At 39.1% G+C, this 135,160-nt stretch overlaps 5 protein-coding genes across 11 annotated transcripts; 2 read left to right on the top strand and 3 right to left on the bottom strand.

The window, feature by feature from the left end:
* Positions 1-26,548: 26,548 nt before the first annotated feature.
* On the bottom strand, positions 26,549-29,178 carry foxd1 (forkhead box D1). Its single transcript, XM_067574035.1, has one exon. The coding sequence runs from the start codon at positions 28,185-28,187 to the stop codon at positions 27,135-27,137; it is 1,053 nt and encodes a 350-aa protein (XP_067430136.1). The 5' UTR covers positions 28,188-29,178; the 3' UTR covers positions 26,549-27,134.
* A 5,701-nt stretch (positions 29,179-34,879) lies between these two features.
* On the top strand, positions 34,880-44,386 carry btf3 (basic transcription factor 3). 3 transcript variants are annotated; one of them, XM_067573587.1, is made up of 6 exons: positions 34,880-34,954; positions 40,814-40,882; positions 41,496-41,609; positions 41,702-41,903; positions 42,062-42,118; positions 43,860-44,386. In XM_067573587.1, the coding sequence occupies exons 1-6, from the start codon at positions 34,925-34,927 to the stop codon at positions 43,904-43,906; spliced, it is 519 nt and encodes a 172-aa protein (XP_067429688.1). In that variant the 5' UTR covers positions 34,880-34,924; the 3' UTR covers positions 43,907-44,386. The 3 variants fall into 3 exon arrangements, with proteins under 3 accessions (XP_067429688.1, XP_067429687.1, XP_067429690.1); XM_067573586.1 differs by lacking the exon at positions 34,880-34,954 and adding an exon at positions 37,183-37,295; XM_067573589.1 differs by lacking the exon at positions 34,880-34,954 and adding an exon at positions 37,229-37,359.
* A 915-nt stretch (positions 44,387-45,301) lies between these two features.
* Positions 45,302-49,563, bottom strand: ankra2 (ankyrin repeat, family A (RFXANK-like), 2). 2 transcript variants are annotated; one of them, XR_010924598.1, is made up of 10 exons: positions 49,454-49,563; positions 48,839-49,194; positions 48,514-48,672; positions 48,352-48,417; positions 47,933-48,030; positions 47,647-47,772; positions 47,445-47,511; positions 47,238-47,318; positions 46,051-46,409; positions 45,302-45,733 (listed from the first exon to the last, which is right to left on the bottom strand). XR_010924598.1 is itself a non-coding variant. In XM_067573585.1 (9 exons), exons 2-9 carry the CDS (start codon positions 49,137-49,139, stop codon positions 46,354-46,356), a joined length of 954 nt encoding a protein of 317 aa, XP_067429686.1. In that variant the 5' UTR covers positions 49,140-49,194; positions 49,454-49,563; the 3' UTR covers positions 45,302-46,353. The 2 variants fall into 2 exon arrangements, 1 of the variants encoding a protein (XP_067429686.1); XM_067573585.1 differs by having other exon boundaries at positions 45,302-46,409.
* Positions 49,564-54,323: 4,760 nt separating this feature from the next.
* Positions 54,324-85,720, bottom strand: LOC137170414 (NLR family CARD domain-containing protein 3-like). Its single transcript, XM_067573779.1, has 9 exons — positions 85,579-85,720; positions 68,838-71,553; positions 62,760-65,570; positions 60,374-60,668; positions 57,530-59,318; positions 57,258-57,431; positions 56,950-57,123; positions 56,816-56,862; positions 54,324-55,631 (listed from the first exon to the last, which is right to left on the bottom strand). Exons 4-9 carry the CDS (start codon positions 60,648-60,650, stop codon positions 55,051-55,053), a joined length of 3,042 nt encoding a protein of 1,013 aa, XP_067429880.1. The 5' UTR covers positions 60,651-60,668; positions 62,760-65,570; positions 68,838-71,553; positions 85,579-85,720; the 3' UTR covers positions 54,324-55,050.
* On the top strand, positions 74,345-121,643 carry arhgef28a (Rho guanine nucleotide exchange factor (GEF) 28a). Of its 4 annotated transcripts, XM_067573775.1 has the most exons (36): positions 74,345-75,311; positions 78,269-78,326; positions 85,451-85,598; positions 85,697-86,074; positions 89,096-89,285; positions 90,132-90,321; positions 90,746-90,815; positions 92,418-92,464; positions 92,655-92,727; positions 96,585-96,700; positions 96,823-97,094; positions 97,178-97,361; positions 97,480-97,591; positions 100,102-100,188; positions 101,738-101,780; positions 102,737-102,838; positions 103,574-103,697; positions 104,388-104,523; positions 104,610-104,665; positions 105,337-105,391; positions 105,552-105,687; positions 105,778-105,893; positions 106,675-106,815; positions 107,031-107,281; positions 107,376-107,501; positions 107,628-107,745; positions 107,898-108,152; positions 108,287-108,363; positions 108,549-108,727; positions 108,858-108,949; positions 109,053-109,238; positions 109,834-110,069; positions 110,851-110,898; positions 111,583-112,101; positions 114,677-114,962; positions 119,007-121,643. In XM_067573775.1, the coding sequence occupies exons 2-36, from the start codon at positions 78,279-78,281 to the stop codon at positions 119,180-119,182; spliced, it is 5,373 nt and encodes a 1,790-aa protein (XP_067429876.1). In that variant the 5' UTR covers positions 74,345-75,311; positions 78,269-78,278; the 3' UTR covers positions 119,183-121,643. The 4 variants fall into 4 exon arrangements, with proteins under 4 accessions (XP_067429876.1, XP_067429877.1, XP_067429878.1 ...); XM_067573776.1 differs by lacking the exon at positions 100,102-100,188; XM_067573777.1 differs by lacking the exon at positions 102,737-102,838 and having other exon boundaries at positions 74,346-75,311.
* Positions 121,644-135,160: the final 13,517 nt, after the last annotated feature.

Consider the following 135,160-nt stretch of genomic DNA (forward strand, 5'->3'; position numbering starts at 1 on the left):
TATGAGTCAAGCCCCCCCCTTCATGAGCGTCTTAACGTGGGTCGTTTTCAAGTATCGTCGTGGTATTTTAGCCGTGTCTTATCTTTATTTGATTGTTAAGAAGCTTTAAAGGTCCCAACTTTTCTCGGCAGGGAGCAGATATTTCTCAGCTTAGCCTCTCGGTCTCCTCCAGCCGCACACCCACCTCACCCCCCCCTCAAGGGAGTTGTGGCCCACATTCGCAGTTTCCCTGCGGACACTGAGCTATATGAACCTGACCAGTCAATTAGGAGGGAAAACAAAAACTAGCTGCAACCAAACACAACCATCGCGTGCAGTTCCATCTCTGAGCCAATAAACACACCCACGCACGCGTGACACAGTACAGCCTGCAGAGCAGATTACTTTTGTCATAATTTATTACTCCTTACGTTCTCACTTCATATGTAACCTCTATTTTTGCGGTGTCCATTTCAGACAATATGTCGCTATTTTTAAATATTTACTTTAATTACTACGGCTTATAATCCCTTCACGTGGCTGTACTCTTTTGTTACGCCCATGCACGTCATTATAATTATGATGAATTCATTAAAGGAAAAACGGCTTTATCAACCTAATAAAATAATATATAGGCTAACTTGTTTACTTCCCACCACATCTTTAAGACTCCCTCCAAACTCGTTTTAAGACCTATAACAATTTGTGTCTTTCTATACAAACAAAAAAAGAGACCAGAATCTGTCATAATATGGATATGGAAATATTTTTCGTTGCAAAAACTCATCTGCTAGAAACAAAACGTCTCTTGCTTCATTGAAAAGTCGATTCTCAGTGACTGTGCACTGATGGTTTCAAGTTTTCATGTGTGTGTAAATCACTACTAGTTTTCAAACTAGTTGTGATGTCACAAATCACGCTCATTTCCGTCTTAAACTCGCATCTAAACTTTCCTCCTTCGGGCAGCCTTCTAGTGTCAAACTTTGCGCTGTGAAGCTCAAACATCCAGGTAACAATAAGCAAAATGCATTGAACGTGATTTCTACGTTAACGCGTTGCAATGATTTCCTTAATTGTTTTTGTTTTACTTAATTAATCTACTTTTTACCTCCTCGTCACCTGATGCAGAAATATGACCATGCTTGGTCAAAACTCATTTTCCATTTGTCCTCTTTGCAGCGGTGATTAATTAGGCCTTTGTCCGTTTTTTTAAGGACTTTATCCATGTTTGAAGTATAATTATTGGCCCATACGTCATATTAATGAAGAAGAATGAGAAGACAGTGTAGACTGTATTACATGACCGACCCTGCCAAAATTTTTGAATTATTTCAGGCACACATGGGAGACCAACAGGATCTTATAGTCGTCCACGTTGAAACCTGTTTTTTTTCCTATAGTTTTTCGGTCAGTAGGTAATGTTGACCTCCTTGAAGTGCAGTTATTGTCTGAATTTCTGCCTGCAGGTCTAATGTATGCATGCATTTGAAGAGTAGCGCATATGTGACACATTATTTCCCTACAAACAAAACCAACACATTAACAATTAAATGAATATATAGACTAAAGGATCTATTAAGTTGCCTACAACTTCCACAAAACTTAATACTAAGGATGGGCTCTTTAAAAAAGAAACGCTATGATAATAATTTGAGCCTGTGTCAAAAATGAATCAATTTCATATCTGCTTCCTAAATCCTGCAGACCCTGTACGCATATCGGGTTTGTTTTCAATCCTTTTTGAGGCTTTGATCTGATGCAAAAATGTGTGTTTAGTGGTGAAGGGAAGGGGAACAGCTTCCTTAGCTTTGGGGCAAAACACACTCGTCTCTTTCATCAATTAGCCTACCTCCCACTACGACTCAGGCCCACATGAAGTTCCCCCGAAAACATATTTAGTTGAGTTGATGGGAAAACAAAACATTCATTTTTAAACAGATTTTTCATCAACTTGACTGTTCGGCATTAATATTTTACTCGTGTGATGGTAAAGCCAAGGAGCAGAGTTTAGACCAATGAGTCAGATGTGTTTGCCTCTGAGCATGTGAGCCTGAATGAAACAACTGAATAAATCTGTTCACTCACTCCAGGTGGCGAGTTTTGTCAATGTATTATATTGCAACCTTTTGCCAATCCCCTTGCACGGAAAGCATTGTTTCTCTTTTTTTTTCACGGGGCATTATGAATAATTAGAGGCCAAACACACAATCCTGCTTAAGGGACACCAGGAAAGACCCGCTCTGCGCCTAATGCCAAACCATAAACCATAAGCAGCTGTGAGCGATCAATAATTAATATATACCGGTCGCGCATGGGCGACGCTGACTCTGGAACTGGTGCTTCCCCGGAAAAGCCTGATGTGATAGGACCATAAAGTGTGCAGTGGTGGATTCTTTACTTAAGTAACTAACAGTAGTTATACTTTACTTTTTTAGCCTACTCTACAAGTAAAAATGTGGTATGCATTATCAGCGAAATGTACTAAAAGTATCAAACAGAAAAAAAAATCCCCTTGAGAGAGTTATACTTCAGTTTTATTAGATTGTTATTGGTGATGCGTTCACGTATAAGCAGTATTTTATTGTACTGTTTTAGTTCCTCGACTTGGAGCTATTTTATGCATCATATTCTTATCTGATGTTTTGTATAAAATCCTGGTGAAGCAGGCTAACTACAGATGTCTAATAAATGTAGTAAAAAGTACAATATTTCTCTCTAAGTGTTGTGGACGAATGAAGAAACGGAGATAGAATCTATATATTCGCACTTAGTACTTGAGTAAATGTGCTCAGTTACATCCAATTATAAGACTCTATTGTGTCTACATGCCCCATCTTATCACGACAGACAGGCTGCTGTAGTAACTCCTGGATTCATCCAAAAGAACAAATGTGCAGGTGGGATGAGCAACTTATTTTTGTGATAAAAATGTGATAAAAATGCAAATGAATGCAAAGAAAGTTACTGAAATGCGCTGATTTGCATGGAGAAAATATACACGTATTTTAAGAGGTTTTATTTAAAGGATATATCAATGAAAAAGGTCATTAGACGATTCGTCATGATGGGTATTATTATAATACAGGCGTATGGGACTTGAGGCCCATAAGAGTAAGAAAAAAAATAGATATTTTGCATGGACATATTTAAAAAAAGGCTACATCCTCAATTTAGGAGCAAGTCCAGGAAAAGGCATCACAACTTGCTTGGCTTCATCCACTAAAGAACTGCTAAACTCCTTCTAACAGGCCAGATTGCAGTTTGAACTGGAAAGCGTCCAGTCAGCAGGTTTTTACCTCAGTTGAACTAAAAGATCTTGTAAGTCCACTGCTGCTCTATCTCTGGAGACTGTTCAGTAAATAACTGTAGAAAAATAAAGTAATTAGACATCTTTTTTAAATATAAGTAATATGTGTGCAGAAAATGAATTAAATATTATATTAAAAAATAGGATTTTACATGAATATTTATGTGAAATCTTGCGTGAATTTTTTTTAAATCACTTTCATTTGTTGGGTTGCTGTTGAAAGTTAAATTTAGAACAAAGACTAAACATTTTCTTTAAAGAAAATCTGCTTTCATTTTGGAATAAAAGTCTTAAAAGTTTACTTTAATTGCATGGCGCTTAATTCGGAAATCACAGTGTACTGGTTTTTAAGAGTTTCCATCAAGTGTCACCAGGTGTTTCTGACAGAAGGCAGTGATGTGTCTGTTCAGCAGTGATTTGTCAGACACTGTTCCTAATTTCTGAAACACATAAAATTACATCAGCAACCATCACTTGATGGACTTTTTCCTTGTCTTAAAAATCAAAGTTTTTAGAGGTGGGTAAGAGGTTAAAATAACTTGTAAAGTGTAGTTTTTACTTTTACAGAAATTCAGTGGGGAGTTGTTGTGTTTTTTTTTACACGTGCATAGTGATGTTAGGTTGCAGGCTGTGACAAAGCATGGAGGAAATTCCATTTTCCCTGTGGGAGCCCACGGGTGCCCGCTCACAGAAGCGAGCTGCTGCAGTTTGCAAGAAGAAACGTTCCCAAGATTTTTATCGCTGAAATGATCCAGTCGATGCAGTCCTGGTTAACAGATGACTCCAGGCTATCTGATACGTCTCTGCAGCCAAACAGCATCGTTGCAGGCCACTCGGCTGAAAAGATAAGGTGCGTTTGGGAAATGTTTGTTTCTGTGTTTAGTCAGCTTTAATGACAACATAAACTTATCTTGAAAACCATAATGAATGGCCATTAGAACTACAAAGGTTTCCAAATGGTGCGCGTTCAAGGGAATATTTTAGTGTCATATCAAAATTACAACTCGAGTAAACCAATTTTCTCCACAGAGGAATAAACACAGACTCAAGTGAACCGCAAAGATCAAGCTCAGGGAATATCACAAAGTGTTTCCCAAACTGCAGCAGACTTCTTGAGCAATTAAGAGCGTTTGGCTTTGAATGGTAGAGGAAATAGCTTTCCTTGCTGTTAAATGTCACCAGAAACGCGCCTGGGGCATAAAGTGACCACTTTGTTTTTGTTTTGTGTGCTTTAATACCTCTCAGTTACAACGATTGTAATATCACAGGAGAGCACGGGCGAGCAGGTCAAACCAAAGTCTCCATGAGTCCAGAAAGCTCTCATTTTCACTTTTAATAGAAATAAAAATCATTGAGCAATATAGGTTGACCACTTTCTAAATTTAAAGAATTGTTTAATTATTATTGACTTCTGATATTGATTTTTTTTTGTAAATATTTAATGAGTTTATAACATGAAATTTAACTTGCATAATAAAACCACATTATTTGATCTTTGACCCAAAAGACAAAAAAAGTTCTATTTTCTTTTCTTCAAAGCCCCAAAATGTTTAGATTTCTCATGATTATAACAAACCAAGAATGTCTGAGAACCATAAGATTTGACCTTTGATGACTCTCATGCCAGAATAAAAATAATGCAACAAGTTAAGAGCTCAAATAGGCCCAGAGAGCACTCCGAACCTTCACTGGGAAGATTTAAATTATGGCAGCATAAGGAAAAGCTTCCTCATTTGCACATAAAAACAAAGAAAGACTTTAAAATGATCTCTCTTAGTGCATAAATATTATGATATCATATGAGTCCTGGATTAATTGAAAAGAACAAATCTGCAGTAGGATGAGCCTGTTTTGTGATAAAAGTGTCATAAAATGCAAATTAGGTGTAAAGAAAGTTACTGAAACGAGCTGATTTGCAATAAAAACATATAAGTATTTTCAGAGGTTTTGTTTAAAGGACATAACAGTGAAAAAAAAACTCATTGCATGATTTGTCAGTGTGGATAGTGCATGAATTTTTGCCAGTATTTTTAGATTTTGGTGTCTCAGAGTTGGAGGAAAGCTCATTTACCTTTTGTTTTTTCTTTTGCACCTCCATATTTTAAATGTGGATTTTTTTTTCACGCTTCAGTTGCAGGAGTACTTGTCTCCCAGAAAACAATCAGTTCAGCTGTGTTTGATCCACTCCTAACTGTGAACATGATTTATTTTTCACTCTGTTTTGGTATATTCTCACAGCTCCTTTACACCCGTTTAAGTCGCCACAAACTTGAGTCACGAGTGCAAAGAGCGGTGTCTGCAGGAATTCCCTCAGGTCAGAGAGAAAGCTGTGTTTTGAGGACCTTCTTAGCAGCCTTTGCCTCACTGGCCTTTGACCCCAGTCAGCCCTCTTTAGTGAAGGAGCATAATCCACCTAACATGGATTTAAACAAACAGTGTAATCCATAACACTCAGCCGTTGCACACCATCTCATTCAGGTTATGAGCCCTGCTGCTGTTATGACTGTGTTGCTTTGAGTGGGTGATTTGTCTCACGGACTTTATTGTCCTTTGGCAGCGGGAGCGAGGTTCTCACTGTAATTTCATGTGCAATTCCCTGTTTCAAATTGAAATGAGAGTGAGAGCTATCTGCATCTGTGAGGGCATCCTCTCGTGATTCCCGCACCTGCGTTGTAACTCCAAAATGTGAAAAAATGTGACTGTGAAACGTGGTCGTCCCTGTTTTCCCCAGCTCTGTGTGCTTCAGTACAGCTGTGTTTGTGGCCCTTGCACCTCTGCCCTCGCCTGCCTCCCCGCCGCTTCAAGCCTCACTGCTCCCCCCTCCTTCCTTAAAAAAGTTCATCAATATTTTGGTTGACCTTTGACTTGACCCGCACAATTAAACAATGGGATTTTGGGTACACTAAATGGCCTGGCTTTGCTACAGAGGGCAGACTAATGAGAGGATGTCGTCTTTAGTTTATAGTTCAGTCCAGAAAGCAGTGGAGCGGAAAAACAACCCGACGTTCCGTTAAGCTGCCTCACGCAAACTTTCAAAGCAGGGGCACTTGGAATCAGACTGGGCTTTCCAATGTCATTTACCTTCACTCACATAACCCCGCCCATCCACCTTCACCCCCCTCCTCCAAGTTTATCTGGCTCTGGTCTCCTATTTCTCCTTTTTTTTAAGTGTCTCTTAGTTGCATTTCATCATCCAATTCACCCCTTGTTATAACAAGAGAAACAAACATTTTTCAGGTTTACATGAACAAATTAGATCAGTGCTGTGACTGTATTGTACTGCATGTAGTCAGCCTGTGTTTGTGTGTGTGTGCGTGCGTGTGTGTGTAACAAAGGCTGTTTTTGTATGTTTAGCTGTGTTTTTCATGTACTTTTCCCTCGGTCTTGCCAGTGTTGCTTTTTCAGTCTCCCAGCTGGAGTAACAACTGACTGCTGAGCCACTTTTTCATTAAAAAGTCAGACTGTGGCTCTTCTTGAGCAGTGCTCACAAAGGTATGAAAAACACTAAAGCATTGATGGAATGTAACTAAGTACATTTACTGTACAAGTACTGTAATTACAATTGTAGGTGGTTTTACTTCCATTTTTGTCACTTTATACTTATAATCCACTACTTCAGAGTCAGATATTGTACTTTTTACCCCATTTATTTTATTGACAGCAATTGTTTCTTGTTAATTTTTAAGATTTTACATATAAAACCTGTCATAAAGGTGTAAAATATGATGCATTGTTATAGATTAAACCAGTGGTTCCAACCTTTTTGGCTTGTGGACCCTTAAAATGTCACCCTTCATGATAAGAATGTGAGCAGTTGAAAATGAAAAGGTTAACTATTTCATTTAAAGGATCTTTATAGCCACGAAGTATTTCACAAGAAAAAAGTAAAAAATTAGAGAAAAGTTGAAAAATAATTGGAATTTTGTATCCCTTTAATCATCTGGAGACCCCTCAAATTTTTCATGATGATTTTAGGGTTTAAGTACACCACTGAAGAATGTGAGGTTATGTAACTGGGTATTCTTTCTGTAAACAAAACTAACAAAAAGCTGATAGCAGTATTTTTAGAGTCATTTTGTTTTAAGACGGACAAAAATACTCTGCTTTGAATAATGAGTTTTCCATAATAAAGTTCAATTACTTAGTTAAAAATTCTTAAAATTACACCTACCTTTTCTCCTTAATTTAATCTGTGAATATGCAAATATGTTTTAATTCCAAAAGTTTAACTGGTGGACACAAGATGTCCCTACCACATCACACTTGTGTAAACTGTATACCAGACCGAGGTCGGCCTCAGAATTGGTTGTGATGTCACAAAATCATGCTTGTAGGAACACGCTTTAAACTCATTTAAGAAACTTTCCACTTTCAGCAGATGAATGTGAAAACAGTTTGACCACTGTCGAACTCTACACATACATCATTCTGCACAGTGATAAAAAGCAAAACACGTTTTTTTTAAAAAGACAGGGGGCTTTAAATTTGAATATTTTAACTGTAAATAAATATCACTTTACCAGAATTTTATTCCCGGGAGTGTCGAGAGGGCTTTGAAACACAATTTAGTCTTTTATATTACAATGAAATTGCCAGAAAATGTAACTGAATAGAATATAACCTTATAATTCCAAATACTTAAACCAAGTATTTTTATGTAATTTTGTCAGGGTGTGTTTGGGTGATTAAGACACATGACCTCAGCATTTATCCAAAACCTTTTTAAATATAGACCTCATGATAAAGACATGGATTACATTAGTTTAAAAAGCATTTCTAGTTTGTGTGTGCAGGCCTATATTAATTAATTTAATACAAATTAAGATTAAGACATATCATCCCTGAATTGAAGTTTTGAATGAGTGTAAAATTAAAGTTAAAAATCAAGCGATACAACAACAATTCTGCACTGTGCTGGTTTTAAAGAATGAAGCTGCTCTGCACTTAAATGATTTATTAGTGCATCAGCTGTATGTTTATGTAGTATAATGGCACTGAATCTATCACTGCCAGAGTATTGTCACAATGGAAACATGTGTGTCGTTACTGTTATATATCTGAATGCCAGTAATATTATTATTAGGTCCCCTCCCCCCTATATAAACACACACAGACACACACACACACACACACAGACAGACACGCACGCACACTTCAACCCTATGGTGCACATACACACATTGGCTCCATCTCCATCTATTGGTTCAATCTTTCGAGGAACCTCCTCCCAGAGCGACAGACTCGATATCTTTCGCTCTAATAATCTCTCACAAATGCTGCGTGTGGCTGTAGTGTCCCCGAGTGCTCTACGCACGAGATGGCTGCACAGGCGAGTCGTATAGGACTCACTGTAAGACCACGCAGACAAATAAACATACTGAATGCGCACGTAAACACCACTTAAGTCGTAATAGTCCTTCTCCACAGCATTCAGATACGTTCTTTACATCAGAATGGTGATATAAGTGAATCTGTCTTGGCATCTTAATATTACCTCTGCCATGTGTCTGTCATGATATCCAGTAAAACAGATACATTCGCTCATCTTGCTAATGTGCTGAAAGGGACTTTGCTTTATTCACATAATTACAAAAGCCCTGAAATATCACCCGACGTGTTAGATGAGGGGACGGACAGCATGAGAAATTGCGGTGACAAAGGATTGAGATGAATGGATTTGGGAGGGGAGGACCCACTGTCTCAGAAAGCATGAGGGAGGAGGGCTCTGTCACGAACATATTAGTATGTGTGAGATGGGAATAGACAAGGAGACACATTACAGGATTATGGATGTGATTTTGGGCTAAAAAGGAGAGGTTAAAAGACCTAGCTGTCCTGTCTTAGAGTGAGAGGAGAGGGGGAGCGTTGAGTCGTGAGCTCCCTTGCAGCGAGAGTCCTCAATCCAACCCTGGAAGAGGTTCACACCCAACAACGTTCAGAGGGGAGTAGTGGATGTCCAACGATATAGTGAACAGTTTCCTGGAGACATAAAATACTTGATAGAAAATATGCCTTAAAAATAAAGAATCGTGTCCTTTGTGGCCCTTTGTGACAACAGTTTTGGAGGTTCAGAGTAGATGATTTGCTGGTGGCTCTGTGCTCACTGGCACTTTGCCAAAATAGCGGGTTCATTACTACTGAATCAGTTACAGCAGACTGACACCCAGACTTCAACCCACACACCTCACAGCGCTGACGAGACCGCCCTTCGCTTCTGTGCCAAGATGGTTAGAGACCTCCTATTTGTGATGCAGGCGGCTGACAGTCCTTGCAACCCTAAAAGTGCTTTATCTTTCATTTTTACAGGTCAGTGTTACTGATCAGCTCATTTTGTTAAGGTCTATGTTATGTGGATGGACCCCCCCTCCCCCCAAAAAATGTGCAAAATTCACTTTTCAGCAGCTGAACTGCAGCAGAATCTACCTCAAAATAATCTCTCATAAATGAAAACATATGCAGCTGGCTCTTTAGAGGGGAAAAATGATTGAGAGCAGCAATTGAAAGAGGAAGTAAAGAAGGTCAAAAAGTGATCTTTATTTTCTTAAGAATCCCTACCTCTGCCATTAGCCAGTGGTAGTTTCTTAACCTTTTTGGTCTTGAATCAAGGACCTGCTCGGTTGAGTTTACCCCCCCCAAAAGAAATTAGACTAAAATTACAGCATGAGGTCATGGATCCCTGGCAATGAACTCAACAACTGAGAAAAAAGGGGTTAGCAAAAAAGATTTAAAACCTTTGAAGATCATGGCTTAGTATAGAAATAATCATGAAAAATAAAGTAAATTATATTTACTTAAGTGCACGTTAAAGCCAGAAACCTCAAAGTGGGAGGACTATAGCATGAGTTTTATGGAAGTGGCCAGTTTCGGCATTCTTGTGATATTTCCAAGGAACTAAAGATAGCAGGGCTGTAAAATACACATAAATGGTTGTGCGCAACAAATACACATATAGTTCCTTATAAGTTAAAGTTTGTTCAGATAGGCACCTAAAATATCAGATGTTACATTGCTTTTACAATCACTGCCGCTCGCCTTTTAATTATGTGATTTTGCAAAATGGTTGTGGTGTTGCATAAATTGTATATTGTGAGGACGGGAGCTAGTGGAAAACACCAAAGAGGAAGGCAAAAAATCATCTCTGTCCTCAAATTTGTGTAAGAAGTTACAGGAAAGACAACAAAATTTCCAAAGTTTACACATGGAAGTTGTGTTTTCTCATCGTGCTGCGACTGTTTTTTTAACATCCTTAAAGTACAGGTTCTTTTGCTTTGCTTGTGGTTCATCATAGTCCAACAATTCCACTCATGGGGCTTTTAAAACAAACCTAGTGGGGCATCATTCACCACAGCACCTTCAAACATGGAGCAGACTCTCTCTAGCTGTTTTCCTTCAGTGATTTTTAAGAGTAAAATGTGGATTTTACAGAAGGAGAAGTGCTGAATAATTTTCTTATTCGGTATCTTCTCAATGGTAGAAAAATACACGATGTTTTTCCTCAGCGGTGAAGACTAATTTCAGGTTTTATTAAAGTCAACTTAAAATGTCTAGCTTTTATTTTCAGACCATTTCTGAGCTTATAAATATGAGTTCACTGAGTTGAAGTCTTTTGACTGTTGAGAGTTCACTCAACTCGTTAAATTACGTTTTCTAAAGAAACGCGATCTTGATCAGACTTCCCAGCATGCATTGTGTTAGAGTTAAAACTCTCCAACAAAGACACTTCTTTATTGTCGTTTGAAGAAAATATACATGATGGAAGCTTGCTGTGTGTCTTTAATACATGTTAATGTAAGTCATGGTTGTTGAAAACAATGTAAACCATAATGGAGGTTTGAAATGAATTCAGTTAATTTACATTTTCACAACTCACTAGACTTTGAGTTGTGAACTTTGAACTAATCATTCAACTGTTTCTAAGTTGAGCCGGCTTAAAATGTATTACGGTATAGGTGGAAATAGGCAATAAAAACAGGTTAAGCAATTAAATGAGATTTAAATACATCAACAGAATTTCAACATGATAAATTTGAACCGTTTCAGAGTTTAGGAGACAGATGCAAAAAGCTGAGTCTCCTTTAAATTTCAGTTGAATTGGTGAGGTAATTAGGAGACCTTAGTCAGACGACCACAGACAACATAAAATGACGGTTACGTAGATAGTGTGGCTTTAATTCAGCGTACTGTACTCTGGGGCTTTGCTGAGTAATGGCAATTAAAACAGTTTAAAAATTGATTTTAAAGTGGAGCGGGAGCCTGTGTAATGAGGCTGAGTAATGTGAGCAGGCTGTTTTGGTGTTTGTTAGAAGTCCTCTGTTTATTAGGAACAGTGCTCTACAGTACACACAACCTCCAACAGAGAGGAACCCAACAAAGCAATTACAACATGTGTTTTTTAAACACAATAACACTCACACTGATTGTCTACAACCGATAGCTGACCTGAGTTTGACTGGAAATGGCAAACCAGGAACTGTTCAATTCAAACTATTTAGAGTTATTCCTACATCTGAAGTATGTTTTAATTAGTTTGTGTTACTGTGTGAGGGTGTGTGTGTGTGTGGTGAGATAATGGCATGAGTGGACAGTAACTGAAATAATCTTTTAAACATTTGCTTACATTTTAAAACTTGCTTTTCTATTCTATTATTATTTACAGTGATTAACTTACATTTGTCTGTTCCACTCTGCTGTAATTTGTGCTGTAACCAAAATGTCATCACAGATCTCAGCTTGAGCTCCACAGTGGCTACTATAACATCTGAGATATACAAAGGAGCACGATGACGCTGAATACAGCTGGACCAGCGCTGAGTAAACTCTCCTTATTCTTAAATGTCCAATGGAGTTGGAGTATCAAGAAACCATTAATTTGTTTTAGAGATGTGTTTAGGGATTCACTGTGTATTTTAACAATGTTTTGACTGCTAGTAATACACCAACTTCTTGAGCTTGTTGCTATTTCTTACCTTTGTTTATGACCGCGTGTGTTTGTTCCCATAGTTGTTCAAAAAATATTATTATTTTATTTTATTTACTCATTTATTTTTTCTTCTCCCATGATAGTGGGATGTAATGGCTCTGGTCAATCCATAGTCAGAGGTATGTAAATCCACATATTTGTCATCTACTGTTTTGAATTTGTAAAAGCGCATATATAGCCTATACACATATATGTCCATACTTGTATGTGTATGTTCATGTTTGTATATTATTATTATTATTGTTATTTTGTTCCATTTATGTATTTATTCTTCAAATCTTATTTAACCATGGGCAACATCCAATAAAAATTTAATCACAACATATATATATATATCTATATATATAATTGATACTTTATTAATACAGTATAGTTATGTACTTGACTATGATATATAAGAACTTTGTCGTTACCTGTTTGGGCATAAGCAGACATAAACAGTCCAGCTTTCATGAAACACTACCAACTAACTGGAATCAATAGAGAGAGACACAGTGGAGTATCTTTGGCATAACAGAATGACAAAACATTTTAAACTGACATCTGGAATTGCATTGTGGCTTTTTGACACACTTGAGGGTGGAAATTGATGAACAGGCAAAGAAGTTGAAAAAGAAATTGAGAAAATGAATGGTTTTTTATGGTAGTCTTTCAGCCAAGCTTTATCAAACACATGAGAGATGACCTCAGACGTTTCAAATAGTGGAAAACAAAAAAAAAGAGAAAATAAATGTGACAATATATGGAGTGTAACGGGAAATGCTGTACTCATCTTAAATCTTTTTGTGTTTGTTTCAGCAGCGTGTCTCCAACGATGTTTCAGCATGTGCAGAGTGTGTGTGTGTGTGTGGCAACAATGCAACAGTTGGTTTATATTCAATTTACTGCCTTCCTGCTATACATTAAGCTTATTACATGTTAATGCTATGACACGACTGTCATGTGTGTATTCTGTCTTTTATTATAGAAGCCAAATATATGTCACAGCATTGTGCATTTGTGCTGTATATGGACAGAAATCATTACAGTTGATTGTAATGCATTCTGATTTCACAGTGATGTCCCTCAAGTGTATATGAAAACAATCTGTAAGCATCCCAAAATGTTAAATGTACCCTACATTGTTGTTTCTAATTAAAGGATACGGATGGCAATTTTCTATATTTTTCTTATTGTCAACAAATGTGCAGAGCCAAACTGACAATGAATTGTTCCAGACCCTGATATATCATATTCCCGTGAGTTGTAGATCTCTGTTGTTGTCCAAAAACCATTAAAAACAAGTCAATGAGCCACAACGTTGCACTGAGTGAAATGTTCCTTCGCCCCGAAGATTACGGTCATGTTAGTTTATTTAGAAACGGCTCCAAAGACTATTAACAGCGATCATGTTTTCAGTCTCTGGAGAGCAGTTCTGTGTAAGGCAACAGCCTCTTGACGTTTCTTGAGAAATTTATAATGTGGTACAAAGTCAAGAGGTGACGATGTGTAGCACAACAAGCTAGTGAAGCTCTATAAATGGAACAGCGTTCCCGTGCATGAACAGTGGCATCTGCTTTACATGGAACTACTCTCTGGAGACTGAAAATATGATTGTTGTTATTAGTCTTTTACACTTTGCTGCTGGATTCACCAAAGAGAACATCTGGAGTGTGACACTTCTGAAATGCAACACAGATTTGCTTAATAGCAAATAAGTTCTGGTGAATTAATTGATCCTGTTGCTTTCTTAAATTAACCTTCAACCTTCAGCTCTTTTACTACAATATAGGACTTTAAAATGTCATACTAAATGTTTTGCAGTGTGCATTACAGTAATGCCTGCACTGGCACTATAACTCCCACAAAAAAGACCATACATTACAGGGGATATCTAATAAATATTTATATATTATATACTCTGAATATATCTCTCCTTTCCATCACAGTCTGATGGTGAGGTATCAGACACACATACAGGCTAAATAAGGAAGGTTGCGGAGAATATGCAGAACAGGTGAGGAAACAGAGTGGACACTGTGAGATTTACTTTCTCCTGAACTTTGACCCATCTTTGATAAACTGGAAAACATGTCAAGTGATGGCGCTGGTGGTTATTCCATTAGTATCAGACATTCATTCTGATAAAAGTGTTGGAAGTGTGGGTGGTCGATCTGTATGCCACACTTCAGTCAGACTCACATCCAGCACTCTTTCTGTGAAAAGAGATGGGACAAAGCAAGCTGCATGTATGCAAGCAATCACACACGCGCTGCGGATTACTCACAACATGATGCAGACTGATTGTTCACTTGTGGGACGTGTCATGAGTTTGCAAATTCTTCCCTCTGAATGTGAATCTGTCTCAAGACATCAGCGCTGCATTTTGCTCTTAGTCTAATCCTGCACGTACAACTTTAATGACCTCAGCTGTAAAAACAGAGAGGGTACGCATCTCCTCCTCCGCGCCCTGTCCTACGGCAGATCCCTGGAGGCGGGGGCGGGGAGGAGTTCGCAGGAGTCGGGTTTGGGGGGATCCAGATGCTTGGTTCCAAGGAAGCTAAATAACTTCAAGGTTCACTTGGTTAAGCGCTGTAAGACATACTTCAACACTTCCTTCACTCTCTCCCTTTCACTCTCTGTGGGTGCGCCTCCTCTGTATGTTTGTCTAAGGCAGTGTGAGAATGGAAAGTTTGTGTTATTCTTCAGTGCATATCAATCCTTCTACATTTATGCAGCCAAAAGATGTGTTGTTGAAAGAGAGGATATTGAGAATCAGGTGCATTTTAGAGCCAAGAGAGGAAAAACAAACAATACAAAGTAGTAAAGGGGTGAATAGAAATGTTATTGTGTGTGAGTGTGAGTAGAGTAGTTAAACGCTTCCATTGCTCTCTTTCTCTCTCCTTCTGCCCCTCAGGCTCCATAAAATGGCAGTGGATAGCAGGCCGTCCCTGCGGAGCATCACTAGGATAAACACACACTCATGAATGGCGTTCATTGAGCCTGGGCTAGAAGGGGATGCAGGGGAATACCAGGGGTCACCAGTGGACCCCTCCTGCTGGGGAGAGGTCACCACACTCACTGCCCTCATAGCAGCACCAAGCAGAAAGCCCAAGACAAGGAGGATAAATTCTCTGGTATACCCCTTCTCCACTCCTCCTCTGCTGCCATCAGCCCTGTTTCCCTCCATCCCTCCCATCTACATCCCTAAAGAGTGAAGTGATAGCCCCATAAATCCCCCTGCTCTGCTACTGAGAGACTGATTATTTGTTTAGACTGGGAAAGTCATTAAGTATTAACGAGAGAGTATCAATCTGTCAAGGGTGTACAACCGTCAGCTTGTGCTGCTCTGAACTGGAAATCAGGTAACAAGAGTGGAAAGTACTCTTATAGCTAAATAAATTGTACTGTAATAAACTGAGAACTTGCAAAACTTCTATTCTTATATTCGTCTGAACAGCAAGAAGCTGAAAAGAACTTGGTGTCACTCTAAAGGCCAGAATGAAAGAGAAAACTTCAATTTCTAGTGAATTTCCACCATTGCCAAAATGTTGCGGAATATAGATGTGTTGAACAACTTAAGTTTTGGGTTTATTTTTTCCATGTTACTGAAAACAATGCTTTCTTACTTCCAGTTAAGCTTTAGTGGAACCACAGGTCACCCTTATCTGGTTCTTGATGCCTTCAAAGGAGTAATACATTTTAAAGAAGCAGTTTGTCATTTTTTGTTAGATGAGAACATTGATACTACTCCCATGTACTATGTCTATTCAATTTCGTAAACAAACAAGATGTATTGTGTTGTAATGAGCTTTAGAGGAGCTGGTTGGTGTATTTGTTTTGAACCTTTGGCTGCAGCCAGGTCAGCTGTTTTCCCCTGTTTCCAAGCTTAATGCTAAGCTAAGCTAGCTAGCTGCGGTCTGTAGCTTCATATTTAGCGTACACATAATAGAGTAGTATCAATCATCTCACCCAACTCCAAAAAACAAGGCATATTTCCCAAATAAACTATAAGCAGATTTCAGTAGTTTGCCGCACCACAACTTTTCACCAGCACATGGGACCAATAGCAAACAGTGGTTGCATTTGCAAATGAAGTATAACGCACTACAAATCTATTCTTAATCTGTTTCAGAGAAATCTCCTTTTCCAGATAGACCCAATTTTCAGGGTCCTACTGTACATTTAATTAGACAAGCCATTACATTTTTGAGAGGTTTGACGGTGCATTTCCTTACTTTCAAGGGGAACTGCCTCTTGATTTTAAAGATATCTATAAACTAAGCTAATCTCAGTGTTAAAATGTTATGCAGTACTTTTAAACTACACGAAGAAACATAGATGTAGGTAGAGCATTGATGAATTTATCAGACTCTGGGTAATGAGAAAAATGGTAAAATTCCTCCTGAAATTGACCCATCCTATTTAACGGTTGCAAAAGTAAAGGGTTAAAGAGGTATGGGATCTTTGGGGGAGGAAAAGTTCCACAGCTAACAAATGACCAGCGTTCAGATGCACAGATTTATGTGTTTGCTCTGTGACATCCTAGCACCATCCAACCAGCGCTGCATTTCACCCCTCTTCCCTCATCGGCGCATGGTAACCCAATCCCCTCTGGTGACGGGCAGAGAAATGAAAACACGCTGATCTGTGTAGCATATGTGCTCGCACTGGACTGAGACCACGTCCTGGACCCCCTACTGCCTCGTTCCACCTGAGTGCAGAGTGACGGGAGAGGATGGAGAGATCAAGAAGAGGAGACCATTGCGGCCAGTGAATCAATTAAGCTACCGTAAAAACAGCGAGCTGCACAGGCAGGCGGAGAAGTCACAGCTGTCAGAGCTGCTGCTGCTGCTGCTGCTGGCTGCATCCTGTCTGCGCGCTGTTTCAGACAACTTCATCTAGGGTCTGTTGTTAGTGTAGGTTTGTTTTGAGTTTTTGCTGCTGAATGTCTCACTCTGGGCTTGTGGGTTTCATGAATTCAACCTACAGAAGATTCCCTTTAAATTATAGCAGAGCAACTTTCATTAATGGACACAATGTGGGTTCCTTCAAATGACTTACAGGAAATATTCCAGGATGTTTTATTCTTTTCAAAGCTATTTTCCTATAAGCTGTCTTACTTATTGTCAAAATGTTCAACCATGTTTATCTGGCAGCTAATATAGAGGAAATCTTTGCTTTTTTAACAAGAACTGTAATCCAGTTTTGTTGAAAGTTTCCAAATGTATTATTCTGTCATGTTTGAATTGGCTGCATGGGCTGCTGTAATGTACATGAATCAGTAAAGAATAAACACGCCACTGAAGACCATCCAGGACGTTGTTGAGTATGCCGACACTAACTTTCACGGCTAAAGAAACAAATACAGACTTTAAACAAATTTAGATATTGTTATCTTAGGCTTCACATGCAGTAGACCACAATTAGTGAAGCACTGCATATGTTCAGCATAACCCACCAAAATATTGTTAGAAGAAGTTGAGAACATGTCACAATATTGTAGATGCCATATATAGTTAGGGTTCAAGTCATTCATTTTTGTTTGGTGGTTTGTTAATTGAGAAGATACAGGCTAATACAGTAGAGAGCTGCGAGCCCAAGATCCTCTATGTGGAGCACCTGACCAAACACTGCACATAAAAGACTGGAACTGACCTCTGGACATATTCTCATTATCTTTCATTTAACTTATGTATACCAGGTGTCTATACTCTCTTGAAAAAAAAAGATATACCAGAAATAGACAGACCTATTTTGAGAGCCTGAATCAGGGCTGTAGTTAAGAAATACTGAGGTCACAAATACACATTTGGCAACAAAAGAGAATTTTTTTGTGTAGCAACCAAAATGTTTTATTCAATGTCTTTAAAATGTTGCTTTCATTTTATCAATTCATTTAATTTTTATCTCTGCACATTCCTCCTTCCCACTGCCAAATAATTCTGGGAGGATAAATATGAAAAAAGCATGTGACAAATCAGATATTTTGCATTTGATGAATTCCAATGTGAAATGCAAGACACCATGTGTCATATGTAATGAATTTACATAAAGCCACAGGCTTTTCACATGTGAAATATGTGAAATAGAATATTCCACATATGAAACAATTCAATATTTTTTTGGCAATCTGGCAACCTTAATTAGATGTTGTATATAGTATATATACTACAAAAAAACAGAGTATTTGAAATTAATTGTAGATTATAAACTCCTCTTCAAGTTGTTAAGACCTATAAATTCCCAGACACAATACTGAGAACACAACCTCAGTGTCCTCAATGCTCAGCACAGACCTGGACTAAATGTAGGCCATATGTTCATAATACTGATTATTGACCTGTAATGTCTACACTGTCAAAAGGAAACAAAATAAGACAATCGGTGGCCACCTGATCAGTATCACAGAGTCTGAGTAACAGCACTGTTTCCTGGTAAAACAGATATTTTGCTGTTTGGAAAAGTCTGCTTGCATAATGATCGCACTGAATTACCACTATTGGATGGTGGTAATTAGTCTTGGTGTTCACATTTAAGAGTGTGTGTGCACTGAGGGTATGTGGGTGTGTAAAAGCCACTTTTCCAGCTTTGCCGTGTACAAGAGGGCAAAATGGAAGCATAAGTGAGCCACTCCAAGCATTGGAGATAAAACATGTGAAAAAAAAAACCCCTAACCAGAGTGATCATAGATTCAACTGCGACTCGAGTTCAGAATTCAGTAAACACAAAAGATGGAGCTCTTTACTGCTCTGTGAGCTGTTGCAATTTGTGTGAATTGAGTAGGAGTGCAGCTTTTTGGCCCTGATCAGGTATATTTAGCTTATGTTAGCCTTACAATTGCATTAAAATTCGGCGGGTAAATTTAGCCTGTGATAATGCCAGAGCTGGGCTACATTTCAGCGGGTCTGCTGCACCCCTCTGTGTCCTGAATATGTATCCAGTTACCTGCCAGTGGAGCCACTTCACGTGTCCAACAGAGATCCTCTCAGAATCGGTGGGCTTGACCACCCTGAAGCACAGGGGCCGCTGGACACCCCCTACGGCGAAGTTATACTTTGATAGGGGCCCCTGAAAATGTTGTGACGGGGAACAGGAAGTGCCTACTGCCTCGGGAGGAAGTATCAAATAAAACAGCATCTTTTTTCAACTTTGGTGAGATCTTGCCAGTGAGATGTTCTCTATAGTGAGCTTTGACACTGTCAAATAGAAGACGGGACTTGGCACTCCAGACAAAAGGAGGCTTTCAGTGGAACTTCACCAGGATACACAGTGTTTTTGCAGTTTCTTTCTTCCCTTTGAGGGAGAGTCAACATTGTTGTTGCACACTACGCGTGTTTCTTTCATTATTTTATCAAACCTCTGGAGGAACAAGAAGGAAATGGAGAAGGGTTTGGCGAAAAGATGTTCTTAACTTCCGTCAGTCTCATAAAAATGGCTGAGCCATGCATGCAGACAGTAGATGTTGGGAAACGAACACTCAAACACTCATACTGTATTTCCTCTCGCTCTTCTCCTCACACACGCTCACTAATCTATTCTTTTTCCAGGCATTACCAAGTCATGACTCAGAGTGCAGTTGACAATTTAAGCACGTGTCTTTCTAAGGGATTTTCTTCACCTCGACAATGTCATACATAACCATGCAGTGTGTGATCAGGAAATCAAAGCTCACATCCTTAATACATTGCAGAGGGTCATGGTTTTGTCTTTTATGTGGCTCACATTTTGGCAAAGGGTATATCCAAGAGCTGGGGGCTTGTGTGTGTGTGTGTGTGTGTATATCCTACAATCTCTGGATCTAATTGTGGGTCGATCTGTGTCTGTGAGAAGAGCACGTCTGTCAAATTTTTATGCCTGCCTTCAGACAGATTTGGGCAAGCTTCCAAAAAGCTTAAGAAGACACAGCGTTACACAGAGGTGGGGTGACTCTATCCAACCACTTAAACGCTTAGCTTCAGCGTCTCACTGTTCCTTTTAGGGATCCAAGTCATCTGCCATAGACACTTTGTGGTCGAGTCAATGAGGCGGAGAGCTGGAGAAAGAGGAGGATGGAGGGAAAGAAATATACAAACAGAAGGGAATGTTCGGGGGAGGAGAGGGAAAGGATATTTAGGGAAGGAAAAGTGAGGAGTGAATGGGCCTACATGGGTGGCTTCCAGTGTTGATGTTTTTTTTTTCTCTCCTTTTGAGTGACAAGGCCATCGTCATTGAAAAATCAATGACATAACACAGAGGATGCAGACTGAAATTTCAAACTTGGGAGCTGTCTAAAGAAGCCAGAGTTTGAACAACCGCTCCCTCCCCCCCCCCTCTACCTCATCTACACACACAGAAAGACACATGTACATGCACAGGCAACAGCTTTTCTTCTATCTGGTTTACTGGTTTTGGATACGTCCTACTATATTTGACTGTGTGTAAAGCCCTGTGTTTGCTGGCAGTCTGTGTTTAGAAGCGGGTCCCGCTCAGAGGAAATGTTTGGGTTCTGCCTTGTGTCAGCTGCAGCCGTTGGTGTGTATTACCTGTGGGTGTCACGATGATGAACGGGCTGCTGGAGCTCGATGAAGTGTTTATGACCGAAAGGCGTTGTTGCATGTAACTAATCAGGCCTGAAGCTTCTATTCACGAGCAGTGCTTCTTTGGCAGGCTCCTTCTGAATGGTAATAAGATGCTGCTTAATGATGTGGAGGATGCAAACGGTCAGCGGATGTTGCAGTGACATCACACAGCTGCTGGAGTCAAAAGTCTTTGCAGTGACCAGGATTTGGGACTTTCCAAATGGCTTAGATGCTGTAGCTAGCTAGCTATGCACAGCCAATTTTTGTTCTATTTATTGTTGTAACCTAAGTAGGAGATGTCTAGGTAACCTCTGTACTTTGTTTCAAGTGGACAGAATAATAAATTCTGCTGTAACAAATGGTTTGTTTCAAACCGCCTGTTACTTTATCATCACATTCTGCACAAGCGTGATGGATAAGCTACGGGCCCCAGTTGTTTGTATGAGCGGATAGCATGCCAAAGCAAACACGTGCAGGGCTAAAAAAGTGAAAAATGCAGTGAGAGGCAGCAACATAATTCTGCAGCAGATCCGGGATCTGTGGGTTCACACTGAGGTGAGACAGGCAAGATGTAGAACAAATAAAAACACCCCTGAAAGTCTTCTGCTAAATAAATTATGTGCAAGGACGCGTAAGCTTACACTTCATGAAGTGGTGAAAGCCTAGTGTTTCTCCTTGGCCTGTCTGGAGTGAGGTGGCCTGGAGCCAGCGTCTTTAATTCCTCTGTCAAACAGCACTTCATGCATCTCTACAGATGTTACTGTAACTGTGAGGCTCATCATGTGTACTCATCACTGCTCTCTGAAGGAGACAACTGCCACACTATACGCTTAGATATTCAATACAAAAAAAAAAAAAAAAAAAGACAGGCACTTTCATCATCTCTCTGTGTCTGTAACACTGGATCAAAAAGTGCTAAAAAATGATGAAAGCTGGCTCTGCTTTTTGTTAGCAAGAAGAAAGAAAGAAAGAAAGAAAGAAAGAAAGAAAGAAAGAAAGAAAGAAAGAAAGAAAGAAAGATGTAATGGGTCAGAAAAAGAAAGAGCAAAACGATGGGATCACAAAAGGGAAAAAGCAGAGAATCTATCCCAAAGCCACTCTTGTGTAGCAGGTCCTTGCAATTCTGAGCAGCCTCTAATTAGGGTAGTATTCAGGGGTGGCATTAGTTCCCAAACTTTTTAATGGGGTGGAAAGCGGAGCTCCTTTTAGAGAGAGGGGATAAGTGTAGCGACTGTTCCATACACTGAATAGCAGATGGAGAGATTCTGCACCTCCCTGGGAGGTATTCACTCTTTTTTAGTCTTTTTTAAATTCCATTCCTTGTGCTCTCCCTGTTTTCCAATTGCTCTCTTTTTCTTAGTTTTCTCCTCCTCTACTGTCCTTTCCATATATTTTATATTTTAATGTTTATGTAGAGTATTTTTCCTTCTAATATAAATCAGCTGGTGCGAGGGACAACAGAAATTAAAGGTGTAGTGTCTCTGTGCTAAACAAATAAAATTAATGAATTAATAGATGCGTAAAATTCACTTGGAACTTTTTTTATCAGTTTTTTATTTTTAATGAGTTTCAAACATGAATGGATATCAGTACATTCCTGCCCAGTAGAGCTTTTATATTAAAAGTAATAAGTAACTTCAAAATAACTAAATATATTCTAAACGTGTCAAAACTTTTGCCAATAAAACATAAAGATACACAAAAACATAATTTCATATTTGCTCTTACCCATGGGATCCTTTAAGATATCTACCCTTAATTATTTATTTCTTGATGTTTTCATTGGTGTTTGAATTTAAAAAGTTTATGCCAAAATTTATAATTATTTATTTATCTTTTATGATGTAAAAAACGATGCATTAAATTAGTTTAATTTGTGCTATGAATAAATATCATCATGTTGATGATGGTGATTGCTGTTATTATTATCATGATTTTCGTATTATTAAAATTATTATATACACCATATAAATAGCTCGGTTCACCTTACCGAGGACTTCCTGTTACACTTCATGCAGTGCATCTGGGGCTATAAATAATTGAACAGTGTATAGAGACACTATGAGGCCAGAAACACAACATTTTTACTATCACACTATTTCTCAAACTGTTTCATTGAGACAAAATTTTAAAAAAAGCTTCAACAATACTACAGGTCGTCTGCATTTATTATATATTAGTGAGGATTTAAAAAGTGCTGTTGTTTATATTTTTTTGAAAAAGTGTTTTTTCATTTTATTACCTTATAAAATGTTTCTCATTGGAGAGGGGGGGGGGGGGGAATAGAGATCTTAAATTTGACAGCGTGGCCTCATAAATAAGTTGTGTGCTGATGCTGTAGCTCATCAAAACATTACACATTACATCAAATATTAATGTAACTTAATGCTATGTAAAGGTCACAAAATATGTTTTTCCCTTTTCAAAAACTCAACATATTTGAAGTCAGAAAATATTTATAAAACTTATTTTCCATACAAGTCTTTTTTATATTTTATTTTACTGTTTAAATACAAATCCAAACAATATAACTATCACATTTATTCCCAGGATTATTGGTAGCACTCTTCAAAACACTTTTGTGTTGCTAGCTGATGAGGTCAGTCTGTGACTTATTTATTCAGTGAGGCTATATCAAGAATAAGAGTGTATAAAGGTGGCTAAAATGTCCTGTTTAGATTGAACACCTCAAAGTATAGATCTTTCTAATATATATATATATATATATATATATATAGATTATTGTCACAGTCTTAAAAACTCTCACACATTTACCCAAAGCCCAGTGTCTTTTATGTGCTGAGTGTTGTGCTTTATCCCCTCTCCTCATGACCTGTGACCCAGCAGGATAAACTGCTAACTGAGCTTCAGTCATGCTCAAGGAGGCTGATGCCCACATGATCCGTGACATTTCATGAAAAGCTCCTTTTTGAAAAAAAAAAAAAAAAAAAAACTACAGGAGCACCTATATTCTACTGTTGTTAACACAGCCTATGACCAAACTATCAATGAACTAAAACCTGAGTTATTTGATCACTCCAGACATACCCTTAAAAACATTGCCTGTTCCACTTTAAATGACTTTTATGATTTTTTTTAGGTATTTTTGTATTTTGTTTGATCAGTCTGTTTAATTATTCATTATTTCTATATAATAATAATGTGAGTAGGTAGAGTCTTCGAGTGTTTCTGAAGGAAAATCTAAGAGAACCGTTTTGGTGAAAGATGGACGGCCGTCAGCAGGGAAGTTGAGCCACACAAGTAAAACAGATTTATGTTATTTGTTAGTCTGGTTATCACACGGGTCAAAGGCATCAACATCCTGAAACATACTGAATTTCTGACGGGCAACCGTGTAGATTTATTTATTTATTTAATATCCTACTATGTGCATCTTCCATCTATCAAACCAGTGCGAGAATAGATAGATAGATAGATAGATAGATAGATAGATAGATAGATAGATAGATAGATAGATAGATAGATAGATAGATAGATAGATGCGTATTTATTTAAGTATTGTCTTTAAAAAAAACTTTATTTAACCAGAAATTCCCTTGAAAATAAATTATATATTTTACAAGAGAGTCTTGGCCAAAATGACAGCGTTAGAGAGTCACGTGAAAAAATAAATAATAATAATTTAGCCTACAAAGCCTATCCTATATCCCACCATATAGGCCTGGCACAATTACACAGGACCTGAGAGGCATAAAGGAGATAAGTTGATTGTTAATCTTTTCAGTGTGTTTGAGTGTCTAACATGAACGCAGTGAAGATTATCTTGCAAATGATCTCAAGCTTACAGTGCGCAGTCTGGATACATGCGTAAGGCCTATCTAAGCAATAACAACCCCAAATGATTAGCTAGTTTCTTTTTTTTATTGATCAAATCGACTATTACCAGAGCAGTTACGCAGAGACAATAGTTAAAGACAGCTAATTGACTCTAAATGTCTCTATAGAGTTGGCCTACATCACAAGACCATAGACATTACAGACAGATAGGCCTGATGGAAATATTTCAGAGATACAGCAAGCCATAAAAAAAAACATAACGTACAGGCTATGAGAAGATTTGTATTCAATATTGAATATAAGACATCTCCTATTATACTCCCTATTGGTGTATTACATTGTGTAGCCTATTATAGATACCATAAAAATACTCTAAAATAAATATACAACTCCTATTAACCTTAAACACAATGTAAGTCCCTGTAGGATTGATATTGTAATAGTGCAGCATTATAAAAATCCCGCGAGACTAAACAAGGTGTCTCTCTCTCTTTATTTCCTCTTCTATTCTTGCCTTCTCCTCGTTTAGCCTCCCTCTCTGTTTGTCAACAAGTCCATACAGTACAACTGACCTCCTTCCCTGCTGCTGCTCTCCCTCTCAGTCATAGTGTGTGTGTGTGTGTGTGTGTGTGTGTGTGTGTGTGTATGTGTGTGTGTGTGCGTATGTGTGTGTGTGCCTGTCTCTCTCTCTCTTTCCCTCTCTCGTTGCGTGTTACATCATCACGCAATAGCTGTCCTTCCGTGGCCTAGTGAACTGACTCTAAGCGCTGCACCAATTTAGCCATCTACTACACGCGTTGCTTTGAATCAGGGGAGGCAGACACACGCAGTGGACGGGCGCACACATCCAGTCACGGAAGCAGCGTGACTGCACAGTATAGACTACTGCATACAGAGCTCATAAAAAATGAAAACCAAGTGGTCTCTCACATCATGCATCACGGTAACACACAGGTGCTGTTTGCAGCTTTTGAGCCTCAGGCTGAAATGTGTTTTTGTCAATAGCTTGAAAAATATTATTTACTAGAACTCCTCCTCAGTGTCTAATTATCTGCACATTTCTCAGTGCGTCTGCGTAAAAATAGAAACCTATTTGGCTTTTTGTGTCAGCAGCTACTTGCAATTTTTTTTTACAACAACATCCTCTTTTCTGTGTGGGGAGAATAAAGGCCAAAATAAAGGTGAGTAAACACTAAAAAAATGGTGAGTGGATTAAGATGGTTTTAACCTCCATTACGCATCCCAGTCTCATGAGCCCTGCTGGCCCCGTGGCACAGCACAGCCAGACTTCAGGAGCCACATTTCATTTTTTTTTCTTTTTTCTCGCAGGGAAAACTGAGCAGATAATGAAATATTGGACGAGGGGTGTTTTCTCGAGAGCTGGTCGGCTGTCGACATCAGCGCCGGTGTAATCACCGACCTGAAGCAGGCAAAATACAGCCCCTGTCTCACCCCGCCGACACCTTCCTGTCCGCTCACCGTAATTACGAGGATGAGTGTGAGAGAGGTCAGATGCACACGCAGACCTCTTGTGCGCATGTTCCAAAGCGTACCAGCACTGACATTAGAGCGTGCCACATCTGAACAAACAGCCTGATCGTCCTGTATAGACATTTGTAAACCAAATACTGTGCATAGATTTCATCTTTTATGCCCCATGACGCGCGCGCACACACACACACACGCTTTCTGAAATGGGTGACACACTTTTTTTTTTTATCCCCCCCCCCTCAAAGCCATACAGGTCCTCCCTCTATTTGGATTGTTGTTACTATATCAGCTGATTAATAACACAATAACAACCTAATAAAATCATAAACACTTCAACTTAAGGTTTTGGCAACATTATCCAGCCTAAGTTCAACTCTGGAGTAGCACTGAGCCCAGCAGGCTTAAGTTTTATTTATTAAATTTATTTCCAAGCAAACAAATTATATTTTTTTTTGCAAAACGAAATTTATTCTTGTTGAAAAACAAACTGTGTAAAAATATCACACTTCAATTACACAATACTTGCCAAAAAATGTACAATGTTTTATTACTGAAATAAACACACACTGCATATTATAAATGTTTGACTTTTCTCTCTGTGTTTTTTAATACAAAGTTCAAATCAAAACCTTTAAAAAAATGTTTTTGATTTGCCAAAACTAATAATAAAAAAAAAAAAACATGTGTTTGACACAAATACATTATTAGCCTATTTTAAACATGTGATCATTTTTATAACCTGTCCATAAGTTATCCTGAGACGCCCTAAACTGTGACTGAAACGAATCACTTCATGGGAAATACAAGGAAAGTTCGTGGTCAAAAGCCTGATTCACACCGAAAAAATGAACATAAATATATCTTTTTTTTAAACAGCATGAATATAGGCACAAATAGTGTTTGTTTTTTATGTCCATCATTCAGCTGCGTGCTATCAAATAAACATACAAAAATAATCCTACCTTCAAAGAGGGGCGTTATTTGTTTTTGTTGCTGTTTCTTTTTTTTTAGTTTCTTGGAAAGTTTGTAGATAAGACATTTAACAGCCACTAGTGCCGCTGACAACTCTGTTTGGAAAGTTTTCAACCGGGTGTAAAACTGCTCCGGGATGGACGGTCTGCGGCTGGCTGGCCGCCGGAGGCCCCAGAGAGGACGGTAAGATCGGGACAACGACCGGAGAAGTCCTGGAGGGGCTCAGCGACCCTCCGATGATACTCTCTATGGAGAAGGGAGACCGCTGCGCCGGAGAGCTGGACTTCTGCACCGGGACCGCAGCCTGCACGCTGGCTGAACCCAGACTGGAGCTGAGCTGGGGATAAAACCTACTCCTGGCTAAGTCCGTGGTGGTGGGCATCAAAGACGGTGCGGGGATAATGGTTCCCGTGTGTGAATGTGAATGCCTGGAGTGCTGCTGCTGCTGCTGCTGCTGCTGGAAAGCAAAAAGCGCAGAGTGTGTGTGGTAGGACTGGAGCTGGATGCCGTATCCTCCGCAGCCGTACGGTCCGTACCCGTACGCAGCAGCCGCGGGGATAAAAGTGTTGTGTTCCCGCAGCAAGTCCTGCGCCTGCTGCCGCTTGAAGCGTTTCCTCCGCCTCAGAAAGCTCCCGTTGTCAAACATATCAGCCGATTCCGGGTCCAAGGTCCAGTAGTTGCCCTTGCCGGGGTTCCCGGGCTCCCTCGGTATCTTGACGAAGCAGTCATTGAGGGATAAGTTGTGTCTGATGGAGTTCTGCCAGGCCGGGAACTTCTCCCTGTAGTACGGGAAGCGGTTGCTGATGAAGTCGCAGATCTCGCTGAGAGTGAGCCTCTTTTTGGGGCTCTGCAGGATGGCCATGGTGATTAAGGCGATGTAGGAATAAGGGGGCTTCACCAGGGTGTTCTTGCCCGCCGGCTTGTAGGTATCCCTTGTGGAGGTGGAGCTGTCCAGGCACGGAGGAGGAGAGCCGGCCAGGAGGATGCCGTCGTGCATCTGCGCCACCTCGTCCACGTAGGAGCGCGTCTGGTTGTCCCCATCCTCCCCCTCGCCGACCACGTCTATGTCGGTCTCTTCCGAAAGGATGGAGGCATCCGACATCTCTGAGCTCAGAGTCATGGCTCACACACGGCTGTGCCCTCCGACGCCAGATGAGGAAGACGATGAGACGCGCAAGCTGCCCTGCCCTCCCTCTTCAAAAACTCATATGAGGAGGGGGAGAGGAGAGGAGCACGTGTCGGCGCCGGTGAGAGATGTCCCCCTTTTTACTCGCTATTTCCATATGTTTTCAGGGTTTTTTTTTATATTGCCGACTAACGAACGGTCCAGTCGATGCCAGGCTGAGAAATGTGCCGGTAAACCTGCAAAAGGGCCAAATCTGAATCACAGAGGGGGCGGATCTTCGCTTGTTATTTATACCACCGCCCTGATCACATGGTGAGGAAACGTCACCGAGCAAATGAAAAGAGAGAGAAAAAAATAAATAACAAAAAGGTCTTTGAAAATTAACTGTGAGTGGTTTTTTAAAAAAAGTTTGGTGTGGCCAACATACTTCTTAGTGGTCATTCATGGTGGCCTATAGTCCCCATATGACTAATCTGAAGCTTTTATTCCGCCCCAGTATTTTGCGCAAAAATAGGTTTTTGGAAGTTAAAAAGGAGCTTTAAGAAAGTCTAATCACTGGTATGGTCAATCCTAACATCGAAGAAGATATTTTGATTTGTTTAGGCTTAGTTATTAGTTTTATATATTAAGGAAGCAAATACACATTTAGATTTTTAATTTGCAGAAACAATCCTTGTGATTTTTTTTAAAAAAAAGTTGTGGTATAAATTTACTAAAAAAGACAATATGAATACCTTATGAAGTGCGCACCATATTCAGGCAGCTCAGTTTGCGTGATCTGGTAGTTATCTAGATTATCCGCGAGCCATTTGTAATGGAAAAGAGTCAGCTGTTAACTCGAATCAGTCACGGGTCACGCAGAGCATGCAAGCCCCAGATATAAGGCCTCTGCCGCGCGTCTGGAGCACGGTGCTGTGTGTGTGGGGTGTGTGTGTGTATATATTTTTTAATATTATTTTATTTTATTAAGTCCGGATGACAGAATTATTACGTCTCTTTGTGTTTAATAAACCAAAAATTTTAAAATTAGAAATTTTTAAACAAATCACATAAAAGAAAAGTGTTAAGAAAGTGTTAATTTTCAGTTTGTGTCAGTGTGTTTGGGCCTGTTAAAAACTATGATAATATGTAATATATCTACTGCAGAACTGTCTGGATTGTGGATTAAAATGCACCCTAAATAAAACGTGAAGTTCGCACATAACATGTTATATTCGTGTGTTATTAGATTCGGATTAGATTTGCCTTCTAATGACTGTTTGTGAGATTCATCTGAAAATATTTCAGGATTTAACAGCAGACCTGCTCCTACATGTTTGCAAAGAACAATCAAAAAAGCAAGCAAGTTTACTAAATATATTGCAAATATATTACAAATATATAACATCTGCCGAGTTTAATCAAATTATTAAAAATAAACAAACTTATTGACATTTTACTTCTCACCTTTTCTGCCATAAAAATAGAAGTTATCAGTTAATTTTCATGAATGCAGTTGGGCTGAAAACATATTTAGAAATACAATAAAAATCTATATGACTTTATTTCACACTGATTCAGGTGCTCTGTGGCCCTTCAGTAACTTTTTTGGAGGTTCTCATCTGACGAGCGCCATCTAGCGGTGAACTTGTCTCACAATTAACAAAAAAACACTTTCTGGCCCATTAAAGATAAAAGCTGTTACAGCTGAAGGTGTCACAATACAACCGGGAATTAACAACTAAATTTCCTTAAAATAACCAACTTTTAGTATAAAGTTCAGTATCGAGTAGCTTTTATCTTGTATCTGACTTATTACCCTGGCACAAAGCTCCAAACTTTAGCCTGCTAGTTCACATAGAAAATAATCAATTTTTTATATATTATATTGTAAAAATAATAAGAAAGCTCTGAGTTAAAAATACAAACATTTTCTGTCATTTCTGTTTACACAGATTCTGTGATTATAATTAGATTTATCACTTCACTGTTTGAAATGGCAGACGAGTCTGCAGGATCATCACAATACACTTTATATTCATCATATTTCGCTTTTTAATTTGTGGGTAAAATATAGTCTGATAAAAAAACTTAATTTAGAGAGAAAAGTTAAATACACACACTCTTCACTCTCTCTTCACATGCATTAATTCCCTCGTTTTTGATCAGAATAAAGTTATCAGTGTAAACGTAGCCAAAGAGAAAACTTGTTGCAACAACTTAAACTGTTGTTGTTATTGTTTTTAAGCATTTGTCTTTAATTATTGTGTAATATATGTTTTATGTATTTTTATGTTTCGTGACGTTCAAGTCTACATCATGTTCTCTACCCTATTTTACCTGCATGGCTGCAAAGACAAATTTGACCTCGGGGACAATATATATATATAATATAATATAATATTATATTATATTAATAATCAATAACCAGATAAACAGCTCGAAGCATCGTTTGTATTTTGTATTTAATGGGGCATGATACTTCATGCATTTAGCTGTCAAAAACAATTTCAGTCTCAACTGAAAACCTCTTTTTAAAAAGCACGTGCTCCATGAAAGAGGTGTGTATTATATAATAACAGGCAAGTCTGACTGCCTGGACTGTCGATGTGGTGAATGCACAAACACCAAAAGATTTGTCAATTCAAATAGTCAGTTTTGTTTGTTATAAACTCTGTCGACACAGTAACCCCAAATGTTTATTTGTTGAATTGTTGTTAATTCATAGAATCTGCCCAAAAGTGTATTTCAGTCACAACTCTGGGAAGCCAAAAAAAAAAAAAGATATGAGATTAATGAAGTGTAATTGAAACTTGTATGAATGCATTATCCCTATCAGAAAAAAATATATATCTGCATTAAATGAACGAGGAGTGGTCTGGATGTGCACTTACAAGACCAGCTCTCGCTCGCATGTGTGGTAAACCACCTCTAAAGTGTTTCTAAATTCGCCCTCTGCGATCCGAGGGTGTTTCCGTGCCACGGGGTACCAAGAAAGCACTTAGCTGTTTAAACGCAATCCCTGCCTGTCTGCCTCCTTCCCTGACAAAACCCCCGAGTGTCACCAAATCGGGCCGTCTGAGAGGGGGGTCTGAGGGGCATGTGATTCATGTGTAGCCTATCACATGCACAAAAGGCGACACAAGGTGCCCACAGAGGTACTGTGCGTGCAGCGCACTAGAAGTTGGGAAGATCAAATTCAAACCGATATAAATGAGGAATAAACATATAAATAAACAAATAAACACAAGTTGAAATATTTTTCTACTGTAGTAGGTCTAAATCTCCGTGGGAAAATACAGTATAGCAACATATATAATACACTTTTGAAGGATATTAACGCCACACCGTTTGATTGCCTGTACTTCTTTTGATGGAATATCTCCAAAACTTGGGAAAACCATTACTGAATAGCTTTATTAAACTTACCAGTTAATGTAAATGTTTACTAAACCTAACTCTGATATCAGTGAATTGACAGGTGATTAATTGTCGAGTTGATGACTGTAGTTGTGACAGGAAAGGTAATAAAGTATAAAATAAAAATAATAAGCGGTAATTTGAGCAGATCAACGTGTGAGAGCTGTGAAAGCTGTTGGAAGTGTGCATTTCACTCCTCATTTTATCCACTCCGGTGGGATATTTAGGGAACAATCTCAGCGCGTTTTCTTGTTATTAAAGTTCTAATAAGCCATTGCCAATCCACGCAATCTCTCGCTCTACTTTCATAATATGTGGAGGAAATCTTCCCGCGCCAAAGTCCAACACATTTCTTAAAGAAAAAGTACCTAAAAGTTGCCAAAACTGCACCGAAGGGCCCTGAAACAGCCTCAGGTTTCTGATCAGTCCAGGGGAGAGAAGGCATGTGATTATCATGGGGGTGCATGACAGAGGGATTAACTAATACATGAAGCTGATAATTGCTGTCATCAATTATTATTTTACATGGTATTTATGATCAAATATTAGTGTTGTCCTGTCTTTATTAGTACATCCGTTTATTACAGTATAATTGTAAGCCTGCTCCTAAAGATTTATTATTGTCCACTTACACCCACAAGAAAGTGTTTATTTTCATGTTATGTTTATTTACTGATATATTCATAACTGATTTGTCATTTGGTTTCATTGTGTGTTCCTTAAGGAGGAGGGTTTCCTCAGGACATGTGTTACTCTGTCCAACACATTGAAACAAAAATATAACCTTGTTTCATGATAATTAAACTGTATTAAGTGCTCCAAATATTTCCCTCAAATAAAGAAAATATTTAAACTAAATACCAGACAAAAAAGGGGAAAACTGATCTCACCGTATTAGTTATAATTATAACTGATAGGGCTTGTAAAGGCATTATTATAGTAATCTATTCATTATTTATTTTGCAGCTTAATGGTTTTTACACAATATGTTCAGAATAGAATATAATCAAGATTGCATGTTCAAATAATTCTGCCCCTGCAGAATAATATACTGTATGTGTATCATTTTAAATCATTTAACAGCTGTATGTAAGATTTTACATTGCGTGATCCTGATGTTGTGACATCCTGTCAAAATATTTGTGGGAGACAAAGTTTCAGTCGTCAGCATCACTGGCAGGTTTCAGTAAAAGTCCATCAGAATCAAGTATTCTTCCTATACTGTTTATATTATAATGTTCATCATTATACAAAAGGAAATCCTCAGAGACACACCTCTTTCTCCATCAGTGGTGGCCTCAATAGACCAGAATGCAATGCAGTCACAAGACAGGTTGTGTTTTGAGTAAAGGGCAGAAGTCTTACCTTTTTCATCAAGTCCCCACCTGTTCGAGGTGAAAGTGGTTATTAGTCATTATCCAAAGGACAAACAGACAATCTGATGATGTAAAATACTAACACACACGCACGCGCGCGCACACACACACACACACACACACACACACACACACACACAACCACACACACACACACACACACACACACACACATACACACACACTGTGTTTTTGCACTTCACAATGAATCTGATCTAGAATAACAGGCATTGTGACAAATACTCCTGGTAAATTCAAAATTGAATAAAAAGTTTTGACCTACGAATGACCTCCTCTTTCTGCCATGACAAAATATTGTAAGTGGCTTAAACAAGGTCTACTCAGAGCAAAGTACAAGTCCTTTATAATTAAATTCATCCATCCAATTCAAACATGTTTTCTTTTAAAGGTGCTACAGTAAGAGGTAATCACATGAATGTAACTGTGCTCATCATGAAAACAATTGTTTCTAGTAATTTGGAAGTGCCATTATCACGCAAAAACACTGTACTGTACTATGTAGTGTAATGTGCGACATTTATCCTCATCAGGGTACTAGTCTATAATAAACTTCCCTGTGTTCTCGCCACATGTGCTTAACAGCTCAGAGTCTTGTGGCCACTCAACCTGCGTGTCTCTGTAACAAAGCTGAAGATCCATCTGAAGAACTATCAGCTGCAGTTGTCGGAGCCTCTCATACTTCCATCAGCGGTGAAGTCTGGCTTGTCTATTTTATTTCTTTTTACTAAACAACACAAACAAACAAGGTGATGGACAGAAATCTCAGGGTTTGATTTTGAATTGCGCTTCCCTTTGAGGCATGCCTATAGACTCGAGGAGAGTTAAACAAAATCTTGGCCCACTTAGGCATTTATCAAAGGGTGAAGTTTTTTCCACAGTCTATGAGGTTAAAGACGAAAGACCACATGTGAAAGTTTTTATGTCAACTTGTAACATCATCTTCAGAATAGAATAAAAAGACTGTTCATAAAACTTGGCGACACTCTTACAACCTATAACCCCGAGGTCCTCTGAATGGTCAGCCTTAATTCTATATCAACAGGTGAAGGTGTCAAACTGTTGCCTGCCTGGAGGTGTCCACCTATTAGCACTTTTTCTCCTTTAAGGACCCCTCCCATTTGGAAGTCTCATGGCTGCAAATAATCTAAGCTAACAGGTGACCTCGGTGGCCTGAGTTGAGCTTTTCAAGCAGCCATTCTCAAATAATAAATCCTTCCTCTTTCACAAGGATAGACTCGTAGGTTTGACCTGTGCTATGTTAATGTAGTATGAATTTCCATCATAAACACATCGCAAAAGGCTGTGATATCAAAAATGTTAGATTTATCATGCTAGTAGCTTCTTCTTCTGTTTTGCTATATGAATGGATTACCGAGTAGGCCCACCTGGCACATGACCAGGGGACCCCTTGGCCACATCTTCTGTGAAAAATTAAGGGCTGTAGTCTCTTGGTTGACTGGTTGATTAGTTGGTCGATATGCTCTCATCTGACCAAATTCTCATTGGTCGAATAATCTCCGTGTTACTTTCATAAGGAGAAACAGGATTAGTCCATTATTTCCTGTGTATTCAAAACACCCCCGTTGTTTTCACAACTTTGAACACGCCCAACCTAATGGAGACTGTTAGGTCTAACTGTATTTAACGTTCACTGATTATACTGAACATTTACTGAATCGGTGTTTCTCCCATACTTACAAAAATGAGAACTCCTGCTAGGCCTAAAAAATATTTTTTAAATGCCAAAAAAAACGCCAAATATTCAGTCACTCGGAAATCAATAGCGTTTGGGAGCCTCTGTGCCGATACGTGAGTCAACCTCTGTGTCGTTGCCAGGGAAACTGTTGGCAGCGTATCTCCGTTCAGGAATAGCGCAGTACGTAATATTTGTGCGTCGCGAGTGGGAAAGACCGATCGACAGAGAAGTGACGGTGAATGCTAGCGGAGCAGAGGAAAAGGAGAGCAGTAAGTTGTCAGTCTGATAGTAAATGTACAGTACAGGCTACAGTGTAACAGTAAATAAATGCTTCAGCTTTTCAAGACCAAGAAAAGTAACGTCTGTTGTTTCCCCAACTGCTGGAAGAGTGAAGGGGGTTAGCTCCAAAGTTAGCAACAATGGGTTAGCCTAACCGGAAGACGCTATACAGAGCAATGGAGAACGGGAAGATGAGTGGCTGCTGAGTTCATTCTGTCCCTAACATCCAGCAACTTTAAATCCCCAAACTCTCAGACATGGAGGTTGCTGCTTTTCCACAACATAAGAGAATTTGGACATGGTTTCCTAAAAAGTGACACAAAATGATTATTCAATTATCAAAGTAGTAGGCGATTAATCTTGTTCTGCCGATTGGCTAATCAATTAATTGACTAATCCTTGCAGCCCTACCAGGCTTGCTCGTTGCTTGGCAGTGGTGGAAGAAGTACTCAGATCCCTTACTGAAGTAAAACTAGCATTATCACAACGTAAACTTACTCAATTACAAGGTAAGTTCTTGCATTTAAGATCCTACTAAAGTAAAAGTAAAGAAGTATGAGCTGGACATAGGAAAGAAGAAAAACTGCTCTACCACACATATTTTGATTCTTTTTTCAGACTTTCAGATTTCACTTGTGAAATATTGGACAATTTTCCTCTTTGGGCCTCAAACAATTATTTATTTAGTGGAACTAATAACTCAAACATCTGTAACATGACAAGGAGCCAAAACTCCACACACAGATTACAGACAAAGACAAAAAGCTTGGGAACTACTAGTTTAATCTTTAACTTCAATGTTTTGTATTTTATAAGCTTGTCATATATTATTTATTTATATAAAAATAGTAGAATAAAAATAGACAATATTTCCCCCAGGACTATGGTAGAGTAGAAGTACAAAGTGGCATAAAATGGAAATACTCATGTAAAGTTCAAGTACCTCAAAATTCCACTATTGCTTGGTAAATCATGGCCTAATCACATTGTTCAGCATGTTTTGCCATCAAATCAGGATGCATATGGCTATAATATTCTTATTATTGCATTTATGATGTTAAATGAAGATAAAGACTTATTTTGATTTCATCATGAAACAGTTCATGTCAGGAGACAACAGAGCACCAAATCAAGTTGTGGCCTATAATAGGCTTTCTTACATTTTAGGAAGGTTAATAATATGCACACATATTCCAGACATTGTTTATTCTCTCAACATGAGGCAGCCCAAGACCCCAACTGTCCCAACCCAAATCTTAAAGCATAGGTTCACAATTCTTCAAGTCTGTCTTAAAACAGCAGTCAGGTGCCTAAATGAACACTGAAAGAGCTTTTCCTCACTGTAATCATTCCTCCTGTTCACACGGGCTGTTAAAAGATCTCCTTCAAATGCACTTTCAGTGTAAGTGATGGGGGCCAAAATCCACATTATGTCCACACAGTCATTTTGTGTACAGTTTAAAAGTTTATCTGAAGCTTTTATGAAGCTTCAGCAGTCTGAGTTAGTGATATCAAGTGGATATCTGCCACATTTAGTCATTTTAGCATCAGATTCCCTCTTTTCAGAATCACTTATGTGCATTACACTATTAATCTATTTACCACTTATGTGCAATATTGCACTTGTGCACCAATGTGCAGTATAATGTATATATTTTAATTCATCTAATCTTATCTTTCTCTTCTCTCGCTCCCCTTTTGTTTATCATTCTAAATATTTTATTATATACTCTGATTGGAACGTAAGCTTGAAAAAGACAAATTTCACTGCCTTCAATGTTACCACCCACTGTGTTGCTGTGCATGTGGCAATAAAAGCTCTTCTTCTTCTTCTTTGTGTTTCCTCATTTCCCTGTTGAGCTACGGTGGGAGAATAGTAACAAAAAGAGGGACTTTGGCACTAAAAAGACTGTAACGTTGAAAGATATCTACTTGATTTGACTACGGCTGAAGCTTCATATTAGCTTCAGATAAACTTTTAAATACATTTTTGAGCAAAAGGAAGCCTGTGGATTTTGGCCCCCATCACTGAAAGTGTATCATGAAGGGATCTTCTCATGGCCAACAAGAGGAATGGCAAGAAAAACCTTTTTCATTGTTAATTTTAGCACCTGACTTGTTTTAAGATAGACTTGAAAAATTGTGTACCTGTCCTTTAACCTTTACATTTGCTTGATTAAGATTGTTAAAAGTGGTCAAAGCGTTGCCTGCAAAGCTAAACTCGGGGCACTCATGCTCCACTTCAGATTTTTTTTTTCTGCCGTGCGTCACTTCCTCCCTCCTCTCTTGCTTCCATCTTGCTCCCCGCATGTGTCTGCCGTTAGTCTACAGGTCAGTGAGGAGCTTTAAATACATTCTTCCCTGCACTGTTTCCCCCCCGATCTGACGGCAAGAGGTAAAGGAAAGCCTTTTCTCACTAGATGGCTGAAATCTGCCGCGGTTTGAAGCTAACGTTGCTGACGGTCATGTGCGGCTGTGGGTGACAGGCCGGCCACTCCACTGTCTCCCAGTTAGCTCACAGGCTAGCTAAAGTTAGCCTGCAAGTTATTGCTCTAAAGCTAAACCACACCTTGTTTCGACTCAATGTTTGGCTGCATTAGTCAGCTAACGTTAGCTTAAACCGACCTGACGCTGCCTGCGGTGCTTTTGTGTTATTTTGCTTGGTCCAATTTACCACAGCCTTGTGTTAACTTACTTGTGTGTCTTCGCTTGTTGTGCTCAGTACAGACACCAGTTTAGGGAAACCATTGGGTTAGCTGTCGATGGCTAACGGAGCGCCTGTTACTGGTACTCTGACAGCTCCTTACTGGCTTTTTAATGTCTGCTTACCGCTATGATTACAGTCTTTAGCGCCGACCACCACGACTGCTGCCCCCTGCTTGCATATGTTGTTGAAGTAGGATGTTAGTTGTATATATTCTCATTTGTTTACACCTTTATCATTAGGATGCGTTGTTTCCATCTTCCCGGGTACACTTCAGAGATAAAAGCTAAATTGCAAACCAGTTGTGGAAAGTACTCTACTTAGGGCTGGGCAATATATCAATACTATATCAATATCGTGATAAGAGACAATATATCGTCTTAAGTTTTGGATATCATAATATTGTGATATTGTCTTTTCCTGGTTTTAAAGGCTGCATTAAAGTAAAGTGATGTAATTTTCTAGCTGTTCTGTCATTGGCCTTTTCCCAACTAGTCACTATATCTACATTACTGATGATTCTTTACCAAAAATCTCATTGTGTAAATATTTTGTGAAAGCACCAGTAGTCATCCCTACAATATTGTCATAATATCAATATCAAGATATTTGGTCAAAAATATGGTGATACTTGACTTTGTCCATATTGCTCAGCCCTAACTGTACTTAAGAATTTCTATTTGATTTTACTTTATACTTCCACTCCGTTACATTTGGAGGACTGGACTAAACTAGATAACTGTATATAAAGTAGTTCAAACTAGCTCCACCTCCAGCAGCTACAACAGTAACATGCTGCTTACACACTGATGCTTCAGTATTAATAATCTAATGATGTCATATATTATAATATATCAGTCAGAGAGACCAAACCACAACTTTTACTACAGTACTTTATTTACATTTTGCTGCTAATACCTATATACTTTTATTTAAGTAGGATTTTTCATGCAGGAATTTTAATGGTAATAGAGTACTTTTTCTTTGCTGCATTGGTACTTTTTTAAGTAAGAGGTACTCTGAAAATATAGTCTGTATGTAAGTGTTTGAGAATTGGCAGTATTATAGAACTGGTCAGGCGTGTGGTGATCCTCACACAATCAAAGGCTGATCATAATCGATCAAGCAATGTGTGCGGATAACTAAATAGAATTTTCTTCCATTTTCTACATTAATTTATTATCTAATACTAGACTGGTAAAAAGTGTGTTAAAAAGGTACAGATATATATATATATATATATATATATATATATCATAGTATTAACATGGCTCTTATAGTACTATGGTAATACAGTATGTGTAGCCTATATGCACTGTAGTAATATGATCATGCTCTATATGGCTGGATGTCTGCTAGTAAAACCAGAATACATGGTGTAAAACCTACTTAGATTTCTTAAAGGTAGAGTCAGTGATTCTAATCCAATACATATGTTTTTCAAATTCAGTGACTATGTCCTCACGGTTCTCTAGCTGTCTGCTCCGTGTGTATACGCTGGTTCTGTTAACACAGTGGCTCGGACCAAGCTCACCAGAGCAGCTGTCTGTGTGAGGACATGATAGTTTCCCGTCTCCAGCAAACGTTGAGTGGTGAGGAATGGCTGGTGAACTAGAGAGAGAGAGAGAGGCTGTGTCCAATTTACATAGAAAGTGTTTTCTCGCTATGATGAGCTTCCATTTTATCAATCCACACTGAATCCAAGACAGTCTCACAGAGACCCCCTGCGTTTTTTTTTATGCTCTGAGTCTATTTATGTCGCGTTTAGTGAAGCGTAATCTGAGCAGGCAGCTGTTAAAATCACGCAAATATCTTTGAGCGAACTTATTAACTGAATCAATAAATACAATAATCAATAAATTCTTCCCGTGGAGCTGACATGCAAACTATTGTGGTTCAGTAAATTTCCGCTGTCAGTCAGCCTGGTGAAGCTAGTTTGTCCGGCCGCTGTCCTCTCAGCTATACATGAGCTGCAGCTGACAGACGGCTGCTTCGGTTGACAGAAATGCTGAAGGCAGGTTGAGTGAGAAGTGGCGAGGCTGCAGAGAGGCGGAGAGTGTGGACGGACTGTTGTGCTCACATGAGACCAAATTCTTTTCTGTTCCTGATAAGGTGTGAGAGGAGCAGAAGTGACTCTACAGCTGACACATCACTCTGGATTCTGCCATATTTCTCTTTTGGTCGTTAACTTGGCATCACACGTCCATGAATTGGAGGGTCAGAGCTTTTAAAGGAACAGGAAGGGAGGGGTGTTTGGGTGTTGAGTTCAAATATTATCAATCTTTCTCCAGAATGACTGACTCTACCTTTAATTACAACACCAGAATGATTGCTAAGTTTGTGATTTTGCCAGCGGGGCAGCACAATGAAGAATAAAAACCACAGGATCTGTTGTATAGGACTCATCTTTCCTTGAAGTAGCACAATTGGCAGCATGTCACATTTCATCAACGCTAAATGTGTTTGTGTTCCCCTCATTCATGTTGTCTGAAGGCTGGGATCAGATACACAGCCATTTAATTATGATGTGTGCTTACTGTTTGTCTTCTGGCTTTGATTTCCCCAACAACGTAGATTGTGTTTGCTCAATCAGATCAGAGCATCCAATTGGCACGTGAACAAACCAAACCACATGTGTGTTATTCACTCAATGCAGTAGCCTCCAGTGAGGCAAGTGCTTGTAAGTTAGTTGGAAGTGGCTGTCCAGCCACCCAATATCATCAGAGTTTTATTACGTTAACTTATTTATCAAGTCAAATCAGCATGAAAGGACTCTGGAGGATTATGTCACTCACATAATACAACACTGATACATAATATACTGTAATAGTTTCTAATTTAATTTAACACTGTCAAGGATTCTGAGCTTCGAATTATTATCATCATTTTTTTGATGGTTTTGAAGATTTTCAGAAATCACAATTAATGCTGTTGATTTACCCCTAACATGTTGTGCTCTCTGTTGGTTTTAACCATTTCAATCCATATACATTGTCACGTACTGGTGGAATTAACATGTTGCAATATCACATAACTTAACAGCAAAATACCTGAAATTTTCATGTTAATCCCGGAGGCTGTCAGTGTAAACAACATCTGTGCTGGTGACACTAATGTTATGTAATGTCCTCTGTTTTTTTTTCAGATGAAAGAAGCAATTATGAATCAAGAAAAACTAGCTAAACTACAGGCACAAGTCCGCATCGGCGGAAAGGTAATGAACAAAATAAATCACTCAATTAAAAGCATCTTTTTTACTATTTCTTAATGCTGTAAGACATGATTAGAGTTCAGGACTTGGCTGTCAGACTGTCACACATGGGTACACATCAACCAGCCTGACAAAGGAAGTGAAAGTAGATACTACTTTGAAGAAAAGAAACTTAGAGAAAGATTGAAAAAAGAAATACTGTAAGAAATAATTGACGTTTGCTTGAGAATGTAGATGATGTGCAGAACTATTAGAAAATCTTTAGTAAAATTTTAAAAAATATTTAAAAACTGGTGATATAAGTAAGACATTGAGCTCAGGGGCAACATAGTTATGTACAGCTTAAGCTCTGAAGAAGTTTCTATGGCTAGTTTCTATGACAACCCGCAGTTTCATATTTTTGTAACACAACAGCAGTAATTTTAGACAGCAGTGTGCTGTAAGCCAGAGAACAAACTAAAATAAACAGATTATAAACAGTCATCAGTTTTTGGGCCAATTGTCTCATATCCAGCATACAAGTTATGTTGAATACACAACATAATGCATGAATAAATCAAGCTTCATTATGACTTGGAGGTTTACACAGAAACATATTTGTATGATTGTCCTGCAGGGTAGCGCTCGCAGAAAGAAGAAGGTTGTGCACAGAACAGCAACCGCAGATGACAAGAAGCTCCAGTTCTCCTTAAAGAAACTCGGTGTCAACAATATTTCCGGTATCGAGGAGGTAGGAATAAAACTTCTGTGATTCGAGGTGAATCTGTTTCGGTAACGAGTGTTGTTTTGTTGTTAACAGCATACAAATCCGGTCTGTTGCAGGTCAACATGTTTACAAATCAAGGAACAGTCATCCACTTCAACAACCCCAAAGTGCAGGCCTCCCTCGCCGCCAACACCTTCACCATCACCGGCCACGCCGAGACCAAGCAGCTGACCGAGATGCTGCCGGGCATCCTGAACCAGCTGGGAGCCGACAGCCTGACGAGCCTCAGGAGACTCGCCGAAGCTTTGCCCAAACAGGGTCAGTGCGCAGATACTGATACCTAAACTCATGTCTGCCGAGGCTATAATGTAGCACGTATCCCGCTATAGGCTCAGACTTTACCTCCAGCGTTTCCGGTAACTCGATCGTTTAAACGTGCTCTTCAAGCTTCTCACAGTTCTTTTCTGTTCTTACAGCTGTAGATGGAAAAGCACCGATTGCAACAGTAGAAGAAGAAGACGATGATGTTCCAGGTGAGTGCTCAGATGTCTTCATTTTGTATTATATACAACTAGAGCTGGCCAATTGACTGAAAAGTAACAGAAACCGACATTATGTCTCTCTAACCGACCTCATTTTAGTGATATCGATATGTTCGATGAAGTCATTCCTTCATGCAGAATGTCCTGCACCTGCAGTTCAAAGCGATGTAATTAACCTTACGTGTCAGGAAAGACAGCATGACTCAAGTGTGGGAGCAGTGCGGCGTGGGGGGCCGGGTGCAGATGGGAACATGCTGGTACGGCTTCGTTCAACACGATACAGGACAAAACGAAGCCAAACAGAAATAACTTTGGATAATAGCAGAGTTCAGTGCCGAGTGTGTGAGGCGAGTGTGCGGCAGACACGTGGTGAAGCTGAGCTCAAGACAGACAGACAGGCAGATATGCTGGACGTTAGCAGCATACTGTAACATAATGTTACAGCATAATGTGACAGAGAATGTTCAGCATAAGCAGTTTGTCAGAAAATAAATGTCTTTGCATTTGTCAAAATAATGTCTCTGTAAAAGATCTGACTAATAAGATGACATAAGTTATAAAATATAACTGATAATACTCAGTTTTGACAATCACAAGATCTGTTAAACAGTCATATTTTACTTTGAATTTAGTGTTTTAGCAAAAAAAATACAGAAAAGTGTTCCTAACTACTGGATATGGTAAATGAATATGACTAAGTCATTAGAACTTCAGTGTGAGGATGGAGAATAATAAGATATTATTTGATTTAATCATTACTGAGGTAAACGTAACAATCATGATATTGATTTCAGCTGATATCGCTGAGCCCTACACACAACTAACTGTCAGTGCGCAATAGTCTGTTCCACCATTCAAAATAAAATATCGCTTCACCATTTCTCATATATAAGCTGGTCTCATTTGGCCATCTCGCAGTCTTATTTGGAAATTCTCCTTCACACTTGTCCATTATCGGGGGAGTTTTTTTTTTTTTTTTTCTTTCTTTCTTTCTTTCTCTCAGTTGAATAACCATGGCAGGGTTGCTTTTCTTTTGGCTCGTGAAAGGGGGTCATACAAAGGGGATTCAGCAATGACTTTAGATGATGGTGCAATGCAGGGTTTTGTGTTTGAATCTCATGTTCATTGTTTATAAGATCTTGAGATTCAGTTTGCTTTTCTTTGTGAAGAAAATGGGCCAAACACATGAGGTTGCTATTACAATAAGCTCAGCTTTTCCCAGGACTTCTCTCCCCGTAGCCCGACTTCTCACTAATGTAACAAACGATTACACATGTATTCAGCAATAGGAGCAGTCGAAGCTTGATGGCACGGGGTTAACAGCCATTGCCATCGTGTTGTTATTGGAGTTAAGTTTCCTTTTTGTTCTCCCACTGAAGGAACATGTTTACTCAGACCTTTCCAATTGTTTCCATTTTAACCTTCGACCCAACTTGGAAAGGCAGATTTCTCACATTTCATGGAGTAATTGAAGGCAACTTTTTGATGCTCCACGCCATAATTTTTACAGCTGCTTTCAGTAGTTGCGAGGGCCTCATGTGTCAAGCACGTTGCAGCCTATATAGGAGCGGGAGAGATGAGCAAAGAATTGGGATTGCGTTACACCGAGTATCACGTTTCAGATAAACACACTTTTCCTGAATTGTGCTCTGGCACCTCTGTGAGTCATTTGTGCAGATGCCTTTCTCTTCAACTCAAGTCAATTCACCGCTGAATCCTTTTGTTGTTTCAGATCTGGTGGAGAATTTTGATGAAGCATCCAAGGATGAGGCTAACTAGAGGGGAAAGTGGACTCTCTGGAGTGACAAAACTTGACAGGACCATGTGGGGCACAAGATGTTTTTCTGTCTATTTCAAGAGGTGGGAAGTTAATTGTTAAAGTACCTGAGAACATGGAAAATCCGTCAACCTCTGGCTGTGAGCGTTCTGTAACATGTGCAACACCTAGACAAAATACTTGCATACTCTCAAGTGAATAATTTTGAGTATTTTTTTCTAGAATAGTACTCTGAAGTATTAAAAACTGGGGTAGCAGTATTTTTGTGTAAGGTATTTTAGTACTCATTCCACCTCTTCTTTGTCACCAGACTCTGTAAATGCTTGTTGTGCTCTGTGGTCTGTATGTCCAGTTACAGTGAGAGATTGTGTGTAAAATGTGGTGTTAAAGGCTCCCAATGTTTCCTCCACGTTACTGAACCTTAATTCTTTGTGGCCTCACTGAAACCATATCTGGAATAAACCTTTGCTACTGTCAATAAACAGGTAGAATTTCTGTTTTTTTTTTCTCCCCTCAAGGACAGTTTTTACTGTTAATGCTCTACTGTAGATTGATCAGCATGCTTAGGTGTGCAGGTTGATCTCTAGTCAGACTATTTACCTCATTACTTGACTTACTTAGTTAAAGGAGCACTCCACTGAAGACTGTAAGACTTCATTTAAGGAAGACGATAGCTCCTGTAAGTATTTGCAGGTACAGTATGATGGAGTAGAGACAGCGATCCACTTTAAATAAACAGACATGACATAATCATACGTACATACAAAATGATAATTATGAAATGTTATTTAATTCCTGCTTATTTTCATAATTGCGAGCCATTTTTATTCAATTCCAGCAGTATTCATTTCAAATATTCTTTTTCTCTGCTAAATGTTTCATTTCAAGATACTAATTTACATCACAAAGTCTTTGTCAATCAAGATTTGTTGTTGCTTTGGTTTGCGTAAGCAACTTAGGAAAAAGGTATATTTTGAAATAAAACTAGCTGGAATCGAACTAAAAATTTTCTGCTGTTTAAGGATGCAATCATTGAATTAAGGGTCTAACCCTATATTTTTACATCCAGTAATGAAGACTTCCCTCCTGCCTTACCATCTAGTATAATAGTTAAGGGCTGCAATTAACAATTATTTTCATTATCAATTAGTTTGACGATTATTTTCTCGTCTGTGAAATTTCAGAAAAATAGTGAAAAATGCCACGAAATGTTATAATTTCATGGTGGCGTCATCTTTAAATATGTTGTTTTGTCTGATTAACAAATTCCAGATGTTCAGTTTACCGTCACATCTGACAAAGAAAAGCAACTAGCAAATGTTTAATTTTCTGCTGATTGATTAATCGACTAATTGTCGCAGCTCTATAACAGTTAAATAGAATTTGATGCTGTTGAATGCAGTTTAAAAAGATTTACATTTTTTTATTAAATAACAAGCTTCATTTCAGTGACTATAAACAGTGGTTTGACCTTTTTTTGACTTGCAATCAAACATTTCTGTACAGTGTGATGATGACTCGTACTCAGGTCAATACAAGATATTGATACACCATTTATGACTGTAAGTTACTTAGAAACCACAATAACCTTGTGGAACATTTCAATGAGGTGCAAGTTCTTTTTAAAAATTCACAACACATCAGTGGACATTTAGCATCACAATCCAGAGAAACAAAACAGACACATTACAACACAATGTCTAAATTATTTAAATAAATAAACTCAGTACGACAAACAAACATCTTCAGGATCAACGCATCTTGGCAGCGTCATAAAGCGCACAGTCTGGTTCTGTAAGAAAGTATCTTCAATCCACCTGCTGTAATCTCTGAAATGTGTTTACAGTGAAAAGCAGACAGTTTACTTACATGAGGCAACTGATCTTATTACATTAAAAACCTGTTAACTCTTAGATTTTTTTATTATAGTTAATAAGTTAGTTAAAAATTGCCATGACAGGAAAAGGATGGAGCAGCTCCTGACAGCATGTGATGTAACTTATGACATTAAAAGGCTCAAAACAAAACTTCCATGTTTAATTAAATCAAAATCAAGCCTGAACTGCACATTTGGCAGCATACAGGTGGAGTGCAGTGCATGCTGGCTTGTAGTGAGGAACTGTGCTTTTTTTGTTTTTACACTCACCTTTACATTTTTGTTCTTTAAAATTCTGTCAGTGAATCCTGATCAAATCTGCTACTCCACATTCAATGAGGAAAAAGTGCTGAGTAAAACAGTTTGAAAGAGGGTTAAAATAAAATAAAAATAAAAATCACACAGCACTTATCTTCATATGCACCATGCCCACAAAATAATGTTGATGTGATGCTGTTGAAATATAACTTTTGTGGAACAAAACATTCCTGTAGGCTCATAGCCTGGGCATGCTACATGATTGTCCAGAGCGCAGCATTGTCCCTCCAGTATGTTTTCCTCAAGCTTAACAGTTCATTCTCTTATTCCCATCAGCAACTTCAGTAAATGTGCCTCCATCACCTGTTGAACTAAACAGAGAAACACACAGTACTTTACTGAACAGAGTTGCGGTCGTTTGTTTTCAGTATCGATTCATCTGCAGAATGTTTTCTCGATTGTTTTGTCTGTAAATTGTCTGAAAATAGCGAAAAATGTCCGTCACAATTTCCTAAAGCCCAAGATGATGTCTTCAAATTGCAGGTTTTTGTCTGACCAACAGTCCAAAATCCACAATTATTTCCGTATTCATATTACAATGATATGAAAACACAGAGAAACCACACAAAAAATCCCCACAATTGAGAAGCTGGAACATATAAATGTTTGGCATTTTGCTAGAAAAACACCTACACGTTTTTTAACCTCTAAACTGCAATAGCTGATTTTGTGGACAGGAGCAGCACCGTTTATGTTGATATGGCGAACTTAACACATCCAGCACACACGGAGAAACATTATCATTCATTTAGTCGTTTAGTCGTGAGTCGTATCTGTCCACCTGATGAATATAAGTCAAATATTCACTCTCTCTGCTCTCTATCAACTCCTGAGGGGAAAAATCTGGCAGTTAAGTTGTTAAATGTTCCACTAAGCTTGTCGCTAACTGTGTCTGTTTGCTGTTTGGTGCTGAGCAGGTAGCGTACAGCAGGTTTTTAGAGCTTGTTCTCTGTAAACAGCTGCCTGCTGCGGCTGAAAACAACACTACGAGAGTGGTGAGAGTGAACCAAACACTGAAGTTACACAACAAAACAGCTAAACTATGAGCAGAAACTCACTATGAGGCTCTGTTAAGCTGAGGGGAGCTGCAGTATAATAGCTTTAAATGTAGGTTTAGACTACGGGTTTGTTTTACATACCATTCCGATGACCCATAGCCACCGCCATGTCCATTGCATTGAATCCAGAATCTGACTCGATGGTAGGATCAGCACCGCTCTCTGGAAGACATACAAACAAATTTTAGTTATTATTATTCCTAAAGATATAAATCCATATATCCAAATGAAGTTTTTTAAAAAAAAATACAGCCAGGTGATACTTTTGAAAAAAAGATTAGTCCTCACCTAACAAGATTTCAACACAGCGTACATGGTTCCCATGGACAGCGTAGAGCAGAGGGGCTCCACCATTCTGAAACCCACAGAGGCAACATCACATGAGGTCACATTTCATACAGAGATGAATAAAAAACAAGTGAGTGAAACATCTCCCCTGCTGTCATATCGGTGTTTGCTGAATGAGCAAATAAAGGCTTAGTATTCTTACCCAGTCATATTCATTGACATCTACACCACAGTCGATGAGCATCTTCACAATATCGGTGTATCCCTTACTGCAGGCCAAGGACAACGCGCTTTCCCTTCCTTTGGCCAGGAGGTTGGGGTCAGCACCCTGAGGTGAGGAATGATGCCAGTAAATAACCAGTAAACCAGTAAATAAATAAAGGAGAGCACCGTCTTAAAATGTACAACACAGGTTATTCTGAATAGCATATGAAGCATGCACTATAAAGTATGCTATGAAATCTTTTTAACAGATGTTTTTTTCATACATTTTGAAGCAGAAACTCGACAACAGCAATTTGTCCATGTGCAGCTGCCCACATCAGAGGTGTAAATCCTTCCTCATCTTGTAGATTGATCACAGTCTCTGTTGATATGATACATAAAAAAAGATGCAAACAACATATTCATCAGGACAACAATTAAAACATTTTAAATACAAGGGAGATACTTTTCTTCAAGTTTATTTCACTATGTATGCAAAATATTTATGTTAGACAAAAAAAAAAACAGTCTGTATAACTACTATGTTATGTTATTCACATTAATAGATTCAACATTTCTTGTCTGTGCATGCAAGTTACATGATACAATAACACCAGTGGTTATAACTATTGACTGAGATCATTTCACCACTGCATAACTATGCAGAATTATATGTATTTGACAAGCTGGATGGGCTGTTTACCTTGTTCAATCCTGCTAGCCAGAAAAACCATTTCTCCTTGGGCTGCCAACTGATGAATGGACAAAGCTGAAAGGAAAAAAAAACGTGCACATGTTATTAATTAGCATCTCAATTCGCTGATTCATGATAAGACTTTTAGAAATTTAAGTTAAAACTACTTACAATGCACCAGAAGAGGTGTGGAAGAAACCTCGTTGCCCCGGTGTTTATTGGTGAGTGTGGTGGACTGCTTGATGGGAGAGAAATGTTTGGTGGTGGATGGTGTGTATACATGACGCACTTGTATGCCCGGAGAAGGTGAGGTCTGGATGTTGCACTCAGCTGAAAGAGAAGGAAAACATTTTGTGGCAAAAGCTGCAACGATAAGTCTATTGACAAATGAATCACTACATCTACTAAGCCCTACAAGTAGGCTTATATTAGTTACAGTCAGACATTAAAACAAGATAACCTGGGCACATTGAGTTATCTTGAAAGTTGGAGTTACCTTTGAATAAAACAGAAGCCACCTCCAGATCAGAGTTGACCTGGTCCTGGATGTTCTTGCTGTCCTCCTCGTTGAGGGACTTGACGAATCTTGAGCAAACATTCATATCAAAACGGTTTGGCAGGATGAACTTGATCCCCATGGCCACATTTTGGGTGCCTGGGTCATCTGGGCTCGCACCCACCGACTGCTCAGTCTTGATGGCACTTATATCTGGCATTACACAGATCCCCTCCATTTCCTCAGAGACCAGAGGACAGTCAGCTGTCCCATCTGAGGCCGACACGGTAACGCTGTCCATCTTTGGATCTCTCACTGAGCTGTCACACGGAGATTACACTGAAGCTACTGCACGCCTGAAATGCGGAAACACGTTATATTGAAATCACAAAACCATATCAAACAGCTCGCATTACAATTAGTGTGAACATACCGAACACTGGCTGTTGAATATCAAACAACGTCTGTTAGCAACTGTTAGCATGCGGGCTATTGTTATAGTAACCTTACACCCGTCAAACTAACAAGCTGATGCTACTACATTTGAACACGTAGAGACATTAAAGCGCAAATGTCAATAAAAAGCATTTTCCTACAAAAAAAGTCATTTCTTACTCGATAGGACATTGTTTTTCTTGGATATCCTCATGCGGTCATCCGTCTTTTTTCGGTGTTTTGATATATCTACACGCATGCGCAATTTGTCGCACAAACAACAGAGTGCATCTTCTTTTAACCTCCCCCATTTTTTATTTAGTTCCGGGGCCTCTAGAGCTGCTGATGCTGGACAGATAAATTAATTATTTTTGATGAAATAGCTCATACACCCATCTATATATTTGTGTAGTTAAAAAAACAGTACTTAACACACTAATTTAATACAACCAGTGTGGATCCTGGGTCAAAAACACACCTAATTCCAGTGGTGGAACAATTATTCAGATCAGTACAGCAATGTAAAAATACTCCATTACAAGTAAAACTCCTGCATGCATGAAAAATCACATTTAAATAAAGTACTAAGTGTCAGCAGCAAAATGTACTTAAAGTATTAAGGTAAAGGTAGTGGCTTGGTCCCTCTGACTGATATATTATTATATGACATCATTATATTATTAATACTGAAGCATCAGTGTGTAAGCAGCATGTTACTGTTGTAGCTGCTGGAGGTGGAGCTAGTTTCAACTACTTTATATACAGTTAGCTAATTTAGTCCAGTCGTTCCCAACCTAGGGGTTGGGCCCCTACAACAGGTCACAAGATAAATCTGAAGGGTCATGTGATGATTGATGGGAGAGGAAAGAAGAAGTTTGGATACAAAATTTGTTTTCAGTTTTTGCACTTTTTCTCTAATTTCTGATTTTTAATGAAATATTTGAACATTTATTGAAATGAAACCATGTGAGAAGTTTAAAAGGAAAAATCACTATTTGGTGGAGCTGTTAACAACTCATGGACATTTGAAATGTGACCCTGACTAAACACTGCTTTTTTTTTTTTGACATCAAAAGCCAAAAAGGTTGGAAAGGTTGTATTTTAAAAGCTTGTTATATTATCCATTGTGTCAAATCTTCATCTGAAAAGTAACTAAAGCTGTCAGATAAATGTAGTGAAGTAGAAAATACAATATTTCCCTCTGAAATGTAATGGAGTGGAAGTATAAAGTAGCATAAAATGGAAATAATAAAGTAGAGTACAAGTACCTCAAAATTGTACTTAAGTACAGAACTAAAGTAAATGTACTGACTTACAGTCCATGAAACATTCATACCATATGATAGCTGAAACACTTAATATCATGATATTGCCTTATCATTAATACAATGTGAAGGGTTTCTATTATCAAGAATCATCACTCTCCAGAACAGTTTGCCTTTTTAAAGGGCTACTCCACCAATTTAGTATTGCACTATCATAGGACTGAGGGACTCACATGAGACTGCTTTTTAAAATACCCTTAAATATTGCTGTGACAGAGGTGAAGATATCCTGACTTCCAGTCTCTTGTATGGGTAAAAAGCCCCAAACACTGGCTCCTACATTTCCCATAACGCAACTTGTTGTTAAGACAGATACTGGCTGGTAAATGCCCACATCTTTAAAGCTACACACCTCCAGTCTGTAAAGCAAGTTTTTTGGGTTCAGAAAGCTCCCTCAAGAACCACAAAAGACATTAAACAACTGTTTTCACAGGCTAGAGCTAACCCTCAGGAGTAACTCAACATTCATGTATAAAATTGTTGGAGGTTCCCGTTAAAGACATGTGTTATTGAAAACACATATTAAACTCACACGGAAATGTACATTTCTGTGATGCATCAGGAAAATGATAGAACTTCAAAATCAGTTCATTAAAGTGTTTCTCCAGGAAAATAAACAGTAACCTCTTTACAAAATGACAGACGGAACAAAGAGGAATATTAAATGCTTTAATTTACAGCGTTAACATTAAATCAAATATCAGCCTGAATCTTGAACTCTTGAACTGAAACTTGACTCGCAGCACCCTTAACTATTTTTCACAACTACATTTTTACACTGTGAGTAAATGGCTTGATAGAGGATGTCATTCGTCTTAGTGAGCATTTGCAGGAAAAAATTGGTTAAAATGGATTTTAGAATAACAACCTTAATGTGTTTTAGGAATAAAGCAGTCATTGTACACCATTGCACTTCCACTTTAAGTATACAACCCAGCTACTGAAGCCAGCAAATTGCTGCACCCATCATTATATTTCAATTTCAGCCCACGATTAGACTCAGTGTGCTTGAAGAGGCCTAATTTCTTGTTTTCAGACATCTTCGTGTTTTCTGCCTTTCTGTTTATGACACTTTAAGCTATTGGATTTATGTTTACACAGACATGTGGTTTATTTTCCACAAATAAATGATGAGGTTGCTTCTATCCTGACATATCAGGATAGGTTTTTTCAGCCTTAGATGTTGCTACACCCCTGGAGACCAGAAGAGTTCATACAGTAAATTCTGATATTAATGCACTCTAAAAGAAAGTGCAAATGCAATGAGAGGAAAAACAAGCTCAATGTGTAAATCTTTTATTATATTATGCATTACAACATGTTCTGGTATCAACCTTTGGTCAAGGATATGAGAACTGTATACTTACTAATTTAAGGGTACTATGTGAGGTTACTGTTAAGCTTCAACTTGCATCCTTACACTGTGCAATCCATCTACAATTTATATGCTTTTTGTCATTCTTTGTACATTTCTCGCAGCAGCTTTAAACATGCAATAATTCAGTTCCTCTTGCACAAACTTGGTCTACATTTCCCAACCACTAAAGAAAGAAAACTAAGTTCCAGGTTTTCTGGCCTCAATTGAAAAACCCTATGGGATGTGTGGATGTTTAATGTGAGCTGTGTGTCAAAATGGTGACAAAATCAAGTATGTAAATATAGTGTAGCTGTATATTTTAACATATATGCACACAGAAAAACAACATGAGAAGTGGAATTTGTTGTGTTCCATGGATGTTAGTCATCAGTATAAATAATAGATGATTAACCTCCCTGCACTGATCACCAGTGATATGCCACATAACTAATTAAGTGTACTATGCTGAGTGTATGTGTATTTTGAAAGACAAAATCAAAATTTAACGTCTGTCTGACATTGGAGCTTGATGTCAACCAAGCGTTGGGTTTTAACGGATATCCAATTTTGATTCTCAACCGAAATTCAACGTCTGTCATTGGAAGTTGATGTCAAGCCAATGTTAGGTTTTGACGTCAACCAAATTGTCATTTTCAACTAAAATTTAATGTCTGTCCAACATTAGAGGCCAACGTCTTTCTGACATCAAATCGATGTCAGGTGCCAGCTGGGTAGTAACATGATTTCAAGACATTTTACATGTGAAAACATGAATTTCACCTGTGATTTTTGGTAAAACTGTTGGTAAATGAATATGTGACCTGACATGTCTGTGATTACTGGATATCTGATATCAGGATTCTTATTATAAGTTAAATGATTGACTCACTTGAAAAACATGATGATTCCAGCCCTGCTGATTTCCTCTTGGATCACTCTCCAGCTCTATTTAATCACCCGCTGGCTCTCTGCGCTCAGACTCACCTGCATCACATCTTCTTCTTCTTCTTCTTCATCATTGTCATCCGGTGGCCCAGAGCCTCTGCCAAGAGAGAGCAGCTCATCATGGCCACAAACATACTGCAAAGACCACTGCAAAACCACCGAAAACACACCAAAATTACTCAAAATTACCGACATTACACCCAGCAAATGCCGCTGCAATGTCCACAGGTTCAGCGGATTCTGTCCGAATCAAACTTCATCTCCTACTCTCTGTTCAGAGCTCAGAGTCCCTTTAAACCAACCACACACGCACAGAGACACACACACGAACACACACACACATGTTTGTCTTTACGGCCTTGTGAGGACACTCATTGACATAATGCATTCTCTACCCCTTACCTTAACCTTAACAATTACAACTAAATGCCTAAACCAAACCCGTACCCTAAATTGAACCTAAACCCATTCCAACCTTAACCTTAAAACCAAGTCTTAATCCTCAAATTGCCATTTGAAGTCGTGAGAACTTGCCAAAATGTCCTCAAAACACAGAAATGTCCTCACAACGCTGGTTTTGAATAGGTTCATGCACACACACACACACTTATCTGATCAATAAATCTGTAACATGTCTTCATGTAGGGAAAGAACAAATAATAAAACAGAAAAATACATTATTATTTGTCTGAATGTTGACATTTATACATTTAAACACAGGGATACATATATCACTATTCTATTAATATACTAAAACTGTACTATTTTAACTACCTGTTCAGAGTGAATAGTAAAGAAAATGTGGAAAATACTACATTTTTGTAAATCATTTTTTATACATATTGTACCTACCTTTAGTTATTATAATTTGCATGATTTTAGTGACATATTTGAATATTTTAACTGTAAAATCTAAGATTCCTGTTATAATTCTATTGAAAATAAACAATATAATATTAATATTGATAAATTGGGTCCCCTTGGTAATAAAGGGGTAATAAAATAAAGCCACTTCTTATTTTTGTAAGTTATATTTTGCTCCCAAACACAGCTGTGCTTCATCAAATTACCACAAACTAACCAAGATACAGAAACTTGGGCCAGGTGTTTCAGTACAGGTATCTTGTTTCCAGAGAAAACATATTGGACAGATGCCTGACAGGCTCTTTTTATTTTCCCTTTTTTCATTTCTCTTAAGCGTTAATTAATGATCAACAACAACAGCGTCAAATAAAGGACTGTAAAACATGACAATGAGAAATCTATGTAAAGATCATGTTTGCAGAATTCATTCTGTCATTAATGTTCTAATTACAGAATTACACAAGTAGTGTAGCAGAAGTAGAAGTAGTATAACTTTACACATCGATTACAGGAAAGAGAAAAAACAATGACCATGTAAGAAACAAGTGATGTACTCAAATAGTGAATGAATATTTTTATTGATGATCTGATTAATGATTTAACACAAATTGAGCTGATGTCAAACAGACTGAGATGTCTGGCAGACATTTTCAGGAAAAACTTCACTTTAAGATCCTGATCAAATGGAATAGCTAACAGCCACTAACAGCTAATAGATGCTGCTCCAAGAAAACTTTATTGAAGTGAATATCAGAGTCAGTTTTTACATATTAATTCAGCCCAGAGGAGATCATTTCACTACTTCTAATAGAAACAACATTCAGACAGTAAAGTACCATCAGTGATCCAAAAGAAACCAGAGTGAAACCTTAACCACCATCAACATTTAAACACAGGAAGCTGCTGTCACTTCCAGTTTCTATTGTTCACTGGTTAACAGAGTGAACAGTGATTTCAGCAACTGTCTTCAATCAGCAGTGTGAGTGTTTGTCTATAATTTACAATTTGCAATTTACAATTTCATTTAGCAGACGCTTTTATCCAAAGCGACATACATCTGAGACTTATACAACACAAGCAGGGATCTGATAGGATGTAGATGTCAACAGGTGGTGCACCGAGGCAATGCATAGAGTGCATAGATTGCACTTTTTAATTTTTGTCCTTTTGTTTTTTCTCTACCTTCTAGCCATCAAGTACAGAGGTGTTCATGAAAGAGCTGGGTCTTTAGTCTTTTCTTACAGACTGCAGATTGAACAGAGTTTGGTAACTCGTTCCACCAACATCTACACAGGAGTAGACTCTCTCTCAGTAAGAGGACACAGAAAGACTGAAGAACCAGGACCTACTGCAAACCCAGGATACAGAGGTTGAGTGAATGTGGTGTTGAAGGTGTGGAGGTGAATAAGTGTATCAAAGGAGACTCTGTAGAAGGACAGAGTGCCAGCAGGACAGTCCACATACATTGCTACTCTGTTAGAGACAGAGGAGGAGGAGGAGGAGGAGGAGGAGGAGGAAGAGGGTATGGATGTTTCTATGTCATTGTGCCGGACAAAGTAACCATCACTATCAGAACACTTCAGACCCCAGGACCGATCATTAAATCCAAACCTGCAGTCTTTACTGTCTCCTTTCCTTGTGATTCCTCTGTAAGTCACTGATATATGAACCTCTCCTCTCCACTCGACCTCCCAGTAACAGCGACCAGTCAAACCATTTCTACACAGCAGCTGAGGATAGCTGTTAAATCTGTCTGGATGCTCTGGATATGGCTGATACTGTTTCACACGTGTCACCTTCCTGTTGTTGTCAGACAGTTTGAGTTGTTTGTGTACTGTGTTTGTGTCCAATGTGAGTTCACAGAAATCTGATGAAGAGAAGGAGAAACACATCAACAGTTTCAGTCATCTGACACACCTGATGGATTTATTCTCTAAGTTCTGATCTGTTGTTCATTTCTATTAAGTTCAATGATGAAACATTTTGTCAGTAATGTTGTACTGAATAAATACTACACAGACCAGCTTTGTATTTAAAATAAAAAAAATGACCACACAGACCAACAGATGCCATGCATGCATCGGCGCCTGTGTGTACCCACCAGAAACGCTATCAGAAATTGACTTTTTATCCCGTTTTTAGCCGTATTTTTACAATACACTCCTTAAACTCTGGTCGTTCTTAACTATATCTTTTAACTGGATAAAGGATTTTAGTCATTGGACATGGATTTTAAGTTATTTTAGGAACTGTTCTCAGTTGTGACAGTACAGTCATGACAATTTCACATTGACACACTTGTCAGTAAGCTGCAACAAAAAATTGGATATTTGTACAGAAACAGAGCTGATTTTCCTATACTCAGTGGGAAGGGGATAATTGAGACTATTTTCTTGTCTGTTTTGGATTATGGTGATGTTATCTATACACACCTCTGCCTCAACTCTAAACCCCTAGATTCAGTTTATCACTCCACCCTAAGATTCATTACTGGTGACAGTTATTCCACACATCATTGCCTCTTGTATGAAATGGTGGGATGGGCATCTCCAACAGTTAGATGTGAGAGGTATTGGTTATCTTATACTTATAAAGCCCTTAATGGCAACTTGCCATCATAGTCAATATTCAGCTTGTTCAAATGATTGGCTATTGCTTGAGGTCCTGTGTGCAAACACTAAATTTGGGAAAACTGCTTTTAGTTTTTGTGCTGCACACATCTGGAACATTTTACATACATTGAAACTTGACACAATTGTACCAATAAGTCAATTTAAAACCATGATTACAAACTACTCCCCTTTTGAATGTAACTGTTGTTAATCAGTGTTTGCTGTGTTCTGTTATTGGTTGTTTGTTTTCTTGTCGATTGTTTTATTTTGTTTGTAATTAATCTGTTCTGTTCTGTACATTCGACATCATTGTAAATGAGGACATGCCCTCAATGATCTTTGAATGGTAAATAATGAATGAATTAATCAATCAATCAATCAAAATGAAAATGACTATGTGCTGTTTAGTTGTCATGAATCAAATAAAATCCACACTTACACTTCTTCAGACCAGGTTTTAACCTGTGCTCTCCACCATGGTCCACCCTGGAGGAAGAAACACAGTCAGATCCAACATGTGTTCTAACTGCTGTTGACAACATGAAGCAGTGAACTCTTGTTGTCTGTCCATACCTGAGAGTGTCCAGTCTCCAGTGTGGATCCCTTAGTCCAGCAGACAACAGCTTCTCTCCTGAGTCTCCTGGATGATTGTAGCTGAGATCCAGAACTCTCAGATGGGAGGGATTGGAGCTCAGAGCTGAGGCCAGAGCAGCACAGCCGTCCTCTGTGATCAGACAGCCTGAGAGACTGGAATTCAGAAGATAATGTTGACTAAGTATTTTAGAAAATCCTGTTTGCAGGAAAATCCTACAGATTTTACCATCTTCACTAATATGAACCTAAAACAGGTTAAAATGTTTAACAAACGTCTGTATCCTTACTTGAGAGTTTCCAGTGTACAGCATGGACTCTTCAGTCCATCAGAGAGCAGCTTCACTCCTGAATCCTGCAGGTTGTTGTTACTCAGATCCAGCTCTCTCAGACTGGAGGACTGAGAGCTGAGAACTGAGGACAGAGCTGCACAGCTTCTCTCTGAGAGGTTACAGACACTCAGCCTGAAGAGGAATTAATGATGAACACAAAAGTTTTATTCATCATGTATAAAATTAAACATATTTGAAATTGTTAATTTATTCAGTGGTTATCCACCTACAGGGCCTTATTTGAAGCTTTGACCACTGGCAGCAGCCTCAGAAGAGCCTCCTCTGAAGTGGAGTATTTCTTCAGCTCAAACACGTCCAGATCTTTTTCTGATGACAGTAAGATGAAGACCAGAGCTGACCACTGAGCAGGAGTCAGTTTATCTGTGGAGAGACTTCCTGATTTCAGGTACCACTGAATCTCATTCACTAGAGAACGATCATTCAGTTCATTCAGACAGTGCAACAGATTGATGCTTCTCTCTGCAGACAGATTCTCACTGAGCCTCTTCTTGATGTGCTTGATTGTTTCCTGATTGGTCTGTGAGCTACTTCCTGTCTGTGTCAGCAGACCTCGTAGGAGAGTCTGATTGGTCTGCAGTGAAAGACCCAGGAGGAAGCGAAGGAACAAGTCCAAGTGTCCATTTGGACTCTTTAACGCCGCGTCCACAGCATTCTGGTAAAGATGTGTTGATTTACCTCCGAACACTTCAAACCACCAGGATGATTGTTCAGCCAGAAGATTGACTCCAGACTTGATGAACATCAGATGGACATGAAGAGCAGCCAGAAACTCCTGAACGCTCAGATGGACGAAGCAGAACATCTTGTCCTGGTACAGCCCTCTCTCCTCTTTAAAGATCTGTGTGAACACTCCTGAGTACACTGAGGCTGCTCTGATATCGATGCCACACTCTGTCAGGTCTGATTCATAGAAGATCAGGTTGCCTTTCTGCAGCTGCTCAAAAGCCAGTTTTCCCAGAGACTCAATCATCGTCATGCTCTCTGTGCTCCAGTGTGGATCTGTCTCAGCTCCTCCATCATACTTGACGTTCTTCGTCTTGGACTGAACCACCAGGAAATGGATGTACATCTCAGTTAGGGTCTTGGGCAGCTCTCCTTTCTCTTTGCTTTTCAATACATTCTCCAGAACTCTAGCAGTGATCCAGCAGAAGACTGGGATGTGGCACATGATGTGGAGGCTTCGTGATTTCTTGATGTGGGAGATGATTGTCCTGGCCTGCTCCTCATCTCTGAATCTCTTCCTGAAGTACTCTTCCCTCTGTGGGCCAGTGAACCCTCTGACCTCTGTCACCATGTCAACACACTCAGGAGGGATCTGACTGGCTGCTGCAGGTCGTGTGGTTATCCAGAGGCGAGCAGAGGGAAGTATTTTCCCCCTGATGAGGTTTGTCAGCAGCACATCCACTGAGGTGGACTCTGTAACATCAGTCAGGATCTCATTGTTGTGGAAGTCTAGAGGAAGTCGACACTCATCCAGACCGTCAAAGATGAACACAACCTGGAATTCTTCAAACCTGCAGATTCCTGCTTCTTTAGTTTCGGTAAAGAAGTGATGAACAAGTTCCACCAAGCTATACTTCTTACCTTTCAGCACATTCAGCTCTCTGAAAGTGAATGGAAATGTGAACTGTATGTCCTGGTTGGCTTTGCCTTCAGCCCAGTCCAGAGTGAACTTCTGTGTCAAGACTGTTTTCCCAATGCCAGCCACTCCCTTTGTCATCACTATTCTGATTTGTTCATCTCTTTCAGGTGAGGCTTTAAAGATGTCTTCCTGTCTGATTGTTGTTTCTGGTCTGTCTGATTTCATGGATGTTGTTTCAATCTGTCTGACCTCATGTTCATCATTGACCTCTGCAGTCCCTCCCTCTGTGATGTAGAGCTCTGTGTAGATCTGATTCAGAAGGTTTGAGTTTCCTGCTTTAGCAATCCCCTCAAACACACACTGGAACCTCTTCTTCAGGTTAGACTTGAGTTTGTTATGGCACTCAACAAGAATATCTGAATGAATAAACAACAATTGACACAAATGAGAAGATGTGATAGAAAATATGAATCATAAAAATATTTTCTTATAAGTGTGGGATCTATTCAGCTCATTGGAGTTTCATGTCTTCATTTAGGGTTTTATGGTATTATGGAAAGATCATCTAATAATATTCAACAAGCAGAGGGTCTGTTTAAGCGTCAGTATAGTTCATCAGAACTGCTTGTTGGATGGTTGAACAGCTTTGAAACTCCGTCGCCACACACCTTTCCAACATTGGAATTTTTGTTGGATTGTTCTGAACCTGACAATCCAACATTCACACCCACTTTACACAGTGATTGTTCATGTTTGTGAAGGTGAGAAACTTCTCTCTCAAGCTTTCTTTTTAAAATTTATTGCACAGCTACTCCTGTCACTTTTCATGTGAGCAACCGAGTGCAACACCATATATCCCCTCCAGGAGAGACTTTCTGAGAATGTGTGCCTTTATCCCCATATTTAAACAATTATCATGTCTCCCCCTCACTTTATGATGGCCTGCAAAACAAAGACTGGAAACAAGGGGAAACAGCTAGCCTGGTTGGTTTCCAAAGTTAACATATGCTGCTTCAATGACAGAAACTTAACATGTATCTATTGTTACTGGCTCTGCTTTTGTTTCCTCTGTTCTCCTCTCACTATGAGGATGAGTTCCTGAACCTAAATGATAATATGATAACTTAAATGATAATGATAAATGATAACTTAATCCAAGTTCATATACATGTCAATGTACAGTTGGTATTTTGGCTGTTAGGCCAAATAAACAAATTATCCAGTGGTAAAATTTGCGTGAGTAACGTGAGGCGAAAATTTGCTTAGTGTTCTGTCTGAACACAGCTTTGAGGTGTAAACTGCCCTGCAGAGGTTAAGCACCTGTGACTTCCCATGAGTCAGTTAGAACTAAAGAAGACTTTTGGATGAAAGGAGAAACATCTTGAAGAATATAAAGCAAGTCCACCAGCCTTTGACTGAGCACTTCTAAATATCTTTATAACATCACATTTTTAATCTCTCCATGACTTACCTGAAGGTTCTGAGATGGTTTGTGACAGACGTTCCACCAGATCATTCTTATTGATCTTCCCCAAAATCATTCTGGTCACTTTAATAGTGTTTGCACAGTAGCTGTTGAACATCTGATCCACTGTGTCCGTTCTCTCTGCATTCTCTAGTCGACTATTTGGGATTGCTTTGAAGCCTTCAAGGACCCCCCGCTGACACAGGTACCACTTGAATTTTTTAAAGTCCTCAGATTTCAAATCCTCCAAACACTCCAAGAGGACCTCTTTAGGTGTCGCCATCTTTTGTCCTGCTAAGATCTAAAAGGTATGACAAAATCTGTATTTGATAAACAATTACACAGTTCATTTTCTGGATTACCAACACTGAAATATTGAATGATATTAAAAATGAAACTGGAAAAGCAGGTTACCCAACTTATTTCCTGACAAAGCATAATACAACTATTAATGAAATGGATGAATTTAATTATGTTTTTTGTTAATATTGGACCTAATTTAGCTAAGGAGCTAATTAAACCTTGCAGTAAAGATGATGAGGTGGACGGTAAAACTATTAATGTAAATAAACAATCCATGTTAATAAAGGGAACAGATGAAAATTAAATCATTGACATTGTTCAAACATTTAAGTAAGTAAGAAGTCTACGGACTGGAATGGAATTGAGTGTGTAGTGAAACCACTGACTCATATTTGTAATCAGTCTCTACAAGCTGGTATATTTCCTAGCAAAATGAAAATAGCACCTATATATGGAGATAGACATATATTCTCTAATTACAGACCAATTTCTTTGCTCTCACAGTTCTTAAAAATACTGGAAATACTGGAAACACACACACACACACACACACACACACACACAAACACACACACACATATATACATACATACATACATACATACATACATATATACATACATATTATATACACACACACACACACACACACACACACACACACATACACACACACACACACACACACACACACACACACACACACACATACATACACACATACATATATATATATATATATATATATATATATATATATAAGAATAGATGACTTTAGCACAAAACATAATGTACTCTTTGAACAGCAATTTGCACTAACTCATTTGCACTAATGGAATTTGTGGAGGAAATAACAACTGCAATAAAAAATGAAGAATATACAGTATACACTATACAGTATTCCTGGATCTCATAAAAGCATTTGATACTTTTGACCATTATTTATTACTGAAGAAATTACAAAGTTATGGAATTAGAGGGCTAGCACACTTTTGGTTAAGTAGTTACTTAATTATGCTGGCAGCCACATATAAATTATATCAAAGCTAAAATGTCAAAGTCCATTGCAATACTGTATAAAGTTGAAGATCTTCTAAATCAAGTATTATTATACAGCTTATACTGTTTCCTTATAGTCCTGTATATAGTTTACTGTGTGGAAGGGTGGGGTATTAAAAAAACACTAATCTAATCTTCATACTTATGACTTTTTATTATCTGTTAAGCACTAAGCTAATCACTCCCTTACTAACTTAATGACACTGGTGATTAAAATGTGCACCAGCATCAAAGTGACTGAATGGGCTGACCCTTGATACTGCCACGAAACTTCTCTAACAATTAAATTAATGGAGTACACAACTCCTGGCTTCAAGAAAAGGTTTTACAAAAACAAAGTTAAAACTGTTTGAGTTAATTTCTGTCAGTACATTATCACATCACTTTGTACAGTACAGTCAGTGTTGTGTTGAAAGCTAATAATACTATTTTTCTTGATCAGATTGGTATATTGTCATAACATAGCTAGCTACCAATACTGTTGCTAATGTAATTACAGCAGATTTTAACTGTTTTATGATCAATAAATTAATTGACTGCAAAGCATTTATTTAAAGAACATAGTTTACTTTTAATGATCAACACTAAACAGAACTAACACATATTTTGTACCGTTTTATTTAGCTAATATGAAAATGACTGTAATGACCAAAAAGATGAGTCTGATCTATTGATACACATATTACATGTTCATATTCATGTAACTTTTCATTGAACTAGTAGTCTGATATTGAGTTGTAAAAGGATAATATTCATGTTGACGTATCATCTCAAGTGCTGTACTTCAATAAGGTTGGAAAGATAATTACAGATTTGAACTTCCTGGATCAATAACTCAAAAGCGAAACATTGTTAAAACACAAACGACACTCTTTCCTATTGTAGTAAGGTAGACAAAGGGCTACAACCTAATTTTCACAAAAACAAATAACATTGGTCTCTATGTACAGCCGGCTGTGAGATGAATGCGCAGGAACCGTCTAAAAAGTGTAACACAAAGAGATACTACAGAAATTGTTGGTTATGTTACCTTTACATGGTGAAGATAATCTGAATCAAGCTGATAAGTGAAGGTGAAATTAAACAGCAGCTTCAACCAGGAAACCAACTAGTAGAGGAACAAACATGTAACTCACAGCAGGAGGTTTTTAAAGGTCTGCTGATTCACAAACAGACTCTGTTCTTTTATATGATAATACAACAGGAGCTCTGAACTTTGGAACAAAAAAATGTCCAACAAACAACGAAACGAACAACCAAAGTCAAACATTAACAGACAGTATAAACCTTTATCAGTTGGATCATAAAGTATAAATGTAATGAAAAACTATATAATAGCTTTCATTTGCTACACTCAATGATGGAGGAACGCGAAGAACAGTCCTCTCTTTCCTAGATTTAATACCAAAGTCTGACTAAGGTGAAGTCAGTGCACTCAGCCAAAATTATGAACCAATATGTGATAGGCCATGCATGCACATGCATTAATAATTGCACACTGAAAGTGCCGCTATTTGCCCCCCCTTGAGTTTAATCAGGATTGTCTAAGACACCTATAGACTGTAGGAAATACTGGATGTAGCCACTGTGACGTCACCCATTGGTTTGTGGAATCCCATTTTGAAACCTCGAGTTTGCATTTTGACTGTCGCCATTTTGGATTTTTGAAGTCAGAAGTGACCATATTTGGACAACAAGGTAGAGCTGACCCTAATGCTAGCTGCTAGCTGTTAGCTGTTAGCTGCTAGCTTGGTTAGTGCGGTACATTTACAGTTTATGGTCAACTGTGATAATGCTAATGCTAATTTCACTAGCAAAAAACAGGCTTAAAACCATTAAAACAAAATGTACTTACTGGAAAAACTGACTCCTTATAGGGTCTTTTAGCACAACTAAATGCTGAACAAGACTTCTTTAGGCGACCAAAATGTTACAATTAACTCATGAACTGAAAATACATTGAAATCGTGATGCCTATACTTAATTAATGCATAATTTTAAGCCTTAATAACATTTAAACGGATGAGTTATACAAAAATCCAACCCCTGTGCAGGTGTCATAAATGGGGAAGTATGTTGCACAACATACTCCCCCTGACTGGGTGTGTCATGTAGATACTGCACAAATGTGCAATAGGTGAAATAGGTGTTCTTCAATAAAACATTATAATAATTACAGACACTTAAATGTAATATTGGTTTATGGTATTCATAAATCCAGCAATAAACACATATAACCATAAACATGGAAAATCAAAAATCAAACCAATAAACTAAACTCTAAACTCTATGTGAACATTGTGAATATATGTTTTGCATAGGGTAACATTTAACGTGCACACACACACATAACGTTACTGTTTAGAAAAGAAAACAGTTACTAATAGTCGTTTAAGCTCAACAGTGCAAGCTAACTCACATTGCCATGAGCTACAATTAGCAAAATAGCAGAACAAAACATAATTTGCTCTGCACTCCCATTTTCACAACAGAGAAAACAGCGTTAGCTCATACTGGGAAATGTGTCACACTGAGCTTGTGATGGAAAAACAAGTTGAAATCACCAACATATCGCTGGCGCCAACACATCAAGACAAACTGCTCAGTCAGCAGCAAACTAAACTTTATGTTAGCAACCATCAGCCCCAGACAGCTTAGGGCAGCTGTTAGCTTGAGTCAGCAACACAGCAAGAGCAGAAAAAAAGACCACCGGCAATTGTCCCGGTACTCCCAATGGCTAGTCTGGGCCCGCATGGTAGTAAGTTAAAAGTAGAGAAATAATGGTTAGTAAGACAAGTAGTGTTTTAGTTGTTGAATAAATGACATTATATGGATAGACAATTATAGTTTGTCCAAATTAAGTCAGTAACAGGTGGTAGAGGTGATTCAGGTGGTAGAGGTGATTCTCTGTTAAATACAGACTTGGTTTGCGTGCTCTGGTTTTTTCAAGAGGTTTGTCAGCCCTGTGGTGAGTTGCAGAGTTAATCTGTGTTGTTGTCATCAGACCACCTCAGCCTCTTTGCAGTAGCCTCCTTTGAGTCATTCTCCTCTCCGTTCCTTCTTGTGGAGGAGCTGAGTCCAGAGGTTGAGGGAAATACAGGGGCCTCATCCAGAGAGCTATCACAGCTACAAAAACTGAGTTTGTCAAAACAATTTTCTGCAGAGAGAGATCCGATATTCTCAACACAAACTTCAGGGACCTGAATCCCATCCTCATCATCCAAACCCACAACATCGATCTCAGGGTCCTCGTTTTCTTCATGCTCTTCCAGGTACAAGGCAATCGCCACCTCAAAAACATCATCTGGATCTTCTTGGTGAATAGGGGGAGAATCGATATGATGAAAAGCAGGAGGAAAAGCAGGAGCAGCATGAGGAAAAGCAGGATGAAAAGTGGGAGCATCATGAGGAAAAGCAGGAGCAGCATGAGGAAAAGCAGGATGAAAAGTGGGAGCATCATGAGGAAAAGCAGGAGCAGCATGAAGAAATTCGTAAGGATCGGGGAAAGGAAAAGCAAAAGGATAAGCATGAGGATGAGGATAAGCATAAAGAACAGGATAGGGACCAGGGAAATCAGGAACAGCAGGACCCCATTGTTGCCAGTTCATCCCAAAGTGCTGTGGTGGGAACTGCTGGTGTGGAGGAGAGGGAGGTCTGCTATTTTCATTAGCATTGTGGTTTGAGTCTTCCACTCTTGCTTCTCCAGAGATACTCCGATGACCATCATTCCTCTCATGGTCATCATGGGGGACTGGGAGATTGCGGATGATCCCGTCCTCTTCAGGAGGCCTTTCAGTATCAGGGCATTCAATACTGTGGTTAAAAGGCCAAAATGGGCCACCTGAAGGGAAAAATAGTATAAGAAAGTCACATTCTGCACTTCCATAAAACAGGCTTATAAAGGATGCTTAAAATCCTAATTAATATATTTTGTCATGTAAATTGCATGTATTTTCTCATATACCCACACTAACTTTGAATACTGCACTAGATGCATCACAAGCATCTTGTAGAAAAGGGACTACCACTACCACTACTACCACCTTTAATCTTGCGCAGTTCTGTTATTTTGAACATAATGGTAGGATGAGAATTATTTGATGCTTCATTCACGCTAGAATAAAAATTACACGATTTTGCTGCTTGTTACAACAACCTGTAACTGTTTAATGTGTGGACCTCGGTAGAATCTTTTTCATCAAGATGGCAACTGATCTTTTTGACCATATACATTACAGATATATTCACATACAAAAATTGAGATTAAAAATCATGTCCAATCATCATGAGTGAACTTATGTTTTACAGATGTGTTTACAAATATAACCAACACAATTTTTATTGCCCTGAGAATCACTTGTGTACAATAATTTGTAGGATGTGAGAAAATAAGCAGCTAGTTTGAAAACACAGTTTTGAATGATGATTAGCCTGACTGGTGTGACTAACATCAATGGAATTATCATAAATCCTCTGGATATGATTTTTTATGGATAGAAAAGTCACAGAAAGTTGGTGTACTGTTTTAAATATTTATAACCAACCCTTGCTCTTGATTTGACTAAAAGAGCTAATCAATATTGTTTTGTACTCTCAAGTAATCAACAGTAATCAACAGTAATCAACAGTTCAACAATCAACAATCAACATAGGATAGAAATGTTTGTTTTAGTCTGGGTCAAAGATTGTAACAATGGTTAGGTCTGAGTTGAAGTATAGCAGTACATTGTTTATTGCAACACTTAAAATAAGAATAAATGATGACAATGTTATCTTCATACTTGTTGGCGAGGAACGTGCAACCAGTTGCGTGCTTTTATGCACGGCTCTGTTCGCATTACTTTCAACCTTGATTCAGAGTCCAGAACCCAGGCCAATGTCTCAAAGCCATTTTAGAAAATGATAGGAAAATTGGACATCCACAATGCTGTGGGAGACTTTGAGAAATGGGATGGTTCTTGCGATGGAGATCAAAGCTTCCGGAAAAGGGAGCTTGATAAAACAAATATGATAAGTTTACGCTGTAGGTATTTATATGACTCTTGTGTATGTGCACTGGAAAAAATGCTTATTTTTACCACCAAAAATAGGACATTTAAAGGACTTAAATATTAATAACTTTATAGTCCCCTATAAGTCAAATGAGGTCAATTTTTCACATTCTGCTCCCTTGTTCACTCATGATTTGGTTAAAATAAAAACAGCAGGACATATTCTGGAACAACACTTCAGACACTCTGGGCTCCATAAACTGGCCTTCTGTGAACATCAAATGACTTACTCAAAGTCTCTTAAAGATGCTCAGTCACAGTTCTACTCCAACCTAATTAATAACAATCTTGGAAACCCAAATCATCTTTTTTCCACTATAAATCATCTCCTGAAGCCACAATCATCTTCCCCAATTGAGGCTACAGAAGAGAGATGTGACATTTTCATTGACTTTTTCAGAGCTAAGGTCAACAACATCCGCTCTTTGATGTCCAGCTCTTCCTCTCTGCCTCCTCCTGTCATCGACCCTTTGTCTGGGAGCTCACCGTCTCTTCTGCATTTTACTGGTGTCAGGCAGAGCCATATTGAGGAAATCCTCAGGAAGATGAAATCCTGTACTTGTTCCCTGGACCCCATTCCCACAGCTCTGCTCAAATCCTACATCCCCATTCTCAGCCTCTTGATCACCCAAACTGTCAACCTCTCCCTTCAAACTGGTAGTGTTCCATCTGCCCTCAAGGTTGCAGTCATCCACCCCCTCTTCAAGAAGCCCACCCTGGATCCAGAAGTTCTTGCCAGCTATACAGACCTATCTCCAACCTCCCTTTCCTTTTACAGTTTGTTGGAGAAGGTGGTTGCCTCTGAGCTTCAGGACCACCTTAAACACAACAACCTATTTCAAAAGAATCAGTCAGGTTTTCATTCAGCACACAGCACTGAAACAGCTCTGCTCAGGGTTGTGAATGACATGCTGATGGCAGCTTATGCAGGGTTCCCTTCTCTCCTGATTCTCCTTAACCTAAGCATGGCATTTGACACTGTGGATCATACTATCCTCTGAGAGCACTTCCACACCACAATTGGACTGTCAGATTCTGCACTTAAGTGGTCTCAGTCAATGACATTTCTAGGGGATGGCCATATAAGACATCTATGCAAAACCTCCCTCTACTATCTCAAAAACATCTCTTAACTCCGTCCCTCTCTAACCCTGTCCTGTCAGATGCACATAAACTTGTCCATGCCATTATCTCCTCAAGACTGGACTACTGCAATGCGTTCTTCACAGGGATCCCTGGCAGGAGCATCCAGAAGCTCCACTACATTCAGAACAGCACTGCCAGGATCCTGATGAGAGTGCAAAAACATGAACATATAATACCAATTCTGTTTTCATTGCACTGGCTCCTTGTGTCCCTCAGGATTGACTAAAGTCCTGCTACTCACATACAAATCCATCAATGGACATGGGCCTCCCTACCTACAGGAACTGATCATACCACAAACCTCCACCTGCACCCTCAGATCTGCCAGCAGCTTGCTCCTCCGGGCCCCCAGTACTAGGCTCTGCACCATGGGGGATCGAGCCTTCTGCTCAGCTACATCACGCTTGTGGAACAGCCTTCCTAACCATCTGAGGGCAGCACAGGCCTTAGTCTCTTTTAAAAAAGGCCTAAAAACCTTTCTATTCAGGAAGGCTTTTTCATCGTAACTTTTATTACTATTTTCTTTATGTTGTGTTATTATTATGATTATTATATTGGCCGGGTTAAAAGGATTCCTAAAATTTCCATCATCATGGTGCGCAAGAAAAACTTATTTCTTGCATTGTTCAAAAAATGGCCCAGTCGCCATCTTTTTTCCAAAACTTTCAATGACCATATTGGAAAATTTGAGGCCCTCAAATAATAAAAACAGTAATCATTTTACACAGAGAAAACGTTGTATATGTGGCTGTTTCCAACAAAACCTTGTTTTCCTAACTGGCCAGCTAAAATTCTATTACCTGTTTATCTTTATATTCAACAAATTTCATTGATTTTCTATAGAAAACCGCTTTTGAGAATTTCAGGAAGATGAATTAATAAATTAGGCATGATATTAAAAGATGTCTTACCTGCATAGTAATTGAACCACCGTCTGACTCTAGCCAGCAAGTGCTCCTCCACAGGGGGCCCATTAAAAGCCATTTTCCAGCAGGTCAGTTTTACAGGAGTTTTCCGTTATGGGCTTTCCATGGGTTCAGTTATCCAACAATTTGTTTTCCAGGCGATCAGTAATCCAAGAGTTCTTCTTTCCAGCAGACAGTTATAGCATAAGGTCAACTTGTGTCAAGTCCAAGTGCAAATGAAAAATTGAAGGGCAAGAAGCTCTAACATCACCTCGGTCAAATGTCACCATTCTGTTTCCATGACCTTTACTGACACATGTGTATGAGAGACAATTGATTTACAGTAAATGGTTGATATAAACTGTTGGACTTAGAGTGTAGTTGTTTGGATAAATTATTGATGTTTTTCATCTTCCAGTGCCTCTATAGACTGTCAGGAACACCTGCGGCATCTGATGTGTCCATGATGAACACATACAGTCAGACCACTGTAGTTCATCTTGACCCAGAGTTAAATCTGACAGTGAACCATGTTAACACAGTTTTACTACATCACGGTTTAGTCTATATGTGCAATACTTTTTGCATTTTTAAAATACAAAATAAAATGTACTATATGTCCTAATCTTTTGAACACCATTAATTAGACAGAATAATAATAATAATAATGATAACAGAAATAACTAAGTAGCCTTATAACTGTGAAATATTGATCCAACAGGAGTTTAACCTGGAATAATGACAAGAACAATTACCAAGTGATCAGATCCAATAGCCAGTTTGTATTGCAATTGCATTTTAATAGTCAGATATTTCATATTTGAATTAATAGTTATTTGCACTTGGTGTAGTTTTCCATAGCTCCATATATTCATATTTGGCCATTTAAATTCAAACACGCTATCAGGTTAAGCTTGTACATTTTTGCGCATTTACATCTTTATAAGGAAACATATATAAACAAATAAAAGTTCTTCAGAAATAATTAGGAATTTTTAACAACTGACTTCATTACAGGCCCTCATCCAACATTTTCAAGGCTTTAAAAAGCCAACTCTGTAATATTGCCCAGTGGTATTAATGTCTTTAATTCCAATTAATGGCTGCAGTGAAATTATGATTACTTATCTTGTGCCTGAGATCACTGACGGCCAAATGTTCCACATAATAATCAAATAGTCACCATATTTTTGACAAGAGGTTTATGTGAGGAAAAGTTCAACAAAGCAGAAAGATTTTGAGCTTGTTTAATATTCCTTCAGATCAGTTTACCATATTAATGACTGGTCAAAGTTACAACATATTAATCTGATTTAGAGACAGCAAATATTTCCGTGGAATATTTCAAATCCCTCAATTGAAAAGCGTAAACATGGCATTAGTCTTTCTTAATCGCTGTGGTAATCTAAATCCTTTTCTTTGTTTGTTTTGATGTAATGCATGAAAATCCAAAGAGGGTTCAATTGAGGGCAAGTGGACGTCTTAGTTGTAGATACTTGAGGACGTTTTGCCTCTTATCCAAGGTGCTTCTTCAGTTCAAACTGACTGGCATGGACTCCCAGGTATTTAACCTCTGTGGGGTCGGTATCAAGGTCACTGATACCGCTTGGATGCATGAAAAGCTTTAAAATAGTGATTTCCTAATGGTGTGATTAGGCTTTGCAGGATGAACAGTGCTCAAGCCCTTGGAGTATTTATCCCATTCATTAGTCATTACTGCAAAGCTCTAGTATTGGCACAAGTAAAATATTTCAGGGATTTTTTTTTCATGTATGCTCTCTGTATGCCTACATTAACATATTTACAATCTATACCATCTTTTCTGTTTGATGCTATATTTGAATATTGTTTACACTATGTTTATGCCAGTTTATTTTTATCTTTAACCTCTTTCCTCTGCGTTATTTTGATGCTATGCTGCAAATATGTTCAAGTCATCCTTCGAGGCTCTAACATGTCAACTATGTGAGGTCAAATAATTCATTTTCTTTGTGTTTTTGTTTTTTTTAAAAAACCCACTGGAATTGGTTGTTTTGTAAAGCAAAAACCTTCCTTCAATGAAGAACAAAGAAAGAACTTTAAACATTGCCTTGACTAGGGGTTGTATTGCAAAATTCAAATCCCTCAATCTAAATTTAAGGGCTGATTTTTTCATGATTAGTGTGTTTGAGAGGTCAAGCGCAGCTTTGGAGGCTCAGTTTGTTCAAGTATATAAATTACCACACAGCAATTCCTAAGCTGTTATTCTTGGATCGTGTAAGGAATGTCTTTTCAGAAAAAAGGACTAGAGCTAACAGAAATGAGCAGGAAAGGTGACTGTGTTAGGAAAGGGTCTCTTTCTGTTGTCAGTGCTTTATAAATCTTTTGTATCTTCTATATTAGAGGTTTTGTTTTTTGCACCAGGCACTGCAAAAAGAGACAAGGGTGATTGTCCAGAGGCCTCTTTGTTATTGCTGTTTAGTTGTTTGTTTTTTGAGTCTCTAATGAGGAGGTCAAGGGTTGTGGCACCGTCCATGCCGCTGTGATGATGCCAGGGGGTCTTCAGAATAAAAAGCTTCCAGGTCAGTTGCACTGAGGTAGTTGTGCTTGTTCTGTCGTGATCAAGATCACACGCTACTCTGGTCTTGGCCGCCTTGTTTTGACATGTGAGCCTCAGCTGATGGGTGATGAATTCCACCAGTGTACTGCTCTCGCCACCTACAGGGCACCTGGATCACTTGCACTGAAAAGATAATGACAAGAAAATAAACCACATTATATTTGCCTTATCCAGTGTGGGTTTTTTGCAATGTTGAAAAACAAATGGGAGATTAAAGATGATGCGTGTAGAATGTTATGTGGAAAACCTCCACAGGATGGCAGTGTTGTTTGTTCATTCACTTCCTATTTTCCTTTATGCTTTTGCCAACAGATGGCACCACAGTCTTATAGGTTCAATATTACAGTACTGTATGTATTGGGGGATTTGCCCCTCTCCCAAATGGCCTATAATCCTCTCATCTCTCCAATTAAGCAATACAACACTTTCCTGTGGACACAGTAAAATGAACTCAGATTGCTGACTGTGTTAAATATAAGACAGCATTGTTGTAGCATGTAAGCAGTGACCTCATTTCAGACATTTAATCTGTTGCTCACTATCAGTCAGTGGGATAAGTCTGGGAGCAGGAAGGGTGGGAAAGTCTTCCTCTCGTTTCCTGTTAATGTCGTACGTCTGTGTGAACGTCTGTGTGATTATGATTACAATCCAACTGAGACCTGAAAGATTTTTATCCAACAGAAGAGCATTAGGAAGTAAAGTATGCAAATTGGACTCTGGTATGAAACTGTGCTTGTACTAATGTCTTTTTTTCTCTTGATGCACAAGTCATTCTTCTTTATTTGAATTAAAAACTATGCAGTTCTGATTGAAAAATAAACTTTTCGTAATCCCGGTGTTACAGGTTACAAAAATCTCACGTTATCTGATGACTATGTGTAGGTTGCAGGAATGTTGTAGTGATATGAGTTATGAAAATACTTATAAATCACCTTAACATACGACTATAAGGTCACTATTGACTGTGCTGAATGTTACTGCTTAGTACCACAGTCACATTTTTTTATAGTGATAAAATCAGTAACAGTTGAATAGTTAAAGGATAAAGCTGGGGATTTTCTCATGGAAGTCTACAGCAAAGAGGAATACGATATATCAAGCTTTGGACACAAACACATTACTTGTAAATAGGATCAGTTCATTGTTCATTTGGCTCTGCACATGAGATTTGTTGACAGAACGAAACATATAGAAAAATGCAAGCCATATCCTTTAAAGTGAACCTTTAACCTTTGTTGAACAGCGGCCACTGTGGCCACAAGTGACAACTGCAGGATATTGGTAAATACTAAAACAGGTTAACAGTAGTTCTGTTAGAGAAGAATCATAGTCAGTGAACTGCCTCAGTAATGTCAATTATGCGCGATTATTAATTATTCCAATTTAATTTCCAACTTATCAATTTTTTCCCCTGGTCTGAGTGATCAGTTTTTGGTTAGATCAATATATTTTTGTCCATTTGGTATTGAGTCACTTAACACTGCAACTGACTGCTTGTCCGAGACCTTAAAGGACCACTCCACCAATTTTACACATTTATTTGTCACGGGGAGTATCAGTCAGCCAGTTGTTTAAAGCCTTCCTCCACGCAAAAATGTGTTTTGTTTATTGTTCCTTCGGTTGGATATTTGAGCTTCACTGAGTAGAATGACATACTTTCCAATTCACTTGAATGAGGAAGTGTGTCCAAACTTTTGGCTGACTGGTCCTGTATGTGCAGGGTTTGACACTTGAAAGCTGTTTTCACAGTCATCTGCTGAAAGTGCAAAATTCTCTATGTTTTTTGAGTTTAAGGGGTGTACAATTTACACAAGTGTGGCATCGAAACTAGAAGCCTCTAGTGCACATACACTGAGAATGGACTTTCAATGAAGTATAAGACATCTTGTGTCCAGCATTTAAACAAAAAATCCCCTAAAAATATAATACTAAAAATATTTTGATATTCATAAATTCTGGATTTTTCAATGATAGGAATTTATGTCATTTAAAAATCTTTAATAAGGTAATTAATCTTTTATATAGAAAACCCATATCAGACACAAATGATCAATTAGTGCAGTTCTTTTATAGGTCTTAAAATATGTCTGATGGGATCTTTAATGTTTTCTGTGGCTCTAGGGAGCTTTTGAAAATTAGACAAAATCACAAATTGGCCTCTGCTGCTTTGATTTTGACCGTAAAAAAAAAAAAAAACAACAAAAAAAAAACCTCTGTGAGTTGCCTAACTTTATGGAAGTGCAATATTGAATTGCTGGAGGAGTATTCCTTTAATAAACACAACACCTCTGACACTAATCTTGTTATCTCGTGGCCCAGTGAGATCTGTTCACTGTGACAAAAACTGAGACAGTATAAACATACAGGAGATAATAACAACACTCAACTATGACATAATAATACCTTATACATACCTCAGAATTGTATGACTATATCTGTTTCATACTATCATTATCTCTGAGTCAGACTTATTTCCTGGATCAGAAACACAAAAAAATGCATGTTGCTTCTTGTGGTGTATAATACGGAAGAAGAAGAACGGCCATGCTTGCAATTATATTTTTAATGCTGTTACCTCAAGATCACGAGTTCATTTCTCATGATAACTGGTTAATTTAGGTTATCTCATTATCTTGAGAAAACAAAAGGCCAGTTTCTTGAGATAACAACGTTTATTTTGTCGAGATCACGGGATAATTATGGAGAACTTGAAAATGATGTCTGGTTCATTTGATCACACCTGATTTTAGCCTTAAAGATCACTGTCATGATTCACCCCTAATTCACCAAAGAGTTTATAAAAGTAGATAGGGGTTACTATAAGCCTTATTAACAGATGATTAATTATCTCAGTTTTTGGTAAATAACTTTTATTGAATAAAATATGACGGAGAACATCAAACAGATGACAGTGGTGAGTTTACATATATTTTGCCTGTTTCATGATGTCTTACCCCAAATCCTTACATATAAAAGCGATGTCAAAGTTGCCCAGCAGATGTCGCCATTTTGGCTGTATCAAATCCTTCAACACCATTTTCAACACAATTGCTTCATAAGATTCACTGCTTCGGAAAGCTTAGTTTCTCCCATCACTAACGCTGGCACTACTGATCTCTGATGAACATTGTAAGTAATGAAAGACTACAACCTTTCTGTTTTCTCATGATAACACGTTGATTATCTTGTTATATTGAGATAACAAAGCTAATTTTCTCAAGATAACAAAATAATTAACTTGTGATCTTGAGATAACTGCATTAAAAAATAATTGCAAAAGCGGCAGTTCTCGGCTTCCGTAATTTAAGTAGCGCCAGCAGAGAGTGATATCACTCCAACTTGTCTCTGATTGGAGGAAATTGAAATTACAACTGGCCTGTGTTACAACTGAACCCGTTGCCCCATACAACACTGTAAATTGCAGCAATCAACATAAAAGGCTATGGACATATACCATATAAAGAGTTAAAGGGATTTTACTATAAACACTAGATGCACATGGGACATACTGCAGGTCCAAATAACTTTCACTCATATTTTAGGCATATGTTCCTCATCCTTCCTGCCTGCGGGGCTGCTCTGCAGGCAGCCCGGTGTGTGAGGGGGCTGGACCAGAGGAGCAGGCTGCAGAGAGGAGAAACAACTCTGGCGACACCTGCAAACAAACTCGCAACCGTCTCTCTCTAATTCCCGGTGCGGAGGGACGGATGAAGCGGCGAGACAGGCAGTAATACGGAATAAGGGCGTGAAAATGTGTTAGGCATTAAGCGGAAGGGCAACACATAAAGTTTCTCAAGATACAAAGTCGTGCGATATTTGAGTTCACGACAGATCGGAGCGAGAGCTGAGAGAAAGAGAGAGAGAGAGAGAGACGACAGCAGGTAATGGCAAGCTGATTCATTCCCAACAGGAAAACTTTTGCTTTAAATAACATTTAAACAAAGAAAACATTGTGCAATGAGATGCAGCAATGATTAGACTTTTGAGAATCTTTGGTTTTATTGATTAATTTAGGGATAATCAATGCTGGTGCGTTCACAGGTAAACAGTAAAAAGCGTGGCAGGAATTGTTGATTCAGTCTCTTTCTGTGCTCAGTTTTCAACAGTTGATGCATTCACTGACTGTATGCAGTAGTTTCACTTCCCGGTGAAAGCAATAGAGGTCATTTGTTCCTATTGGAAATGTTTGAATGCTGATAATGTATGTTCTACATTATCTAAAGCCTGTTTTCACCTCTGTTGAACACCTGTTCATTGTACAGTCGATTCAGTGGCTTGGCAGTTAGGCTATTTTCCTTTAAGTCTCATTAAAAGGTTATGAAAAAGGTGATGTAAGTTAGTATTTACCCTCTAAAATAGGAACAAAGTCTATTGTCAATGTAGCTTCATATATAACCACCCATCTTACTTTTACTGTATGATCATAAAATAGCCTTCATCATGAAGTGACAGTGACACTGTTGGCTAACTGTAGCATTTAGTTTCATCATTACATTGTGCATCTTCTCCTGAGAAATGATGATGTACACTAGTCTTATATTTGTAGCAAATTAACGCATAATTACCAGGAGCTGAGAGCAGAAAAATGCACCTTTTTCAGACACCCTAAAACTGATTGCAGCTTATCATGTGAGAGGAATTAGATTATTCAATCATGCATCACCTGAAAAAAAAAAAAAAAGAAATCGAAGGACAACAGGATCAACTTGCTCACGTCTGAAAATATTTGCATCACATGTGTAGGTGTCAAAATGAGTTTCCCAAACGCTTTTTGACAGCGTGCATTCTCTCGTTACGTGTAATCTCTTTTCTCACGCTCTGTTCTGGAGTGTGTGGCCACCAGCCAGGTCAGGTTTCTTATTCACATTGAACATGTCAGAGGCTAAAGTCATGCTGAGGACAATGACTGACACGGATTCAGTGCAAACTAAAAAAAAAAAAAGCTCTCAAATATTAAACATGGCCTACAAACTGTGGATGCTAGATTTAATCTTACAAGTTATTTTGCTTACGTGATTACATTATGGTTAATTTTTGCTTTTCATTGACAATTTGAAAGTTGTTTTTGAACTGGAGAAGCTCCAGTCTAGAAGGATCTTGATCCTTTCGATGTGTTGATTCAGATTATGTCTGTAAACCTTACATTAACATTAGCATGCCAGAATATTTGTTGACCTAATGGGGTGCCACCTGCAAACGTTGGACAATGTTTATTCTACAATGTGACATGTAAACCTTCTCTAGTTCCACATCACAATGGTTTTGCCCCATGGATTTGAAAAGGTTTAAAAACACAAATAGACGCCCAGGCCTGTGGCATTGCAGTCCTATTGATAAGACGTCCTTTGGACATAATATTACAGTACGCAAACATGATAGTGATATTATTGTTTGACAAACCCTAAGGACATCAGTCAGTGTATTATAGTATAATGTGATTGGACCTGCTTTTAAGACAGTGAATCTCATTTGACTTGTTGGTCTGCTATGTCACCTAACAGGTTTATTCTCATAAAATAATAATAATAAAGTCATCTCTGGTTTAACCCAGAGTATTTATATTTATATTTAGATGAGTGTCATCATTAGGGATGCAACTAATGATTATTTTCATTATCAATTAATCTTTTGTCTGTAAAATGTCAGTTATAGTTCCCCTCAGCCCCACAAAATAATGTTGTTGTTTTTTTGTCCAACTAACAATCCAAAACACAAAGAAATTCTGTTTATCATCATGTTCTTCAAAGAAAAGCATTAAATCATCACATTTCAGAGGCTGAAAATTTTTTGGCATTCGTGCTTAAAAAACAGCTACAAACAATTACTTTACCATCAAAATAGTTGCCAATTAATCTTCTGTGTATTGACTAATCTTTGCAGCTCTAGTTGTCATTAAAAATCACTGATATTTTATTGTTGTTTTATACGTGGATTAAGGGGTTGTATTTGCGATACTGAGGTTAGAGCCAAAGTGATGATGTTGATTGATCGATACTGTAAAACTTTTTTGTCAGTTGATTCATTTCAGTCATTTTTCAGACAGAAATACATACTCTGGTTCCAGCTTCTCCAATTTGAGGATTTTCCACTTTTGCCTCTCGTGTATAATTATAAACAAATATCTTTTGGGGTTTGGACTGTTGGTCGAACAAAACAAGACATTTAAAGATGTTACCTGATTGCGATGAGCATTTTTCACTTTTTATAGACCAAATAATTAATTGCTTAATGGAGAACATTAATCAACAATAAAAAGTAATTGTTGGTTGCAGCTCTAATTGGGATCTGAAAGTCAGAAGAAAAAAAAAAGAAATTCACAACAGAGAACTGGTTTGTAATGCAAGTATACAGTGTATATGCAAAAACAAACAAGTAATGTTGCGCTGACCCATAAAATCAATGAGTGTCTAGGCAAAGTGCAGCCTGCTGCCGCCACTGTACAGCTTTGAGGTCATGCACTATTCACAGCTGAGAGTGAAGTCACAGCGGATCAGGTGTTTGCAGATGATTCGGTTACTTTTTCCTCCCCTGCTGCATCCTGCCTGAAGAGTCGGACACTGTAACTACTGTAACTATTGTGGCATATATATGAGTGTATGAAGTGTTGTTGTATTCTCTGTTTTCAAATCATTATCAATGATCACTTGAGCATCCCAGTTTAGTGACTGTATGTTTTTCCATTGTTTCCTCTGGGAGACAGACCTAACTGTCCTGAACTCTATAAACAACACTTATTATTGCAATGAAATGAATGATTGCATGGTATAACAGTTTAGATTGTATCTTCTTTCTGTTGTATTCTCCTGACATTGTAGTGACATGACTCTATCCTCTCCAGGCATCTGCTCATGAATGGGGAGAAAATGGAGGTGAACAGAAGAGAGGTGCCTTTATATGTAAGTGCCCGCATGTTTTTGCTTCTCTCATGTGTTAGTGGTCTAGTACAGGGGGTCTGTTTGGGTATTTTTAGGGTGTGGTTGGATACGTACATGAAGTCTCTCGAGCAGTTTACCACATTTAGACCCACTTCAGTTATTTTCTCACCAGAATTAGAGCACTCTAGTTTTTCCCTCCTGCCATCCCTTTCCTCTCTTTTAGCCCTGAGTCTCCTCTCTGTGCAGCGGTTGACTGGCAAGCCTTGTGTCGCAAATGAAACCCAAGCCAGGAGGGTTTCAGTCCCTGGGGAAGCCAGGCCTTACACAGTCTGCTCACCAAATGACAAGGCTCTCTGAAAGCATGGCTTCCACAGAGAACATGGGAGCCAGAATAACAGAATATACCCATTATTTAGGCGTTTTATTGTAAGGAGTATACACACACCATTGTGTAAATTAAATAAATACACTCTTTTCTTTCTAACATGTTTGAGTGCAGAGTGTGCAGGTGTGTTTGAATTATTGTTTCAATTTTTTTTTGGCATAGTAGAACTCTCTGCTACATTCATTTCTTCCATGTGTCTTCCTTTTGCCCTTCAATCCTCCATATCTTCCATCTCTCTCTTTCTCTCTTTCTCTCTCTTTCTCTTGCCCCTATTCTCCCGTGTGTGTGGAAGCCTGGGTGGGCCAGTCACTGAAGCGTTGCCAGATTTCTGGTAAGCAGAGTGTCTGCTTGTTTTGCTGTGTCACCAGTTTCAGAGGGGGGAGGGGGGCTTGCGCAAAACCCTTTCCCTCCCTGCACTCATAGAGGCTGATTGAAGACCGGTCTGAAAACTAGGCATGTGAATCATTACGGGCTCTACCATGTACACATACACCTCTCCATTAAGAGGAAGTGGCGTCTCCACCCTCTAAGGTCACAGCTCAACAGGAGCAACTCTCACTGCTGAATGAGATCCAGATTTCAATGCCGGGCTTTGTGTGGGCAAGCCACAGCACACTGCTGTGATATAAAGGCTGTTATTGTAACACGCCTAGTAAAGTTTTATGGTGCACCTCCACACATACAACATAGTGTCAGGCCCATGGCAGTGACTGTTAGGCTAGATCAATGAATAAATAGCTGCATTAAAGTGCAGGCAGCAAACGTGGGAGTTCCTGTTTTTGAGGAGGTTTTATTGAGCTTGAGAGTCAAAGCAATCTGTGTGCAATTTGTTCATCCAGGTGTGTATGTGTGAGGAAAACTGAAAACAAGAAGAGTGAGTGCTCATGTTATGGGTAAGCTGAAATATGAGAGCTCCAAAGTTACTGCGAGAGAAAAATACACACACAAAAAAACATGCGTTGCTCAATTATAAGTGCCAGAGACAGCCATGTCGGTCTGTTTGTTGATCCACCACTTTGCTCCTGACTGACATACCTCAATAACTATTGGATGGGTTACCATGAAATGTTGCACAGGCATTCATGGTTGCCAGAGCATGAAGCCAGCGGATAAAAGTTTTCACTTATTCAATGAAATATTTCTACATCTACTCGATGGGACATTCATGGATGGACTGCCATGAACTTTGGTACAGACATTCATGTTCCCCAGAAGATGAATAGTAATATCTTTGGTGACCACCAAAGTGATCAAAATTTTAGTTTTGTCCAATTTGGTTTATGTCCAACAACGTCAAAACTAGACATTCCAATCAGTGTCAGCTTTGTACTAAGTAGTAAATATTAGCATGCTAACATGCTAAACAAAGATGGTGAACATGGTAAATCTTTCAAATGTTAGTGTTGTCATTGTGAGCATGTTAATGTGCTGGTGTTAGTATTTAGCCTTTAAAGGATATGTCTTGCAATTTTCTATATTTTTCTACATGTACTATGTTGTAAATTTCTCAAAGAAACTCAGTACAAAGTCAAGAGGTTGTGATATGTAGCACAACAAGCTAGCGAAGCTCTGTAAACAGAACCTCATTCTCGCACAGGCTCAGTGGTGTCTGCCTTGCATGGAACTACTCTCAAGAGACTGAAAATGTGTTCGCTGTTACTAGTCTTTGTAGTCATTTCTAAACAAATTACTGTGACCATAATCTTTGTGGTGAAAGAACATGTCGCCCAGTGCAACATTGTGGCTCATTGCTGTGTTATTAGTAGTTTTTGGACAACAGCGGAGGTCTATGGCGCAGAGGAATAAGATAGATCAGGCTTTGGATGCACACACATTGCTTGTAAGTAGGATAGTAGAAAATCACCAGCCATATCCCTTAAGCACTGTTGTCCCTATATACAGCCCCACAGAGCCGCTAGCATGACTATAGACGGTTTCTTTATAGTAGTCATTATCTCAACACATACTCATAAATGGAAATATGTAAGTATATCCTTGTTGCGGTGTGTTTGTTCATTTGCCAATACGGTTTGATAGTGTTATTTATTACAGTGCTCTTTGAGCCAGTGAGTTTATGTTTTTTTCCCTTGTAAGTGCTGTGGTGATTGTGTTCGCCTTGCTTTTCACATGTCAAATCAATAGAAAACCTCACCCTGCCAGTCGTTTAAGCCATTCAGTCATAAAAGAATTCAGTCGGTCAAAAAAAATCTCTCTTACTTGAACAAATAGAGACATATGCTCATATTACAAGGGCTTTCTCATATATTCAAGTGTACACTGTCAAGATGAGTCTTCATAATTATTGATTTCAGTAAACATTTACCAAAAAATCCAGTTACTTCTTGGTATTATTATGTAACAAGATATCTATACTTCTTTAAAATGAAATGTGTGTGGCACCATGCCAGTTTTAATGACAGCCTCTCTGACATGTAGACTATTAGTATCTCATTTGCACAGCAGATTAAATCAGAGGTATGTGTCTTAGCTGAGTATGAGAAAAGGCCTACAGTACTGTGTGAGCTGTCACATCCAAGACTCCTGTGAGAGTTTCTTTTAGCTTGGATGTGAGTAGCCAACATGTCACTGTGATATTGTGTAACTCAGAAATATTGAAAACATTGTTTGAGTTTGAAAAATTATTTGCATGATGTATTAGTTTGTGTGAATGTTTATGAAATGGACAAAGTGGGTCAAATAGTCCAAGCATGTGCTTTTTCTCAGCCCTCTGTTGGTTTTTGATCAAAGCCAAACCATTAAGTTATAATGATTTATTGTGACTGTAACATAAGCCTTTTCTTTTGTAATTTCATGTCAGGATCCATCCACTACAAAGTGTGGAAGAACCTTTATTAATGAGACTGTGTGTTAGCTGAAATACTATACTGCAATTCTACTAAAATATTGTTAATATTTTAAACAGAATATTGTGGTCCCGGCTGACGTCAGGCTGTCTTCTCACTACAGAGAAGTGACTGTTATTGGAGCTGTTTTTGTTGTTGTGGTGGCAGTGATCTTGCTCCCCTGACGTCATCTACGTGTTGCACTCAGGAGATCATGGCAAAGAGCTCTAGAGCTGATGACTGCCGGTTTCCTGGAGACAACGGGCAGTGGATCTGTTGTTATTGTTTTCCCCCACTGAACGGACAGCAACACATGGAGGTTATAAAATCATGTTTACTGACAGTGGATTAGGTGTTTTTAATGAGAACAAATATCCCCCCAGTTATTATGTCATATTTAAGTAGTCCTACACAGCACGGTTGCCTTTTAGATTTGTATCAAACAGCTATTGCATATGATAAACCTCTCTATGTTTATGTTCAATAATAAACACATTCTGCCTGACCTGAGAACTGCCCATATGCGAGGCATGAGGTAAAACCACAAGGTGTTGAATATTTCATTGTTACTGGATCAGGCTGGGTCATGATAAAGGGCTGGAGAAAAGGCCGTAGATCACATCAGCCTGACGTCTTATCACCACCCAAGCATCCTCCTTCCTGTTCCCTAAGGCACCAGAGATAGAGTTAGGATCAACCAAATTCTGTCTAATCAAATTGCGCCTGTGTAAAGCAATATTATCTGAGGCTGCTGCAGATTGTTGGGATGATTAAGTGGGAGCCACAGCTACCTTGGAGGAGTGAAAACCGAATCAAAAGATATTAAAAAATAAGTGTAATAATATGTTCCTGTGTCTTTCACAGACTTTTAAGATCTAATAGCTGGAGGACAAAAAAAATAAAACATCAAAGACAGGGAGTGGATAAAGATCCTTGAAAGTGACATGATATATCGGTAGATGACCCATCCAATGACGATAAATAGTAAGAATTCTTGTGACAGTTTACATGATCTGTGTCCAAATCTCTGCAAAAGACTAATAGAAATGTCATGGTTACTTTGAAAACATCAAGACGTTTGAAGACAATTGAATGAAATTCAGCATTTTTCAAAATGCCATAACCAGCCTTTTCAAAAAATCAGGAAGGCTGCATGAACCACAGGCCAACATCTTATCTTTTTGTTATGTGGAAAAACAATCAGCGATAACATTAACTGTGCTAAGTGTGCACTAAGTGGTAGTGCCGCGAACCACTTAGCGCGCACAACAAGCTGAGAAACTGCAGCTTGAGTCATTCTTATCAGTCCAAACCAATGGCCTGCTTACACAAGAGGTCAGTCACTTTACTACCTCTGAACCAGTGACTCTTGAAAGCTCCAAGAGTTTAGGGGCAAAGAGAATAAAAGGAAGATTGAGCCAAAATTGTAGATGTTACGCCAGCCCTATTATTGATTGATTAGTTATATTTCATATCTCTACAAGATGGATTGGCACAAATTTTGGTGAAACGTTCATGTTCCCTAGGGAAGGAAACCTCTGACTTTGATAATCTCTAGACTTTTACTCTAGCAGTACCAGCAGGTTGACATTCATGCTTCCTTGTGAAATGTCTTGACAACTGTTCGGTGGATTGCAGTGCAGTTTTTCGTAGACATTCATGGTCACTGATATTTGGAGATCCCCTGACCTTTTATCTAGCATCATCATCAGGTCAAAATTTCAATTTTTCCAATACTCTATATCCAACAGTTTGGTTTTCTTCACATTGATCATTGCAGCCTCACAGAGTCACTGGCATGGGTGACTCAGTGCTATTTAAAGACAATTACATAGATTTTTATTTAATCCATACACAATCTTATCTGTAATTTTTAATTGTGTATGCTTCAGTCTGTTGTATTTAGCTGCTATGCTGCTAAAATATTACAGATATTAAAACTAAGGATGACAGTAATGCAATAAAATGCCGTACCAGGTGGCTTTAGAGTAGCTGATGTAGGCACTAGAGGTAAGTTTTAACATGATGGATGCCTTTGCCTAAAGTATTAACAATAAGGATAGATAAAGGTAGAGTCAGTCATTCTGGAGAAAGATTGTTGACATTTGAACTGAACACCCACACAAATACACCCCTCCCTTCGTGCTTCTTCAGACACTCCATCCCCCAAATTCATGGACGCGCATTGCCAAGGAAGTGACCAAAAGAGAATTATGGCGGAATCCAGAGCGAATCGTCAGCTGTAGAGTCACGTCTGGGATTCTCACACATTATCACGAGTGGAAAAAAAACTTCATCTCATGTGAGCACAATAGTCTGTCCACCATCTCCACCTCTCTGCAGCCTCCCCACTTCTCACTCCCACGTTCAGCATCTTTGTCCACAAAAGCAGCCGTCTGTCGGCTACAGCTCCTGTGGAGCTGAGAGGACAGCGGCCGGCCAAACTGCCTTCACCAGGCTGACTGACAGAGGAAATTTACTGAACCAAAATAGTTCGCATGTCGGCTCCACGGGAAGAATTTGTATTTATTGATTCATTGATGTGGTTAATAACTTCAGAACACATATTCAGCAGGATATTTGTGTGATGGAAACAGCTGCCTACTCAGACTACGCTTCACTAAAAGCGACAGAAATAGACTTGGAGTGTAAAAAAACATGGAGTGTCTCCATGAGACTGTCTCAGAGTTAGTGTGGATTGATAAATTTAATAAAATGGAAGCGTATCTGTTCCACAAGAAAACACTTTCTATGTAAATTGGCCTCGGCCTCTTGGCCTCCAGTTCACCAGCCCTTCCCCATCATTCAACAGGTGCTGGAGATGAGAGACCATCATTTCCTCACACAGACAGCTTCTCTGATGACTGATGACTTCCCCCTGTCCTGTGCACGAGCACAAATGCCCCCTGCTGATTGGTTGGAATTGTGTTCTGTGGCTCGGTCCGAGCCACTTTGTTTGTTTCCCATTTACAGAGCTAGTGCTTTGTATGGACACAGGATTTTTTTTTTTTTTTCACAGAAAGTACAGCTAGTGGACCATGAACAGATATTTGCAGAATTTGACAAAACATGTATTGAACAATCTTTCTCCAGAATCACTGACTCTAACTTTAAGGATGGCCCCATAAATCACAAGATAAAACCCTAAGCTGAACACAAGAAAACAGAAGATAAGGATATTGCACAATCTTGGAACTCCAAGTATGCAATCCCTCTTGAACTTGAATGATACACTTTGAGCAGACCTCTTAGAAAGGTCACTCTCTGGAGGAAAATAATACTTTGTGGGCGAGCTAACAGCTTGGTGGTTTCCTATGTTGATAGTGACAACAAAAAAACATTCAATTCACAAATGAATTGATGTCCCTACGTCAATGGTTATATGTTGCAGAAGCATATCAGATGCACTGAATCATGTGAGTGAGGGAATATCTTGTTCTTTGTCCATGTTTAGATGAGAGTTGTTGGTTGTTGTTGTTGTTGGTCAGAGAGTTTAGATGAGGCCAATGATGTAACAGAAATAATGAATCTCATTATGAAGGTGGATCATGAAGTTGACGCTCAGTAGGGTGCAGTACACTCCCATTGTGAGAAAATAACTGGTGTCCTTCTTCCTTCCTCTTTTCCCAGCTGCCCCATTTTTTATTCCTCTATCTAGTACAACGAGTACAGTGAACTTTATGAGACTGACTGAAGCTAATCAGAACGTGTCAGCTGGGTGATAAGAAAAGACACACTTTCCTTCTGAAGAAAGCTGTGTAGTCAAGACCTCTTACTAATGTCCATCTTAAATTGGAGCTATTAGAATGTGATAGCTCAGTAATTACATTAGATAAGGAGCGATTAGAGATGCCTCTATTTTATTATTAACCATGTGCTGGTGATTAAATGGATGGATTTCCTTTTTCTCATCTCAGGGACAGGTGGAGGCCCACGTAATATTACAAGCCAGCCAAGCTCCAGAAGACGCAGAGTTTTATGTGGTTCTACAAGGTTCTAGACTTACACATGTAACTTCAGCAAAAAGAGGAGATGATGGACTCACCCTGTGCTTCACAGCTCCTGGTAGGTCCTTCCGTCAGTCTCTTAACAACACTCAGATTTCTCTCTTTGCTTGTCATCGTCTCACTTTTTCCTATCATGATTTTCTCCGTCTCCCATAGGCCATGACCTTGTGGAAGTTGTCTCTGTCATGCCCTACTTTTACGCAGAGGACCAGGTCAAGCCATGCAGTGGTGAAGCATCTCTTGAATATGTCAAGGATGTTGCCCAGGAAGCAGCAGAGTACCTGAGTGCAAACAGGGACCAGCTTGGCCCCCAGAGCTACCTAGAAGTCCTGAAGAGGTTTTCCACATGGGCGCAGGGAGCTGACGAGGTGCTCACTGCTGGACCATTAGATTGCAATGAGGAGGATGTGCGGCTCAGACAAAGTCCAGGCGATGAAGCTGATGTCAGGCAGCTGGATGAGAAAATCACACAGGCTATGGCTAACATGGATTACCCTCAGCAATGGAAAAACACTGACAAACAGCCCAGAGAAGGTAACGAAATAGGAGGTGGGACTGTAAGTCACAAGCTGCGGTCTTGTAGCTTTTTATTTGCCAGAGGTAATTTTGTAGCCACTCCAAGCTATCCATGATGCTTTCTGACACTAAAGTACGGATGAGTCTGCATATTGAGTTGTATGAGTCATTTAAACTTAAGAAACCAAACCACTCTAAACCAAACAAAGCACATTGAGGAGGTCTGTAGGTTTATTTCAGTTGCTCGGAGGAGTTCAGGATGTTTCCACAACTTTCAGTTTGCGCTCCACTACTTCCTGGATCATCCAGGTCAAAGGTCAGGGATTCCCCTCCGCTCAGCTGATTTGAGGAAACGTCTGGGATGAGTGGCAGAAAGTATGCAATTCTTTAACTCCCAAAGTATTTTTTCCCTCATTTATTGTTATCGCTGTTTTGTATCCAGAGACATTCCTAAAGAGCTGGTTCACGGAAAAAAGACAAAAAACAACCGTATTTTATAACTTAACTCGAAGTATCTTTTGGTTTTATTTGCCCAGGTTTTGACATATTCATCCTGTTTTTATAGAAACTATTTCTTAGAAAGCCAAGGGTATGTGACATATTCAGAGAAAAGGGACACTGTTTCTGGGAAGACATGTTGTTGTTGAATTTTTTTAACCCTTACGTGTAAAGGTCATTCGGACCTACACTCTTCCAAAAGTGAATCAAAAATAACCCATATTTGAATCAATGTTTTTGTTAATGATATTTAGTTATCTTCATAATCTTTGCTAACAGAAGAGGTAAAACTTATTATTTACCAGTGTTATTTGAAGGTTGTAATGTTTATTTGTACTTTTCATCATCAAATGACCAAACTTGCAAACATTAGAGTTATAAGTTATGCTATGTCTAGCTAAGCTACTGAGCTAGCTTGTTATGGCAACAGTACTTATAGTAGCCAATGTTAGCTAGCTATAACACAGTATAATTTGATTGTAAGCAAATATTTTTTTGCATCAAAGGGTGCATGTTTTGTAACAACTACCAATTTAGGAATATTTTTCTGTCTTGCTGTGCAAAACATTGATGCTAATGACTGCTAAGATGTTGTCCACATTTCTAGCATTATATATCCGATAAAAGGAAATGAAAAAAAGTAAATCTCCATAAGTAATACATAGGGGTTATGTGAGCACCATAAATTAAATTTCATTTGCTTGGGGTGTAGATAAATCTCATAACCTCTAAGACTGGACAAATTAAAACCAATACTATCCTCATAGCCTTATTTCACTAGAGGAACATTAGAAAGTATACTTTATTACAATTCAGATGAACAAACCCTTTACAGGTAATATTAATTCTATAGGTTAATATCATTGCTCTATCAACTATATCATTGTTCTGGTGTTCAGGAGATTAAAAACCCAACATGAGATCTGATTCTGTAGCACAGCTCCTCCATCACATGATGTGCAGGACCAGCCAACCAGCCGCGCAGAGGCTGGTGTGCACCAAAGACGGAGAGCAATTACTGCCATTATTCCTCTTCAGTCAGATTAGAGTTGTCTTGCAGACCTCTGTGTCTATTAAATCAACTCCCACAATCCTCCTCTGCACTGCACTCCCCCACCTTTACACCACAGCTGTGTCAGAGTTGTTTCTGGCGTCTGGCCTCAGATTTTTGTTATTTATGATGTTCCATTATTTCAAAGCAGTGAAGTCTCTCCTCATTATTAGGAAACAGTGGTGAAACACTAACAGTATGCTGCAAAAAGAACATTTGTGCATTTCCAGATTTAAAGTAAGAGATTGTCTGCCCTAGTGTGGAAAAGTTTGAGTTGATATAGTTGGAGCTCCACACTGTTTTGTATTCATCATTGTAAAAGAAAATGAGACCAGAGACAAACTAGAGCACGCAGCAAATGCACATGCCCTGTTCAGCCCTCTCATTAAACACCAGTATATTTATGTACATGGCTTGCTTAGAAAAAGCAAATGTCCATGCAAAACACGGGCGAGGTGCAAATGCAAATAGCTGTTGGCCCCTAGTCCTTCAGTGCACTGGTCAAATTTGACAATGACATACTTGTTTGTTGAACTTTGCATGAAGGGTATGTTCAGCATTCACTCTCCTCCGTCTGCTGAAACTGGGTCACAATTAACGGCGCCATTGTGGAGGTGACAGGGCGTTTCAGTTCATCTCGGGGCTCCAGCAACAAATTGGAGGGAAAAGAGAAAATAAGAGTTGAATTCTTCTGCACGTTGTTTCACCTTTTGAAAGACAGTACCATGGCAACTTTCAGCCAGTTACCCACACTTAGAGGATAGGCACAAAGATAAAGTACCTGTGGTCCTCTCTTAATAAGTCTTTTGTCCTGTGCTTACAAAACAACAAAGGTGTATTGTATATGCAGGATTTGTGACTGCTAAGCAATGATCAGTACTACTGTTGGTGCTGCTGCAACATATTAGCTTGTGAGTGCATGTTAAAGCATCATTCGGATTTACAAGCGGACTCGGCATTGTTTATATGCCCTTATACTTCCTTATCCTCTAGTGCACACGAGGCACGAGGCAGCAGCTGTTTTATAGCAGGTGTTAGCTCAGTGAAATATCCTGTTTTTCTAGGTAGTAATAGTATTGATATACTGCTGACCTTATGTAACCCAGAGCTCTTCATTCCTTCATCTGCATGGTATGCTACTGCAGTACATTCCATACATATGCAGCAGATGATCTGTACATCTGTGAAGAATGATGGAAAGGTTTACATAAGTAACCTCAAAGAAAAAGGATTTACCACATGGCGACATGTTGGCAAATTGTAAGATTATCTAGCAGTTATTCTTTCAACTCAAGTATGCTCGATTAAGACACTAAAATGCAGAATGTTCAATCACTTTAAACTGCCCTGCATAAAACTTTTCCCAAATGCTGAAAATAGTGTGTGATTAAGAATGATTCTTCCTCTGTTTTTAGGAAATACTGCATTTTACGTCAACAATGTGTCTGACTGTAAATCTTCTCTGTGTTTTCCTCTCTTTCTCTCTCTAGCTGCTGAACTTCAGCCCAAAGAAACCCTCCTTCACCTTGCGGTGCGTTTGGGTTTGGTCCATCTCTCCCGTTTCTTAATTCACCAGCCAAGAGGTCAAAGGGCATTGACTTTACCCAATCAGGAGGGAGACACACCCCTCCAGCTGGCACAGAAGGATGGAGAACATGCCATGTTCAGGGTGCTGGCAGCGTAAGGCTTTGATTTTTATCTGTTTTACTGTAATGCATAATGTGTTCTCTTTCACTTTTTCAGACAAACATCTTTAATTGCTTCCAGGAGCCATTTGAAAGGGAATTTCTTGCACTACTTAAGGAGTTTAAAGGTTTTCTGGAACCTTCTTACTTAATCGCAAGTAAAGTTCATGCTATTAGCTGTTTATTCTGTTAATAAGCTGCTAGAAACCACAAATCATCCAAACAGGATTTGTCATGGCTTCAGCATTGTTGTCAGCACAGGGAAACCCAACCTCAAATTGTCAACATCAAACACTTCTAAGCCATTTCTAAGTAAATATGCTTTTTTTCCCATACATAAAATACATAAAATAACACTCATGCTACAAAAAAATCCACTCAACCAGCAAAAGAAAACATTAGACTCACAGCTTGAACCATCTTTGTTTAATAGACAACTAAAGAAATCTACTCAAGCAGCAGACAGAGAGTTGCTATATGTCAAAGTAATACATGTAGCAACTATGGTTATATTTCAAAAAGTGGCAGCTGTTCAGAGGATTACAGTCGCTGCATGTAGTGAAAATGCACAATTGAACACCTAAAATGTATATAATAACTAGTAATAATTCAACATATCCTCCTACAGTGAAAAAGTTGTACAGATAACGCTTGAGAACCCGTCAGTGAATAGAAATGATATCAACGTTTGCGCACATGATGACTAATAAAGACTTCAGATAAGGCTGATTCATAAGGGAGGCTCCTTTCGGTCTGCAGTAAATTACTCAATGTTAACCTTACATCGAATAATCTTTATTTTAATTCCGTTCATTCGTGCTTCTTTCTTTCGCCTTATCAGACCTCCAGGTCCAGTAGTCGGCCCTGTTCCTGGTGTGTGGTGTGTGTGGTCGGACAGCTCCCGCATGATGAGGTTTTGTCCTGGGACAGACTCAATGACCCTGACTGTGCGGCAGGCTCCTGGCAGCTGCCCTCAGGAGGGCATCATGTTCCTCCGAAACAGACTGGGAGACCACAGTGTCCTCAAACTGGTGAGAGCAAACCATGAGGGAACACCTTTAATAAAAAATCTTTATTATCGTCACATCCACTGCTAAATATAGGAAAGAAAATGCTAATAAATATTCTCATGCATCTCCGCGTATGATGTCATGTGTCGTTGCTGTCGAGATAAGGCCTTTTGCATAGGTTTTGTTCGTGCTTGTGTAAACAGCAAGCCCTTGACTTTCACACCCTTTAACATGCAATCAGACACTGTGATAAGAGCTAGCAAGTTAACAGTAAATAAAACACTGCAGCTTTTTTAGCTGGTAAATCAGAGGGAATGAGTGGCTAACATGAAAGACACAGACAGGATATGAAATCGCGTGACATTTTTGAAATGTTTGATCACATTATTTAAACTACATAATTTACAGTGTGACTGTGTAAACGTAAGATATGCTTTTGTTCTAGATCACTGTGCTTAGAACCGACACTGAGGTAGAGAAGAAAGACAAAAATGAAGGCCTTCCTAGTGATGAAGGTAAGCTGGCGTTTTAAATTTCACTATGTGCTGTAATAAGAATTAAATCCTTGTATGAAGTAGCCATTTTTTACCTTCAGACCTACTTGCAGTAATCTGATAAAGAAGCTCGGTTACAAGTGAGTCACAGATGTATCACAAGATACTCTTTACGCAAGAGCTACCTGCATGAGAAAGTAGTTAGTGCAACAAGACTATCAAAAAAGCACCTGGAAAAAGTACTAATAATTGTTGGTAGGGACCTGTAATTACTTCCCTCTCTCGCTTGCTACAAGAGTCTGTTTACCCACAATACACCGTCATGAGAGAGGGATGAGCTCGAGACAAGCATGTGCATTAACTGTGTTCTCCTTTATGTGCCACATGTTAGCTGTCACATGGATGTTCCAGCTGTGTAACCCGACCTGGGAAAACAGAACATCACAGCACACAGAGCAATACGCGCAGGCACACACACACGTACACACACACACAGAGTGACCTAAGTGCACAAAGACTCATAGATGTAGTATTGTCTAGTGCTGAAATGATTAGTTGATTATATTTGACTAAAAATTCAATCGTTTTTGAAACAAAAATGCCAAAACTTTTCTGGTTGTCAACTTTTCAGATGCTTCCTTTCTCTGTTTTATGTCACTCTACATTTAATATCAGTGGAATTTAGACTATCGGCCAGACAAAACAACAATTTGAAGACTTGTGATGGAAGACTACATTATTATTAAAATAATCCAAAAATAATCATCAACATATTAAATAATAAAAAATAATCTTTAGCTGCAGCCCATCACGCTGGGCCTCTGCGTGCACAAACAGCTCACATTCGCTCTGTCTGTGTGTGGCGGTATGTGAGTGCAGATTTTACTGAGGAGCGGTGGAAAACGAACCGCCACAGATTCACTTGAGCAAACATTTGTACGGTCTGACATCCATCATATACAAACTAAAGAGACTAAGAAAACACTTCCAACAGACAGCATAAAAGGCGCACTCTCTTTTCCACGTGTGTTTGTTCTTCCTCAGAGTGTACAGGGAAAACTTTAGGGGGCAGATTGTGTATTTTTTTCCTGGGGTGACATGCTCAGGCTGGCATGCAGCCACACGCAGAGAAAGATCCATGCAGATCTTCAATAATACTGCCGCTACCTCTTTTATTTTTCTGTCTCTGGTTCATGCACATGCACACATACACACTTTTACACACACACACACACACACACACACATTTTGTATCTCTCAATTAACCTGTGGCCACTGTTTTTGGTAACCATAGAGATAGCAGATGGCACTATCGACTCATAAAGGGAAGCAGGAAGTGTACCGCAGTATTGACCTTAACCCTGTCCCGACTTCAGCAGCCATCCATTAATCCTCTCGAAATAACAACCTCACAGTAGGGAGTATGTGCTCTTCCTCTGGACCTGCTGCTTTGGACGAACACAACATCTCATTGGCCAGTTTTCCGTTCCTGGAGAGTAGAGTCATAACCAGAGGACCTGATGTCGTGCGGTCCACACGATTCTTCTTGACAGGAGGAGGAGGAGGGTGTTATTGGAGGGTGTCATGCATCAACTTCTGGCTAAATATTTTTATTTTGCACAGGCACTAGCAAGGAGCTCCGAGTGGAAGAGCATGCGCTTGTTGACAACGTGAGTATGCAGATGCATATATGAGTCTGTGGTAGGCAGTGTGTTGTGTGTGCTGTAAATGTTTATAGATTTCCCTCTTAAATTTGTTGCTGGTTGTTGTGCGTGTATTTGCATTGTTTTCAAGTAAACAATACTTGAATTTGCCTAAGAGCCATGCTTCCTTTGTGGGTTTTTTTGTTGTTATTTAAAGGTTTTTGAAGAACAGCTTGTTCTCTCTTTGGATGACGATGATGATGAAGAAGAGTACCCATCCTCATTATTTGGTAATTCTTCTCTTCTCTTCTCTTCTCTTCTCTTCTCTTCTCTTCTCTTCTCTTCTCTTCTCTCCTAGTCTCTTCCCTTCTCTTCCCTTCTCTTCTCTTCTCCTCTCTTCTCCTCTCTTCTCTCCTAGTCTCTTCTTTTCTCCTCTCTTCTCCTCTCTTCTCTTCTCTTCTCTTCTCTTCTCTTCTCTTCTCTTCTCTTCTCTTCTCTTCTCTTCTCTTCTCCTCTCTTCCCCTTTCTTCCCTTCTCCTCTCCTCTCTTCTCCTCTCCTCTCCTCTTCTCTTTATTTGCTCAACATTCTGGCTTGGTAAACACAACAGAGAGTTATCCAGACAAAAATACTGTTTCCATTTTAATATTGTGGCAATAATACTCTGACATTTTGGCTTAAATTATGAATGGGTAATCCATAAAAAACACAACAACATATCTGTGGCTGTACTGAACAGCAGGGTGTGGGAACAACGCATAATAAGCTGGTTGCGAGCGCTCTGACTGGAATCCTTTCTCCTGTGACGCTGGCACAATATGCAGAGCTCTGTTTTGAATCACATAATAGGAAATCAATACTCTTAATGCTTCACAGACACAGAGAGGGATGCACTTCTGTCTAAGGTTCAGGCAGTTTTCTTTGATTTAACAGTTGTATTATTAGAGTGTGTCTTCGGGCGGTGCAGGTTGGGGTTTTACCCACTTGGCCTTTGCAGTGACTCAGTATGAAAGTCCTGGAATCTGCCCTGTCACTGAGACAAAGACAGAAATGAGGTCAGACTTGTCCCACTCAAACTCTGTCTGAGCTGAGAGATGCCCCCCTCTGGCCTGTCGCCCTGCCACCCCCCTCCACCGACTCCCTTGGGTCAGACAGTGGAGCTCTGTATTTAAAGTGAGAGTTGGAATGTTAACAAGCTCGAATGCTGTAGGCTTACAAAAGGTGACATTTTAGGTGAGACACATGCATTAACCTTGGATTCTCTTCGAACGCACGTGTGCACATGCGATTGTGTAAGTCTAGCGAGCGCGACCGCTGGCCCACTTGTAAAACTTCAAGGAGGATGCTGAAATTTTTTAGGCGTTGGCACGGTTACTGTGAATGCTAATTTCCTGTGTGTTGTTGTTGGAAGAATGAAATGTGTTGTAAACTCTACAGAGACTAGACTCCCGAATTGCTGAATGGAGCCCATAAACTTTGTGACCATAAGCTGAAGTGTGTGTGCGTGAGTTTGTGTATGATAATGTGGCTTGATGAGTGACAATACAAGGGCATTGATCTTTGTGTTTTCAGCCTAGGGGGATTGCAGATTTCTTCATGTATTGCTAGTAATCAGACTCACTGACGAGCTGAATGCTTTTGTTGTGATGACAGTGCCTTGAGGCTTCTGTGGTACAAAGTTGTCATCCAGAGTTATTTTTTCCAGATCTGTCGAAATGATCATGAAGTTTTTCTCTGTATTCACTGACATAACTCAGCAGTGTCAGTTATTGTTGGAGCTAGCTTTCGTCAATTAGTCTACCAGTCAAGACTGGTCCTGCTTCAATCTCTCACCGTCCTTCTAAAATAAACTGAGTGGAGATTTTGTGCAAAGATGCATGCACATCTGAACAAATGCAAGGCATACAGAGAGATATAGAGAAGACAAGTGAAATACAATGATTGGATTTGAGAACTCCTACCCTTTATGTTTGAGTTCCATGCTAATGTCTTCACTGTGTGAGAGCGGCAGAGAGGAAATGCCTCTGTGGTGCCCAGGATTTCCCTTACATTAGTGCAGGCATGGCTGGTCCAGACATCAAAGCCTGGGTGGAAAGTGCACACAGTGCTATAAAAATGGCATCTCATCAAGAGGTAATTTTCCACATTGTTATAAGCCCCCCCCCCCCCCACCTGAATCTACTGTACAGTGGGTATGTACACTACTACAAATGTGTACATTTATTGCACACAAAAATTGCTTACTTGCACTAAAATTTTGAGGTATTTATACTTAATACTTCTACTTTATCACATTTCATACATTGCACTTTTTACTCCACTATATTAATTTGACAACTATAGTTACTAGTTGCTTTACAGACTTTACATACAAAAGATATGACAATCTTTATGATACATTGTTGTGGATTAAAAGAGTTTTACATTTTGGCAAATGGTGCAGTAAATATAAAGCTACAACCAGCAGCCAGTTAGCACTTCTTCTTTTTTCAGCTGTTCTAGTTAGCTTAGCTTAGCACAAAGATTGGAAATTGGGAAACAGCTTTCCTGGCTTTGTCCAAAGGTAACAAAGTTTGGTTCTACGAAGTCACTGCATGTAGCCAGGAAAAAGATTGGCACATAAACCAAAACTTTTAATTTTTATACTTTGGTTTCCGTACAGATTAAACAAACAAGATTTAAGGTGTTGGTTAGTGAGTTTTAGGGATTCTGGTAGCAGGTGGATTTTGCTACCTTGGATAGAGCCAGGAGGGAAAGACTAAATGCCCTTTTTGGGTATGCTTACCCAGTATGCCTTCCATGAAGACCTGCCCCTACTCTGCCTCTGATTGACTCTTTCCCTGATCTTTTTACCCTAACCATCTCACCCCCTGTGCCTAAACCTCACCAATCAGCCCTTGGGTGTCTTCGTCGGACTTCATGGAAGCATGCCTGTCAAGGGCATTTATTCTCTCCCAGAGCCAGGCTAGCTGTTTCCAGTGTTTATGCTAAGCTAAGCTAACTGACTGCTGGCTGAGGCTTCATATTTAGGGTACAGAGTGCTACAAAATGTTGAACTATTCCTTTAAAATACCCAACAGTTTATAAAGGAGTTAAAATTAGCTCCACTTCCAGGCGACCTTGTACTTTGGGGGTTAAGATGGCAGCCTTGAACCACAATGCCCCTGGTCTGAGTTGTTGCATATCTCCCTCTTTGGTGTCCTCTCTCTACTATCTATAAATGGCTTGAAATGCCTAAAAATAAATACTTCAGTTAATGTTAATGCTCTAATAAATATAATGAATTAATACTTCTTCCACCACTGCGCATCAATACATATTGTGTTAGTAAAAGCAGCTTTTTCATGTTATAAAGTAAAAATAGAAAGGAGTCTGGAAAGATGAGTCCCCAGGTATAAGAACTTAACCCAAAATGATCTTTATTTCTGAATATTAAAAAGAATGAGTGAATATAAACATCTTGAAGCAGATGTAGTACATGAAAGAGAGAATGACACCATGCAAGTCAATAATCTACTTTTTTCCAGAAAATAGACAGCCTGCTGGTAGGGATGATATGTGGAGGTTTCTATGAAAACAAACCTTTAAAGGTCAAACAGGGAGTAGGTATGCAGTGTCTCATCACATTTTCCTTTCCTCAGTCTAAGCCTTGACATTTAAGCAATGAAAGATCAGTGAATTATTGCAAAACGATCCCAAATAACGAGAATGAAGCAGAACAGAGGGCTTATCAGAACAGTCTGAACAGCCCAATACAATGGCATGTTTGGTAATCGTATATTTCTCCTTTTTGGCGTATTTACTGGAGGTTTGTTGATGTGTTTTTGGTTGTCTGGTTTCAGGCAGTGAAATTTATTGTCTGGTTAAGATATCTGTTTATCTCACGCTTCTCTGAGAGCTGCTCTTTGTATTCAACCAGACATATGTTAGGATAATCAAAAGTAGCTTCTCACTGTGTTCTGTGACAGTAAATCATTGAGCAGAACAAAAACTAATTCCTAGTGGATGTCTGCATCTTGTACAGTAAATTACTCTAAAGTAGTTGATTTTAACTGGGAAAAGGGAGGGGAGACAATGTGAAGTAGCCAGTTTGAATTATTATAAACTATGCTGAAGCTATTCTGAGATTGTGCTGTATGTTTATCACAGTAAATGGGCATCCCATGCAGTCCAATGGAGTTCAAAGCCAGTTCTCCCAGCCTGCTACAGGCCCTCTGCTCTCCATGATCAACAGCAGCGATCAGACCATCACACAGCCGACACAGGTTGTGTATCATCTCTCTCTTTAAACCCAGAAATGTCATCTAATCTTTTTTGTAATGCTATTATTTTATTTACTTGATCTTTCTGTTGCACCTTTCTGTTCTTTCTTGTGTTTATGCCTCAGGCCGATGATGTCGACACCAGGTGCAGAGTCAGTGGAGTGACGAGTGACAGCACAGGGACTGACAGCGGGTTATGGGACACAGTGGACTCAGAATATCTCCTGCTTGCCACCGACACACCACCACCCTATTCAGAAGACTTCTACCCTCCCTCTGAGTCCTGCTCTCCCCAGCTCTCGCCTGCTAACCAGGCCCTCGCCAGGCTGAACCGTCTCGCCTCCTCTGAGTCGACCAATCAGAGCGACAGTCCGCCCATGGATACCTGCGACCTCAGGTATTAAATATCATAGAAAATCAAGGCAAGTGTACTGGGTTCCAGTGTGTCTCTGTGTGTAACTGGTTATTTGTTACTCCCAGTCCCAGTCTAGTGGCTCTGGAAGTGGACAGTGAAGAGGACAGCATTGAGCCAAAGTCACCGCTTTCCCCGCTCTCGTCAGATGTTGAGAAAAATGAAGACAAAACTGAAACCATTGTTCCCTCCCCTGACCTTACTTGCACTCGAAGCCAGTCTGCCTCCTCAGCATGTGAACCCACCACAAAAGTAAAACACCATCTTTGTTGTTGACTTTCATCAAATATTTTCACTTTCAGTTTATGTCACAGAAAGTATTGTCTGAAGTCTTATCTATTTACTTCCAATTATATCTTCCCTCATCTAGGAATTGGGTGACGAGGGGATACGACTGCGCTCCTATTCTTACTCGTCCCCCAAAATCAATTTGCGGCCTGCTCGTTTTGCCCGGGACAACCACACTCCAGATACCAGCCCTGGTCAGTAACTCTGTTGGGACTTTTAAACCACCTCACATAGTTAGAAGCTTGGTGTAACGCATAACTAACAATGTCTCCATGAACTAACTTCACTTGTTTGGTGTGTCTCTAACAGGGCAGTCTCACAAGATTTGTTGGTGTGAGAGTGGATTGTTTTTATATCCAGTTAATCTTAAACTAGTTTTCAAATGTTGATAACCTTACTACTAATATTAAGTACAGTCAACTCCCAGTAAATGTATGGTTTGTAACAGATCGACATTTTGGTGAATATACGCTTTCTTGAGAGCTTTCCGAGACTTAGATGAGAAGATTGATGATATTATGATATTTCATAAGGCAGCTATTAAAGCTGACCTTATAAAACAAAACTGGAAGCCTGTTTAAAGGCAAAATGCTGACAAATGGTTTGATCAAGAAAGCAAGTCCATCAGAAAAGACCTAAGAAAAATAGGAAATGAAAACATCGCCAACCAAACAACCCAGCCTTACGCAGTAGGTACAATGAAATTTTAAGCAAATATAAACATACAATTAGGAACAAAAACAAAATTATACCCACATGGAACTTGAAGATATTGAGAACACCATTTATCAAAATCAATTCTGGGATATGTGGAACAATTTCAACACAAAGCAACCACAAGCACTGCCCATCCAAAGTGGTGACATCTGGAGAGCACATTTTGAAGATCTGTACAAAGAATAAATCTAATTAATTCAGATCAATTTATTATACAAGAAAAACTCTAAACATTAGAAGAAACAATTAAAGACAACCAAAACTCCTTGATTTCCCTTGGGAGGAATTCAATAAACAGACAAAATCTCTCTGGCCAAGGAAAGCTTGTGGTCCAGACAGCATTAAAAATGAAATGCTCAAATACAGCACCCCAGAGATGCAGTAGGATATTCACTTGTTTTATTGACTTCAAGAAAACTTGCAATTCTATTTGGCATGAAGGGCTCTATTACAGACTTCTACATTGTGTTATCGGGGGCAAAATGTATGATCTGGTTAAATCAATGTATTTGGAAAATAGGTGTGCTGTTTGGAGTCAAACAAGCTGAATTCTTCACCCAGAGAAGAGGTGTTTGTCAGCGTTGCAATTTAAGTCCGACTTTAATGTGTATATAAATGAACTTGCTGTTCAGTTGGATCAGTATGCTGCTCCTGGCCTCTCCCTCCTAGATAGAGAGGTGAAGTGTCTGTTTTATACTGATGACCTTGTTCTACTGTCTCCTACTGAATAAGGACTACAGCAACAGCTGGACATAGTAGAAAAGTACTGTCAGAACTGGGCCCTGGCAGTAAATATGAAGAAAACTAATGTCATGATATTTCAAAAACGTCCCAGATGTCATGAGAACAATACGAGTTTACCATAACTAATCATATCATTGAACATAGTATGAGTTATACCTACTTTGTCATGACCAGAACAGCATCAGGGAGTTTCAACATGGCAGTGAATGCACTAGAAGAAAAAGCTTGAAGATTTCTAAATTAAAATCTGGCATCAAATATTTGAAAATGTCATCCTGCCCTTTGCACTGTGTGTCACTCAGTCATCATAGCTATACCCGCTGGGACAAACATCCAACAGAATCTTTACATGCATACAATTCTGTAGATACATTTTACAAGAACACAGAAAAAACACCAACAAATGCATGTAAACCAGAATTACGCAGACACACACTGATAATTAACATTCAAAAGAGAGCAATCACATTTTTTAATCACCCTCCACCAGACATCCTCCATTCCAAAGCCCTCCAAACCCGAGAGCTGAGCCCAGAAAAGAGTTCCCTATGTCAGTTGGTGTTGAGACTAGCTGCCGCCTCTCAGACACACTCTGACAAGTCTCATATCAACACCGCTTCCCAAACACCAATCAAAGTGAACAAAATTGTAACACAATGTAAAGAAACCTATCTGGAAGAATGGAAAGAAGAAACTAAAAGCCAAAGTAAATGAGAATGTTATCTGGCCTTAAAAAGAGATGATGAACTGGCAGAATATCGCTCGACTGCCGGAGATAGAAAGCAGAGACAGATCCTAACAAAGTACAGGCTCAGTGACCACAAACTGGCAATCGAAGAAGGATGACACAAAAAAATCATGGCAACCGAAAGAAAACAAAATATGTGGTGACTGTTTGACAGGTGAGGCGAACAGATTGTTTCATTGACTCTTGATGCTTTGGCAATATTGCTATTGTCACATCTATGCCAATAAAGCAAATTTGAATATGAATTTGAAAATCTATCGTCACATCAATCTCTCGGCAAGAAAGCAAATATGCCCTGTATATTTCTCAAAATGTCAAACCTTTTCTTTAACAGTTTTCTTTGGATAGAGAAGGATTCTAATTTTGCTTTTTTTTGTTTTTTTTAATATTCACAATAACCCATGACATAGTGTTTTAAGAGCTCTCAGTCTGGAGTTGACTGTACATGGTGATAGTTGATGTTGTGAGCAGCCCTCTGTCCACTGTGCCCTGTAGATGCCGTGCTCCACAGCGTCAGCCACAGCAGAACTCTTCTTCAGGCCCTCTCTCTGTCTAAATCTCTGTCTCTGCTCCACCCTGGTAGTAAGTACTGGACACATGCAGCCGTCACACTGCGCTAAAGCCCAGCATAGCCGGCATGTCGCTGTCAGTGTCAGTGCTTATGCGTGCATGTGTGTCTAGTCAAGGTTATTACTGTAAACTACTTCAAAAAAAAATATTTTAAAGGGGCAATAATCAATATTTTTATTAACAAACCCACAGAAAATTATCAACAGACTCTACAGTTCCCCACAGCTCTGCTGAGCTTTGTGACTTCTTTCAGTTCATTGTTTTGATTTTACAGCCCGCAACTTTACTGATTTGGTTCAACGCTCTCATCAGTGTTGTTTTAAGCAGCAGCAGGCAACTGTTTCAGCAAAAAAGCTCTGATAAACCAACTGCTCAACACCGAATGGCACACATTGACACACAATTTAGCAACTAGTTGGTGAATGTAGTGGAGCATTTTGCAGTTTATAAGCCAGATATGTCCTTCAGGAATTGGTGGAGAGCTTAACAGAGCTCAAAGGAAGACAAGTATTGGACTTACGTTAACTTAAAAGGTGATAATATGTCACAGTTTTGTTGACAGCTTGTTTCTGAGGCCAAAAAGTCTGTTTTTGCAGCTTTAAAACCAGTACATGTGAAATTAAACTGTTTTGCCTGGTCCAGAATATAACTGCCATAACAGAAACATGATCCTAATGTTTAGTTTTGATCCTGTGTGTGGAGGGGGTAGTACTTTCTATTATGACTGCCACCTGTTCTCCAAATTTATGGGCATTTATCCAACAGGATTTAAAAACACAAATGATGTACCCTGCTAAACCTGAAATGAAACCAGCTGCCATTTTCCTTTAATTATCTTAAATGGAAATATATGAATGTGTTTGGTATAAATAGCTCATGAAACTGAACTAGAAGTCACAAAGTTTGCGAACTAAAAATAGTGAGTTGGAATTAGAAAGTGGGATTAAAACTATTATCAGGGCAAAAACTAAATTAGAACCATGAAACTGTAATAACCTTGGCGTGTCTTTGCATGTATGTCTTAGCAGATCTGTGTCTGTTTATCGTTTGCTTAATCACGACACAGCCCTACTGTAATCAGAATAGCAGTGGGAGAGCAAGAAGAAATCAAATTTTCAATGATAAAATGAAAACACTGATTGCTTTGCAGCCCGGCGAGAGATATGAGGAGTCTCTGAGGGGTCGGCACTTTGTGTCTGTCTGTGCTACAGCTTTCATATGTATCTTCCTGTCCTGGTGACGTACCTGAGGATCATCTCTGTCACTTAGCATTTCAATCGTTGTTGTGTTCAGATGCTTTCATATGAACCAGTTCAGACGGCAAACAGTTTCTCTGGCATGTAAATGAAACCTGTGGGGCTTTTCCATAAAATCATGTAACTCTGGAACAGTCTGAATTTAATAATGAAACATCCTAATTTGTTATGAATTCCTTTTGAATCATCCAGTCCACAGGGAATAATCTTCAGATTTGGTACATCGTGTGCTTTGCCTGTCAAATGTGATGTTATGTTCTTGATTTCACAGTTCAACAACTTCTCCCTACTCTTTATTACTACAGAACAAAGAGCCTCCAGTATATCAGATCAAGCACAGGAGAAAAGGTATTTATGCTTTACATATTATTTACCTTTTTATTTTTGGACTACATTGTATTTCTGAAGCTTTTCAGTGTTTCTCTGTGCAAATATCGAATGACTCAGCCTTTCATGTTGGCCTCACTCATTGGGGCTTTTGCTCTTAATTTAAATGACAGTATGTCTCATCAAATATGTAATCCTCAGCGCCAAGAGCAACATATGTCAGTAACCATGACTACCAGGTTGCTCGGTGACAGCGGGGCACTCTGTGAAGTTTGCTGCGGTCTCTTTTGTCCTTGTGTTGCAGAGCTGGTTTTATGTCCGTTACTGGTGGGGTTTTTTTTTCTAGTGACAACAGTAGTTAGTGACGTGTAGATATCTGCGTGACCCTGAGCTACTTTCAACCCTGTTTTTTTATTTTGTTAGGCACAATGCCTTTGCTCTATTTTCCATTTATGGCTTACAGTGTCATCTCACCCCAGTGCAGCTTATTTTCAGATATGACCAGCTGCATCCCAGATACATGTCACAACACATAATGATTGCACTGTATGTTGTAGTGCCCATGCAAATTATGCTTCATTATTTGAATAACTGCAGACTCTAATATAAAATAGTGTGTTGAAGCTTTATATGGCCACTGTCTTGCTCTAAGGGGAGTGGTACTGATTAAAAAAAGGACATCCTTTCCTCTTCCTGTTCCACTATTTTGACTGCCACTCCATTAGGAACAAGGGCAGCTTTTTTTTGTCTCTCTGCCTCTTGTCATTTATCTGCCACACTTCAGAAGCTCCCCCTGGTGGAAGATACCGCACAGACTCAGAGATAAAAAAGCCGGCAGAATTTATTTTTATACCCTGTTGACTGAACTGAGCGTTTTATGCTTGTTTTGTTGTGCGTGTCATGACCTTGACCTTTGTAGCGCCTCGTCAGCATTAAAATGTGAGTGTATACGTGTGTGTGTGTGGTGCTCTTCACAGGGAGACTAGGTTTCGTAAACGTGCCCAGTCTGCTGATGATGAGGGCAGCATGGAGCTGGCAGAGTCCCTCCAACATCTCACCCTGTCAGAGTTCCTCAAAGAGTATGTGGAGGTCGACCCCTGTTCGCCTGTCCGAGCTTGCCTGTTCAAGCCTCCCTAACCGTCCAATACAAACAAACTAACCCTAAAAACCCTACAACCTATGACACATTTTCCACCTAACGGCAACAAACCACAACTCTCCTCTCCTCTCCTCAGTGGAATAAAAAGAATGTTGTTATTGTCTTTTAACAATATGCACCAGAAGTCTTTCATTTTTGTTTTGCATGTCTGTCGCCTCTAACATTTCTACTAATTTTAATTTACTTTCACAGCATCAGGGTTGCAGATTATGAGTTCCAATTTTTTGCCACATTTTCAGTAACTAACAACAGATTTTCTGTGATCAGAATGCCATTTCAATAGCTTTGCTTCCATGTATTTTACTTGTAACTACACACTTGGAAAAATCATTTGAAATCATAATGCTGGATGAGCTGTATGTCCTATCTTGGCAGGCAGTTTGAGTTTGGACTAACTCCAAACCAGGTCACAAACCAGGTCACAAACCAGTTATTTGCTTGTGTACTATAAGCATATAAGAATATAAGCCTGCACCTACGTGAGCCTGTCTCACTTGCTTTTGATGTCTTGTAGACACAGCAAGAAGAAAATCAGGATGGCGTAACTTTAATGACTAACACATGAACCTACAATGGATGTTTTTTTGTGTTGTAGAACACAAATGCAAGGTAGGAAATTGCACTGATTTTTCTTTTTCTTTTTTATTTTTGGTAGAATTGAAGAGGAAGAGTTGGATAAGTACAACATCCCAACCAAGGTTGAGTCAGAGAAGTACAAAGTCATTCGTACCTTCAGTTTTCTCAAGAACAGGATGGCCAGTACGCGCAACAAGACCAAGGTAAACCCAAACCACAAATAGTCCTTGCCTCTGCTCCTTTTCACTACTTCAACAAATTAAAAACAAAACCTCAACTATAATATTAGGTAGAACTAATAAAAGCTAGAACTCCTCATTGCTCTTACTGTGCATGCAAGCCAACTTAACATGTATACTAGACTCTTAACCTAGTTTAATAGCTTAATTATGTGTTCTATATGGGGGATTAAACTTTAGTATTCATTCCTATAAATGGAATCTAATTCAGAGACATTAGTATGCTCTAGTATCCCAGGTATGTGACTCTGTCTTTCTGCTCTCTGGGAGACACAAGGAAATGTTTGTGGGAATAACTCAAGGTCAGAATGACAGACCAAACATGGTGTCCAGCCTCTTTCCTTTTAATGATTAATCCCCTGTTGTTGAGTCAGCACAGAGAGTGGAAGCCCTCCCCGACCTGCATCTGTTGTTTATGCTATGCTCCATTTCCTAGTCAGTGGACTGTCTTACGTTTGGAAAAAGGCGGGGATTCCTTTTCAGCTCATATATCTACTTAAATACGTTGGGAGTTTACCCTGCAAATAGAAACAAGACAAAGATCTAGAAATGTGAATTAAGGCCCACTTTGCTCAGAGCTCTTAGGTTTCACATTTTCTCTTCGTCTGTATGGCCTCTTTGTTTACACCTATGTCTCTGACATGGTTTTCCAAGGGGAAAGGGAAGGACAGGGAGGCCAAGGATAGACAGCTAAATGGACATCGATTTGCAACAGGCTCTTGTTTGGGCCCCACGGTGTGTGTGGTGTGTGACAAACCAGCATCTGGAAAAGACCTTCTTCATTGCCCCAGTAAGTAATAGCATAATTCCTTCTGTTTATATTTTCTGCAAAAAGTTCATGTACATAAACTTTTAAAATATGTCTTTCTCTCCCAGGTTGCACTGCCATAGTCCATAAGGGCTGTAAAGAATCTGTCCCCCCATGTTTGAAGGTGAGTATCGTCCTGGGCCTCATTTCCCAAAAGCATCTTAAGGCTAAGATGATCGTAAAATCCATCTTACAATCCTTCTTAAGTGTAAAAGGTGTTTCCCAAAAGCATTATAACTGAAGACGCGCCCAGAAACACTCGTAGGAACCTGAGAGCATCTTAAGAAGCTCCATAACTTGCACGAGGAACCAAAACTCAAATGTTTTATTTAAGTTTTCACTATTTTTGTACATTTTTATGTCTTTTTCATGAACACAGATGTTCTTTGTTGAGTTGCCTTTAATGTAAAATGAGTGATGTTGACATTTAAATTAGAAAATAAAACTAAACCAACATTCACAACTTAATTCAATAGTTTATTTGACAGTTTATGGTACATTTTCATGGTCTGTATACTCTCTTTTCTTTCTATTCATGGTGTGTATTTTTTTGCCCCACACTTGCATACTGCAAGTCTAATATAGAAATGATGATAGAATGATGTGCATTTTCACGTTGCATTCGTGTAAACGCTCTTAGGAAACACTCTTAACTCCTAAGATCGATCATTATCAGGAAATGAGGTCCTGACGTGTTGGAAGGAAAATTGTTTGAGCTACTAGTCTCTACTTGAGCCTGTCCTTGTGTCAACTGTTTATATGCTCTAACAAGCCTCTCTCATTTGGATTACTTAGAAACTACAGGATAAGTATAGCATGGTGAAGAACAGGACAGCATCCCTCCCACAGAGTGAGTTTACAACACGAGGGTCAACGGTCACTGAACATTTTTTCTGTTAAGCTCTCTTAACCATGTTGTGTATTCAATTTTCAGTCAGTTTTCATTTTATTGTGGTTGCACAGGGGACAATTATTGTCATTAAGGGTCATTTTCTTTCCTTTTCCTATAGATTTCACAGTGAGAGACAGCACTCCACAGTGTGCAATCCCCATCTCCAACTCTCTACCTGCCATGACCCCTAAAGAGAGGAAGGACACCGTACCTCTATCATCCCCACTCTCTGGAGGTTTCCCCAACAGTGACAGGTAATAAAACTCACAGACTTCATGGGCTATATATTATGCTATGGTGTTAAAAAGTTGGTATAAATTAAAACTCTCTACTCTGTGTTACAGTCGGCCTAGTGAGAGTTCAGAGACAGAGCTGGATACGTGGAAGGTGACCAGCCAATCAGACGACCTCCAACCAACTCCTGTGTCCTCCACCTCCACTGACTCATCCTTTGGAGAAGGTAGGAGATGAATAAGATTCATTGTTTTCAGTTTTCACAGATTTTTGAAAATTACCCAAAAAGAACCACATGGGTTATTACATGGATGTTATGTCCCCATGCACCAAAACTGTTTCCTGCTGCAAGAAGATGCCGACCTTGTATCCTATAAGGAGGGATGAAGCAATAAACTGAGACTGGTGAAAGTTAAGATCTGTGTCCACTTTCAGTAAATGCTTAAGTGGCTATAATCAGTATTTTCTATAATAACAATGGATGAATTTATCTTGTGGGATGTAAAAGGGAATTGCTTGTAGTGATGAACCAACAGAGAATACACTGACCCTGAGGTTCCCCTTGCCTTTACCAAGCTTTATAGCATCTTTCTGGCCCATTTCCGACCCACAACTTTGTTTCAGTTCACTGTAGTTTCCAGCCACAGGCAGTAAAAGCTGTTTAAGTGAAAAAGTTTTTAATATCCACTGTATGTAACTTCCACAGTACAAAACGGCAGACAAAGTTAGTGACTAGCTGGTGAACATAGCGGAACATTTAGTACCTAAAGAGCCAGATATTTCCCTCGAGTGTTAGCGGAGATTAAAAACAGAGCTACAAGGAGAGTGAATATTGGACTCAAACTCAACTCCAAATGAGTCTGCTAGAGGCTCTGTGTCTGCTGAACGTGTAAATAGACAACTGTTGATGTCAGTGTTGTGTTCATAGCTTGTTTCCGCTTCCCCAAAGTGGCCGTAAAATCAATTTTTGCAAGGTTTGAAATAATTTTGTTTTATTCTGTCTATAGACTGTGTGGATGGGTATATCCACAGTGACATCACAGCGGACGCTGTGGATTATGAGGCTGAGTCATGGAGTCTGACAGTGGAGCACAAGTTCTGCAAGAAGCAGGACAAACGAGCTGTCAAGAGGCAGGATGTTATTTATGGTAAGCAGATGTCAGAATTGAGACAGAAGACCACTGGAATGTGGCATTTTCTGCCAGTATCAGTATTTCATTTATGAAATTGCTGTAACCACATATAATTGTCTTAAAATTGCTAAAATTGCTATTATTGAGTAACAGACTAAGCTTTGGAGTGATTTAATGGATATTTTTGTGACACACACATTGAGCGTATGCGTGTTGGTCCCCTGATGCAGAGCTGATGCAGACTGAGGTTCACCACCTACAGACTCTACACATCATGGCAGAAGTTTTCCGGCGAGGTATGAAGGAGGAAGTGCAGCTAGACACAGAAGCGGTGGAGCGGGTCTTCCCCTGTCTGGACCAACTGCTCCTCTTCCACCACGCCTTCTTCACTGCCTTGAAGGAGCGACGACACAGCTCAGCCCAGCCCCAGGGACACAAGAACTACCTCATCCAACGAATAGGAGATGTCTTGCTTCAACAGGTGAGCAGGGACTTTTGGGACTACCTTCCTCTTAGGTGTAATAGATGGAAACCAGTGAGGGTGTGAATCACTAGATGTGTGTATTTTGTTGCAGTTTTCAGATGAGAATGGAGAAAAAATGAAGCAGGTGTATGGAGAATTTTGCAGTCGTCACAACGAAGCGGTCAGCTTTTTCAAAGACCTCCAACAGCATAACAAAAGATTTCAGAACTTCATTAAGGTACTTAACCTTCCCAGAGCATACATTTTAGAAATTTAGCTTGCTTTCAATCAATTCCAAAATAAAAGCACCATAACTATTCTGCTCAGGGAGATGTAGCATAACTCTTGGTTTTACTTTTTCAAGCAACAAGGTAATAATTCATTGGTGAAACGGAGGGAGATCCCAGAGTGCATCTTACTGGTAACCCAAAGGATTACAAAGTACCCAGTGCTGCTGGAGAGGATCCTACAATATACTCAAGGTCAGTCATCTACTGCCCTCTGCTGGATATATGCTCGTATGGTCACCAAAACCAATTGCTGGTCAATAACAGCGTACTATACCATGTTTCACTTGAAAACATACAAGTAAAACAATCTCAGTTTTCATTATTTCTCCTTCCTGATCCCTCAGAGGAAACAGAGGAGCATGCCCAACTTTCAAAAGCACTTGTTCAGATTCGAGAGGTGATCGCAGCTGTGGATTTGAGTGTCAACGAGTACGAGCAGCATCAGAGGTTACAGGGAGTGTGGAACCGCATGGAGAATCGTAGCATAGCTAAGCTAAAGAACGGCCATACTTTCCGCAAGCAGGACATGATGGGTCCGGGACAAACGCTCAAACACCAGGGCCTGCTCCTGTGGAAGACCGCCACCGGCCGACTTAAAGGTGAGACGGACATACACTCTGATGTTTGATGAATGTGTCAGTTTTGCATCCTCTTTACATACATTTCCATGATGTTAATAGACAATCATGCTTAGGACATGGTAATGTATTCCGGCTTGTCCTCCCTTCCACAGATGTCCTGGCAATCCTTCTCACAGACACACTCATCTTCCTACAAGAAAAAGACCAGAAGTATACATTTGCCACCGTGGTACGCAGCACTAATCATGTCGGTTTAATTTGAAGGAGACAAATGACCATCTGTAACAGTAATCAGCTGTGTCTCTGTTATAATGTTACACTCTATTACCTATTCTGATAGAATGACTTGTTTTGTGTTAGGCCATTACCACCTTATGTAAAATCATATTTTTCCCCACCTTTTATGTGCTTCAGGATCAGAAGCCTCCTGTCATTGCACTGCAGAAGTTAATAGTGCGAGAAGTAGCAAACGAAGAGAGAGGGATGTTTCTGATCAGCGCATCAGCCGCGGGGCCAGAAATGTATGAGGTCCACACATCATCCAAAGATGAACGAAATACCTGGATGAGGCTCATTAGAGAGGCTGTAGAGAGGTGCACATACATCTGTGTTTTATGTGTGTTTGTAAACTGAAGAAAACAAGGATATTTAGAACAAAATTTTAAGATTTTCCCGTTTATGAATAAATTTGTCCAACCTGTTTAATGATGTTTCTCTGCACAGCTGTCCAGAGGAAGAAGAAGAATACACAAGTGAATCTGAAGAGGAGAAGCGAGTTGCTGAAGCTCGTATTCAGAAGATCCATAAAATACAAGGTATTTGGGAATTCAAAGACTTATTTATTTTTTAAATATTTATTACCTATGAGTTAACATTTCACAATTCTTAATCCTTGAACCATATGAACTTGTGTATCAGAGAGTCTGATGAGCCAGGACCAGCAGATCTGCTCCAGCCTGGAGGAAAAGCTGCGGATCTTTGCAGAGCTCTCTGCTCTGAGTGGGAGGATGGATGCTTCTCTTGTTGAACCACGACTGCTCGTCCAGCTGCACTCAGAGGAGCCGCCCCAGGCTGCTGCTCTGCTGAATGCAGCGCTGCAAGAAGGTTAGACATTTTGCATATACTGTGGTATAACAAACACAGATATATAGTTTTATGTTTGCCTGCAACTAAGGATTATTTTCATTATTGATCAATCTGACCATTATTCTCAATATTAATTGTTTTGTCTATAAAACATTAGAAAACTGGAATGAGTTGGACTGGATTTAGGTCACCATAATTTAAGACATAACATAATTCTCACAATTTAGAAGCTGTCACCATCAAATGTTTAGTGTTTTTGCTTGAAAGATTACTTAATAAATGAATTAATTATTAAAATAGTTGCAAATTAATTTTCTCTTTTCTGACTAATTGTTTCAACTCTAGTTTTGTGTCTTTTTGCAACAGAATAGAAATATGTGGGGGGAAAAAACAGCTATTAAAGTGTTGGTTTGCTAAACTTGACTAAGATTTTGTGAGTAATTAGTTAGGAGATAATCTGAAACATCTTTAAATCCGATAAAGAAATGCAGTCTCATTTTTAATGGCACCCCAAATTCAAACCCAGCTTCATGCAAAACCTCAGAGTATAAGCACATGAACTAATGCTCAGATGCAAACTTAGTTTCACACTTGTGTTGTTTTTGTTTCCCAGCTGAGAACCTGAAAGCCACACTGTCATCGAAGGCCTGTTCCCCATCCAGCCACAGCATAGACTCTGACATAGACTCTGTGTTTCCTGTCAGCCCTGCTACACTTGAGGAACCCCCCTCAGACCCTGAGGCCTCACCTGGGGACCCTGAGGCCAATGAGGGGAGTTGGACTGAGACTATCGTACTTCAGTCCCCAACTCACTTGCAAAAAACCGACACAAATGACATTGACTTCAAGGTACAGCTCCTGGTACAGTATATAAAATGCATTTTATTTATAGAGAGTCTTGTTTGACCTCATGATACAAATTGAAATTGTAAATTAAATATGTCATTTTTGAGTTAAATAATAATACAGCAATATGATGTAATGTTTTTCCCATTACTGTAGTTGTGCTGGGGGTATTGTAGAGGTATTAGAGGTCATTATAGCCTCTTACAGCCTGCATCTGAACGTCACCTCTTTCCATTTCTTCACAAATGTGTGGCTCAAGATTGCCAACAGTTGTTTTAATAATTCAGCTCAGTCTATTAGAATTACATTTCAGTCGCAATGTGATGAATCATTGATAAGCTCGTAATAAAGGAAGAAGTCCATTTGGTTCCCAAAGGTATTGCATCATTAAAAATGGATATGGAGACTTATTCCAATTACCATGCCACATTTGTGCTACAGTTTGCAGCTTTTTGTGACCTGTGAGGTAAATGACTCCGAAAAGAGAGAATAATTTTCTTATCGACTGCTGTGTGATAATTTAAACCTGAACAGTGTGGTAGGACAGTGTGCAGCCTCAAGGGGGTGCAAATGTTTCATGAATGCGGCGCCCCATTTTTACTCTGACTTGCCTTGAGAGGAAAGTATTGAGGAACATTTCAGTTCCCAGTGAGTAAATTGTAAAGTGAAACTCATTATTTTGCAGGAAAATTGCGACAGTTACATGAAATCTACAAAGCTCAGACATGAAAAACACAGCAGGCTTTTTAATCTACATGTTATGTGTGATTTTGTCCATTAACAGGTTGCTCAAAGCGTCCAAAGCCTCACCCAGTTACTCTACAGTCTGCAGGTGAGTACATTATTCAATATTTCATTCACCTTTCATCCTGTTCATAGCCCTCATCTGTATTATCATCCAGTCAGCAAGTCAACAAACAAACCTCCTCTGTTCTCAGTATGAACAAATACATGCTATGTTAGTGTCATACTCAGTCAAGATAAAGGCTTATTATGTGTCTGCACACTCCTGCTTCAGTAAACAGAATCAACACTCTGCTCAGCTGTTTGAAGCCAATGGAAGGGAGAAAGGATCCTACTGATCTTTTTTCTGCTGGGAGGCATAAGATTGTCTTTTGTTTCACTATACTGTATACACACAGCTCTTTAGTATAAAATGTAAATTTATCTAGGGAGAACGTGTGTGTGTGTATTTGCATAAGTGCATGTGTGCGCACACTCTTGGCTATGTGTGTAGGTTTTGATCACAAAGCCATTTTCATATTCAAAGTTCTGTATCCCTTCTTGCATATGAACCTGAAAACCCCAGTTCTGCCAGCAGTTGTGGGATCAATGTGAATAGAGGCTGTTGCATTAACATATTAAAGTAAAGCCTGATTATAGTTTCCGTCAGGTTTTGCCATTCAAATCACCGTCTTTTACTGCCTGTTGTGAGGATACACATGCGGTCAAAGTGGTGGTTGAGGCTTTGCATTTTCATCAAACCTATCTCTCTGCCTTTCCGTTTGTGTGCTAGGCCGTTGTGACCATCCAGGACAGCTGCTATGAGGTCCAGAGGCTCCTCCTCCAAGAGAACGGGCGCCCATCCCCCCGCGCCCAGCGACCGCACCTTCCAAGCGTCCGGGGCAACACCCTACAAGAACAGGAGAAGCAGCGTAACCTGGAGAAGAGGAAGGAGGAGGTGGCAGCGGCTCAGCGTCTCCAGGACCGGCTGCGCCAAGACAAGGAGCGCTGGGAGAAGGAGTGCCAGGTCAGGGAGAGCCAGCAGGGGGAGCAGGAGAGCAGGCTGGAGGAGAGGGAGAAGCAGTGCCACCTGGAGGCGGAGAGGCTGAAGCGAGAGAGGGAAGAGCTTGATGAACAGCTGGAGGAGTACCAGCAGAGTCTGGAGCGGCTCAGGGAGGGCCAGAGGAGTGTGGAGAGGGAGCGCGAGCGGCTGGAGAACCAGCAACAGCTGCTCCAGAACTGGAGGCACAGCCGGCAAAGGAGTCTGCCCACTGTGATTCCTCACATGGTCATCCCTCTAGATGGGCAGCAGGTAGGGGTGGAGCACAACTGACAACTTTTTTCCTTTCTTTTGTTTATTGATTTTACAATAACTTCTGAGGTTTAAATTGAGAACTTAGTAATGCTCCTGACTTCTTGACCCTGACATGAGTGTGAGGTAGATATACAGTGTTTATGGAGCCCTTAGCTGCAGCTATTAACGAGAGGCTTTTCTCAGACAGCTATCAGCCTGAGTTACGTTGGCTCACTCATTTACACAAGCAGCTCAATCCCCTCTTGATATATGACCTGCGATAATGAGAGCTATTTCAGCATCATTTGTCTTAGTGCTCCAGCAGCTCCACTCACCAATAAACATCTTAATGATTGATGATAATTAAACCATTGCAAATAAAAGCCCCAGCAAAATAATTAAAACCAGAGGCACGCAGCCCAAGAAACCAATCAATTGTGTCCGAAAAGACTTAAATTATCGACACTTTGTTTGAAAAGCACTACAGTGAAATGTCCCCCGCTGCTGGAAGGCATTGAGGATAAAGGATACACTGTTCTCTGTGCCCTTTAAGTCTCAACGTACCTCACATGGAAAAGCAGTACTGGTGAGGCTAATACAGCACATATATCTATGTGAGACTTTGCGGGGTAAAGCTTTGTGCTGCTTAGTTCAGCAGGTGTGACTGTTCAAAAGACACGCAGAAAGCACTCGAATGGACAGACAAATGAGTAGACTCGTGTTACAATATTCCCTCTCTCCCTCATTGATTTACACACCACCTTGGGCTTTCACAGGCTAGATGTAATGAGGCTCTCTTGGCTTTTTGCAAGCTTATTTATTTCCATTCATTTATTTTAGTCACTGGGGAGGCTGCATTAACAGCAGTGGTCTGACAAAGGCGTGCAGAGGCAATGGAGGTCCTAATGTTCCCCTGCTAATGTTTTAGCCTGAAGCAGCAGTTCACAGGGTCAGGGACAGATCGAATGACGTACGCTCACACCTGCTCTGAGGTCCTTTCTAATTAGCTGCGGAGCTTCAACTCAGTGGAGGAAAGGCTGTGTTGATGTGAAGATAGGAGAGGCAAGAGGGGGCATTAGTAGAGGACAAGAGGAGGGACTGGAGAACTGACCAAGCCGCAGCAATGACACCTTTTATATACATTAAAGGGTCAGTCAACCCAAATGACAAATGACTTATCTCTTGTTGTGTCTAATCATGTAGTTTTGGCTTTTTGTCTCTACACCAATACAATGGAAGTTTGTGTGTGGTGGCCAAAGCCTTCAAAATTTGTACTCAGAAAGAGTGTCTTTACTGAAATCCTTTTTTTGGATAATCTAAAGATGTCACTATGAACAGTTTCTGTAGGGACTGCTTCTTTTGTAGAAAATAGTTCCCATTAAAAACTACATCTGAAGTAATAGAGGCACTAAGTATGTTTTCAATGCTTTCAGCATCACAAATTAAATTCCATTTAGTCACATTTGATTTGGTTACAAGCATAAATCTCAGAGACAGATCTCTTAAAATTTAGACAAATAAGACTCTGGTAACATGTTATTTTAATTTTATACTAATTTCCTGGGAATTTTTTGGGTAATTGCAGGTATTAAATGATTTGTTTTTTAGGACAGTTGACAGAGAGGGTGAGAAAGAAAAATAAAGAAGTGTTAAGTTGGTTTAGTTAGTAAGTGCTGATTCATTATATTTAGGTTTATACGTAGTTGTTAATTTGAAAAAACTCAATAAATTAGATTCTCAACAATTCTTTAACTAACAGGAAATACTTAGTTTTCAATGTGCAGTTTTGTTTGTCAAACTACATATTAACATATTTGGTTCTTTCTTAAAAACACTATAATCACATTTTCCATATGCTACCAAGTAACGTAAACCTTAGAATTAACAGCAGCTACTTTTAAGGAAAAAAAACTAATATGCTAATGTAACGTTTGATACTCAAAACTACACGCTGAAAACTACGTATTTTCTCTTAGTTAAAGAAATGTCAAGAGTCTAATTTATTAAGATTTTTTTGCAAATTCACAACTCTTCATGAACCCAGATATAATCAGTGCGTGCTTACCAACTAAACCAACTTAACACTTTTTTTTTGTTTTTTCTTACCACCCCAATGAACCGTTACATGCCTGCAAATTACTCAGAAAATATTTAGGAAATTAGTATAACATGAAAGGACCTGTAAAATAAAGCGCTACCAAAACTCTGTATTCGCATGACTTGATGCCACTAGAGCTAAGTAAGAAAATGGATTTTTGTAATTTGGGTGAATGGCTCCTGTGATTCTTTTGAATTACAGCTTCTTAGAGAAACAGATCTAGAAGTCTAACAACAGAGCCTTTTTTAGGTTTTGTTAGTTAATTTATTAAATGTATTTTCGGAGCCCTCATGCAAACGCATCGGTGCATTTCAAAGGTGCACTGCTGAGTGGATTTACTTGTGGGGAAACCATCCAACCGTCATTGTCCATTCTTGCTTCAGAGGCTCTCATCATAGCAAAAATATGAGCTTCCTTTGTGTTCCTAGTGTGCTTGATGTTCATCTTTCAGCTCTGTGTCTGAATCTGACAAGTGACATTTGCTCTCTCCCTCAGGACTCTGCACCAAGTCAGTCCAGAGACCATGCTGGCAACGGCTCTGTGTTTGTGAACGAGGCTGCATTCGCCAGCACCAGCCTCAACAACCGCCACGTCCGTCACAAAGGAAATGACCCAAGTGCACACAATTGTCTCAACACCCTGCTGGCAAGATCCAACAGCAGACAGACCCCCATAGCTAAGACCCCCCACAATCCGCACTCAGATTCCCAGGGATGGATGATGGGGACCGGATACTTCTACAGTCCTGCAGGAAGGCTCGGACTAGAGCAGACGCCAAGTGGTAAGACAAAATGCAAATTGAATGGCAACTAAGGAGTTCATGAGGACTCTATAATTATAGATAGTTTCATCTATTTGTTGGTCTGTCTGGTTTTTTGAGACATTTTTCTTTAAGACATTTATTAAAGACAGTAACATCAAAAACAATAAAAGGAAGAAACCACAGCTTACCCCTAATTTCCACATGACTGAGTAAGAAGATTTTTTTTCTTGGACACTCTCTGCTTTCTGATACCATCTGTGAAGGGAGGGGAATTACTGTATGTTGGCGTAGAAACATCGACTAATGAATGTGATGTAATCATTCCTCATGTTCATACTGGCCATTAGGAGATCCCTTCATAATGCACTTAAGATATAAGTGATGGGGGAGAAAATCCAGTCTTCCTGCCATATAAAACAGTTTCTTTGACACTAATATGAGGCTTTAGCCATCCAAATTAATCAAATCAAGTCAATATCTTTAATAGCTATAGTCTTTTTAGTGCCAAGTCCCCTCTTTTTGTTATAATCCTTCCACTGTATTTAATTACTAGATATGTTTAATATCCTTTATCTTATTGCTAACGGTGTGATATTACACAGCTAAAGCGCATCTCGTATTGGACAGTAGTGCGTTATGTTATCATACTGTCTGCTGCTCAGTACAAATGAGAAATCTGCAACCTGTGCGAATGTAAACAAACACTCTGCCTACGCTGGTTTCACCCATGTGTGGGAGAGAATACTGTACACACACACACACACACATACTCCGATCTCAAGGCTGTATCCCTGGTGAGGCCTTGTCTGTCCTTCCTCTCAGTTAATCAGTGTCTCCTGACAAAGAAACCACCCCAGCACCACCATCTCCACCTGCACCAGCAGCGAGCTGGGGCCCTCGCCTGCCAAAGGAAAAGAAAATCAATGGTTTCTCTATCTATTGACTGGCAGGGCAGACAACAGCATGTGAATCACAGTTCACAGGCAATGCCTGACTGATTGGGACATCGATCTAAAAAAATCTTTACAAAACTCATTACCGCATGACTTGTCATCGCAGCAGGCGAAGGGGGGGGGGGGGGGCGCGAGAACGTAGAATGAGAGATGCAGACACATATTAATATGTGTTTCATTCGAGAGACGTCAGCTATGTTCTCACGCTTGCTCGTCCCCATTCATCCATTCATGTGCCGCTCATTCGAATAATTTCGACAGGCAGGGAAAATTACAGGTTGCATGTGACTTCTCTCCTGAAAAAATGGGGTCAGTGTTTACTGTGGCTGATGCAGAGTTTCTGGTGTTGTTTACCAGCTAGACCGGGGCAGCGCATTCTTTTCCTCATTGATCAGCTTATTAACCTTTCCTCGTTATTGAGCACACAAGTGAGTTCCAGTGAAAATCTGAGTCACTTGTTAACAAGCCCGGGGTGTGTACTCGGCTGCAATCAACAATGCAGGGTGCATTCCAGTTGACACCTACCCACAATGCATTCCTTAGTGGATCCCATGAGGACCTGCGATTAGATACTGAATAAAATCCTTCAGACTCCACACAATTTCACGTTGAATTTAAACCACTCTAAGAAGCAACTTTCATATTTTATGTGCAATCTCAGATTTGAAAAGCTCCTTTTCAACCTGGTACTGGAATATATGTTGCCTAGTATGTGGAGGAAGCTGGCATCTCTTTTTTCTTTTTTTTTTTTGAAAAGAAAAGGAATCTCTTTCAAATGCAAATTCACCATTGTGCCGTCAGTCACACGGATCAAAGTATGATCTTACTTCTCATCCTCACCTGAGCATGTGACGATTTCTTCTCATGCACACACACACACACACACACACACACACACCCTTTTTCATTCAGTGGATTTCCATAATTTGTCCACGCACAATATAATCTCGGAGAACCAGTTGGATGGAATTCTTTGAATTGACGTCTCATCTGATGAGTCGTATTAGGTTTTTGTTGCTCACCTTTTCAGACAAAGAAGGAGAGCATGATGAGTCGGCTGAGGGAGACAAGGGAGATGAAACTGGTGCACTTTACAGTATGTAGATTAACGCACACCTTTTACAATTCTTCTTTTATAATTACCTCTGTGGGAACCAAACCTGCCCTGTGACTTTTTGAACAAAGCATCGGGCCATAGTGTTTCGGCTAAATAATACAAATGATTATTTTGCTCATCATTGAGATCACAATTATTCACTCATGTTGGATTTTTTCATTGCTTTCTTTAAATAGCATGCATTTGCCATTTGTGTTGCAACATATTAATAATGCTAAAACGGTATTACTTCATGGACAAAGCTCTAAGACAAGGATTGAGTGACTTTTTTTCATTTGGCTGCACAGTGATGTCTCATCTATCAGAGACCAGGCCTATATGGTGGCTAACAGAGCTACTCTAACAGACTCTTATATAATTAATCAAACAGAGACACTTTCCTACAGGGACACAATGAGGCAATTTATAGTTCACGCCATCTGTTACTATGACAGCACACCTGCCCTAATGCTCGACAGCACCCACCATGCACACAAATGTAAGAATGCAAGCACACGCACAGAGACATTCCCGACCAGAAACCACCCACACAAACATTTTCTCTTTTAGATACTTTAATTCAATAATAGTGTTATTGATCCTTGAAGAGAATCCCCCTTATCATGAGAACAGCGTACCTGAGGGAGGTAGGGATATAATATTTTTGAGTCCTTGTAATCTGGTTTAAGGTTTGTCTCATCAAGATCTTGGCTGTTTATCATTCCTCATTTCTGGTCCCTAGTTTCCTCATCTCTTCTTGTCAGCCGTCAAATGTGAGGAGGCAGGTGTCGGTGAATCCCGACCATGATGACTGATTATATTGACAAAGATAATGATCAAAGTGACATCTTTAAGTAGAGGGGAAATGATGGATATCTTGAAAATCTTTGTTTTCTTTCTAAGGGCTCTATTTTAATCACGCAAGCCCAAAATGCACCTGCTATTTTGGTCCTTGTAGGTGCAGCAGCGCAAAGGGCAAAAGGGTTGAGTGAAATAGAATATAAAGCGGAGGGTGCTGTGATTAATAAATACACTCTCAGCCCAGTCACATTACTGGTCTCATGGATCTGAAACAGCTGTGCCAATCACTCAGAAAGATGCTACTTTAGGATATCATATTGTTGTCTGGGTGGTGTAGGGTGTCACAAAATGAATACTCAGTGCCACAAATGTGCAGCCAGAGGTGGATGATTTGGCTTTTTACAATTAATTAGTACATGACGATTTAAATAAATATTAAAAAAAAACACATACTAGTTGTAGATGTTTAATTAAAATAACTTATTTACACTATAAAGACATATTTTAAGGCATAAACTACTTTGCCTGAACTAATAATTTGTGTTTGACATGGCATGTCCACAAAAAGATATAAAAACTTAACTAGATACAAATTCTTTAAAATTGCATCCACTCCTGAATCGATCAATATGCAAATATTTCTATTAACAGAAGTTCAAGTCCATCTGCACTTGAGATTTCTCATTTCTATATCAAACTTGTTTAAGTTTTTGCTGCAAGTATAGTTTGCTCTGTGTCGCCATGTGTGCAGCACTAGACACCAAAATACCACACAGATGGGCAAAGCAAATTTCAAGGTCTGGAAAATACCATACCAGAGTGTTACTTGCGCTGGTCATAGCACCATCACGAAAATAGGGCCCTAAATATAATGCAGGAGGAAGCAGCAGACCGGGCTGCAGCAGCTGTGCTTGATCTATATGCAGTAGGTATTGGCTGGCTAAACAATTAGACTGAGCTCATTAAACAAGTGGCTACACATCCCAACCTGGTGATTATTTATCAGTGGATAGTAAACGATGAAGTCTCTTTAGTTTGACGCGAGTCAGATTGTATTCATTTATCTGGTTTCCTTCTATTTCTTCCATCTTCTCTTGATTTTTCCAGTGTTTTATTACAATTATGAGCTAACGATGTATTATTTATCAGTGGCGGTAGCTGCATCTGTTCTACACAAAGTATTAATGCTATGTTTTTCTTGTGCCCGCTCAGATCATAACACTCACAGCTACATCGGGGAGACTTGGTCGTCAACAGCAAGCGGAGCTGACCCGTATCAGGTGCTTCCGCATCCCAGTGACCCTCAGCTGGACCTCAGTGCACTGGTTTCCTTGGAGACTGACAGCGGTGGGGAGGAGGGCAGGGAAGAAACCATTGTGTACCTCTGAATGTTGATAAATTTCAGACTCTTAAAAACACCAACCCAGCACTTGGAGAATCAGGACTGAATCCAGGGAAGCATTTCTCTATAAAAAACAGTTGTCTTTTAAAGTCTTTCGGGGTTTTTTTTCAATATTTGGAAGATTGTTTTTGTGTTTGTTTTTTTTTGTAACAGGGTGAGTTACTGGAAACACGGACTGAGAAACAGAGATAAAGAAACTGAGGTTGTTTCAGATTTAATCTCACATGTGTCATGCACCTTAGCTCAAGGCACCACGGAGTGTTCAATGTCTCTTTATTTTCTGTTTTGTGTGTGTGTGTGGTCTTTATTGACTGCCTGGGTCCCTGCAGCCCCACCTTTCTTCCTTTTCCCCTTCTCTGCGTCTTACAGTCCCCTCCTCACTGCTTTCCTTTCTCAGGTCCCACATATCTCATCCCTCGAGCTCTGTATTTATTAAATTTACCACAGAGGGAGGAAAAGCGTACACCCAGTATCAACCAAACATCAGGCTGCATCTCTCTAGCGGGTGATTGTCTTGCCGTGGAGTAAACAGCCCCTCTTTCGTTTATCTGACGGGCTCTGTTTATTTACAAGCCGAGCATAACATGAAGCACAAAACATTTGAATTGAAAGATGAGTTGTGACAGCATCAGTCCCACGGTTTTTCAGACTTGCTGCCTGTAGCCATCATTTATTCCTTTTTATCTGGAGCACAAGTATTTCTTGTTAAGAGAAGGAAGCGCAGATGTGGATTTAAGAAAGATATTGCAGCTGTGCTAATATGTCAGTTTTATCGGAGCATAGAAATTCAAGCTTCTTTCAGGCGCAGCTGTTACTGCTAAATGTAAAAGGAACTTGTGGTGCAGGAGGATGTTGGGATGTCAGTTGGTCCGCCACTTTTGTCCAGACTAAAATATATCTATTGGATAGATTGCCATGAAATTATGTACACACATTCGTGATCCTCAAGTGCCTCCGTAACCTTCACATTTGCGGTTTTGAGTGAAATGTCTCTACAACCATTGGATCGATTGCCATGAAATTTGGTAAAGACTAGTGATGCGGGAAACAAAGATTAATGAAAAAGCAACTGTATTAAAAATGGTTTGTTGTTTCGAAGCATTGGATACGGCCAAAACATCTGCTGAACAACTATTGATATTGTATTTGTATGGATGGATTAAATTTGAGACCATGATGAAAGTTATTGTCAGAATAGTTAGTTAGAATATGAGCGGTCTTACTTCTTTCATCGTTATTTTTTTCAGTAAAGTCTATGCTATTGAAACAGACCATTTTTAAACAGTCTACAGCTGTTTTTGAATGCAGATTGAGAAACACACCCCATATCCAAAACAAGCATGACGCCTCTTTGATACGAGTATGACATAACAAAGCCTCGTTTGTAGTGGTTGTGTGATTTTTGACGTGGTGAGGCGAGGCATGCAAACATCTTGATGCAATGACTTTGCTTTGAAAGGCTGATACTGTGTCGAGTAGTCTGTTTGGAGCGTAACAGAACAATTACAGGCATCTATGTCCCACTCAGGATGAATTGTAATAACTTTGGTTATCCTTTACTTTTTAACTAGCGCCGTCTTCGGGTCTAAATTTAAATTTGTCCAGTACTTCAATGTACGACCAAATACCTGCAAAACTGATGACATTCCCACCTGCCTCGGTTGTAGTTGTGTTTAGTGCTAATTAGCAAATGTTAGCATGCTAACACACTAAACTAAGATGGTGAACAATGCAAATATTAAACCTTCTCGACATCAGCATGTTAGCATTGTTAGCATTTAGCTCAAAGTAACGCTGTGCCTACAGCCTCACAGAGCTGCTAGCATGGCTGTAGACTCTCAGTTTATTGTTACTTCTTGTCATTACATCCCATTTTTACTTTATACAAGCTGTAAAGGATGAAAGACTTCCTGAAAACATTCTTGCAAGTACCCTGAACTATATGAAGTGGCCTTATCGATACTGTCATGCTTAATGCTAAACTATTACACTTGAATATTCATGTAGTATATTTACATAATATCTCCTATGGGCATTTTTATATGTAGAGAGGTCCCCGTGCCAATGCTTTAAGTGTCCCTTGATGTTTGAATGAATTGATTTAATTACTGTTGTAGTTACCTAATGGGACAATAAGGTAGTGGCAGTATTTTGATGTGATTTTAGTACCATGTATATATGTTTGTGCTTTTATTTATTTATTACCGTACAGGAGTTGTAATGTTTTACAGTACTTTTTGAATGGTATTGTATGTAGCAGTGTACCTGTGTAAAACAAATGAACAGGTCTGTTTTCTTGCTGTGTGCTCATGTGTTATATATTCAGACATGACTGTATTGATAAAAAATGACTTTTGTGAAACAATGCTTTGTTTTTATTGTGTTAACAAACTGGGCTCTGTGAAGGTGTCAGTACAATAAAATTGTAAACTGGTTGAAACACAAAATGTTCAGCTTTGGTACAAATATCACTTTAGTTTCATGCCACTGGCTCTAAGTGTGAAGCGTCTCCAACAGTGTAAACAGATGTGCAAGAGAGCAACCATTCAGTTGCCAGCAGTGACAGGTGGCAGACCAGGTGCATGAATGTCAATGATTTCCTGTCTGACTGCACCTCCGAATCGCAATCACAAAAAAACACATCAGTGGTGAACGTGATATGCTGGGAAGCAACAAACAACCTTGTCATCAAATTAGTGAGCTGTTACAGACTTTTCATAAGACTTTTATGGGTATAAAGATTCCTGAGAGTAAAAAACCTGTCGTAAATGCTAAAAATAAAAACAGAGACACCTCAGTTGGAGTTCCCAGGCTTTCCCTGACAGCAGTGATGTTTTTCATACGCTCCACCTGTGCCTCTGTTGCTCTTCCTCTTTTAGACAGAAGATCAGATGCCTAAGATCGACAGGGTACCTGCTCCGACCCCAATATGCACCTTATTATTTCTCCTATTTGGCACCAAGGCGCTCCATTTTAAAAACATCCCTTCCATTCTTTGTCAGACACAATCTTCAATTTTTTTTCCTAGCTTATTAAATTTAGCTTCATTAAATGTGATTTTCAGGGAAAACCCTTGTTATTCACGCATTAATTACTACATATATAATTTATTTCAGGTTTTTAACTCAGACTTGCTTAGATCTTATTTTTATTTAAATGAACAGTGTGTAGGATTTAGTGTTATCTACCTTTGAGGTTACAGATTGCAACCAAATGAATACCTCTCCCCTCCCCCTCCAGTTTCACACGTGGTAAGCACTGCGGTGCAACATGGCGAGCTCCATGGAAGAGGACCCACTCCCTATGTAGATAGTAAGAGCTCTTTCTTAGATAACGAAAAACACAACGATTCTTATTTTCAGGTGATTATACACTAATGAAAACATATTTGTAGATATTAAATTCCATTTCTGCCAAGTCCGTTCTGCTAGAATCCACTAAACTCTACACACTGCACCTTTAATCAGCCCCTCTGAACTTCAATCTTTTGAATACGGTTAGATTGAATCAGAGTAGAGGTTGATAAACTGTTCAATTTCATTTGTGCAAGCTGGGTTTTTTTTTTCCACTTTTGAATGACTATCTACAGGCCATCAAAATATTGTGCGAACTGTAATGACTCTGTTATTTGCATTTATTTTGACTTGTCTGATTTTAATATTTATACCGAACTGGTTCAACTTGAACTGGTTCAAATCTGATTTATATGTTAGAGACTACTTCGTAAACTACATATAAACAACAACAAAATATGGAGTTCCCCAAAGGCCAATCTGTGGGCCTCCTCTGTTGATCTGTATATGTTTCCACTGGCTTAAATTACACACAAAAAAAAAACAAACACAAAAACAAAAACTCGGCTCATATGCAGTCGACAGTCCAATTCATATCTGACTCACTGAGTGGTTATTAGACATGTGCCAACATTTCCTCCACTATCATCCTAAAGGATAAGTGTGGTGATATTCTGTATTTTTGGTGTTTTGTTGTTGTCAATAAACCATTAAAAGACCAACAATGAACTGATTCTAGTAACAAGTATCCAAAGCCTGATAGCTTATTCCTCTGTGCCACACTCTGTGTCAGACCTCCACTGTTATCCAAAAGCTATTCAAGGAGCCACACGGTTGCACTGCATGACTTGTTCCTTCATTACGATGAACATTGGCACGGTAGTCTATCTCAAGTGAATCCCTCATACACCGTCCTGCTGCCGTAAATATACAGTAATGTATTCGTGGCTGAAAATAGTCCAATAGCAAATAGGTATTTGCTAAAAACCTTCAGTGTCAAGCTGTTTCAGGAAATTACTTGATGTAAAAAAAAAAAAGTATCATTCTATTTGTGATACTATTATAAAGATTTACGTCTTCAATAGGAACCAGTATAGTTTGGGCTGAGAGTGTTAGAAAAGTCAGAAAGTACTGAGACATGGACTAACACCATGTTGGTTTTGGTCTTTTCATAGCATTTGTTGACAGTAACAAAAATACTGAATGTCACCAGCCTTACCCTTTAAAATTATAGTGAGGATTTTTAAGGAAGCACCAACAATCTGACAGCTCCAGCTCATTCAGATTACTGCTGCTTTATATTAGACTGTGGAATATGTCAACATCATTATAAATTTCCTCAAATGCTATCTACATCCTCTTGGTTGTTTGCTTGTGACTTTTTTTTTCCTCTTCTTTGTGTGTTAAAGAATTGTATTTTAATATTCCCTTAATAAATGGTTTAAACCCAAAATACCTCTCTGATCTCAGGTCATCTGGGACTGCTTTGCTTCCTTGGGTATAAAACAAAACATAACGAAGCTGCCTTTAGTTTCTCTGCACCGCAAATCTGGAGCAAACCTCTCACATAGTCTAAATCAGTGTTTTTCAGTTTACCACTGCTTTATTAAATGGGGCTAATTTTTTTTGCATTGCAACCACACTGTAACTTTTTTATTCTGTGTCTAATATTATTTTTACTTTATATTATCTCATATAATTAAGTCTTGCCGTTAAAATTGAGATTACAGTCTCCTCCAGCTCTTTCTGAACCCTTATTGGAATACCTCACCTCATCAGTATAACACTGTGCACGCTTCAGTGAGCAGCAGCTTTTGTCACAATTTTATGGCCCATACAACCACTTATAATCCAAATGTTCATGTGTTTTATGTGCCTCTGCAGCCTTTAGAGATTTAGTTAGAAGGAAACCTGTCAAAGGTGCAGAACAGCTGTTTGAAGAGGGAGTGTTTGTGTTTGTATTTGACAAAGAGAGGTGTTAGAAAGGTGTGGAAAGAGATGCTAAGATTGCATTTTACTATAACACAAGCTTTTTGTTTGCATGCCATGGAGATGTGTCTGTGTATACCTGTCTTTTTTGTGTTTGACAGGTGTGGCTGCACATACACGTGCTCTTACTATAATGTAAATGCCAATCAGCCATCTGGGTGTTATCATTCCCTGATAACATTACAACACCTTTTCATATCCTGATAAATTTACAAGTTACTGATTTATATCTCTTTCCAGTCTGTTAAAAGTGGAACCAAAAGAGTAAATATCCTAATGTGAATTTTCTTTTCAGCAAACCATACACACTACACATTTCAGCTGACATTATGTTAAATACTTTATAGCTCTTTAGAGGCTCATTCCCTCTGCTTTGGTCTGTGTGGATTCAATAATCAGAAATTGTTCCTTCCTGGTTACACAGTAAATAAAGCCCCAGTATATGTGGCCTCTGTCTGTCTCCCCTAGTTGTTTTTTAATGACCGCTGTGGAAGGTAACCAATAACACCAAAGGAAAAACCGATAAAGGGGAAACATATTATCGCTGAGTCATCTGCCAGGGTGAAACACGTGCTGCTACAGCCTTTCCCAAGGGGAAGTGTAATGATTTCTGTAGGCGCACAAAATAAACCTGCCCAGCCTAAATATAAATAACAGCCATTAAAGCTTATCCCAGTGAGGAATGCTTTTATGAGAAACCCGAACAATATACAGCATACAGGTTATTAGATTTCTCTTGAGGTGAAATACAGTGACAGGCCAGACTCAATATATATATACAGACGGCTCACAACTGCAACTAGAGGAGGAAATCTATGACCGCAACAACTTACTGTATATTTGTTTGACTTTCAAGACTTCCCCAGATTTTTCTGTCTAGTGGAATGAGAACGTGTTTAAGAACAAAATAGTCCAGTGCAAACTTAACAGTCCTTATGAAATGTCTTTGCAGCCTTCTCACTCATGCGGTGTTACTTTTGAAGTGACATTTTAAGTGACACATCCTCTGATCTTTACTTTTGACCCCGGCTTTAATTGGTCTCACTCATCACGTCCCTTTAAAGTCACTCTCATCTCCTGCAGCTGTGTCAAGACCAAGTGCAATGTTGCTTACCCCAAAATAAATGCTAATTACAGCGGTTACACATTAGACAGGTTAAACGTCACAGCCACACAGAGCAATGGCATGCAGGCCAGATAACTGTATACATGGCATTGATGTATAATGTCTGTGTAGGCTACAATAAGTAAGGTTAGAAAATTAAGATAACATCCTTCCTTACTCTATGTCTGGGAAAATCACATGTGTAATATCCTCACTGATTAGTCAGTTTAATAGATTTTTGTGTTTCCAGTTGGCCCTGAATTAATATAACGAGCTGGGTCCTGCATTAAAATACCAACATCAAGGGCCAGATGAATGTTAATAAGTACAGAAACAGAAATTAATAGTCATCAAGCAATGAGCTACAGTATGACATCCAGAGCTGATTGTGTGGAGGTATAGAATACTGTTTATGATAAAAAGAGATTTAAATGAGGGTATATTTACCATTTAATGGTTAACTTTGGTTGATGCAATCCATTCATGCATGTTTGCTTATCAGACATTTCCATATTACTTGAAGCCAAGTTGGATATATTAGAGCTTTGGGAAAAAAACACATCCATCAGCTGGTCAGTTACGACTTGGATATGGGTTTTATAAGCTGGAAAATGGCAAATATGTTCCTTCTGTGTGACGTGAGCACAGCATCAGTAGGCTTGCAAACATTTTTATTATAAGACTTTGCAAATTTCTAGTAGCCTACACCAGTCTCATGTATCCTATAACATATAAGTTAATCAGCAATTACTCTTTTTCACATTAATCCGGGTTTATAGATTAACTCTGTTGCCAAAACGTTAGTGGCAGGGGGTTAACATTAGGTCACTTAGCGGTGCTGGGGATGTCAGCTAACACTCTCATCATGATACTGCACTAAACTCCGAGTAAGCAGCTTTTTACATAATATATTCATCATCAAACATGAATGGTAATGATTATCTTCACAAGTAACAGAAATACTGACAAAGCACTTATCTGCCACATCTGAGGTACATCTGTATCCACTTTCCCAGATTGAGGTTGGAGGCGTCACTACAGATGAAGATGAAAGAAGATGATGGATCGACTGAAAGCAGACACAAACATGCACTGTGGATTCGTTCTCACTGTCAAAACACAAGCACAAGCAAAACATTTCTCCTGTTTGCTTTAGGTGAAGACATATTCTTTATTTACAGTATGTTAAGATGTCAAAAGGCATTTGAATGGATAATCTGTGGACTTCCAGTGGCTTCCAAGCACCTCAAACTGCCAGAGGGTGAACACAAATCAATACGAAAATTATAAATCCATGTCAACACTGCATATATCCTTCGTCTATCCTTTTCTTTCTCCTCTCCTCTAAAAAGTATTTGCATAATGCTTGCAACCTAAGATAACCTACATGTTGTATGTTTTGTCTTCTGTAGTTTTGAGGAAAATGAGTAGAAAAAAGTTTAAAGATACTACATCAATACATAGAGCATCTGTCAGGCCACCTGTTGGAGGAGTTTCTGCTGTGAACAGTGTATCATTTTTCACAACAGGCTGTTTCTGTAGAAGTGTGTTCACCGCCTGCCGTCCTGTCAGCGCTGCTCCATTCTTTCTGTCATCAGTGTCATCAGTTGTTCCTGTGATGTTGTTGGCAAAATAGCATTACAGGAGCATGTGTATGTGTGCGTGGGAGGATGAATGCGCTGGAGAAAAAGCACATTTGATTATGTTTGTGGTTTGGTTATGAAAGCACGGTAACATTAAAGCATAAGCTGTCTGCCGCTCACAAGAAAGATCACAAGGGAGAGAGCATGGGAATGTTTTTTCTAATCGTGACTTGACAGACTGCGACCATTTTTAAAAGTCTCTCTTAATTGCTATCTTGGTGATTTTACACCGGGAGGGGGGTGAGAGGTCTTCCAGGCAGACTGATATATGCCAGAGGCCTGTACCTGTCAGCACACAAGGAGTGTGTGACATGCATCTGATGGCGTTCGTGAGAGCGTGGGGATGAGCTGTTCACTGTGATCCTGCACCGTGACAGCGGGGTAATCCTCAACAATAGGCTTACTCATTAGTTCAATCCACCCACCGGCTTCTCAATAGGACCCTCATTTTCCTTCTTTGTCCTGTTAAATTATAGAGGGCTGTCAGGTATCTGTGTGTCGTGAGTGTGAGCAAGAAGCAGTATGAGTATGGAGTAATAGATAATGGTAGGGCGTTGAATGCAAGTGATGGGGGAAAAAATCCGCAGTCCTCGTTTTGAGCAAAAATGTGTTTAAAAGTTTATCTGAAGCTTATCTGAGGCTTCAGTCGTCCGAGTTTGTCAAATGAAGTGTTAGTCATAGTCTTTTTAGTAAAAAAAAAAAAAAAACATGGACAGTGTTTTCCTGTTCAGCTGTAGTGGAAAAATTGTAACAATATTCATTTGGGCACCTGACTGTTTTTTTAGGACAGGCTTGAAAACTTGTGAATCTGTCCCTGTATTTTTATATATCGTAAGACATATAAAAATACGCTGCTTTGAATGATAAATTGTGTCTAATATGTTTTTTTTCTACAAAAGATTTTAATTACCTCGTTAGAAATTCTTAAAACTACATCCACTCCTTCTCTCTGATTGAAAAATCCAGAATCTATGAATATGCAAATATTCTTCACTTCAAAACTCTAATTGCTGAACACAAGATCACAAGTCTCCTACTTCACTGTAAAGTCCATTCTCAGTGTTTGTGCACATGAGGTTTCAGGTTTCCAAATCACACTTGTGTAAGTTGCATACTGGACCATAATTAGCTCCAAACTCGTAGGTACACGTCTAAAACTGGGATTTGAGGTGAGCTCAGAAAAACTTTCCACTTTCAGCAGATGAACGTCAAAACAGCCCTCTAACAATAACCAAATACATGTTTATGTGGAGGGGGACATTAAGATGTCCATGAAACCAAACCCTGTAATATTTTTCCTTTAAATATATTTACATTCTGTAATTACCTCTCAATATAGTAGCTTTCATTGTTAGTGGTGGAGTCAGCCATTCCCGTGCTGCATTCAAATTGCCTTCACACACACAAAGGATTCACAGGACACTATGCATGGATGTAATCAAGTGTTACTGTTTTTAATTTTTATGTCAGTGATATCAGCCACAAAATTTACTTTGACTCAGCCACAGCTCACACAAATAACTACGGTAAGTATGGTTGGTTAAAGTTAAACCAAGAAGTCGGTCTGTAAACTCTGATGTATGTTTACAACAGACATTTTGGATAATAATTATACTAGCTGTCTTCATTTTCTCTTCCGAATAGGTTTGGCTATTGTGTGGGTGGGTGTATGATCGTCTGACTGCTTCTGTTTCTTGCCATGTCTGGCACTTTAACTGTGTCCCTGTGTTCCCAGATCTCAGTTCTCTCAGATCTCTATCAATACTGAGAGGAATAATGGCCAAAACTACAAACATAAGACCCACATTGATATAAACTGTCATTATATTTCAAGTCGGCTCATCTGTATGTATGTCTACATACAGTTATCTCTGTCTCTAAATGAGTATCTCTTTATGTTCACTAGACCGTGAGCTCTTCAATGTCAGTCTTTCACTCTGCTTCTCTTTCATAATGTCCTTCCTGGCATCAGAGGTAGCAGCAGTTAACAGATAGCGTACTGGCCTTCCTAGATGAACACTTGGTCATTAAAATAGGTGAAAACAAGGTCAGTCCACACCTTCATCCTCCTGTGCACAAAGAGGAACTGACAATTATAGCTTTCAGGGGTCATTTACTGTTAGTCACGGGCACAGCAGCCCAACGTCTGCCTTGTGATCAGGAGAGAAGGCTGGGGTTAGTGATGCTCTGTAAACCAGCTATTTAGGCCATGGCAGATTAAACAGGTTAGACACCCATGCCTGAAGTGGGTCATCATGCATATCCTTTGACCCACCAATCAGTTTGACACTGCTGAAAAGAGACAGAAGGAGGTACTGGCTGTCAGAACATTAAGGATTTATGTTTTTAGGGTCACTCTTTAAGTCTATTATACTGTTCATTTATCTCATATAGTACTTCACATATTGGTTAACACCTACTCTGTGATCATCACGCACAAAATTTAAAATGCCTACATTTTTTCTTGTTTATGCCTATACACCTTATGTGTGCCTCATGTTTGAGGTGCAGCACTGGCTTTGGTGGTCATCATGAATCATGTGTCACCTTTATCGATGCTATGCATCACATCAGTGCCGAACAAAGAGATGAATAGCAAGGCAGGGGAGGAAGGTATTTATATGTATCCTTTATTTAATCAGGTTAAAGTCTCATTGAGATTAAAATCTCTTTCCCAAGAGACACCTGGCCAAGAGAGGAGCATACACATTGTTACAACAATAAACACAAACAACACAAACAGACAGACACAACTGTCATACACTACAAAAGAGTGAACATAATGTCCAGTTAATATGCAATACAAGGTCAAGGCAATCACATTTACCAAGAGTACTTTCCTCAATCCTTTAAAATTTACTTAAATTCTCCCATAGTAATCAGACAATCTCTGGTCCTTCTGTACGTTAATCCAGGAAGAAGGGGCACGGTATTTGAAAACTTTTTGACTTAATTCTGTTCTAACTCTGGGGACCAACATTTGTAGAATATCATGAGAGCACAGGCCATATTGATTTTGGTTTCTACACATGTATGTACACAGATAAGAAGGAACCATCCAAAGGAGAGATTTATATATAAAAGCCAACCAATGCGAAGGTCTGCGGACATACAGAGATGGCCACTTAGTAGCAGCATACAGAGTACAGTGGTGTACGAGACTGCCACAGCCAGTAATAAACCATAAAGCACAGTGGTATACAGTATCCAACTTCTTTAGGCCCTCGTCAAGTACATTCATAAAGAGCAGATTGCTGTAGTCCAATAAAAGTAAGAAAAAGTTGCTGAAATCAAGTGTTTTGCCTGGAGGGAGAAACAGGATTTATTCCAAAAAAGAAACTTAATTTAAGTTTAAGGTTTGAAATAACATTTTCAATGTGTGATTTGAATGACAAGTTCTAATCAATAATAATACCTAAATGCTTATATGTTGTGACCATTTCAACCCCCTGAGAAGTTGAGATCTTGGAAAGATTAGATAGTAACTTTTTGCCATTTGAAAATAGCATGAATTTAGATTTGTCAGCGTTTACCACCAACTTGAGTCAAATGGGACTGAACAACATCAAAGGCAGACTGCAGGAATTCAAGGGTTTGCACTACTGAAGGGGATGAGCAATATATAACTGTATCATCTGCATAAAAATGGAATTCAGCATTCGATAAATTATCATAAAGATTATTTACATTTATGGAGAACAGCAGTGGTCCTAGTATGGAACCCTGAGGCATGCCTTTTGATACAGGGAGGAAGGAAGAGGGAGACCCAGCAAAATGGATGCACTGACAAGTACTTTGGAAACCAACTTACAGCATGCCAAGGTTAGCCAATATTGGCTTACCTTGGGTTACAATATTGGTGTCAATAGCCTTTGACAAATCAATAAAAAGAGCTGCACAATATTTTTTGCATTCCAGCGCCTCCATAATGTTATTCGTCACTTTAATAGCAGCAATTATTGTGCTGAGTGGTTTTCTTAAACCTGAGTGATGTTGTCATAGAATACCATTTATATCTAAAAATTCTTTAAGTTGTACACTAATAAACCTTTCAAGGACTTTGGCTAAAAACACATAATTTAGAGATTTGCCTGTAGTTATTAACAATTGATTGATCCCCTCCTTTCAGTTAAGGGAGAACATAGGCAGATTTCCATATTTTTTTAATCTCATTGTTGAAAAGGGTAAGATTAAAAATATGAGTCAGAGGTTCTGCTATAAAGTCTACAGCTAACTTGAGAAAGTAAGGATAAAGCTTGTCAGGACCTGTGGATTTGTTAGGATCCAGATGCTTTCAGGCTCTATTGACCTCTATCACATCAAGAGGAGTAAGATTAAGTAAATAAGAGGAGAAAGGTAAACAGACTCTTACATCTTCACAGTGATTGATGTCAATTTTAAAGCGGTATCCTTCATTTCAGGATGAGAAAGAGCAAGCAGAGCAATTATCTGTCAATTTTGATTTAGAACAACATTGTAGTGTTACTTAAGGTTCAGGTTAAGCGAATGCTAAACAGACAGCTTGCGTATTGCTTCTATTGCAAAGTAAGTGGAATAATGTAGTGCTATTTTTAAGCAGGAGCAATGGCACTCTATCTAATCTCTCTCTCTTTCTCTTTCTCGTTCTCTCGTGGAATACAAATGCATTGACCAAATGTTAGTAGTTGGATGATTTTGAAAACTTAATTGAGGAATTATGATATGCTACTTATTTTTTAAAAAAATCTGAAACACTTCATGTTTACTACAGCTCTAGAAAACATCCGCTTCCACTTTCTTCCACTTCAAAGGGTACATATCATGCTTTTTGTGATTCTCTGTTATTTTCATACTGTTATGATGTTGGATATCTATGTTAAACATGGTCAAAGGTCCAAAACCTGAGGTGAATGTATGTAAAAATGCAAGTCATAATGCATGGCTTCAGCCTGCTCTCAATACTCTGTTTGCAATGTTACCTCTGCTTCCTCCTCATGATGATGTCAGATTGTTTGTGCATGCCCCCAAACGGCTGTAACCTTTGTTTCTAAGGTTGTTCACGATGTCCACTCGCATATTTCGATCAGATTAGGGCTCAAACATGTACAGATGTATTTGAAAAGTTTCCATTTTCAGTAAAGAAAAAGAAAAAGACTCCTAATGTTTGTTTACATAGCCTCCTGAGCAGGATGAAGCTTCCTGAAGTTAACCAATCAGAACAGAGTGGGCTCATCAGAAGGGGGGCCTTAAAGAGACAGGAGCTAAAATGTCCTGTTTCAGACAGAGGCTGAACTGATGGGCTGCATAAAGGACCAGAATAAGATAAATAATGAGTTTTTTTTAACTGGAAATCATGCAAAAATATTCCAGTAGAGCCCCAGAATATAAATATAGACCTGCAAATGTGCACGATACGTCCCCTTTAAAATGCTCAGCAGCATTTTCTCAGAAAAAATTCCACTCCTGAAGTGTGGCAAAGGTCAAACATATTTCCTTGTTATACAGAATACTTTTGCTGACGTGGCATTGACCAATGATGTGTGTGTGTTCATATTAAGGTTGAATGATGCCTATTAAATAAATTTGTACTCTTCCTCTGAGGATAAATTAGTTTAGTTGTTGGGAGTTAATTTACCACTGCGGTAAAAAGATTAATAGACTGGAAACTTAGCATATAAAATCTGATATTTAAAACTCATTTATATTTTATATCCTGGTCAAATTGTGGTCGTAGTTTTAAATTTGAGACCCTGGCTGTTGCTTAGTAAAACCCATACAGTCTGTCAGGTGCAATATATTGGACACAAAGATTGTTTTCATTTATAGTTCAGCTGCAGTTCAGCTTTAATAATCTCTGGGCAGTATATTTAGGTTATGCTGGTAGGTTCATGGACTCTAGTTGGTCTTGTGAGATGATACTCATTCGGCCTCATATTGATGCTATGTTTTTCGGCCTTTTGATGTCTTTGATGTGATTTCTCCTCCAGAGGAAACTGCTGCTCTTCCCTTTCCACCCCGACAGAAGGAGAGAACAGCTCTGAGCTCTGAGCACACACACACACATACACACACACATACACACACACACAGTTATATCCATAACTCCAGCAGTTAGAGCATGAGTTAAAAGGATTTGGTCTCATTAAAAGATTTGAGGAGGATATAGGGGAAGAGGGATCAGACTTTATTTGATAGCCGGAGGCTGGGGAGCGGAGTACTTCAATCACAGAACAATTGCTTTAAAATCACAGTATCTTTCTGTATTAGCTTTCCCTTACGCTCATCTGAACTACTGAGGCTGGATGTTTGTTTGTTGTTCACACCGCTATATATGATTGATGTTGGTGTGTTGCGCACATTTCAAAGCTTCACAGCACTGAAACTGATATTTTAAAAGCATTTATATATCAATCAGCTAGCAGCAGTTGTTCCTGGGCACTCAACAATAATGACTACCACCATCAATCATTTATTATCTAGGATTAGATCTACATCTATGTCACTTAATTGATATTTTTGATTTTTAACAATGGGTTACTGAAAAAAAAAAAGTTTGGTTCTGGTTTTAACCCTTAGATGCAAAGGTCATTGGAGCCTACACTCTCTCATAAGTGTGCCAAATATTAGAATAATACACAATTATCACTTGTGCCATATTCATCACTATCAGCATCAAATAATCACATTTGCAAAAATTAAGGTTTATCTAAATTATGTTAGTAAACTAACAAGCTACTCACAGTAACTATGGCAACACAATCCATAGCTGTAAAATAGGCTTATATTACAATAGGTTCAAGGTTTTTCTTGTCATGTACACATAACAGAACATACATAATAATACAGCAATGAGTAAATATTAAGTAGGAAGAAGAGAACCAAAGGTTAAAGAAATAGGTAAAATTATACGTAAAATAGAAATGGCAATATATACAGACCACTCCTGAAAATGTACAGTACCCCACAGGTTGTATTACACTTTACATAGTATATTATTACACTTGATGTAATTGCATGAAGATAAAACAGCAGCTTAAAGATGATCGAGGGAGGAAAGAGCACTTTGATTAACATAATTGTAACCAAAGTGTAAATATTATGTAAAACAGCCCTAAATATAGTAATATCAATACTTTAGGTGAAAAATATAGCCTAGATAACACTCACAGGTATCAAACAGTCTTATTGTGTACAATAATGTACTGTAGCTGAGGTGTGATGCTAATGAGATATGGTTCACAGTAAATAGCCTATTGTATATATACGTGACAGAAATAAATGAGCAGGATGAAAGATTCCTTTAAAATAGGAAATGCACATGGGGAATTTTTGACCCACTTATAGAAAGTTGGGGATACAAAAATGTAAAAAGGGAAGGGAGCAAATAAATACGAATGGGAAATCAAAAACAGGATTTTTGAGAAATACCTGGAATATGAATTGCTGAGACATTTTTGTAATTTTTGCCCCACACATTAAGGTTTTACAGTATTCACCAACCAAATTGATTAAAATAAACTCACAGTGTATTTCTAATGGTATGCAATACTGCATTGTTCTCTTTTGAATAACTGACAGTACATATTGTAAGGATTCATCTTAATCCTTACAAACCTCATATTTATCACTAAAGCATTTCTTGCTACATTGTCTAGAGCAGTCTTACTTCAGTATCACCCCATTGTTACTATGAACAAGGTGAAATTAAGGCACACATTAACCTGAATATTTCAGTTACTAAATTAATGAGCTTGGGTGGATACTAGTGTTAAAAACACACAAGCACACAGTGTTCCATTTCTTATTGAATGTGCAAGACCAGTTCTGTTAACACCTACTGTTCTGTACAGGAATTAGACTGAAAATTGTTGCCTTTCACGCTCTAAAACTGTTGTGTTACAAAGCTGTGACAGAGAGGAGAATGAGTAGAGAAAGTGAATGACGGCGAATAGAAT

Source organism: Thunnus thynnus, chromosome 19 (genome assembly GCF_963924715.1).
Source record: "Thunnus thynnus chromosome 19, fThuThy2.1, whole genome shotgun sequence".
Taxonomy (NCBI): Eukaryota; Metazoa; Chordata; class Actinopteri; order Scombriformes; family Scombridae; genus Thunnus; species Thunnus thynnus.

Bases quoted from the DNA above. Each gene is read 5' to 3' on its own strand.
- foxd1 (XM_067574035.1), bottom strand. From the start codon at position 28,187: ATGACTCTGAGCTCAGAGATGTCGGATGCCTCCATCCTTTCGGAAGAG.
- btf3 (XM_067573586.1), top strand. From the start codon at position 37,197: ATGCTCCACTTCAGATTTTTTTTTTCTGCCGTGCGTCACTTCCTCCCT. The intron at 40,883-41,495 runs GTAATGAACAAA...ATTGTCCTGCAG, and splicing joins AAGTCCGCATCGGCGGAAAG to GGTAGCGCTCGCAGAAAGAA. The intron at 41,904-42,061 runs GTCAGTGCGCAG...CTGTTCTTACAG, and splicing joins CGAAGCTTTGCCCAAACAGG to CTGTAGATGGAAAAGCACCG.
- ankra2 (XM_067573585.1), bottom strand. From the start codon at position 49,139: ATGGACAGCGTTACCGTGTCGGCCTCAGATGGGACAGCTGACTGTCCT. The intron at 48,673-48,838 runs GTAACTCCAACT...CTTCTCTTTCAG, and splicing joins GGCTTCTGTTTTATTCAAAG to CTGAGTGCAACATCCAGACC. The intron at 47,512-47,646 runs GTAAGAATACTA...TGTGGGTTTCAG, and splicing joins ATGTCAATGAATATGACTGG to AATGGTGGAGCCCCTCTGCT.
- LOC137170414 (XM_067573779.1), bottom strand. From the start codon at position 60,650: ATGGCGACACCTAAAGAGGTCCTCTTGGAGTGTTTGGAGGATTTGAAA. The intron at 59,319-60,373 runs GTAAGTCATGGA...TTATTCATTCAG, and splicing joins AACCATCTCAGAACCTTCAG to ATATTCTTGTTGAGTGCCAT. The intron at 56,863-56,949 runs GTATGGACAGAC...TTCTTCCTCCAG, and splicing joins TGGAGACTGGACACTCTCAG to GGTGGACCATGGTGGAGAGC.
- arhgef28a (XM_067573775.1), top strand. From the start codon at position 78,279: ATGAATGGGGAGAAAATGGAGGTGAACAGAAGAGAGGTGCCTTTATAT. The intron at 92,465-92,654 runs GTGAGTATGCAG...TGTTATTTAAAG, and splicing joins AGCATGCGCTTGTTGACAAC to GTTTTTGAAGAACAGCTTGT. The intron at 105,894-106,674 runs GTAGGAGATGAA...TTCTGTCTATAG, and splicing joins TGACTCATCCTTTGGAGAAG to ACTGTGTGGATGGGTATATC.